At 40.5% G+C, this 144,179-nt stretch overlaps 4 protein-coding genes, 1 long non-coding RNA gene and 3 other non-coding genes across 12 annotated transcripts in view; 4 read left to right on the forward strand and 4 right to left on the reverse strand.

The window, feature by feature from the left end:
• Positions 1-20,057: 20,057 nt before the first annotated feature.
• Positions 20,058-41,791, reverse strand: med25 (mediator complex subunit 25). 5 transcript variants are annotated; one of them, XM_059348037.1, is made up of 20 exons: positions 41,656-41,791; positions 40,774-40,923; positions 40,622-40,667; positions 40,391-40,515; positions 40,179-40,277; positions 39,600-39,720; positions 39,315-39,471; positions 37,891-38,015; positions 37,667-37,742; positions 37,094-37,353; positions 33,616-33,708; positions 30,581-30,663; positions 30,409-30,466; positions 30,212-30,319; positions 29,435-29,611; positions 24,062-24,172; positions 23,794-23,865; positions 21,757-21,927; positions 21,541-21,661; positions 20,058-20,279 (listed from the first exon to the last, which is right to left on the reverse strand). In XM_059348037.1, exons 2-20 carry the CDS (start codon positions 40,896-40,898, stop codon positions 20,176-20,178), a joined length of 2,232 nt encoding a protein of 743 aa, XP_059204020.1. In that variant the 5' UTR covers positions 40,899-40,923; positions 41,656-41,791; the 3' UTR covers positions 20,058-20,175. The 5 variants fall into 5 exon arrangements, with proteins under 5 accessions (XP_059204020.1, XP_059204019.1, XP_059204018.1 ...); XM_059348036.1 differs by having other exon boundaries at positions 24,062-24,169; positions 30,581-30,666; XM_059348035.1 differs by having other exon boundaries at positions 30,581-30,666.
• Positions 41,792-48,772: 6,981 nt separating this feature from the next.
• On the reverse strand, positions 48,773-86,432 carry syt3 (synaptotagmin III). Its single transcript, XM_059348041.1, has 13 exons — positions 86,168-86,432; positions 80,921-81,269; positions 79,514-79,929; positions 71,797-72,183; positions 70,034-70,157; positions 68,720-68,896; positions 63,155-63,281; positions 57,968-58,186; positions 56,256-56,376; positions 54,635-54,806; positions 53,798-53,927; positions 52,443-52,533; positions 48,773-51,983 (listed from the first exon to the last, which is right to left on the reverse strand). Exons 3-12 carry the CDS (start codon positions 79,662-79,664, stop codon positions 52,447-52,449), a joined length of 1,695 nt encoding a protein of 564 aa, XP_059204024.1. The 5' UTR covers positions 79,665-79,929; positions 80,921-81,269; positions 86,168-86,432; the 3' UTR covers positions 48,773-51,983; positions 52,443-52,446.
• A 20,155-nt stretch (positions 86,433-106,587) lies between these two features.
• On the reverse strand, positions 106,588-122,792 carry si:ch211-51c14.1 (protein kinase C and casein kinase substrate in neurons protein 3). Its single transcript, XM_059348043.1, has 10 exons — positions 122,583-122,792; positions 119,563-119,630; positions 112,621-112,777; positions 112,214-112,449; positions 111,598-111,753; positions 110,987-111,162; positions 109,256-109,376; positions 109,088-109,158; positions 108,895-108,974; positions 106,588-108,491 (listed from the first exon to the last, which is right to left on the reverse strand). Exons 2-10 carry the CDS (start codon positions 119,620-119,622, stop codon positions 108,382-108,384), a joined length of 1,167 nt encoding a protein of 388 aa, XP_059204026.1. The 5' UTR covers positions 119,623-119,630; positions 122,583-122,792; the 3' UTR covers positions 106,588-108,381.
• A 3,797-nt stretch (positions 122,793-126,589) lies between these two features.
• On the forward strand, positions 126,590-128,778 carry LOC131983329 (uncharacterized). The gene is made up of 4 exons (XR_009395468.1): positions 126,590-127,026; positions 127,752-127,802; positions 128,370-128,411; positions 128,628-128,778. It is a non-coding gene; the product is annotated as an uncharacterized LOC131983329 (long non-coding RNA).
• On the forward strand, positions 127,597-127,688 carry LOC131984205 (small nucleolar RNA SNORD88). Its single transcript, XR_009395550.1, has one exon. It is a non-coding gene; the product is annotated as a small nucleolar RNA SNORD88 (small nucleolar RNA).
• Positions 128,216-128,307, forward strand: LOC131984204 (small nucleolar RNA SNORD88). The gene has a single exon (XR_009395549.1). It is a non-coding gene; the product is annotated as a small nucleolar RNA SNORD88 (small nucleolar RNA).
• On the forward strand, positions 128,451-128,540 carry LOC131984208 (small nucleolar RNA SNORD88). Its single transcript, XR_009395551.1, has one exon. It is a non-coding gene; the product is annotated as a small nucleolar RNA SNORD88 (small nucleolar RNA).
• Positions 128,779-129,865: 1,087 nt separating the features above from the next.
• The window catches only part of shank1 (SH3 and multiple ankyrin repeat domains 1), an 87,991-nt gene continuing 73,677 nt past the window's right edge, over positions 129,866-144,179 (reverse strand). The window contains exons 25-27 of the mRNA XM_059348044.1: positions 142,373-144,179; positions 140,379-141,269; positions 129,866-133,389 (exon numbers count right to left, since the gene is read on the reverse strand). The exon at positions 142,373-144,179 is cut by the window's right edge and continues 1,701 nt beyond it. Coding sequence (XP_059204027.1) covers positions 133,302-133,389; positions 140,379-141,269; positions 142,373-144,179 — 2,786 coding nt within the window. The 3' untranslated portion in view covers positions 129,866-133,301. The remainder of the gene's footprint in view (positions 133,390-140,378; positions 141,270-142,372) is intronic.

Genomic DNA, 144,179 nt, shown 5'->3' on the forward strand with positions numbered 1-144,179 from the left:
CGCTGTGTTTACCCTCCCACCCCATGGCACTGAAAGAAAGCTGGACGAGCACTGGCCTTGCTGGTGAATGAAGTCCTGATGTCACTTGCCCACGCGCACACACACACTCACACACAGATACACAGACACACACTGCAAGCAGTGTGACTAATAGCGTACTAACGTCCTTTGTGTTGCCTCAGTTATACCTGATTCATGTCTGGCTCCCAGGGGAAGGAGCCCCCCAGGTTATTGGAATATTTAGACGTTAGATGTTAGTACAGGTGAATCAATGATGCCAGTCGATAACTCCCCCCCTCGACAGGGATTTAAGGACAGGGGTGTGTAATGCCAGCACGCCATCATATTCAAGTGAAAACACAACTATTGTACTTAATATTGATTTTTTTCTTTTCTTATTGGATGCAGTGATTTCCCCACAAGCATAGGTTTATGATGAGAAATATTTCAGTCTGACTATCTCTTAACACTTTATCTGATAACAGATATCATGAAGTGTCTGCCACATTAATGGGACAAACTGGGGAATAGGAGCAGGATAGGATGTGATGGATTTGGTTTCATGTATGGGTCATTATTATTATTATAATGTTTTTGGTTCGGTTTGTCTGTTTGTCTGCATGATTACATTAAAACTATTGGTTTAATTTTTCTGAAATTCGGTAGAAAGGTGTAGCATGGGCCAAGGAAGAAGCCTATAAGTTATGGAGCGGATTCAAATCATGGGACACAAATTATTTTTTCATAAATGTACAATCCCAGAATAAATGGGGGCATTGTGCATTTCTGCAGACCACCAAGATAATGTTGAATCTCTGCAATTTTTAACCACAAATATGTCGAATATAAACATTTATGAACTGCTGCAACCGCCCTATTTCTGATACACTGTAAAAAAAAAAAAAAAAGTATGATAAAATACCGGCAGCGTGGGTTGCCAGAACTTCACCGTAAACAGCAGTGGGTCTTCTACTGTAAATTTAAATGGAAATATCAGCAAAAACTGTAATTTAGACTGAGTAGTCCCTTTATTTTTAGTGTAATTGTGTCCTTCTGACATTATGGTATTTCTCCTCTAATTTTACATGAAAAAAGCTGTGGGTTTTCTAAAGTTTAAAAGTTTTGTACTATTCCTTGATTTACAGTAATTAAAGGCGTCTACTACGGTGATATCACATTTTAAATTTTACACCCTATTTCTGATGCAATTTGACAGTTTTACTGTAATTTCTACAAACATTTTTAAAGTGTGCGTAAGGGCCGCTGCTCTAAACACGCTGCAGACACGTGACGACCACAGCATGTTATACAACTGTGACAATTGCTGTTTTAAACACCTTGAAACACTTCAAGTTTTGGCACCAAAATCACATTTTTAAAGTTAGGTAAAAACAACAGTGTTAGGCTCAAAAAACACTAATTATAGACAAAACTTCCAACATCAGGTCACAAACACCAGTCTTCCAGTTCAAAGTCCTGAGTTTCTTGGTCCTGCCCACCCACCAGCAGACCTATGCTGCTTTCAACAACATACTGACAATAAAAACGCTGCAGTTGAATGTGTCTGTTGCTTGCAGAAACGAACAATGCCAACTTTTTTTTCTGGTGACTGGGCTGACAGGGCAGGGCCTCGGCGGAAGTCTTCGAGTTCCCTTCTTGATGAAATACGCCTACAGTTTAAAGACCTGGAGCACAGTGAAGGAGAGATGTAAGGACATAATGTTACACTGACAAACATGACACCACACTTATCTGCATCCTCAGATACGTTTCACTGTGAGCTGCAGAGTTCTGTACACAGATGTGTAATCTTATGAATCACTCTGAAGTATACTGAACACTTTAATGTAACAAGCAAATCCCTTTTCAACTTGTTAGATAATGTTATTGTATTCTAATTTAACCCCTTCACACGCAACAGTCTGTTACTGTATTTGGGATACTTGTCTAAACGGACAGTTGCTCATTTTCTGACACAGATGTATATAAATTAAAACGGTACTTTATTTCAGGCTGTGGACAAAAAGCATGAGATAAATAAATGAATCCAGAATCTGTAAACTGTAGATCTTTCCCTTTTTATTTTCGCAGGTCTGTTTATTTGTCTGTTTGTTCAGAGGATGAATTTGAAACTATTCAAATTAGATTCTGTTGAAAGAGCAAATAGCCAAGAACAAGTAATCACTTGGCCATTTGCTCTTTGGGTTTTGATGCAGATCCAGGAAATCTTTAACATTTTGTAAGTGAACATTTCAGTTTAGTCCTTCTGAATAAATTGACTTGTTTTAATGAAAACGTGCCAAATGTCTATCACTGTGTTTATCGTGTGGATCTACATGCAGATTGAACATTTCTACAATACACATATATATATATATATATATATATATATATATATACACATATATATATATATATATATATACACATATATATATATATACACATATATATATATATACACACATATATATATACACACATATATATATATATATATATATATATATATATATATATATATATATATATATATATATATACATACATATATATATATATATATATATATATATATATGTACAAAAAATGTGTGCACTCTCAGCATTAAGGTTCATTAATGGTTGTATAGTGTCCTGCTAGAATTTCCTAGCAACATTGGCAGCTTTTCTTCTCATCTACTTTTGATCATATACCTTTATTGACATTTAGTTTTGAACGAAAATGTGTCATTATACAAGCAATATACTCTCAAAGTCACATTGACTTCTTCTAAATACCGCTATTTAATTGTTTTATAATATGATTAGATAGAGATAGGATTAAGATTAAGATTACTCAATATTTCCTTATCATTATGACACATTTCAGGAGACTGACATTGACTTCCAGTATAATTCCACATTGAACACAGCAACATTGGTTTCATTATGTCATGTTCCTGTTGTAATAAATATAAGATATCCATAATGTAAATGTGCTTTTGATGTCTTATAATGCCTTGTTACCAGTTGAACTAATTTCTCATTTTGTACTCCTCAACTGAACGTACAGAAGGTCAATTGAGCTTATGATTGTGTGATAAACTATTAATTAGACAGAAACTCCTCCTCGTTTCCTCCCTGTTTACTTATTAAGCTTCTTAATGTCATCTCATGACAGGACATGCAGCCTCAGACGCTGTTACACTCTCACGCATTTTGTGTGTGTTTTTGCTCCAACAAACCGCTCAGTTTGGTTATTGGAGCAATATTACAATAAGCGCTTATTTTTAGAAAACAGCACAACAGCCTGATGAGGTTTCTTAAACCAGAGCGTTCAGCGTTCCACATTTTAATCACCACTCATCCTTGTCAAATAGGATATACTGCAGCCCCCTCTGCACTGTATCCGTCTCCTACCTCGTCCTCCCACTCAAAATGTCCAAAGACGCGCCATTGCTCTCATTAGGATGCAGGATGCAGAGAGAAGCCCTGATCTATTCAGAATTGCTCCTACAGGAGCAAGGAGCAGGGACCACCTCCCCTTCAGAGGGGGCCAAGAGCTGCAGATTAAAAGTCACTGTGTTCATCACCCTGCTAAAGCACTCCCATTAACAGACATTACATTACCTACCCCACATGTTCAAATCCCTAACTGGGGGCTCTATACCACTTGCCATTACATGCTGGGATAAAAGTCTTTTTAATGTTAACATCTTCACATTCACTACACCAGCTCTCAACTTCAAATAAAATCCAGTTATTACTGTCCGTTCTTTGGCGGTGCGTGGCCGGGACGCCGATTTTGTGAACAATTAATCCGTATTTAAGGTTGTTAAGTGTGTTGATACACTCAATTCCTGTGCGCTGAGGGGGAAGCCAAAGCCAGCAGCTAATCAAAATGTCTCTCAGCCATTTACAGAGTAATGTAAACTGCACAATTTTTGGGTTGCTCTAAAACCTTTTCCCAGTGTTTCTGAGCTGAGCGTTTGTTGCTCCCAGCTGTTTTGGAGAGGAGGACTTGGTTCAGCATTTCTGTGTTTCATGCTGCCCTCGCTTGCCTTTTTTTTTTTTTTCAGGAAAAAGCTTGTGTGTGTGCGTGGTCAAACTGTGGCGTGTCAACTCTGACTCCATGTGATTGTGTGTGTGTTTGGTGAAATTTCTGTGATGGGGTCAGCCTTTGCTGCATGTAGTGTGTGTATCTCATGATAAAAACGTACATGTCTGAGAGTATTGGCTACAGGACTTTGTGTTTTAGTCTACGTGTAGAAAAATGTGTTTCACTTCCACCTCCCAGATTACATTCAGCTTCCGAGATAAAGAAAAAAATTATTCGGGGTTCGCTTGCAAACACAAATCCGTCATCAATTAAATTAACTTGCGGGATCCTCATTCTCATTTTAAGAGCCATTTTCTGAAATAATCCATTGATTTTTCCACATGTTTCCATTTGATTTTCTGGCAACACAACAGGATGCATTTGTTGAGACAGAAAAAAATATTTTCATTTGGATAAAACCGGAGAAGTGTTTTTCTTTCACTGACACTTCTTAGATTATTGATGCATTAAAGTGATTGTTCTACAATTGCTTATGATAATACTGAAGTATAACAGCAGCATAACAATAGTTGGCTGTCAGGTTCACATTCTGCTTTTAACTGAATATATATTTGGTTCTTCTCAGTTAGATTTTCTGACAGAATACTGTTGCTTGTGAGCTGTTTGGCAGCAAAATAACGGTTCTCACATTTTGGAGAGTCTCATCAACACGTGAAAGCATCATCAAGCTAGTGATATACACTCCAAAAGGAGTCTACACTTAAAACTGCATTAGCATAAAACAATAAGGTGGCATTCACAAACATAAAAATGATATATTCACTGGGATGAATTACTTTCTGTACATCAGGGAAATCTTTTTACATCATACTGAAATCAATGTAAAGTAATGCATGGAAAATGTTTTGAAGCCTGGCTTTGGGTAATTACAGCAATTACAAACACTCCTACACAATCCTCCAATATACAAATATTTGACTAAAACACATTGTTTGTAGTGTGCTTGATTTAATATTCAGCACCATTTTAGACTTTTTGAGGCTCTCTGGAGGAACGTTTAAAGATTCCGATTCTTTAAAAGAGTCACCTTCTGCCTTGATGTTCATCTGTTTGTCTGTAATGCACTGCTGAGGGGTTTATAGTTAGCACCATTTAGGTGGTGCAGAGGCCCACAGTGTGCCCTCTTATTATTAAGTATAAATTTAACAGTCGGAGGCTGCCGTGCCGCACATCCATATACCACGACACAGCTCACTGATCCTCTAATTGGAGTGGGGAACATGCTTAGTTTCTACAACGCTGTGCAGCAGCAACACTTTGGAGTTTTTAAAGTTAACACAAAATCAAGTCTCTCTCACTTCCTTTATGAACACACACTCCACCTCACTGCTCCACCTGAGCACTGCTACTGTATACACACACTTGTTTGGGACCAGAATGAGTAATGGCATTACCAGAATTAGTGTATTACTCAAGGTCAAGGTCAAGGTCATCTATATAGGGCTGCACTAAAGGAGCTGTGGCTTCCTCTCACACTGCTTATTTTAGATTAAGACATTAGAATAAACACCAACAATTGGTATTTAAAAAATAAACAGGTAGATGATGGGGCACATGAGCCATACTGTGAAATAAGCAAACAGGAAGAAACTATTATATATCAAATACAAATATGGCAACAATTCAGCTAACAAACACTTGCAAAAGTGTAGACAGCACCAGTGTATCACGATACACTGTATCTTTAGTGTAGAACAGAGGCAGTGCAAAGACTGCAGTTTGAGAAAATAATAAGAAATGTAGCAAAAAGTGCCCTGGTATTGTAAAGAATCAGTAACATAATGTTGTGACAGTGTCATGTTGCTGAATGTTATGGCATATTGCACTTAATGGACAAAACTACATTAAAGATATGCAGATGAAAAAGGAGTTGTGCAGCCTCAGCAGCACTCTGCAGCAGCAGATCTTACACTGGGGCAGAGCTCAGTGTTTAATTAGGATTTCAGAGGTGAATAAAAGAGGAATAAACATTGAGACAGTGTGGTGCAACATGTGGAGCATGAAGTGGACAAGCTTTAATTACGCGTCCATCTATCTGTGCATCTCCAGCTCTGTGACACCACGTGGCCCCTTACAATTTTGTGTAAAAATGGCTGAGGTTTTTTTCACAAACAAACAAAAACAAAACGGTGTTTGCATGCATGCGTGATAAGCAACACTCTGCTGGCCCCCATCCATTCAGGCCTCGCCCCAGCCTTCCCTATGAGTGACACACTGACTAATACACAGACAGATAAACACTCACACTGACAAACACGATAAGGCTTTGCCCACGAAACACTGACACGGACTGACTGATGGACGTCTCCATGGAGACCAGTCACCAAGACTGACACAATGTCTCTCACAGCCAAGCGCCGCGCCAACTAAATCAGAGAGGTGAGGGAGAAGAGAAAAGAAGTGGAGAGAAGAGGAGAGATGAAGACACTGTGCAGCAGCAGAGCGATGTGTGGCTGCGGTGCAGATCTGGTCTAACGGGCCACGTGATCGTCTTCCCTGCCCTTCAATCTGCTCCTCTCACACCTCAGTCTCACCCCATCACTCACAACTCTCCATCACTTTTTCTCCTTTTCACTCCTTTCCGATTACAAACCCCACCTTCTCTCGTTTCTCCTTCGCATCTGCTCCCCTCTTCGCCCCCTTTCCTTCCCTACACTTAAGGCTTGTTTATTTCCACACCTCACCTCCTCTGCTGATTTCTCCACCTTTCTCCTCTCTGCAGGTTCTTCTCTCCACCCTTCTCTCTCTCTCTCTCTCCCTCTCTCCCTCTCTCCCACGCTGTGCGAAATGGAAGCTCTCACAGAGACCTGAGGTTGCCATAGTAACCTGCCATAGTAACCACTCACCATCTTGCGTGTCTCCGTCACGTCGGCGGGGGCTCGGGGCGTCCGCGGCCCTGCTCTGCAGCTCCCAAAGCGGGGCGTCAGTTCAGTAAACCCTGCAGTGTGACGGGAAAGTTCCTGGGTCGGATCTGCTTTTAACTCACTAAACTTCCAAATGGCAACATTTCTGAGGGAAACAATGACTGATAACTGACAAAACAACTGTCATCTGCAGGTCAGTTTGATGTATTATTAGACGTAGGTCACCACAGGCGCACAGCTGACAGAACAACTGGCTCTGAATGCTCCAAATAAGCTTTCCAACTTTCTCCATTTTAATCAAACATCATATAAGGACTCACTTGGGCTTCAGGTAATGCAAATAGTACACCACATCATACAAACTAACAGCCATTGTTTGATTAGTCCACACAGGGAAATTTGAACCTGAACACCTCACCGCTGCACCACCCGATCTAAAGCTACCACAGGAGAAAAGTGCAAGAGGGGCAAAAAATATAAATAAACTAGTACAACTGAGTCAACACTCTACATACACCACAGAGAGTCCAGGGAAAACAAACAGTGAAGGCATGTACGGGTTCACGTGATGGCGCACAGAGTAATCGTCCTAACCATACCGCCCAATCTGTGATTTATCACCGCGATGGCGCCTAGCTTCACTAACTACCTCTTCTGTGGCTGTTAGCGGCCTCCGGGGACCACTGCTGGCATGTCTCATCGCCCTCTTCTGGAGCCACCATCTCACCGTGACATCAGCACCCACCCCCTCTTCCATCCCTGCCCCTAAAAATACAACAACCTCCAACCAGATCCAAAAAGGACGTTTGATTACGTGTCATCTTGTGCGACAGTGCGCCCACGCTTCTCTCTAGGCGTCTCATCGTGATCTCTCAGAGCGCTGTGGAAACCAAACCTGTCTGTGTCAGGATTGAATCACAAGGAAAAAAACAACAACACAGAGATAAAAAAAAAAACTGTTAGGCATCACACTTTGGTCATCAGGGTAATAATTTCATGTTTACTGCTCTCATGCACTATCTGTTTCTTGCCATCTACATCATCAATATTTATACTGTCATCATCATCAGCATCAGTATGCCACTACTGTTGTGCCTCCAGCCAGCGCAGCCAGTCAGTGAGGCAGACAGAGGAAAGGCCCCAGCCTGACTCTGCAATGCTGTATTGAGCTCTTATGCCATCACTGACCCGAAACAAATTCCCTCAAGACTCTATGCCTAGATGCAGCCAAGCCAGCAGTGGCTGCAAAGCATGGTGGTCACTGAGGCCTGACCGCCTTCATTACCCAATCACATTTACTAATACTTAATCTAACCAGGAGAAGATAATATCTCTTCTCTTTGCCAAACTCAATATTAGACACGCAGGGCTGACCGCTCTCTCTGGCCAGCTCATGTCAAACAGCATAAAGCGTCCCGAATGTTTCTCCAGTTACTGTGATGACTTGCCTGAGCCACTTTTGACCGTCTTCACAAACACACGATCAGATATTTGGCTCTCCCAGGGCGTTTTTCACGCACTCATGAGGAAGGAAGGGGAAAGGAGTCGCCTCAGTCCATTTTTCATGCGTCCCTCTCCACTTTAGGTCATGATGAGAATATATTCCTCAGGGGAAATCTCACCATTTCTAATTATGTCAATTCAATGGATTATAGCATTCATTTTGTGTCATTAACCATTGCCATTCTTCCAACTATTATTCAATAATTAATGTCCGGACAGTCATCATGATCCCCAAAGGGCCAACACCCAGGCCTGGATGGGAGACTCAATTAAACCAATCACGGCTAATTATATCCACCCCGCCATCATAGGCAGCTTAGCATTTCTGCTGTGGATGGGTCAGTGCTCATGCACTCCCAGCCCCCCAGTCACCGAGATCCAAATTGTGCCATATCATGCGCAAAAACAGAACCTCAGATCTCCGTCCCCGGGTTGAGGCATGGCGCGAGCACGTGGCGACCGGCAGGGACATGTGTGATGTGATCCCAGCGCCTCAGATGGGGGTTCGTCGTGCTGCATTATTAAGGGACAGCCGGAGGTTGCTCCCACAATTTTCAGCCTCTCGTGGTTGATCAGTGACTCTCTCTTCACCCTTCAACCTGTGCACATCAGCAAGTCGTGCAGCCATCAATCAATGACACCCTCGTCCTGTGAAGAGATCAGCGACCAGCTTGCCCTGATTAGAGCAGTTTTAGTGTCATCTATAATCTCTGTCTCTCTCTTGCTCTGCCATAAATGAGTGTATGTGCATGAACAAACAGGCATGCACAAACGCACACTCACACAGACACCAAATTTAGGGCAACAGTTACACACTTTGCATTCTAATGTAGCAGCAGAGACGTCCCTCAGAATTAATGCAGTCCTTTGTCCTTTTAGGTACAGTAAGGGGACAGGGAAAGGCAAACTACACTTTAACCAGATTGAAAGCATCCTGGCTTCATTTGATGCACGAATCATTGACATTGAGCCATATTCTAGGGGGTAATCGTTTATATGCTGGACTCCTCTCATGCCCTTTCCCACCTCGTGTGTTTGTTTTCGGAGGATTTGCAGTGACTTTTCCACATCTCCTCTGGAAATAATCCGAAATGGCTCCACAATTCCAACAGCGCGGGAGCAGCGGGGGGCTGAACATTATCTCAAAGTCACACCTTCCCTCTAGGCCAGGTGTGCAGGTGTAATTTACCATGTCCCTGTTAACCTGCTTGCTTGTTTTCATCAAGCTCATCGGCCATGCATAAGTGGTGTGCCTCGGAAATTAAAGAGCAGCCTGGCCTGATTCCTCAAATGACTGGAATCGCTCAGCCACTCCTTAATTTGCGACACACGAAGGAGTCAGTGCTAGGTTTTGTGGGACAGGTGTGACTATGCGTTTCAATTTAAAAGTTTGCAGTTAAAGTTGGTAAGATAGCCGCATGTTTTATTGGCCCTTTTTTAAAATTCTGCCATAACGTCCTTCCTTCCTTCGACCACAGAGAAAAGCTTGAAGCCACCAGTGGAACGGTCTGAAAGTGGAGCCTGTTACAGGTCCAGAATCCTTGAAGGGGCAATAAACTGAATAAAACATTCCAGCAGCATCCCACTAATCTGTGTTAACCTTTCCTTGTGAATCATGACATTGTTCAATTTTAATAACATGCATATTAGGTCAAGAGGTGTCATGACTTTGATCCTTCAGGACTTAAAAGGAGATTTGACCTAAGTTGTGCAATATTTTCCTTCTACTTTCAGGCCTTTAATAATTCAGTACATTCTGCTTGTCTCTGAATTTCTCGGCCACCAAATTCCCGAAGAACAAGGCTTGTAGGAATTCATATCCATAAAAAACCACATAGCAAATGCTGAATAGACCATTTTCTCGTTCTCCTTTGAGTGACTGCGTTCTCATAAATGGCTGCCTTTTAGCAACCTGGCCCACTTTGAATTAATTTTGGCTTAGGTAACACTTTGGTTGGAGAGTGGGAGGAGAGCGGCGACAAAGTTCATCACAAACAAATTCCACTGACATTTTGGCCTCGCTTTTGCAGCAGTGAGACGTCTTGATATTTTAAAGCGCTGCCCTGAGCTGGAGAACCTTGCCTTTAAATGTGATATCATGTGACAAGCATCTCGTGAAGCTGAGGCCTTGCAGTGACTGGTGCTGTTGGATACAGTTCCTCATCAGCTGTGAGAGCAGCCTCACTTCCTCACTATTGAACATAAAGCTGCACAATATGAGTGGATAAAATGCATACCTTTAGAGGCAGCATAAAAACTTACCGTCCTCTTAAAGTTTTACTTCTGTAGGCCTATTTTGGCTCTAATGGAAAGCTGTGAAGCGAGACTCATAAATGGTATGTGTCATGGTCATTCACTGAGGGTGTAGAAGTTTACAGGTACTGGAACAAGCGTTAAATGTAATACGGGTGCATGAATAAAAATCACAGGACATAAAATGCAAGCAGCAAAACAGTAGTGATTAATCAGCCTGTGGGGATAACAAAAAAATTAAACGACACCGGCCATCTGACAATGATGTGTTGAACAAAAATGCCTTACAGCACTCCTCCAGAAATTTCCTTTAAAATTCTCCTTCTTCCTCACATGCAAATCTGCAAAAACTTGCAGTGCTCGAGGGGTCTCTCGGTGCATTGCTCCCCCCCATCCCTCCTTGTTAGAGCCCCACACACAGCCCAACACTTCCCCCCCACCCCTCTCTTGTCTAATCCTGCCCCAGTGCCCCACTTCACCTTCCAACACCCCATTAATAACTTATTCTCTCTATCATAAACTCAGGAGATCATCCAGCTGGTCCACAGCACACACACTGCCAGCAATCTCCCCCCGCCAGTCCCAGCCCGTTCGGATTTCTCTGAAACACTGCACATTAGCATTCAAATCCTCTCATAACCGTATCATTGTGTTGCAGATAGAGGCAGTAGATCTTCATTCATCAGTCCTAATCTATCTGCTCCTTGTTCTCAGCCGGAGGGGCCCCAGGCTCTGACTCAGAGCTTAACCCACCGCGCATAAGCCGCAAGGTGCCTGCGCATTTTCCTCCCTATCTGGGGTCATCAGCGGGGGCCAGCGGGGGTAACTGAACCCCAACACACACATTAACACCGCGAACTGGTCCGATTAGGGCGCTTTAATTGAGTATATTTAAGTGAAAGCTGCGCGTTAACCGGATCAAACATTAAGCCCTGTCAACAGCTTGTGCTACAGTGGATGCTCTTATCGCCAAGGTTACATTATTGACAAACAAAGATTAAATCAACCAAAAAACACTTAACTAAAAGCTGAAAAAAAGTTTGAATCGTGCATATGGAACCAATCAGATAATCAATGTTTCCCCTCGCACGCGTCTGTCTCGTCATACATGTAATTCCTGGATATGAGCCATGCAGTCAGTGAGCAGGCCTGCAACGGGACACACACGAGGACACTTCACACACATCATATCGGGTCATGAATGCGGATTTCCATCCTAACGCATTAGTAGTTTGTTGCGCGTGGAGCCAAATGCACAAACTGTGTCCGGACGCGCGCGCGCGCGCGCACCAAACACACGCCAGACAAACAACAAGAATCAGAGCTCGTGAATCTGCATGTGTGTGTGTGGATGTCATCGACACAGAAGCAGTGAGTGACGAGAGACTTGCCTTTATTTTAGGATCCAAGTCCTGAAACACGCGCTGGTCGGGTACTCCGAGAGCTCTCACCTTCCCTCAAATAACAGCGTATTCCACTGCAGAGCCGCCGCCGACGCTGTCTTCTTCTCTTCTCCCTCCTCTCTCTCTCTCCCTCTCTCTCCTCTGTCTCCCTCACTGTTTCACCTCTCTCTCTTTCTCTCTCTCTCAGGTTGATTCACCCTTTCCAAGTGCTGCGCTGCCACCACTGGTAATGAGAATTGTCTCAGAAATCTTCAGGTGGATGGAACCACTGGCCGACAGCGAGGGGACGTTACACTGCTGTTGCTGCTGTTGCTGTTGCTGCTGGGACATTGAATATGGAACTTTATTTCAATATTCATTTCCTTATTTTTGCATGCAAAAATATTACAATGACTGTTGTTGCAATCTACAGACATATCACCGTGCACGTTGCACGCAAAACCCAGACAGCCCATTGCAACAGCTTAGATAACCCAAAATATGACAAAAGAAACAAATGCTTCCAATATAATCACAATAATCTTCATAATTATCATTTTTATTCCATGAATCTAAACTTCTTCTCTTTAGTGCACATTTTTGTCAGTTTTTTTTTTTTTTTTTGCATTTCATCACACTCCTACACGTGTGTCCATATGGTCATATAATCTCTATAATATGATGATGGTGGTGTTTACAGCTTGTTACAGGGAACATTTGCTGCTTGGCCGGTTCCCTTGGCAACGCTCAAGCACACACAGTGCTGAGCCCCACCTGTACAGCAGCACTGCCTCATTGGATTGGAGTCCTGCCTGCCATTGCAGCTCCCATCACATATACGGTGGTATATACAGTACGTATACAGGTGTATTGATTGACATGCTGAGCTGGAGGGACAGGGGAGACTGTGTTTCTTTTACAGAAGCCAAATTCTTCTTTATATTGAAAATTATGTGATTGAGAGCAGTTTAGCAGCATGGGATAAGATGATAATTAAAGGGGGAGTGAGGTGAGGTTTAAGGTCAGGTTAAGGTTAAAGGTATGATCATGGTTAAAATCTTAACATGAGGACGTATGTGTGAGGATGGATGGGTGGTTGGATGACCATCAGATAGCAGAGGGAGGGAGGGAGGTAGAGAGAGATGTGTGTGTGTGTGTGTGTTGGGGGGAGCCGGGGGAGGTGGGAGAGTGTGTGTGTGTGTGTGTGTGTGGCGTTCAGACGGGTGATTAGTGCTGGATTGATAACGTTCTATATCGAGACTCAGAGGATCGCTCTTTCTCACATCCTTGCACCTCAACGCCAGCTCTCCATCACAGGCACGTGTTCTCACACACACTCCTCACACACGTGTCTTCCACACAGCTCTGCTCCATCACACACACATACACTGGAGCATGATTTAGATGAGGGAACAAGGTAATGACTGACCCCTACATTTTGAGTCTGGATGCAGCAACAGGGTGGCCAACCTGTATCTCTCTTATTAAACATTGCATGCTGCACACTCCACATGGCCTTGGCCGCCCTTTTCCACTTTATGCACAATATGTTCCCACTCACTTGACCCCCCACCCCCCACCCCCCACCCCACAGACCCATGCTCTGCAGTGAGGGTCTAGCAGCATCCACAGCCTGTCCCAGTCCTCTGTAATTCCAACAACAACGGCTCTCGCTCAGTGCTTTTGCATTGCCTTGCTCCTTCCTCTCTCTCTCTCCTCTCCTCTCCTCTCCCCTCCCCTCCCCTGCTCCCTTCCTGCCTCCCTCCCTCTCTCTCTCTATTAAATTTCCAGTCACACAACAGTGCAGTGGATATCCCTCCCTCTCTCTAACTCTCACACACTCTCCACCACCACATCCCTCCCTCCTTCTCTCCCTCCCTTTCTCACACATACATACCTCTGTAGTCTGTGGAGGTGTTGTCGTCGTCCTGGATCTCTCCCTATCGTTCGCTCTTGATATTGACTGTTCTCTCCCTCCTTTACTTTGAACCTCTCAATCTCGCTCACTCTTGATACAAGCCTGCTCTCTTTTCACCTCCAGTTGTCTCATCTCCCCCCTGTCTCTCCCTTTCTCCTCCCCCCTCCCCTTGCCTCATTATTTAAAAGAGCCCCCTCACATTTCCTCCTCTTCCTCCCCAACCCACTCTGTTTGTATCTCTGTGCTGCAGTGTCTGCTCAGGCTATATGGTGTGGAGTATAACCTCCCCTCCTCCCTCCCAGCCTTCCTCACTGTGGTGGGTTTGCAGGGCTAGCTCCACCAGGCCAGCCTTTAACTGACTGATTGAGTGGACACCACAGGCCGATGAATGAATAAAGATGGGAGCCACTGTGAGGATTAATGCGCCTCATATGAAGACAGAAAGCTTGCCATCTAGTATTTCTGTGTCTGCCCTGTGGACGAGGCTGCTCTCTCCTCCTGTGCTCTGCCTTGTGTTGCTGTGTGTTATGCTGTGCTAGCATATTGGTTGAGAGACGTGCAGGCGCTCTCTTTGCCCTGGGTTATGTTCAGGTCCCGGGGCCTCGGCGGCAGTTGCTGCGCTGGGGTGAAACCTCTGCCATGGCCGTGCTGTGCTGGAACGACATGGTGAGAGGAAGTGGGGCAGATACGCCGGTGGTGTTGAGAGCATGCCTCCTGCCTTTCTCCTCCTGCCGTTTTTGCATCTCCCCCCGCCTTCCATACACGATATCTCAAGACTGAACTCTCCGCAGCCTTCGAGGCCCTAACTGAGCCCTGATCCGTATCTGATGGTGAAACAGCACGCCACCGGCTGCAGACATTCCAACCTGTGTGATACCAAATTGAACACTCGGGCTGTCGTGACTAGCAAGCAAGGGTTGAACGCTCTGACGCTTATGCCTGTGTACATCCTAAAACACTGTGTTTTCACCCACAGAGAAAGAAGCTCTTTTAAACACAGAGTTAACCAAGCTTATATATCTACCACTAAAGCCAATACTCCTCCCTTATCACAAACAGCCCTATCTGGCAACCGCATCCATTAGGACCATTGATCTTCCCACACCCAAGTCAAGTGGACCTCAACCACCGGCCCCTGAAGACAAATCCAATTTTAGGTGTGATATGCTCCATCCTCCTTTAATCTCTCTATGTGCAGGCTAAACACATGTACCACCATAACCATCACAACACATTCACTGTCTGTGTGGCGAGGCTTAATAATAACACTGTCTCCCCTGCTCCTCCATCGCTCGCTCCTGTCAACACCTCCTCCGGCAGGGCGTAAAACAAACTCTGCCCCCAGGCCTACAAACCCCATTATGCTGAGCAGCACTTCTGCCACCAGGCTGTATAATCTTCATCTCTTGCCCGTAGCCTGCCCGACTGGACCTCAGACTGGTCCGCTGCCTCTTTCCTTGTGGCAACAACAGGGAGGGACAACAACCAAAATGGCACACAGCTCACACGAGGCAGGGGCGTTTTAATGGGAGGCCACTGCTGCTCTGACCCACACCACTCTGCAGCAAAGAGCAGTCAAACAGCTCACACTTTGGTCATATGGAAGACGTGTGCAGGGATGTAATGGGTGAGGTTAAGTGCAGTTAAAGTGTTTAATCACGTTTTTAATGCAAATGTCATAAATCTATATGAGTCACATTACAGGAAATTTCCATACCCAGAAGCTCTATATTAAGATGTTTAATGCATGACAGGAGTTATTTTGTCATACCTGCTTATTCTACAAAATTTTCAGTTAGTGATTTCCATTTCTGTCCTAATTCCATATTTTATACCTATACTTTAAAGTATGCATTATGTTCGAACAATTTCAGCAAAAAAAAAAAGATGGTTTTATTTCCCTCAGAGCTGATGGTTGTCAACCAAACTGCAACTGGGAAACACTTTCAGTTTTAAATTTACATGAAATGTCTTCAGAGTGATTTATAGATTTTTTTCCCCCTAAACTATTACCATTTACATTTTTCACTATTTATTCCAATTGACCCTTTGCTAAGTCCCTACCACCTCTGTAACTATTACAACTGATATAATAGCAAAATTCCAGAATAAAAGATTGGAAAAATTAGAAACAAGTAGACATTTGAGAGCTACAATCACAATGCAATTCACTTAAAAGACAAACATGTACAGAAACAACAATGTTTGTGGTAAATGGGTAAGTCAACATATTGCAGAATTTTCAAATCTCTATACTTTCGGCAACACAGCTGAGAAATTAAGCTAACAAACCCCTTTGAAAATTGTTTATGTACATTTAAAACTGCTTTGAAGTTGTAGTTTCAATGACAACAATCAGCTCAGTGAGAAGAAAAGACCATACATTTTCTTGTATACTTTAAAGTATAGGTATAAAATAAGTATGACAAAATAGAGGAAGGAAGGATGCTACAGGTGGTTAGAGCAAAGTGATACATTTTCCAATTCCAAAGCTGATTTGGGAGAAAGTTATATATATATATATATATATCACATCACTGAATATAAAAAAAAACCTGCAGAGCTGCAGGTGGTGCTTTTTCTGTGAGGAGAAAAAAATATATATATATTTTTTAATTATTATTATTTTTTATTTTTTTTACTGCAATCATGCAAGTTCTCCTCACAGAAAAAGCACCACCTGCAGCTCTGCAGATTTTTTTTTTTTTATATTCAGTGATGCTCATCTTCTAGATCAGATTTTAAACAATACTCCTACAATAAAAGACTGATATTTGTGAGGGAATATTTTATCTTGGTGAAGAACATGCTATGGCTCTCTCTCCGGGTAGAAAACCCAGATGGCTTTGATAGCTTATATCAACAGCCTTGCATCCCCATATTCCCACACACACACACACACACACACACACGACACCTCAGGGGACACAATCTCCAAGTTCACAAAGCACATGGAGGCAGCTGCCTCCACAATGACGCTTTAAACATTACATTGCCCACTCAGTTTCAATTTCTCCACCATCCCCAAGAATGAGGGAAAACTCCTTCTGATGACGAGCGTTGGGGCCGTTTTAAACTGGACTCTCCCAGTTCACTTTAACTACACATTTGGGTCCATCAGATCTGATCAAAGTCAGGACGGATCTGGTCTGGGAACTCCTCTGGATCACCCAGAAGCTGGAGGACATGGCTGGAAAGACGGACGCTGCCACCAGCCACTGTGACCCAAATCCTGATGACTGAAATAGATTGAAACTGCCATAATATCAAGGATATTATCTCATACTTTTTGTTCCATAATTCAAACATTATTGCTAAGCCATTATTATAAGATTTAAAGTCGCAGTTATGAGGCAATAGCCGCAAGGCATCTTTTTTTGGGAAATCAATCATATTTCTGAGCTACTGGTGAGGGAGTCGTAACTATCTCGTCCAGCTGTGTCTAATGCTGAGCAGAAGTGGCAGCAGGGTCAGAGGTCGCCACTTAAGCCACACATTAAGTCCTCTGTTGTTTAGATCTTAATGTTATCCATCTCTATATGTGTAGAATAACTTAAGTTTAGTTTGTTTTTTCTACTTTAATATGACATGTTTAGCAACTTTTTCTGACTGACTTTTTATTTTTACATTAAATATAAAGTTTCACTGTGAGAAGAACAGAAAGTTGCCTTAATATTACATTTACAGCAAAATTATCTGTATTTTTTACATTTGTACATATAATTCACTGTAATTTAACATTCAAGGCCCTTAAGCTATTTAATAATGCTGTTAAATTCTAAAATGTTGCATTACATAAATTTACAGATTTCAACATCCATTTCCTGGTTAATATTTGTGATAAAAGTAATCCACTTTTTCATAAGGGATTTGCACTTAAAGTTGAAAAAAAAACAAGAAAAACCCTGCAAAAATAATACAGTAAATTTCGGGAAAATAACTTTTTTTCGTAGATGCAATGTAGATGGCAGAAACTCAACTATGTAAATTTCTAAAGTAAAGTTATTTTAGCCACCAAAAGTAGATTTTTAAAAATCAATATCAGTTTGAATATACAATATAATAAAATATTTTCACCGCTTTACACAGGGGCCGTTATCTACACTCAAAGCCAACAGACTCCTTTGACAAAAACAGTCATTTCACCTTGCAGAACACAAAAAATGCTGATTTATCGCTGCTTCAATCGGCTAGTTTGTTGGTGTTATTGTGTGACTTTGGTGAATTGGAACTAGCCCTTTAAAACATCAAAGTCACAAATAAACACAAACTAACTAACCAATCGAGGCAGCGGTAGACCAGCAACTCCCATGTTCTGCCTGGTAAAATTACCATTAAAAAAAAAATTTAAAGAAGTGCTGGGTTTGAAGAGAGCGTTGATAACAGTTTCAGTTCACCGTCGGAAAGTGGTGAAAATAGTCACTTGGGCCTTTATTTAGGTTTGCAAGTTACTGTGGAAACCATACTCGCCTGTAGTATCACTATGATGACTTAAAACTTACTCATGACTTACATGAGTAGGAAATGTAGCAAACCCAACTGGAACCAGAACTCTCCTTAAAGAGTTATAGCCATATAAAAAGCATCAAATTGATTGAGTTCATAAGAGGCTCGAAAGGTTTAAAAAGGTAAAACATAAAAATAACACTGTACTATAATGTTATTCGTTAAGTATTGATTTTTGTTTTTAAATGATTATGGGGACTTTTTGCCAAACGACCATCATGATAGGAGGTCAGTTTAGTCTTCATTTTATTTACCGCTACAGTTCATCACATGGACCTGTGAACATTTTCTGCTGTTAATAAAAGAGATACTGAAAAACTTATGAGCTCAGACAGGCGCTAATAGCTCGATAGTGAGATAGAGGCAGATAGATGGAGATGGAGAGAGAGCGGATGAGGGAGAGAGAGGAAGATAAAGTGGAGCTAAGCCGGGCTCCGAGGGCCGGCCAGTGATTAAGGGATGGGAGGGATGAACACCAGCCACTGAGGGACTAGTGTCTATCTGTGTGAGTCCATGTGGAAGCGGCGCTGAGGAAAAAGCTCAGAAACAAGAACCCACTGTCATGGTATCTTAGCAACCGTCTCTGTCTCCCAGGTGACAGGGACTGACATCACTTCCTGTTGGTGAGTGTGTATATTCAGTGTTCCAAGTGTAAAAAAAAAAAGAAAAAGGAAAAACGGATACGTGAATGTGTCATGGATGTGGGTGCGAGGTTGAGCAAAGTTCACTTGTTTCTCCTCCCCTCTGCAGCTTAATGTCCCCATCAGGTTCACGACAGGATGCCATTTGTTGGTTTGCAGGATTTTAACTTGCATGCATCGTGTGTGCATGCAAGAGCACGTTTGGAGATCAGACTGTGGGCATATATGTGGAGTCTGTGCCATGTGCGCATGCGGTCAGCCTGATTGTACGTTATGCCAGGGGAATCATGGCCAACTGATGCCATCTGGTAGGACTACTTGGCACAAGGGGACTCTCTATGGTTCCACGACATATTGGAGTAGTTAAAATTAACACTGTGACACTATTTGGCAGAAAAAGACACTGAACTATCTATTACTGTGTCTATTTCAGGCTCTCTCTCACCTTAAGGGTCCAAGCTGCATTCACTCAATGGGGGGGGGATCAGGACTGTGGAGACTGGCTGGCCATCACAAGCATCAGCAGCAGAACCTCTTCACAATGATGACAATGATCTACAGTTCATAATTTTTTTTATTTTATCCTCATAAAACAACTTTATCAATAATAATAATAAAAATAATAATAAAGAAGGAATCTAACAAAAAAAGTAAAATCTCAATTTAAAAGGAAAAAATAACACTATTTTGGATTTTAATGATAAAATTCAAAAAGGCATATAGAAAAGTAGAGTTTCCAAAAGCATAATTCCACTGGTTTGGTAGCATGGAGGATTAGCGTGCTCTCGGTTTGACCATTTACATGAAAAACTAATGCTTCCATTGTCTGCCCCTAATTAACTTCAGCTGCTCAGTCCGTGAAGAAAAAAAAATCCCGAAACTACTCATGATTTGTTCCTTAATTATGTTGAACATTTGTAGCAATAAAGCAACAAAGCGGATGCATGTTTTCCAATCGACTGCTCGGATTCAACAAAATATCCTGTTTCCGACTCCACGGCATTCAATCAGATTAGGTCCATGAGGATTTCATCCTCCATGACACTGGAGACTTGGGGCATGCCGGGCTGGGGCACGGCGCCTCTCTGACCTCCAGACATCAGCATCTGACCTGCACACAGATTTGGATTGTTTGGGAGACAGAGGAAGAGAGAATTACTTCCTATAGAGAAGCACTTTTAGAGGTTATCCTTAAGTAAACATACAGTAAATCAATATTTTTTTTTTTCTAAGTTGCAGTTTGAGTTTGCTACATGTGGATACATAATATATATTAATACACATCGTTTACCATATCACACCATACTTTTTCAGGCATGTTTTTTTCTCACATGCAGCCATCTGTTTCCATTCATTTTGTCACAGGAAGGTCAACTTGGAGGCACTTGAGATTTGATTGACATAGATAAACATCTCGGTACTTTACTGTTGTGTGCAGTGATTTGAAATGTTTACGTTTTGCATAAATATACTGCTACGGGCCTTATAAGTCAACATGAGACTAGATGTATTCCTGTACTACATTATCAGAAAATCAAACCTCACCAACAATCGATGAGTAAACATAGGCAAGGATAATGTGTGCATGGCTGTTTTCCCCCCCCCCTTTCTCTCCCCCATTTACATGTACTGCCTATAAGAAACTAAAGTGAACATGCATGACAGTCGGATGATGTCACTGATAGTGTCAGAGGAGTGGTGAACTGTTCAGAGAGCAAGGTGGGAAAGATTCATAATACAGTATTATAATGATTTCTTTGAGGAAATGCAGTGTGAATCACCTGTCAAAGTACAAAGAGCAAACATAGACTGACAGAGGCCTGGGAGAAAAATCTGCACTCTCTCTGGCTGCAACTCATCTTCAGTGCACAGGACACAGTCCGGCCACCAGACAGAAATTAATCTTTTAGCAATGGAAATCTCCAAAGTTGGAGCTTCAAATCAATATATAAATATACCAGAAGTTCTGCAAACTTTTTTTCAATCAATGTGCACAAAACTGAAGTATGTTTGATAAAATATAAATTTGGGCAGCGTGCACACTGGGATGGAGTATCTAACTCAAGCAGGTCTCTACAAGTTGATTTTGTGAGATACAGATAGTTCCATATGAAATTGAAAATAAAACTTTATTGATTTTAAAAATGTAAAAAAAAGAAAAAAAATAACTTTAGAGGCCTGATTCTATGGTTGAACCAATAATAACTCATCTCCTATAACCTGATCAGTTTCTATCAATGTCATTTTTTTGTAGTTATTGACCTTATTACCCATCAAAAAGAACATCTTCAGAGCTATATTCTAAAATGGTGTGTCTACTTCAGTCACATGTGCCTGAACTCTTTCCACCTCTGTGGGGGGTGTTTGCTGACCTCCCAAGGGCTGCCTCCACTGGCCCTGCATTTGAGCCCCCCCTCCTGGTGCCGGATGGACCAACTGCTGCCCTAAACCCTGGTGAGACATCATGCCAGGCATGTGAGACACCCCACCCTGCTGCAAGAACACAGAATACAGAAACAGAACATGTTAACAAAATCTCAGACTTCCAGTAGAGTAGTTTCTGTGTGGGCCATTTGTTGCACTCTTACTGGCTGCTGCTGGCTGAGGAGAAGACTGCGGAGCTGTGGGTTGGCTCCGGGGTTTGAGAGGCGGAGGATGGAGCCCTGGGGCTGGGCTTGTCCGCCCTGTGTGACCTGGTTGGGTGGAGCACCACTGACCGGCGGCTGCTGGCTGGCTGGTCCGGTTGCTCTCATTGTCATCTGAAGAAAAGTTTAAGATGTCTTACACTACATTCATGTTATCTAAGAAAAGAAAATATGACCTACACATTTAAAAAAAAAAAAAAAAAAAAAGGAAATATATAGTCAAGTTCAAAAATTAGATTTTGGTTACACAATTCTAGCTGCTAGCTGCGTCCCTTTAGTGCATCTATAGAATTGATTATCACAAGACTTGCATATGTTGAAAATATGTTTTTGTTGGTTTTAAGCTGGAATACAGGGGTGTTTTAGCCTGGTTAACACCAGACTAATCACAAATGAGATCTAGTCTGGAAACCAGCCGTTCATTTCTCCCTAGAGGAGGTGTGGTTTACGATCCTCCGGAGGCGTTTATTGGGCGATTAGACTGTCTGTAAAAAGCGTCTGTACGTAGCTCTTAGCCAATCGTATCAGTTATACCAGATGACGTAGTAGAGCGACAGAAATTTATGTTTACATCTATGGTTTACATAGCCAGACTAGCCCATCTCTACTTTGGGACTAAAATGCTCAATTCTGCTTCTGCAACGTTTTTCTGCAGCATGTTCTGACTCTGGCTGCTCACCGTCTACCGGCAGTGTGTGTGTGTGTGTGTGTGTGTGTGTGTGTCTGTGAGAGAGTGTTGCTTGCTGCTTTGCTTCTCCAGTTCTCGCTTTCTGCAAGATTATTTATTTTTACGCCTTATTCTCCCCTCATGTCATTCAGCCACACACATCCACTGATTTTATGGTCAATAGACAAGCTGCTGCAGGTCTCTGGGCGGCTCCGCTGTCCCCCGGCTCGTAGCCAGATCACCGGCGTTACAGCAGCGAGCGGTAGTGGGGCTAGTAGCGGGGCTAGTAGCGGCGCTAGTTGGTAGATTAGACTTTTCCTAAATCCTGTCGGAAACAAGGCTAAAACATCCTTTTTCGTGGTGAAACAGGAGTTTAAAGTCAAACGTTGTTCTTCTTCCTTTAAAATCAACTTTCGCTCTAAACTATTTAAAGCACCATCTACAGCTAAAGAGAGTTTCGCGTCTGCAGCAGCCATGTTGGATCCTTAAGAAAACGACAAAACTACAAGCTTTGTCTGCCGAGTAATGCGCGTCATCGTCTTGCCGTCCCTCCCCGTTCTGTGATTGGATCCCTAAAACAGCTAAGAAACGGCCGTGGTTGCCAGACTGGCTGGAGGTTTGAAATGAAATTCGAGCGCGCAAGGCAGTATGGGTATACCTAGGCTAGGGGTGTTTACAACCACAAGGCTGTTGTTTGTTGTAGAGGACATTACTGGAGCCTCTGAGGATAAACAGGAATGCTAACTGGATGGATGTAAAGCATCATGTTTGGAACACGTCTATCAGTGCTGTTGGTTTTGTGCTTGTCACCTCATGCACAATGCAAAGAGTTCCTTTTCAATAAAATATACAAGCATGCATGCATGTTATCAATGAAATATGCTTTTTTTTCTCTCAGTGGCGTGCTGCAAGAGAAACATTCAAAGGGGACTGGGAAACTCAACACATGCTGATAGGAAATTAGCTGTCCATCTGCCTGATGCTGAGCAGCGGGATGGGAGGGATGGTGTGTCGGTGTGTGTTTTTCTGTAGGTGCTGAAATTCAGTTTGACTTGATTCAAAATAAAATTATTTCCAACTCTACATATAAACAAGGACAGATAAAGGACATTGTGTTGAAAATGTGTATTGTACTGATAAATGTATTGTGTGCTAATCTATATAGGTCAATAAATCTTGTCATGTGCACAGTGCAAAAAGATTACACCTATATTTGAGTAATGATGTAATACTTTATAGCCCTTTAAGTTCCAACAGGACACCCTGAGTGTGTTTGTTGTGTGTTGGGGTTAGGAGACTACTGCAGGGCTCACCATGTTGTTCTGCCTCTGCTGCTCCTCCATCATAGAGACCTGACTAACAGGGGGCATGCCCACCACCACAGACTGGACACAGGACAGGTCAGAGAGAAGGAGGCGGGGGGAGGAGAGTGGTGGAAGTTTGGAAGAAAGGAAAGGGTTACCAGTATGGCATGCAGAAACCAGCGGGCACCGGGGCAGTAAAGGTGTCAACAACGGCAGCGTGAAAGAGAAACTGGTGTGAAAACCCAGGCAGACATGCCGACGCAGGGGGATCACTTACCTGCTGCTGGACGTTGCCGTGGGACACAGGGATGGGGCCAGGTGGCCTGTTGAGGAAGTTGGGGTTGGGGGCGACCTGGCTAGGCTGCATTGGACCAGCGCCGCTCAACTGCTGTGCAGAAAAAGGAAGTTAACCTTTCCAACAGTGGCAAACACATTTTATCACCTTTATTTATTGACACAGGATGCACACGCTGCATTACCCCTTTACTCATTAACACATTAAAACTGCACAGTGCAAATGCTTGTTTTTCCTTCTTGTATTTTCTGTATTTAGGTTAAGGACTGAACGTGACTGTGGCTTTGGTCAAGAGCACTACAACAGTCAGAGGAGGGGAGCACGTCAAGGTCAATGTGAGCTCAGAGTGTTTCACACATCCATAAACAAACAAGTGATTTGTGTAAACTGTGCTCATACTGTGCAGGTTCGCTTGAAAAAGATGTTGAGCTCAATAAATAATTAAATACATAAATGGTCAAAATCCCATCGTACATGAAAAGCTTTACTGGTTGCTGTAATTATTCTTTCAACGTTATTGTCCTTAAAAAAACAGTTTCAATGTGAGTGATGGAGGACAAAGTCCTTGGTTCTCGTTTTGTGCCAAAATTTATATTGAAGTTGAGCTGAAACTAACTTGAGGCTTCAGCTGTCTGACTTAGACAAATCAAGTGGGTTTATTTCGAGGTTAAAGTCTTCTTTAGTTCCAAATACGCTCTGGATTTCTGCACGAGACAAGAAGTGTGCTGACCAACATTCAACCCTTGAGATTTATAACTGGAGACATTTATGGCACTCATCACTGTATTCTTTATCAAGTTGGCCTTCTCTTTCCATTAGAACAGACCAGCATTTGTTTTTATTTATTTATAAAGGGCTTCTCCAAAATTGCTCTTACATTTGACGTCACTTTTTGGCAGGAGAGTTGGTACTCACATTGGATCACAGGATGGGCCAGTGCTGCAGCTTTCCAGCATTAAACAAGACTAATTTTTAGCTCCATACGTTTTGGGTTTCTGCTAGGTACATGTTTGTATGCTTTAATTTTCAAAAGACACAATATTTTTCTCACAATGTCTGCCTAAATATATCTGCATACCCTCTGTCTGAAACACTCACACAAGCTCCAGTCTCTTTAAAACGCCTCCTGAAAAAGCACAGCCTGCTCTGAGGCGGATTGGTTCAAGACTGTAACGGCACTGTAGCTGCAGTTTCTATCTATCTATATCTATATCTATACATCGACAAAGTGGTGGCAACCAAGTCAAGTAGCACAACAAACTAAACATCTGAAACACTGACACCCTGGTCTTTATGGGGAATTTCAAGAAGTCATTTAAGTCCCTTTTCGACAACATAGAAGCATTAAACAGTTATCAAAACCCTTAACCTGGCCGACAGCACACGCTAGCTGTTTAACTATTAATAATTAGCTGATAGCAACATCTGGTAAGTTATCATGAAGCTAGCAGTTAATAATGAAACAACTAACTTCAATGTGGCAGCAAACATTATAAGTTGTGCTGTCTGTAATGTTAATGGACAGTGTTATTTAACAGTTCTTTTGTGGTTTGTATTTATTTACTTATTTTTAACTCCATCAGACAGCCTTAAATAATTGTTGCCGGTCGTTATTTGTTTTTGGGGGATTTTGTTTTTAATTTACCACTACCTCAGAGTCAAACAACCTAAAATATTGTTTTTGCACTACCTTTTTATATACAATTATTTACTTTTGTCATTACATACATAACATTATTATCTATTTTGCACTATGTTGCCATTGATGCTTTTTTCATTTTCATTGTTCTACTATATATATATATATATATATATATATATATATATATATATATATATATATATATGTGTATGTATATATATATAGTAGAACAATGAAAATGTAAATGATTACATTGGACAAAATCTGATATTTTGAGATTTTTGTATTGTCATAAACAATCGATAATCTGTGTTGTCATTCAACGTATTTTCCCAGTGTAATGGCTGTTTACTGCTAAAACCAAATATTCACTTTGTCCACGAGTGTGCAGATGGAAAGCAAAAACAAACATGGATCCGATGATACAACAGCAGAGACTTAACTTGAAGCACCACCTGCTGAGGTGTTTTCTGTTTTGGATTTCACGGTTAAAAACAAACTGCAGCTCGATGACTAAAGCCGTTAGCAAAGTCTGGAGTAGAAAAAGTCACATACAATATCCATCCGGAGTTAAACGCACAGTGAAAAAGAAAGGAAGCCACCTGTTGCTGTTGCTTAACCTGGCAACAGATTCTGCAAACACACCTGCGAGGTAGCTTCACAATATAGCCAAACTCTTTTTTCCAAACACTCCTGCAGCTAAAATTGCAATAAGAGACCAATAGCTGCTTAAAAAAGGCAACATCTTAACAAGGCAGCAGTGCTCCTGAGTCGGCTTTGCTGTGCAGGTGCAGCGGTGGTGTGCATGTTTCTACACCGTGGGGGAGACGAGGAGGGATGAGGGCCGTTGCATCCCTCCTCTAAGCACAAATTATTAACTTCAGACTCAGGGAGAAAATGGGATGGAAAAACACCTTCACCCATCCATCTTGCTGAATCTGAACAAATCACCCTGGGATTGCACTAACGCACGGCATGTTTTCTGACCAACAATAGCAGCTTTAGATCTTAAGGGAGAACTAACAAAAGAGCTACCTCTTCCTCTCTTCCCCTCGTTTATCTCGTGAATTTAACCCACTAACCTGTAAAATCCTGGATCAAGATTTAGAGCCTGCATCTTTTTTTTCTGGAAGAAATATTCAATTTTGTCCTGCTGTAAACAGAACAAACTGCAATCTGGTTCCCGAAAAATGCCACTCTTGGGCTTCTACAGAGAAACCTTAACTACTGGTCCAAATTGAAATTTTAATTACGTTAAAATTGCTGTAGCGCTTCCCTATTAGCAATGCAGCACTGAATATGTGATGATACACAAGAGCCCGAAAAAAAAATTCTTCATTATGATTTCATGTCGTCTGCCTTCTCTAAATGCCCTGATGCTCACACACACACACACACACACACACACACACAGCTTCAACTTACATATAGGGACTGACGCGCTTCCGCAAAGACATAAAATTAGCAGGGTGAGTAAACAAGTGATATCACCTCTGATGAGAGCAATCCAACTCATGTAAACCAGACAACAGGCTTCATTTTTAAACGCTGCTTTTCTGTGACTGGATGCTGCATTGTTTCAAAGCGATGCAGCATCCCTCCTCACTGGATGCAATAAGCTGGAGTGGAGCCCCGTGATGGAAAAGACAGCTAATCCAGAGGACACATTTTAAATCACCCTGTCTCCAGGGATGAAGATGAGCAGAGAGGGAAAGTGAAATCTTCATGTCATGTGGACAAGGCAGCTGCATTTGTAACCTGTAATGAACTCCGAGACAAGAAGCGCTCTACCTTTGGCGAGGAAGAGAGGCTGGAAGGAGGGGCCTCATCTCTACATTTCCTTATCCTGTCCCTGAAGATTGGCACACGCCACTGCCACTCCATCGCTTCATCTACTGAGAGTCTCATGTAAAGTTAACATCTGGAGGTAAAACATTTACAACTACATGATCTGTGCTTTGTTTAAAGCTGAATCTACAGCTTTACATTTACATTTCAGACTAGAGCAAAGCTGACAAAGTGCATATTCTGGTTTTAATGAAGCTCTCAACTCATGAGGTAATGTCAATGGATTTAACAGCTGGATGACATTATGCTGCACAGGTACATGTAAAAGAAGACAGGTGCAACAGGACAATTAATTTCATTATTGATTAATATGCAAATGATTTTTCCATTTCCCAGTCCTCAAGTTTTTAAAAAAAGGGTATTCTGTTTACGATCATATAGAATGAAAGAAGCCACCAACTGATGTTTACTGTTGGCACACAACTGACTTGGCACAGTCATGTGACAAAAATGCTGCGAAACTTGTGCTCAAAATGTAAATTATTCAATATGTATAAGATGCAGAGTCTCTATTTGTTTCCATTTTTTCCACAGTTTTTGTATAAATAAATTATCAAAGAAATTCAACTTGCTTTCTTTTAGGATCCACAGCATTATTACTGTTATACCGCAATATTTCCCTACTTTTAGCCATGATTCCTTCCACGGAGGTGAAGTACTTTATAGTGCAGCAAAAAATTCATAAAATATGACAGGAATAAAAACGCTCTGAAACTGCTTGTTGGGGCTCAGAGGGTAAAACGATTAATTGCTTACCAACATCTTTTCTCACCAATCTTTATGTTGATTATTGACTAATCAGATGAGTTTTAAATCTTGAGAAACCTACCAATACTTCCCAGTGGCAGAATATGGAAAATTAAATGTGTCATTTGTGTTTTACTGCATAATAACAATATTAATTTAAAAAATGTAAATTTAAGCTTTAATAATGTTATTATAACAGCGGACATTCAATAGTACAGGTGTCCCTAATAAAGTGGACACTGTATAAACACTACAGGTGCATCTCAATGAATTAGAATATCATAGAAAAGTTTATTTATGTCAGTAATTCAATTCAAAAAGTGGAAATAACACATTATATAGGTCCATTACGCACAGAATGAAACATTCCATGTCTTAGTTTATTTAATTTATTCTAATTATAATGATTATGACTTACAATTAATGAAGACCTAAAATTCAAAACAGATTCACAAATTCAGTGTCTCATAAAAATGTAAATATTACAAAATACCAATTTTAAATAGTATTTTTAATATGGAAATGTTGGCCTCTGAAAAGTATCTCCATCTATGTTGGGGCTATTTGACTTGAACTACTGAAAACTGACTTTTCCATGATATTCTAATGTGTTGAGATGCACTTGTATAGACTGTATAAAGAGGAGCTTTATATTTATGTACCATTAACAGTAACCTAACACAGCATACAGCACACAGTGTTAAGGAGACAATTTTGTTGAGGATGCATCCGATTGAACGTAAACAGTGCGTATGTATTGCAGCCATATTTCCCTCTCTGAAGCCGAGATAATGAGGTGGGAGTGCAACAGTCAGCTAATGTTGCAGTAGGAATTTAGCTAATGCTAGCCCCATTAGCCTCTGCTAGAGTGAGAGACGTTAGTGGCTTCTGTGAAGATACTGGGCGCACTAAATGAAATGTCAATAACAATGCACCTTAATGCCGTAAACAATGCACCTCAATTCCCTGGTGTTCCTCTATAATGCCTCCTCATTATCACCTCCTTTTGGTCTCCCCCACTGCACACTGAAACCTTCCTCTCCCCACCTCCTCCTCCTCCTCCTCCTCCTCCTCCTCCTCCTCCTCCTCCTCCTCCTCCTCCTCCTTTCACCACTCACCGCTCTGTGCTGCTGGACCTGCTTGTGGTTGGTGATGACTTGCCGGATGCCGTTGACGAAGCCGCTCTGGTCGTTGGGGATGAGGCCCATGAATATTCTCTTCTTGGATGAGTAGAGCAGCATCAGCACGCGCACTTCACAGGGCGAGGTGGCGTGGGGGAAGTGGACGCAGCCGGCCTGCGGGGAGGGTCACAGGGCAGATTAAGACCTTGACACGGGATGCTGTCGTAATTATGGGATGGGCTCCGGCTTGGGGACACAACCTGCTCCTGAGCTCCTTTGCCCAGTCAAACATATCATTTTATAAATTGAATGCAAATGATATTAACTTAATTCATACTGTGCTTTCACTGGGCTGCAAATCAAATTCAGGAAAAGAGGCAGAGCTCAGCTGAAGTGAATACTATTAATGCCTCTGCTATTTCTCAATGGCATTACCTCATTAACAATGCACCACACTGACTAAACCCCTATCACTCTGCTCGCCTCCTGGAACTGAATCAAAACTAAACAATTAAAGCTTTATGACCGAACACATGTTTAAAATCATACTATGTGGCTTGAAAGTGATAAATGCATGGCCTTGAACCCCCTCTAGAGTCTTTAACACAGCACTGCAGCACGGCTCCATGTTCAGACCAACTACTGGAGAGAGGCGGGACCTGCACTTTGCTGCCACTCATGGAATATTGAGGTATACTGAATGATGGATAAGATTGGGGACACGGAAGGAACACACATTTTAATCTCTGGAAAATAGAGTGCTTGGAAACTTACAAAGCCGCTGGCCATAATGCGGTACAGGCCTTTCAGCGACTCCACGTCTTTGTTGGTGAAGAGAAACTGAACCATCCGAGAGTTTCTGAAGAGGTGGCCTAAGGTTGTCTGCAGAAGAGAGGACTTAGTGATGCATCATTCATAAACAAGCACAACACTTTCACACACTGAAACAAAAGCTACAAAAATGTTCTCACCAGTAGTTGCTGTGGAATTAGCTGCATGATGAGCTTCTGTGGCCACTGCTCTGTGTTTCTGTTTGGAGACACAATGACAGTGGTAAACTGTGTGCACAACAACAACAACAACAACAACAACAACAACAACAACAACAACAACCCCTCCTTCACTGTCTGATTGGCTACTCACAGATTTTCCCCTTGGTTAACATGCACTTGGCACGGTAGAGAACGCGTCAGTTTGGTGGTTGAATCCATAGATGAGGCTTTAGGCTTCTGCAGGAAAGGCGTCGGGCAGAAGAGACAAAAAGGCGAGAGCGGTTAGATAATGGGCATGAAGAAAACCCAGAGGAGCACCTGACAGGCACCTAAAAATCCCATGTGATAAGTCATCTTTAAAAACCAGATTGTGTGTCATAAAAAGGCTGTAATGGCAGGATTACGGAGCTTTTTTTTTTACATTAATGCCATTGTTTTCAGATCATTCTGCTGATCTACAGGTGGCCATACAGGGTTCATACAGTGAAATACAGAAGTGTTTGAATGTTCCTTTCTCTTATGTAATATGAAAATAGTGAAAATAAAATAGCAAAATGTTTCCTCAACAAGAAGATTTTGTGGGTCTTTTTTACACTACTGTCTGTTTGAAATAACAAAAAAAATGTATGTTTGAACATTTGGATTCTTTTTTAGCTGTTGTAAAACATGACTTCTAAACCAGGGTATGAACTTTTGTGTAATTGTTAAAAAAACAAAAAAACACTTACCGACAAATAACAGTAAAAACCCATTAGTTATTTTAACTTGTATTTTAATTTCTTTAAAACTACAGAGAATAAACAGTTAATATATGTATTTAAAAATATATTTTTAACAGTAAGTGTTTGGAAACTTTTACTGCCAGACTTTTTACCTTTTTTTTCAATTAACAGAAAGCTGCCTTAATTTTACATCCAGCAATATGATGTGTATTTTTGGTACTTTTACACAGAATTCACTGTAATTTACCATCAAGACCATTAAGCAATTTCATAATACTGTTAAAAAATGTATAATGTCCCATTATATCAATTTACAGATTTCAACATTCATTTTATGGCTAATATTTGTAATAAAAGCACACTTGTTTATGGCATTTGCACAAGAAACCCCTAAAAATAATAAAATTGATTTCTGGAAAATAACTTTTTTTTGCCTGGGACAGCAGGACCTGATGGCGGATTACATCTTCCAGCAGCAGGAGGATATTGCTGAGTAGAGGAACAGAAGACGTGTGCTGCCCTGCTCACCCTTTTGCCACTGTGACCCCAATCAGGACAAGCAATTAAAAAAGTCGACAGATGGATGGACTTTTAAAGGCCTGCAGATAACCTGTTCTTTAGTAAAATGCTGAGAACAAAAGGAAAAAAAGAAGAACTTTCTAAAAGCATCAATGCTGCAATCCCACTTGGGAAAACCGCCAGCACGCTTCATCTTCAGAGCATCAATGTAGGATCAATGATCAATCCATCACATATTAGTCAGGCTGACTGTCGCCTCTGTGCTGTCCAGTACAAATGTATTGCGCTGGGTTTTCTCTGCAGACAAATGGGCTATCCATTTTCATGGCTTGCTGAAGCAGGGATGAAAAGGAGACGTGAACAGATACAAAACCATATCATTTAAAAACACATCTACCTTAAATAACTAATGGATTAAAAGTAGAATGTTAGCAAAGCCATTCGGTAAAATAAGCCCACATTTTAGACAACAAAAGCTTTCAGGAATTACCAGATTGAAACTCGGCCAAAACAGAAGCGTATTGATAACACTGTACTCGAGCTCCAGCCAAGTGTGCTGGCATCCCCTGTGAGAGTTTTTATCAACAACCGTTTCTTCAAACGAGTTTTAGTGTCCGTGGTGTAATTCTCCTCAACATTACAGATTACTCCCGTGGAGAATCACTTACAGAGCTGAAAGCCTAATGAGTGAACCGGAGGAGGAAATAACAGATTAAGAGCAATGTTTCATCTCCTAGTCTGTCCACTCAGGTTGTTTGCGGCTGTACCTGCTCTCAGGTGAGATTTAGAGCTTCCTGAGCTCCCCCGCTCTTATTCCTGTCCATTTAACTGGCTTAGATAATTCTGACAAACAGAAGAGGGAGGATAAGACTATAGTCGATAGAGGCGATTGATCCGAGTCTGTCCACAAACACAAACACTTGAAGGCCTCATGAGTGTCTCATAAAAGCCATTAACATCCATTTTCCTGGCTCAGCACAGCAACTGCAAGCTAAATCGATTTGACCTTGAGCTGAAGCAATGGTAGTAGGATGGTAAAATAATGTGCAATTAATCATACTGTAAATAATCAATGACAGGTGGTTATTAAGACTTACAGCAGTGATAGCTTTTAGACAGTGGTGATGATTACAGATTTGTTGGCTCACAACTTCAGTTCTCATAGTTTACAGCTGAGATTTCATCCCAGCAGCGTTAACTAAAACAACAGATCAACATTTTGGGAAATTTTTGATTCTCTTTCTTGCTCAGGTTGATATAAAGCTGCAGCAAGCAGCCGCTTAGCGTAGCTTAGCATACAGACTGTTGAAAGGGGGAAAGGTAGATGCTAGATCATACCTACCGAATGTAGTCAACACCAGGGGGTATGACCTGCCCTTCTCTGCCTCCGATTGGCTTACCCCGATAATCATACCCTGACCTTAACCAATGTCACTCCCAGGCCTCAACCAAACCAAACACCATTTGGTGTTTGCCTCCACAGGTGATCTGATCATTTGTTGAATATTTAAAACATTACAAAACACTGGCACAGATCAAATAATCCTGAAAACAATAACAGACGTCTTCCACCGTGTACACATACATCTTTTTGCCCCATTTTTTCCAGCATTGATATAGCATGTGTAAAAATGTTCCTGAATGTGTGAATAGTGAAAATATTTAGCAGTGCCTGAAAGGTTATTCTGGGGACCACATGTGAAAGAGGCTTAGCTCTCAACAAGAAAGCAAATAAGTGCATTTCCCAAAATGTTGAACAATTTTTTTTAACTGCCTTCTGTCCCTTTAAACTGAGGGAAGTTTAATCCTTTTAACCTGTATATCAGTGATTCTAAGTAAACTGCTGGTAATCATCTGCACAACACTTTCTCTTAAAGCTTTCTAACGTTGCTTATACTTTACTTTTCATGCATCAGCTCGCGTCACACTTTTTACTGAGTATTACCTCTTGCCACTCCAGAACTCCGGTCCATGCTACAATCTTATTGGCCACACTTTGCTGCTGTCCAATTGGATTTGGATTCACTTGAGCTCCAGCCTGTAAGGAAAAAAATCAAAGAGGAAGGTTACATGTAGCATACTAGAACAATTTACCAGTCAGAAATATGAGTGTACTATAAGTGTACCCAGATAGTATAAAATTAATAATTTATAGCCGATAAGTCTGTACAGCTGATTAAACTGGAGCATCATTAAATATTTGATGATTTAATCTATATCAACACAAGATTCACCACTATGTTTTACTACTAGGGTGAAGAACTAATGAATGAATTGAAAACAGGGTAAAAACAACGCCGACTGCAGCCACAATCATCTTCTAGGGAATAGGGAACATCATATGGTTTTGATCTGATAGTAGTACTATTCTAACATTTAAAATTCATTTTGATATTAGACTTCAGACAGTGTGTTCGTCTGCACACTCAGCTGTAGGCTGCTGGCAGTACGGCATCACACACACTCCAGTCTTGGATCTCTGATATCTTAAGTAAAGCAGAGACACTTAGATTTGAAAATATTAATATGATTTAAACATTGATATTGTTTACAAGGGGAGGGAATACTGAATCAGGTCTTCAGCTGAGCACAGAACATTGGCTGTGATGAACTTACGGCAAACTTAATGACACACATTAAATACAGGGTAAACAGGAAATATTTTACAATCCAGTCAACAATCTGTGACAAGCTATCTAAAACAGCCTTTTACTCAGGGGGCTCTTTAGGAGTAAAACTCAAGCACTTTGAAGGTACATAAACCGAAAAATTCCTTACTCTCGAAGACTTAATCATCACACTATTTAAAAAAAAAAAAAAAAAATTCCAGAAATTTCCAAATATTTACCATAAAATAAAAGTTGAAATTTGTAAATTACTATTATATACATATATATACACCTATATATACATACACACACATTATATACACACACACACACACATATATATATATATGTATATATATATATATATATATATATATATATATAGACACACACACACACACACAGTATTATTCAAATGATTAATGGTCTTGAATGTATATGTAAAAAAAAACCCACATATTTCTGAATGTAAAATTAAGGCAAATTTCTGTGGTCTTACAGTGAAACTTTAATGTAAAAAATCCTACAGATATATATACATTTTCTAAAATACGGATATTTACTGTATATCTAAATAAATTATTGGTAAAAAAAAATTCTGTTATTTTACGGCAAATGTTTGGCGACTTTTGCTGAATTCTGCAAGGCTTTTTACATTTTTGTGATTATTTTGTATATTTTACAGTGATCACATTTTTAGTGTTACTATAAATGCAATTGTAAAACAATGTGTGTACTGAATTCAATGGCACTTATAATAATAATATTAATAATGTTTAATTATTATTTAACCAGTTGCTAATATTAACTTTGTTTGTTTTGTCACAGTTGTTTAATGCTTGCTGATTTCCAGATTTAGGGATCAATAGAGGACTGATTTAGCTATGAATGACAAGTAATGAGTGAATCTTCGTTTGTTCTTTGACACCATTAGTCTTAAATCATTCAAGAAACAGTTTACATACGAGTTATTGTGTAGATAAAACACAGGATTATGCTGAAAAGCAAGCATTTTTCAACGATTATATTCAAATTCAAGCATATTCCCACCCTCAAAAACACTTTGCAAACTTTCAAGAATTTGTTTGACCCTGTTTACTGCTTTTATATCACAACCATATCCAACCCAAGTTTTCCACCAAGAGGCTGAAATGTGAGGTCAGCCTCCCAGAAATGTAGGCGTCATGTTTGAGTCCGTGTTCAAATTTGACCCAAAAAAAATCAATTCTGTCTGTTCGCTTTAGGTCGACAGCAAAAATAAAACCTTTTCTTTCCTTCAGAGCTGTGGAGACTGTCTTACATGCTTTTATTACCTCACATCTAGACTGCCGCAGCTCTCTGTATGTGGGAGTCTTCTCTAGCTCGCCCCAAAACACATTCCCAGTCAAAATTCAAAAGGTGATCAAGTTCGCCATCGCTGCTCCCAGACTGTGGAGCAGCGTTCCCCTGGCTGACACTGTCTGTGGACTGTGGGAGGAAGCTGGAGAACCCGGAGAGAACCCACACTGACACGGGGAGTCGGAACTGAGCCGGATTTGGGCCCATGACCCTCTTATTGTGCGGCACCTGTGCTATTCACTGCACCACCATGTAGCCCGGATCAGTATCATATATTCTGAATCAGAACATTATCTGTATACTGAAACTAAGCTACTGAACTAAACATATGGCCTGGATTATTAAAAGGAACAGTTGGAACAGTGTTAGATGAGAAGATTGGCGCCACTCTGATGCGTTTCTAAAAAATAAGAAGCTACAGTCAGGAGGTGGTTAGCTCAGCTTGGGACGAAGAAAAAGAAAGAAACAGCGAGCCTGCTTCTGTCCAATGGTAACATAATCTGTTTATGGACGAGGCAAAAACAACCTGATAATACAGCATAGTGAAACGATATTTTGGTGTGTTAATAATATATCAATACACGGATGCCAAGCATCAATGTTTATTATAAAGGTCATTAATAAAGCAAATAGAAACTTCACTTTTTGATAACAAATGGCTTTTTCAGTCCACTAGATGGTGCCGAGTTGAGATATTTTAATTTATTTTAATTTTACATTAATTGTGTTTCATGACTTTTTGGTTCATTTTTCAAAACATGTGTACAATAGTCCACGCATGTAAGCAGTGAGTTCAGTTGGACTGAGTAGACTGTAATACAGACAGTTTAGTTTGTCAGGTGCACGCGTCATTACTGCAGGTATGTATTAGTGTTGGTCAGTGTGTCTGCTAGATCATCACATTTTGGATTTTGCAATAAAAATGACTGAAGAGAGACGACCAGACTTAAAACTTGATCTTAAATCAAACAAAATGAAATTGTCAAAGTTTGTAATATATATTATCACAATACATACAGCACAGCGCAAAATATTTAAAATCACAAAAATATTATCGTATTGTGACTCAAGCGTTGTTAATATACGATAGATGATTGTATATATTTATACAATTGTTTATTTTATTATTTTTCTCAATTCTGATTTTTGACACACTTATTATTTTCATTTATTTATTTATGGACTGACTGTATTTTTATTTGCTTAATCATAAGATTTTTTTCAAGTTTTGTCTTTCTGATATATATTTAATCTTGATTTAGGTTTTGATATTTTATGTTTATTACTTCTGTAAATAATGCTTCACAAAAAAAAGATATTTGAAACATAATGTTGTCTGTTGATTCCAACTCCTACTACCAGCACCTCTAAAGCTCACTAATTATAACATGAACATATACATTACGTAACCAGTCATTAAGCTCCTGTTGTGGGAAACATGAAGATGAAAACTGATGCTTTGGGTTTATAACTCACCATGTTGGACTGAGCTGAAGCTGTGGGCTGATTGACCGTGGGTTGCTGCTGAGGTTGTGTTTGTGGCTGCTGACTGGGAACAGGCTGTCCCGTAGGCGGCACTGGCTGCTGCTGGTTGGGAGCAACTTGTTGCTGTGTCATCATGGGCTGTGTTGCTGTAGTGACTGTTGCGATGCTGGGCGGATTGTGCTTCACCCCGGCGACTGATGGGAGGGTTGGCTGACTGGTAAATGGAGTACCTTGATTGACCATCCCCGGGACTGAAGAGGGAACAGATACCACGTTTAAAAACATGTAAAGATTTCTAACCACTGATTGAAAAAATCCTTTACGATTGTCGATTGTTTTATGTTTCTTTTCATCTTAACTTATCTAAAAGACTTGTTATTATATGGCGCTCCTGGTAAGCGCAAGACCATCTTTAGAAAATGGTTTCCCAGAAAAAGTGACAATTATCTGTACTGTAAACTGCAGACACAGTCCCACATACAGTATGCAGACAGACAGTACAAGTAAAAGCTTGGCGAACATAAATTGTTCACAAAAGGCCCACAGAGTCCACGGGTAACTCACAGCGACTCTTCTGGTTGTTGGCTGCCTCCACGGCCATCTGTGCTGCCACCTGAGCAGGAGTCATGGGGGCCGGATTCTGTCAGCGAGCAGATTAAAGGAAGACAATGCTGTGTAAAACGTTTTAGGGAAGGAACATAAACACCACTGTCTGAAACAGAGCCAAAAGCAGGCGGCAGGAATAAGTCTCCAGGCAGCCGTGTGCTGTGTGGCTGCTCGCCCATTACCTGATAAGGGTGGGTTGTGTTAATGGGCTGAGGAGGTTGTGAAGCTCCACCAAGAGGCTGACTGACAGACAGCTGCTGAGGAGGGAGGACGGGTTTGAGCGGCCCGGGACCTCCACCTGAGGAAACTGGAGACAGACATGGGAATAGAGTTATTACACAGTTCTGTAAACCTAAGAATGCTCTCAATACAGAGTAAAATAACGCTTCAATGAAATAAAGGATAAGACTTCAGGAATGCACGCCTACTCACAGAAAGGTGTAGGAGTAGCTCAAGTCTTTATTTACAACTGCAGAAGCTTCCTCCAAATAAAGAACTGCTCCACGTGATCAACTACACCATCTTACAGTGGAGTTGTGTGAAGTTTTGAATATCTCCGTTAACAGATGTGAAATTAGCAAATATTAGTCAAGATGTAAATACAGGAAACTGGCCTAAATGAAAAATAATCAAAACCAGACTGGAGCTGGGAGGAAAGTCTGCTGCTTGTCGAGGAGGTACCTCAGAGAAAACCAGCAATCAAAGGGAAATTTAACACTGAAAAGTACAGAAAAAAAGATGCATGGGAGGAGATAACAAACATTAGTGCCACCTTTACTCTGGTCTGCAGAAGTGGTGTATCATCGTATCAAAAGTGTGTCTGGAGAGAAGACGCTTCAAGAATGCAGCTGTTACAACTGAAATTAAACTGCACTTTTCTGCATGTTGCTGCAGATAACATATTATGAATTATGAACCATGCTAAACTGTACAAATATTCCTAAACTCCTCCTGTTTTACAAAGGTGTGTACTTGTCTCTTTCTCCACAATGTAAGGATGCTGACATTTATTTATATAGTTCTTTTCAAAACAAAAGTTTCACAATCGTCCGAAGTCCAAATGTTTCACAATACATCTTTAATTTGCATTTTCAGCTGCCAGGTCTCTTGAGTATGCCGAACAATCTCAACTCAAATTAACAGAACAAAAGGAATTCAGTCAAAGGAATCAGGTCAGTGGCTTTTATGATTAAAGCTGCACTGACTGCTTTGTTATGGCTAACCTGTTGAAAAATATCTCTTTGGCTGCACCATTCTGCAGTCACAGCTAGTCATTTACTTCGTCTGATGTTTGAAGCATTTTCTCAGTTGCAATTGGATAGAAGTGACCGTTATTTTATTGCATATGTTTTCAGTTGTTAAACAGCTGTCTATTACCACCTGTAGGGTTCAGTGATAATAAATTATCCACAATGGTGTTAATGAAGGCATTAGCTGCTTTACCTATCAACCACTAAAATTAAATTAAAACCAATTAAAACCAATGGGACAATAAAACACTAAATCTATATCCTCACAGTCCAATGCAATTCTAGCTCTTTCAAAAGACATTTAAATTGATTTGGTCAGTGGCCCCACACAGACGGTGTTAAATGATGTTTCTCACCAGGAAGCGAGATGCCTCTGACTAGCACCATGTGGAAGGGGTCCTGACTGTAGTCTGGATGGGGTTCAACCACACCTCCAACTGGAGACGCTCGCTCAAACAAAGACCGCAAAGCCGGCAGTTTCCGAGGAGCCACCACAGAGAAGTGGATTCCTCTCTAAGAGATGTGAAATTAAATACATTCATTTTTCTTTTTACCTATTAAATAAAGCAATCTAGCAATAACACATCCATAATTACATAGTTATGTGTGTCATACCCAACTAAATCTCAATGATCACTCACATCTCTGATGATTTTGACCAGGTTGTCTGCTGTGCAGCCCGTGTAGCTGACACTCTCCACAGCAGGGAGCAGGTATGGAGGAGAGTTACACAGCAGCACACACACCTTGTGGGTTTGACCTCTGGCAAAGGTAGAAAAAGAGACAGAAAAAAGGTAAGGTTTGAACTAGTTTGAGTAATTCTCCTGCTGAGTTGTTAAGTCATTTTGTGGGTGCGTTTCTACAGACTTTAAAACAGTCAGAGTTTATTGGACCGGACTGATGAAGCATCAGAGGATCTGCAAGTAAAACACTAGGAGGCTTCATCACTCAGTTCTGGTGGTTAGAGATGCTCAATACACGTGTGTATTTTTTCATGGTTTTCTCAGAATTATGTCTATCAACAAAGTTCTGTTACCTTAATTGCTCACACTGATATCATTACTTCATAATGACCAGACAGGATTACACAAAGGTGTAATAGACTAATTACAAATGCTTTTTAAGGGAGCAATTGCTTAATAATATTCCTTCCATTGGTGGGCAGTGATTGCACTTTACAAATGTCGAGGCTGTTCCTAGAATTAGTAAAACTGCCTTACATTTGTTCCCTCATCTTCTTAAAGTCGTCAAAGAGCTGCAGGGCCACAGAGAGTCCCTCTGCAATTAGACTACAGCTTTCTGCTCCACCTCCCATGAACCTGTATGAAGAAACAAGGCAATATTTAGTATTACTAAAATCATACTCTCTCGCACTAAACCGCAAGAATGTCAACTTTGTATTAATAAACATGTAGATAATTGTTCAAGTTACTGGATGCTGTCGATCCATGAGACAAATTCATAGGCAGAGCTTGTTGGTGCGTGACACTGTACATAGGACTCAGGAGCACAGTCCACTGTGTTGAACACCACAAGACCATACTGTGTGCCTCCATACTACAAGGACAGAAAATACAGGAACATTTACATTAGTAATATAGCAAAGGTTTTTCTACGCAATTAGAAAACAAAAAATGAAATGAAATAAGAGGGAAACACTCACATCTCCACCGAAATCTGTTTCTGCCGGAGGCCCTCCATTAAAATATCTATGATAAAGTAGAATAAGAAATAAAAAAAGATGCATTTTGACAAGAAAGCATGAATGATAAAGGAATAACTGAGCAGAGCTGCTGTGTCTTTGCTGGGTCTTACTCTATAGCAGGCAATATATAATTTTTCCTTAGAGATTCAAAGTAGGGTCCAAGGTTTGCCGTCCCTTCAATGACAAACACCACATCAGCCACCTGATTGGTCCCAGGCTTTGTGGACGGCTCCATGAGTGCCGAACCTGCCACCGTGGATCTGGACAAGAGGAGGGGACAGATTTTACATTCTTATACAGGTCATAATAAGAGACCTCCACAGCGTGTAGATCTATTATTAGGGCCTTTCCACTGCAGAAACTTTAGACGTGTTTCAACTGGAAGAACTAGGGACAACACTGATCCAACTTTTCTCATAATTATTTCTCCTGATTCTGCAGGTAAGATAGTAGGAATTTTCTCCGTATACTCCTTTCTCCGTAATACAGAGAAACCCACAGCTGCTGTTGTTCTTTTAGAACGTTTTATTTTCTTATATTTGTTAACGTTATACACACAAAAACCATGTAGATAATGTTCATTATTAACAATTCGATCACCTATTTTTACTGCATTATTCATTCAACACTTAACTGGTGGGCAACATCGAGAATTAAGCACTTATAAAACTTGTTTTGAATAAGATCTGTTTGATGCTTCAAGTTCTGCTGAGCCAAAGATCCAGGAAAATATGCTGTGCACTGGCTAACAAGGTAATCTTATTCTACCTAACTCACTGCTTAATCTAACCATCTCTGATTAAACGCTATGATCATCTTTTAGTTACCCGGTGAGATAGGAAACAAAAGCAAAAGCACTCTACAGGAATGAACAACCAAAAAAGCTCTGCATCCAGTGTCTGCTAGTTAAACGTCAGTTAGCGGTTTGAGGTAAAATGGTTAAATTCGCGTTAACTAGTCCGCAATCTGGCTACAGGATGATGTGGACTCACCTGGTGGTTTACGGCTGCCAGTCGAATCGTGCGATCTCTGAGCTAAACACGAATATAACGGTGAATCAGTTTGAATTAGCACTCAATGCGCAGCATGCTAACATCATTTTATTTGTTGTATTTTTGACGGAAGTGACGTAAAAAGAGCCGCCCATAATATGTGACGTCACGAAGGTCTTCTTCGTCCTCCGTTTTAAAATGAAAAGAAAAAACTCTCTGTGGAGGAGTGCTGCTTCCTACTGTTCAAAACCTGGAATCAAATTAGGTGTTCTCAAACAGCGTCGCCCATAAAGTTGAAATAAATTGTGAAAATGTGATTTATTCTTGACAGATAAACTACACATCTTCTCAAAGCTTTATTAAGCAATCTTTTTCAATTAACAGAAGGTTGTGTCTGAAAACAAAATTATTTCAACTTTATGGGCAACCGTATACAGTCATGGAAAAAATTATTAGATCACCTTTTTTCTTCAATTTCGTGTTCATTTTAATTCCTGGTCCAACTAAAGATACATCTGTTTGGACAAATACTATGATCAAAAATAGCTGATAAGAGTTTGATTTAAGAACATTATCAAGAAAATCATGGGAAATGTCTAGATCTGAATAATCAATAAATTGAAGAAAACAAGGGTGGTCTAATATATGACTGTATGTACACACATGTATATGTATGTGTGTGTGTGTGTGTGTTTACATGTTAATGAATAAAACATAATATGACATAATATAATATAAAATAAGGTAATATAAAATAGACATTAATTGCAATGAATAAAATGAAGGCAAACAGGAGCAAAATGATAAATGTATATGCCTAATAATGAGTTTTATAGTGTATATATAGACGGTAATGAGATCTGGAACAGGCTTCAGGTTTTCCAGGAGGCTTATTCAGATACGTGGTGCATGTTCTCATGTCTGAATGGTTCATAGCATTGCAGCTAGAAATATATTTTGGGCGTAAATCATTAAATGCTTCATAAACCAAGATGTGTTCCATTTTCTTTAATAGGTTTGTACTCTGATTGATTTTTAGAGAGACCTGTAGAGACAATATTAGCAATCAAGTCTACTAAAGATAATAGTATTAGTAACTCCTCTGTTTCACAATATTTTTTAAAATTTCTGAGACATTAGACAAACCAATTAAATAGATGACAAATTCTATCGACTTTAATGAAAGCCGCCTAATATTCGTTTTCTAAACTGTTAGTTTTCTATTTATTGTTGTGCATCCAGTTAGTTTTGAGCATGGCTTCAAGTTCAATTTATTCCATTTCTGTGGCTGCACTTCTATCGGCTCGCTGCTTACCATAAAACAAGGGCACTTAATAGATGCCCACATCGAAGGCTGGAGGCATGAGGTCATCACTGAATGTTATCTTGGCTTAAACCTCTTAACCTCGCTCTGTGAAAGTGCTCCGCCGGTGGCATTAGTCATGAGAAAGGTCATCTGTTATCGAATCTGCCTCGAATCCATCTAATGGCCATCCTGAGGTAGACGGAGCAGGGTTCTTTTTTTAACTGAGAATAAGACTTTTAAAATCCTGACTGGCAAAGAAATAGCAGCGCACAATTAACTGCTGACTTTTACAGATTGCAGTGACATAGATATGATCACCAGTTTTGCAAATGACCAGCTCAAGATCATGTTTGTTTGAGATAAATCATGCCTGATTTAAGTGTGGAGACTTACGCTCATTCTACAGGTTCTACACAAGAACATGTTTCTGGCATTATGTGGATAACTAAACCTGCCACAGCCTTCGCTGATTATTGACCTTCAGCATGTTTCTTATAGAAACAGAGGTGATTTCTACAAGATGCACCATTCGAGTATCATTCTATTCTAGATTAATTCCCTGGAGCATGTCGACACGCCCCGACCGACCAGAGGGAGGCACTATAGCGACCAGGATCATTGCATGTTTTGTTGTGCTAGGCCACTGTAAGGTGTGCAAACTCCACACAGAAAGGCCCTTCCGCCGACACCGACCAACCCCACGGGCACTGGAGACAGGAGGTGAGGGCACGCCTCCAACGCCCACAGCGTCCTTAAGCTTGAGAATGTACCTTGGAATTTTTCAAAGTTTTAATTGTTAAAATTGTTACTTTATAAAACTACAGAAGAAATAGACATTTAAAAAATCTTTTAGCATATTTTTGGTGCTGATTCCCTCACATGTATGGCTCAGTTGCCAGCCTCCCATTAAACAGGAATGACAACTAGTTAAACTAGAAAATTTCCTCTGGGGAAATTCTGAAAGGGCCACGGGGGCTACTGCCGGTGTGTGTACGCTATGATGAGATTCTTCAGAGATTTCAAACAATTAATACTAGTAATTAGTGCTTAGCAGCGAGGCACTCACCTTCACAGCTGTTTCATAGCTGTGAAGGTGAGAACTTAACTGCCACTGAGAATGTTCGGCCACAGTGACAGCAGCCAGAGGTGGACAGGCTGGAATTTCTGGCCTCGAACAGAAAGCATTTTTGGCAAAACCATAATATCTATCATTGATCTGACTTCACTTTGAGTTCTTCCTGAACGTCTACATATGTTTGTTTTTTTTAAAGAAATATGAAGAAATAGCTTTGTTAGAGCGATCTAAAGAAACTGTTACATCTCCGTTTTTCAGAAATCTTCATGCGTTTTTAATATGGGAGCCAATGAGGCGGTTGGTACGTGTTGATGGTGCATCTGCGCGTCCTACGCCCAAACTATAACTCTGACAGCTCTACCAGAGGATTGTGAGAAGACAAATTTTCCTACGTTTCGATGTAAAAATTATTTCTGTAGAGTGGAATTTGCGGCCTGGAGCGCAGTTTTCAAATTTATTTTTTGACAATTTTTTTCTCTCCCTCTACACACGATGACATCACACACTCTGACACGAACATTCCATGCAATACACACCCATTATAATCTCAGAATTTCTCCAAAAATGATCATGGTCATTGAACAGGGATTGATAAAAAACTATATGACCTATCGAAACGTGGACTAATACACCGATACACAAGACTTGTGTCTACTGTTTGAAGTTTAAATGGAGTCTCTAGGTGAAATTATGCCGGAGAAGTAGACGTTTGAAAATCTCCAATTATTGTTCTTCTTCTTCTTTTTTTTCCGGCCGTCCCATTCACTTCAATATTCCGTAGAGAAAAGTAATAGCACACCGATCCCAATCAAACATCAAGGTTTGATATATAATTTGTCCTGCAACTCTTCAAGTTGTAGGACTTGTAGCGGGATGAAATTGCGTCCAGAAGAGGGAGAAGAAAAAATGCACAGTATAACAATAGTGCACTGGTCCTTACAGCTATGGCTGCATGGGACCAGTGCTCGGTGCGATTGCCCCGTGGCCCTAGACAAATCTCTGCATGCACAGTGCATTCTCTCATCACTATTTCAGCCTGCACTGTCTGATCTAAGGGATGACATATGTCCATTGTAGTGTTCATTTGAGCTCTTTTTTTTTTTTTTTAATGTTCCCTTTAATGCACAATGAAAATACATGATTTGCAAAAATAAAAAAGAACAGACATCTTATTAAAACAACCAACAGCAGTGTCATTGATATTCTTAGGACTGAACCAAAAAATAAAATAAAATAAAATAAATGTCTGTTATTGCAAATAAACTCTTTACTTTCACGTAGAATATTCCCCAAATTGTGCATGAAGCTACATAAAATGTGACCTTCATTTCTTCAGTATTTCTAATGTGACCAATCATGTAAGTTCTTAAATAAATCTGCAATATTCTCTCCTATTGGTGACAGATCAGCTCCAGACTTTATAGTTGCACCAAGTGTGTTTCAGATTAAACTGTCATACAATTGAAATACAGTTCGTATTCTATGTTGTTCTATGAGAAAGGGCTCTCTGCAGCGACACTGGGGACATCTTTAAGTGCTGTTGAACCAGATCTCCAGAAGATGTCAGCAAACAGCTACAGTAAGTACAGTAGATGCCTGGTCTTAATCAGAGAGACAGGGTTACAGATTGTAACTTAAAGGGCCCTGAGATGGTGTATTTATAGCAAGCCCTATGTATATATATAGACTGAGTGAAGAAGCTACTGTACATAAAGGAAAAGCTGCAGTCACACTGGCCATGATGTAATGCAGCTTCCTCCTTTACATTCTGACCATTATCTTAATGGCTTCTAAATGAACATAAAATGTTGGTGATTGTATACATGGAACGCTGAACCTGGCTGTTGGGTTCAGCTGGTTTGTATGTCTTCCCGATCAGAGTTTTTCCATCAAATCTTTTCTCCTGAACACTTCCATATTCCCTCTATAACACCAGAGCTGAAAACAGAACCAGGGCATAATTACTACAGCAGCAATCAGCATGCTAACCTGCTGTACAATCTGAACAATGCACCAGCAGCTAACCTGTAGTTGTAACACATTGGCTCGATGTTTCTGTGGGCCCAACAATAGCATCTAGTCCCCTGTGGCACTGCAAGCCAGTCAGCTCAGCACAGCGTTCAGCAAAGAGCTTCAGAGCTCATCAAACTCAAAACCTCCCACAGAAACAATGCTCCGTATCAATTTAACCCAAATTCTAGGGAGGGCAACAAGCTGTGGGCTCAAGAGGCTTTTCCACTTGGGTGTCAGTGAGCAGGGCTGCTTCCGGCGACCTGAGGAAAGTTCATCTGAGGCAAGGTTTATGCCCAAGGCTCCCCCCTGGATGCAGAAATTAAAACCCCACACAGAGCTTTTTATTGTGACTGAGCTACGTGGCCAAATTAAACTGACAGAATGGCTCATGAACGTGTGTGTGTGTTTGTGTGTGTGTGTGAATGTGCATGCGTAGGCACCCTTTTACTTTGCAACTCTGATGCTTTATGCTGCTCTGAGGGATATACTGTGTGTCTCGCTGCTTTGAACTTCAACACACACAGTGCCAGCAGTTGCCAAGCAATTACAGAAAGCCTGCTCTCCGGGAGTGCCTTTTGGAAAACCAGACAATGTTGTCTTTTTTTTTTTTTTTTTTTTCAATTTTTGTTATTTGTTTGGTCAGGGAATGACATAATAAAATATGAATGAGAAATATGGTATGTGCCTCGGCGCTCCATGTCTGCGAGGTCCAGGTGGTGTGGTAAAGACAATCCGTCTCCTGACCATGGTTCCCAGCTGGGATGCTGAGGGCCAGATGGTCCACTCACAACAGGTAATCACAGCCAGCATGCTGATACACTGACATCCACACAAATGGGTTACCAGAACTACCCAGAGCATTTGGGATGCTGTGATAGCACCCTCCCCTGCCAGTCTCTGGGGCCTTTTTCTATTGAGTCTGGCACAGGTGCTGTGCAGTAAAAGCTGTGAGTGATGAAAAGGGGCTCAAATATGGATTTCTTTTCTGTTCCCTTAAATGGATAATTCTTTTTTTCATTTTGTAAAGAAATACAAATTCATACATTCCTCTTTATCATAAGGATGTTTCACAGAAGTTTCTGTTTGTTAGGTGAACATCATTAAGTTCTTCGATGAAAGCAATTTATAGAGAAGGTCAGGTCCTGGGGCCTGGCTCCCGTATTAAAACACAGTTCTCCTGCAGAGGCAAGCTACTTTAATACTCCTACTGGTTGAGCTTTCCACTTGCATGCATTCATTGAATTCATTATTTTGAAAGGTTTGGGGTATTATTTATAGTGTTAGAATAAAATGTTAAAAACTGTATACGTGGCATAATAAGTGGCCTTGCAAAAAGGTCGGAGTCCCTTTGCGCAGTGCTTTCAAGACGGGAAAACAAAAGTTTGGAGTTCCCAGTCACGAAAGCTTTTCAGCGTGTAGGTGGTGCACGTAATGTCATGCTGTAAAGTTTCAACATACATACAACTTACATAAAGCTGTACATGCACATGGCAGATGTCAAGAAAATTGTCAAACCAAAGTCACCCAAAGCTACTGCATTCATCTTTAATGATGCAACGGAATTCATTATTATTATAGATAATAATCAGATACAGTATATTAGCAATACGAGCTTATGCCCCGCTGTCAGCTTATTTTAAATAAATCCCTCCAGCGTGATACAAACAGCTCTATATTGCTCACACACCTCCCCCAGTCTCTAACTTGCTCCCCTCCCTCTCTGCCTCTTTCAGCTCACTGAACTGAGTGAAATGTCTTTCCGACTAAATGATTTTTTTTTTTTGCACGGTGGGAACGTTGCCATGGAGACAGCAGTACCCCCCCCCCCCCCCCCCCCCCTTTTTCCCCAGCCCCTCCTTCTACTTTTCTCTCTCTCAACAGTCTACAGCATTAAAGCCGTGCTAACTGGTGCGTTGTCACGTGTGTATGTGCACGTGTGTATGTGTGTGTGCATTTCACTCTTCTTGAACTGTTAACACTGTCAGTATGCTGCAGGTGCCCCATGATGAGTGTGTCTATATACAGACCTATCCTCCTCCACCTCCTGTCTCCACTTCTACACACATCCTGCATGCAGCTATCCCCTCTGTTCTCCAGGTTCTCCCATTTGTGCCCTCCTCCTCCTCCTCCTCCACTCTGGCTTTCTCCTGCTCTTCATCCTCCTTCATTTGTTTAATCCTCTCCCACTCCTCCTTCTCTGTCATTCCTCTGCACATCTGAGCTCGGTCTTCCTCCTCTCCCTCTCTCTCTCTCTGCTGAAGCGCTGGAGTTGCAGATTGCTGCTGGTGTGCATCTTCGCTTTAACAGGAGATAATAACCACATGACAAATAATATGAGCGTTTTAAAAATAAAAAAGGAGACAAAATAGAAGCAGGGAGGCCAGATGGAGCAAAGCACACAGGGCAGGCAGCCGTGCTCCATTTTGCATTTAGGCAAAATGCAGCCACAATAAAGAATTCATGACAAAGTGGCTGAATAATTACACATGACTTAATGCACAGCAGAAAGTCAGAGAGCTTGGTGATGAAAAAAAAGTTGGGTTTAGGCTCCTTCTGTCCAGGTAGAGTGTCTTACCTCCTATTGCATGAGTCAAATATAGACTGTGTACATATGAAATGCCCAAGGCCGTGCATATTATATATAGCACACTGCTTGGGATGTGTGACAGTAGCTTCTCCTGTCTCCCCACCCGGTGGATTAAAAGAAGTCAGAAACACGAAGCTGGATGATACATATCCTTTATTTCCATTATCATTGCTTCAGCCACACTGTTACTTACACATTCACCGATAGCCTTTGACCTGGTACAGCTGTCCCGACTGAAACAATCGCCCTGACTGAACCCCTCACTCAAATTCTCAGCTTTAACCAATAAAAAAGTAAACCTCTTGAATAAATCATATATAAAAAAAACAATTGAAAATCAAAAAAGAATACCAATTTCGAGATAAATACAGCATAAACAATGTTATTTCATCATCGTTGTTTTTGACCACAGAGATAAACAATTGCTAGGTCTCCATTTAGTCGTCATTAGTAGTATTAGTATCAAGTTCATTGTCAGATTTTGCTTAAAGCATCACTTATATAATTTTTCATTGCATCAAGTTGACATCATTCATGTTAATATAAGCATGCAAACATGATTCCCCATGACCATTCAGAACTGCACTAACACGAGAAGACAGCGAGAGAGAATAGAGAGGACGGAAGGGGGGTGTCATACACGGAAAGAAAGAGGGCAAAATGGAGGGATGTGAGATAGCACAAGGAGCTGGAAGGTGGTGGGGGGGAGAGAAAAATAGAGCGAGAAATGGATAGGTGAGGGGGAGGTGAAAGAGTGGAGCGGGAGGAAAGGTAAGGATTGCTGGAGGAGAGAATGAGTAATCAGACAGTAATCAGACAGACAGAAACAGAAAGAGAGGGGGGTGGCGTACAGAGGGAGGAAGAGAAGAAGGGAATGTGCTGTTTCCACTATGAATTCTGTAATCTATCACCAGGCAGTAACACATGGGGCTAAATAGGGTAGACACAGGCAGAGAGAAGGAGGCTGGGAAAGAGAGAATTATGGGGCCTGGAGACCGATGATCAATACCATATCTACTTATGCAAGCTGGTCAATAATTCCCCCAGCTGACATACCACACAGAATACTTGCAGGTATGAAACGGTTCCTCCCGTATAACCAGCAAGCACTCTGGTGAGTTTCACTGCACGAGCACGAACCAAAGGTAAAGAGAAAGAAACGAGATCCCTACCCTGAAACACGCACACACTCCTCCCTTAAAAGGTGTGTGTGTGAGAGGATGAGAGAGAAATGGCAACGATAGCAATACAAGTAGCTGTAGTGAGGTGTTGTACTGTTGTTTTGCTGAGGTTACAGTAGTAGTCGTAGTAGCTGTGACGGCTTTATAAGTCTGTATCGGTTTACACAGGAAGTGCAGAAATTCCAGGCGCTTGTTTTCTCACAACACCTCCTCCCTGGTGTCTCGCTTTAAGGGGATCTAAATTTGTCGTGATCTGTAGGCCGTAACAAATGAGCCTCAGATGTTTGTTTCCTTCTTTTTTTGTGTTCTTCTCTTAAATTTAATCAAAACACACCCAACAATTCAATTCAATCACTGTGCCATCTGGTTTTTCCCTCGGACATACAGTACACAAATTACTGAAAGAAGTACATGATCAACACAGTTACTTACATCAGGCAAAGGGTCAGAGAGGAGAGAAGGGCTGAATGATTGGCAGCTGATTTCAGAGACGACATAGACAATACAAACTAATGTCTATGAAAGACAGTGTTTCCCCACCTAGTGCAATGAGGCACGTATAGTACACACATTCTCACACACACACTCACAAACACACACACTCAAAATGGCTCCTTGTAAAGACACGGGACAGAAGACACGTTTGGCTCCGAGACAAGTGTTTCAGTCTGTGGATGCCGGGATTTGGGAAGTGAGGGAGGCGAACACGGAAAAAGGAGGAGGGAGGGAGTGAGCACAGAAACGTGTCACACACAAGGTCACAGTGACACACAGGCATACACACACACAGACGCGCACAAATACAAAACAAACACGCCCACAAACACGGAAACACACACTAATAAAAGCAACACGGACGTGTGTGTCCTTCTAAAGTCTTGTCAGGGACATGATGTGGACTTGAAGATAATAATTTTCCCAGTTGAAGCTGGATGATGACGTCTTGAGAAAAGAAAAGAATAAAGTCCAGGAATGATATAAAAATAAAATGGAGTGGTGATATCCTTCCCTGCTGGATACATCCTCTAGCGAGTGCACTCCAAACAGATGCTGGTCCCATCCTAAACGCAGGTTTCAATCAACCCGTGTAGTCCTACATTAGGAAAAGTCTTCCAGTTTGGCCAGAAAGCAGAGGACGATCAGATAGTCCATGTCTCTCAGAAGCTCGCACCATCGCATCCTCAGTGGACTGTAAAAAATGGCATGAATAAACTCCTTTCCTGATGGTTATACATGTACTGTATCACACAAACAACAGAGTAAAATAATTTAAAAAATACTGATGAGCACCATGAGGACGGTGACAAAAAGCATGAGGAAGAGGGACACATTTCAAAGTTGCGTAACATGCTTAAACCAATGAGTCTGTCCTCATTTTTCACTCCTCTGACATCAATAAAGACCACTGGATGCTTTGTCGTCTTTCCTCTGGGGAAAATAAGCAAGTAAAGTCTGAAACAAGAGGATGTGGAGCCTGGAGAAGGCGTCCAAAATGGCCAAGAGAATCCACCTCAAATGTTTTGTCCTGCTAAGTACTACTTGGGATGTTTTCTCATACAGTACGGCACATACTGTACACCAATATTGCAAAGAAAAATATCGACATAGTGATTTTCTTCTTTTATAGTCTGTACAGGGGCATGAACCTTTGGTCCTGGTTGAAATGGCCATTCTATGATGGCTTTCTTTTTTCTTTTTTTTTTGTTTTCAACAGAGAAAAGTCTGTCACATCACACTCCTCCTAGATGAAATACTACACTAATCTGAAGCACACATGAACTACGCACATACTACAAACTCTGTGTGTGTTCGTGTGTGTGTTTGTGTGTGTGAGTTATGTGTTCGTTCCCTTGCTAGATCCCAAATTTACACCCCAAATCGGTCATACTGTACCATTAAGTGTCTGCAAGTGTTTGTAAATGTGTAGTCTGATGCTCAAAGTGTAGCTTGTGATGGATGTTGTCCCCCACCACCCCCCACCCCCTCCCCTCCCCCCCGGCTTGGTAAAGACGGCACAGGACTTGGAGGATTCATTAGCAGGAGCAAAACAGCACTAGCACTTGGACACTTGCAGTGTCTCCGCGTCTCTCTTTCTTTTGATGGAGAGAATTATTCACAGATGAGAGGAAAGAAAGGAAAGTCTGGAGCTGAAGAGATGATAATGACCTGAGGAAAGAGGGGATAAAGGAGAAGAGGCAGATTAAGCAACAGAGACAGTGGGGGGTGACCGAATATATAAACAGTATGCAGTACTGTAAGTTTGGAGGGAGGAGGGGGAGGTGCATTACATAACCCATAGCATCTAGATTATACAGATGCTTCTGCCTTAGAGCTCCTACATCTGACAGCACCACAGCCTCCACTTTATCACACACTCTCAGATAGGTCATGCCTTTAAAGACTCGACCACTTTTCCTGTGTAAATCTGACTTGAAAGCATCTGCTGCACAGTACGTGGATGTACTTCAAGATTCCAGTACAGGGAGTCCTGTTTACAAGCAGAAATCAAGGAGCTACTGGATTCTCTCCGTCTGTCTCTGTACATTGCTGTCGATAAAATAATCCTACAGTATGTGTGAAAGCATGCTGATAAGATATGTCAGATGTAAAGCAGGAGAGGCTCACAGTTTTAATCGGAGTGAGGGCTGTCCACAACGATGTGCGGCTTAGGGGAGGATGCTGCAGGCTTCGACACGAAAGTACCAATTGCTTTTTCCTGCAGAGAAGTAGAGATTTTGCTGAAGTAAAACACTTTTTCTACATTCAGTTGAAAAAAAATGAAGTTGATGTGTTCAAATACCACCCTTACATACATACACGCTACTGTTTTTTTTTAAATATTCTAAAATTGCTGCACTTATGTACAATTTTAAATCGCTTGTACCTTACTTGAGTATTTCCATTTAATGCTGCTTTATACTTCTTCTTCAACCCTTCTCAGAGGGAAATGTGGTACTTCTTATTTCACTTCATTTAAATGGCATCATAAGTGATTTTGCAGATTTAGATTATTATTAGGCTACAAAATATAAACCAACTACTAAATTATGATGTATTATTATAGATTAAGCTACCCAGCAGTATCTGAAGCAGCTCCACCTTTACCAGCTGCAACATTAAAGCAATGAACACATTAAGGGATCACTAATTATAATCCAGTGATATTATATCTTTTTTTATCTGAAATGGGTCATCCTGCATAATGAGCAGTTTTACTTTTGGTACTTTGCGAATAATTTAATGCCAATACTTACAGGGCCTGCATTAACTCCTGTACCTAAAGTAATAGTTCGGCATTTTGGGGAAATGTGCTTATTGACTTTCTTGCCTTAATGCTGGGTTAGCTAAGCTCAGCACCTGCTGGGTTAGCTTCATATTACCTACAGATATGCAGCAAATTAGCACTCTTTAGCAAACTATTGTTTTACATTTACTTTTCAGTATTTCCATAGTATGCTCCAATATATAAGAGACAAATGTTGCATTTATAACTCTAGTTTGTAATTACATTTCTTTTGGTTATGGTTTGCAACACATTAAACATTTAAAACAGTTAATTAGCTAAAGAGATGATTAACTGTTTTATATGAATTACCCAACAATATATAAATTAATTAAAAAATAGCTTCACATAATGGCTCCATTATGCTTATAGAGTATATTTCATTTCATTTAATTTTCTGCAAATAAATATATGTTAATGTTTAGTTGTAATGGAATATTTAAAAATAATGAAGTAAAGTAAAACACCTGAATAATAATTATATTATATTACTATATTATACTATAATGTTACATTAGGTCTGGTGCTACCACTACTTCTAATAATAAGGATAGTATCATTTGCTTTTTAGGCCCAGAACCAACAGAAGAACTGAACGTAACATATGTGGTATGAGATCATGACACATGAATGCACACACACACCGACAGTCACGCTCACACACACACATGAACAGACATGATCATATGCTCATTACCTCCACAAGCTGATGCCAATGCTCTATTGGTTTGCGTGGATTGGCCAGCATGGCCGTCCAGTGCTCCCTCCCTGGACCTTCAGCTTCGCTGCCCACACGACACATCCCTATAACCTCATTATGACCAATACTGACATGCAGCAAGGGATAGAGGCAAGGACAAGAGAGACGGAGAGAGACAGAGACAGACAGAGGGAGAGAGGGAGGGGAGTGGAGAGAGAGTGAGGATATAATAAAGCAGGAAGAGAGAGAGAAGGATACAGGGCTTGTAAGAACCAGGCACAGAGAGTCTCATTTATCAACCTTGAGTACTGGGAAAAGAGTACAGCGGCTCAGGAAGGATATTGAATAGCAGCTCACAAATACATACAGACCTGCATAAAAGCTTGATGTCAGCGGGGGAGCAGGCACGAGCACAAACATACAAAAGCACACACCTATGGAGATGCCAAATGGAGGGCAGACTACATAATAGGGAGGCGGCGCATCTATACACAAACACATCAAGCAGCCAAGTGTTGCTGCAAGCGTCAGACTGACAAACACTGGCAGGGTTACACTTCTTCCGTCACCATTAGCATAAATCATGCTTATTCATGAGGTGCCTGTCTATGTAAAACAGGGAACGTCCACCAGGAGGCTGACTCATGAGGGGGGCCTCGTCGTGTTCAACACTGCCGCAACACTATTGAAATGTGACGACCCAAAAGCAACAGCAAACATCACGCTGCATGTGCAAACACACATTCAATAAGCAGCACACTTCACAGTAATGATCAGTTTCATCTATAAGCCCCCAGAGCACGCTGCAATGTAATAAAAGGCCAGATTGCTCACCAGTCATAGTCCATCACGGCAATGATGATGGATACACTTTCTATGTTTTCATTGGGAATGTCAAACACCAGCGCCTCATTGTACGTGGGGTTCAGTGTGTTCTTCTTAATAGAAGTCTTCCTCTTTTTTAGCCTTCGCCCGTCACAGATCAAAGAGGCCTTCACGTACGGGTCTGAAGGAGAGACGACAGAGGGGAAGACAAGGCACGGGGAAAAGAGACAGGTAGAGGGAGCGGGGGAGAATAAAGAAAAATGAGGATGAGAAGCAGCAAAGAAGAAAGAGAGGAAGAAAGAAAGAAAGAAAGAGGGGAAGGAAGCAGAGAGAATAAGATAGGGGGGACTCCTGCAAACGCTGTAAGGTATTATGCTCACAGGTAACAGCGTCTGTAACACATAAAAGGCATGAAAATCAAGTCACCTTGGCAAAGCTGGATTAAGAACACAAAGGGAGAAAAACAGCACAGGTTGAATCACTTCAGTTATCTATTCAACATGTGCAGCTCGGTGACAGCAGCCAGGGAAAACACACACACCCACGACTCCTTCTCTGTGCTGCATTTTTAAGCATCTTTAAGGCGCTGCAATCAGCTCAGGATCACTGTGGCAATAATTACACCATGTGGTCATTATCATCTGAGATCTCATTTAACCTGAGAGGGCTTTGCGGTTGCAATGAAGTGTTTAAGTGAAGGATACCTAAAGAATAAAACCTCGTAATAATGCTTTTGTTTATTCAATATTAGCATTAGCAATCACACTTCTTGACATCAGTCTCTCGGGATAAAACTATTGTTGTTTTTGTCTATTTCTGCAGACTTAATTGGTGCTTACACCTGCAGCTAATTTTGCTTGCAACAAAACACAATACAACTAATTTTTGTTCTGGTTGTTTTGTTTGTAAGCAATAAACTTTATTGCTTCAGGTAATATATTCATAATATATAAACTCTACCTCTACTTCTTGAAGGAGAAATCTAACTTCTCGAACACAATCAATCTGGTGAGGCTCGTTGCACTTCAGGAATTATTTAGCAAAGATTTCCCTTAACATGCTTCATCTACTTTAGTTAGTAATGTATTCAGTTTTGAAAAATGTCTTTCTGCTAAACTTGTTTTGCACAAACTTGGTTGGTTGGTTTTACCTGCAGGAAGATGGAACCATAATCATAATAAAAGTAAATGCAAGAAAGATTCACAGCAAAAGAAGGTTGTACTCAGTCGAAATACAGCAAACTATCTTGCAGCTGCTTTGAATTCTGGTCTACTGAGGCCGCTGTTGATGGAGAAAATCTGCCTTTTCATTTGGTGTTAAAAGGCTTAAAAGCTATTTTAGTGCATGAAACAGGCACCGTGTTTACTTGTGATGTTTACACATAAAATATATCTCTTGATGGCAGTTATTATCCTGCATGGTTGGCGGATTATCAATCTGAATAACATATAAACCTAGAAGAACTCACATACACCACTGGCTGTTTTTCAGACAGTGTTTGTCATATTTTTTCCTTTTAATGAGTTTCCAGTCAGACTGCTTGCTGGAGGTCTCTCAGCAGCATGATGAGTGTGTGTGTGTGTGTGTGTGTGTGTGTGTGTGTGTGTGTGTGTGTGTTTTAATCCTCTACCTGAGAAGCCAGTCAGGTCCATGGCTTTGAGGTTGGTGGCCTTGATGATTGTAGCAGTAAGCCTGCCTGCAGTGGGCAGGTAACACAGCGAGAAATTAAGCTCCCCGAGATCAGCCTTCTCCTGTAGGTCACCACACACACACAGAGAGAGAGAGAGAGAGAGGGAGCAGAAATGAAGCAGGGACTCTGTGATCACACACATGACATCAGAAACAGAGTCAGATAGGAAAAACACTAAAATACAGATATCCTTTGTCTGTGCCCGGACAAAAAGATACATCTGTGAGTGACAGCGGGTGACAGCAGGCGTCCTAATGCAGACAGGCAGAGTGTTTAGGCAGAGGGGAAGTGCCGTCACTGTAAATGAATCATATGCCAATCTGTCGATGTCCCCGAGTGGAGGAAAGTGTTAAGTAGAGGTGACGATTCTTCAGGCTTTTTATATCTCCCCCCCACCCACCCCCACCCCCATCTACTGATCTTCTTGCTGCCTGTGGTCTCAGTGGCACCACAGTAATGACACCGGTGGTATTCAGGTCACACTGTAGCATGATGACTCCTCAGTGGCTTTGAGACTCACTAATCAATACTTCCCTGGGTGAAACACTGGAATACGCTGAGAGGCTGACGCTTTAAACTTATTTAATAAATGAAACATCCATGCCAAAAATGTAAAGACTTTGCTCTGTCTAATTTGCTAATAGCCTTCTATGAATATTTCATATAAATCTACTTGGACGCTGTGCGATAAAAAGTTTGGATGTGGCCAGCGGTGCCTTTCCAGTAATCTATCTGGACTCTCCTGAGCTGTGTTTTCACATTACCAGACTCTGAATGAATCTGTACTGCAGACAGTATCCAGTATGTCTGTACGTATATGATCTTTCAACATGTCCTCATAGCGAAACGACGGAACAAGTTTTTTGCCAATGACTTCCAAATCGACTTATAAGAGAAACTGTGGCATTTTTAAAAACATGGTTAAAATTGTGAATCAGAAGTACTTGGTTTGGTTCAGGAAAAGATCTTAATGTGGGTACGTTTGTTACATAAATTTGGTTCAAATAACTCAGCTGTGACTTTTGGTTTCAACACCGAACACAAGTGTTCAAAATTGAGTATTTCAATGCTATTAATTCATATGTGAACATACAGTAGCATTCAGATTTAAAAGTTATTCATTCAGTTGAGAGTCAACTTTTTTTGCTTCCATTGAGTCACAGATGCTGTACGGTTTAGTATCTAAACCTGCACATTATTTTCATGTTGAATTTATCTGTAAATTGAAATTAATTTAAAATATGAGTCTGAGACATGTATGTATGTTTAGTGTCGAACACAGGGCACATTATCCACGTTATATATTTGTTTTTCATTCCATCTTTTTATATATACCAGTTGGCTTCATACTGCAATATGATTTTTGGACATTTACATCTTTATTTTTAATTTATTTTCACTTTTTTCTAAGCTGTAATTCAGATACACCATGAATGCGTGCATTTCTGCTTGAAATCTAGAATTGAAACTGTCACTTGTGTCATGTTTGATATGCTCCGTCCCTGCTTCTGTCCTATTTTCTCAGTGCTCAGGCTCATAATTTGCAGCTGCAACGGCCCGATATCACCACAAGGCTCATTCAAATTTCCTCTAATCTAATCTAACATGGGCATCTCCTCCAGATGAATGTGATCGTTGAGCGTCATCCTTACCGCGGTGCCTTCCACGATGTCCCTCCAGACGGGTTTGTCCCCGCTGCCCTCACTGAAGTCCAGCAGGTTGTCCACTACCACCTGGCCAATCAGGTCGTGTCTGGAGAAGCGGTCGAAGTCGTACACAGAGAAATGCAGCTTCCTGGAATGTAGCTCATTCAGCGGCACGCCGAACTGAAACGTCTCATTGAACACTGGGTTTAAGGTCTTTCTGTGGACCTGAGAGAGAGAGAGACGAACAGAGTGAGAATTTATAGTGACACTTTACATTACAGCCCACAAATTACAATCATTATTTTGTACATACAGGGTGCCAATGGGTAGGCACAAGGGAACTACAACAAGGAATGAGAGGGAAAAAAGAAAATTATTTACCCCATAACACCACTGTAATTACAGTGAAAAGGGGTTAACGTGGGTCTACTTTTTTATAGCCCATATACCTCAGACTTACTGTAATAAGGGCTGCTCTTGGCCACATTTTCAGCTCTCTCTTGAATCTAAAGTACTAAAAGCAGTGGGCATCAGCTCAGCTGGAACTACTTGTGCATACTTTTCAAATGCAGTTGGTAAAACATGAATATAACGTTTCATTTGTTCGATACATTAATAACTTCCTTATGCTGTGCATGGTCCAATAAACTAAAAGGTTTGTGAGTGAAAGCATAAGTATCCAGCTTCTTAATTGTTCATGATTTGAAGATATGAAAGGACATTAGAGTTGTTTTAAAGCTGAGGTAGGCAGGGTTTTTTTTTGGCATCAATGGGAAAAAACTCCATAATAACCTTCCAGCATATTGCAAGTGGTATTATTAATATTTGCTATTAGATGTAATATATTAAAATAAATACATCTATAACTAATTTCTCCCATTTTACTGACTTGTTACACAGTAAAGCCTCTCTTACTTTCATATTTGTCTCTGGAGAGTACCCAGTAAGTTTTTTTATTGATTCCATGCATATTCAGAATAATTGCAAATAATTCATTTGCTGTAATCTAAAGTGTTAGTGAAGTTATATTCTGGCCCAGCCGCAGGTTGTGCCTTTCGTGTAACCAGCATTTTTTATTTTATACTTTTGGATTGAAGGCTGAATTCGAGTCAAGGTTTCTTCAAAGATAAAAATGAGAAACCCAACAGGTTGTTTGACGCTTAATGCTGTTTTGAACATGCATACACAATCCTCAAAGGCTTTTGTATTTTCCTGGTATGAAAAATATTCCATCTGCTGCCCAGTAAAATACATTTTCAAACTGCTTTACAGCTCAATTTCTGCAACAAAACAAACTGTGTGTTTTTCTACAGTAAGTGCTGTCAAACGAGCTGCCAAACTTTGTCTTGAGGCTTTTATTTGTAACTAAAATGTAACCATCAATGCAAACGTCTCACATTAAAAAGCTCTTATCCAAGTGGCACATATTGAGGATGTATTTGATCAAAATCCTCGTCTCTGAAAGGAGTAGCTGACAAGATCCTCATTTACTTTTTCTTTTGGTAACATCTTCGGCTCTGGTGTTGCTTGTACTGAATCTTCTTCAGATATAAGTATAAGTTTCGTCAAGTGGTGATTTTTTTTCCCTGTTTTCTGCTCCTGCAAACCAGCCAGTTCTTCCTCCAAAACAAATTGGAAACATAAAAGGTGTTTTCTTTTTTCCCCTTACAGAACAGCCAGCAGAGACTTGTTGTGAATATAAAAGCTTTGATTAACTGCATGTAGGATGAAACACATTGTGCTGAAAGCAGCAAAACAGACATATAAATGCATATAAATGTCATGAAACAACATATTTTAAATGTGCCTGCATTTGTACAAAAACAAGACGTTTCAGGATGCAGAATATTCCAGACAAGTTTGATTTGTCACACCTGTCAAAATGACCCTGAGCAACATAATTAACCTCTCTGACCTTGTTCCTCAGCCGCAGGGAGGGAAGTGTATTTCACATTTTTTTGTGGGATGAAGAATCAAATCAAATGTGTCGAAATTAAATAAAGATCTAAAACTCAGTTTAAGACTCAATATTTTCTTCCCCAACATGAATAACCTTCAGGATTTCTTTCTCTTAAACCTGTTGGTAACTGTATTTATTCTCATTTACTTGGACACTATCAAAGTAAAAACTAGATCATTTTCTTATTTACCTTGAATAAAGATAAGTTAATTTTAAGGAAAGTAATCATATTTATCCAGTGAATTGTTAAGATAGAGGTATATTTTGGATAATAAAAAAATGGCATTTTTTCAAAAAATATATTGAATTCCAGGAAACATTTTTGTGACAAAATGCATACAATGTATGTAACATCTGTTTTTGGTGTTTTATGCATAACAAAAATGTTCAATATTTGATTAATAATATTTCTATTTTGGGTAAGTTATATATACAGAAATGTAGATTTGTTTTTTGTTTTTTTATGGCAGTTTTTTAGTCTTTGAAAGATCTGAAAAAGAGGAGTGCTTTAACACACTCTAAATTACTTGTGTTATATATATTAATTTAACCCTCATAAAGTTAATATAACAGCTATTGTAGAAGTCAAGTCTATTTATATAGCACATTTCATAAGACAGTCAGACAAAAAAAGCATATATAATGATCGATTTGAAATAAGAACATACAAGATAAAAAAGGTATTACATATTTAAAAACATAGAAAGTACAATGAAAATAATAACAATAAAATTATATTGTTATTAGTATTACCATTTTAAAAACAGGAGTGAGCACAAGAATAATAATAATGACAACAATAATTAAAATTCTAAGATTAAATCTAAGAAGATGCTGTTGTTTTTTACTAGTTTTTGATAAAAAAAAATAAAAAAAAGTTAATTCCGTGTGTGCTGCTTTGATTTATCTTTAGGTGTGTTTAATAATATTAATGCCAGTTTGTTATTTGAAGATGTTCCGTGAAGGTTTACAGGTTTAATATTCTCGCTGCATGTTGTGATTCCTTCCTTTTCCATCCGTCGCTTCAATAACAAGTCAGATAAAAAGGATCAAGCAGTCTGATGAAGTCTATTTCCTGCTCATCATGTTTTAACACATTTTTTTTTTTTTTTTTACTATTTGTTGATTTACTGGTGGGATTTATTTGCTATGAAAGCATTCGATATAAATGCTGTCATGCAATAAAGCTGGTGATAATTAAAATGTGACACACACTCGATTTTCCAAATCCAACTTTTGTCGCTGCATGAGTGGGTCTGTCACTCCGGCTTATTAGCACTTGATGATTACTTGTTAGTTCTGGATTAAACATGCAGCTGATGGAGACGCTGTGCCTTTAGAAAGCAGAGGCACAAAGCTCCAACATCTACCCGTAGGTGACGTCTGTTTCTCTTTTGAAATGAGTTGGAGGGATGAAAGCCGAGCAAAATATGAGTGGTGTAAAAATTCCATGTTAATGAGGATGTGATTGAAATTAAACAATCATCGACACTAAACAAAAGAGGAGCTGTATCATGCAAATGACTGAAGCATTCACTCTATTCAATGGCTTTTGTGATATACAGGAGACAGTCACACAAAGGGAATCCAACATTCACACAAATCCAATGGGACAAATATCAAACTGCTACAGCTCCGTTGTCACTGAAAGCTCACTTTTCACACTTTCCTGGCTCTACACTCAATTCTGACCCTTTTCATCTTCAGAAAGTCTCCCTGTTTTATCCCAGAAGTACTGGTGGTATCAAAACTGGTGGATATAAAACTCTGGAACTATTACTCACATTTGTGAGGCCACTGAGTCTTCTCCACAGAGAGTAAATTAGAAGAGAGGTGGATATTTTGAGGGCTAGGGGTACATTTCCTGGTACAGAACGTCCCGAAATGTACTCAAATATTGACTCTACTGTCCTCAAATACCAGAATAACACAGAGGAGTTGAGTAGCGCTGCCCTGTAATAGTCTGAAGCACATTATCTTGAATAAATTATGCCCCAGATTAGATTAGATTACATTAGTGAAACTGTAATGATTCCCCATGAGGAGGCTGGGTCATCAGAGCAGCAGGAAACAGGCAGAGAGAAAACAGCAAGTCAGACCTGATCATGTTCAAATGTTTTGTTCGCTAAGCCGCTTTCACACATGCAGTCTGTCCCTGAAATGTTCAGGAGTATTTCCTACAAGTGAATGGGAGCAGGGATCAATATTAAGGGAAATCTGTCATGCTAATTTTCCACCTTTAAAAGCAAGAAACACTTCAGGGAAATTGTCACAGCAGCACTGCAGGGACCTATCGACTCCAGCCACACTGCACAAAAGGTGTGTCTAAAAACAAGATAAAAACACTAAATCTGAGGGAAATGATCTTGCTGCATGGACAGATAATTTCACTTGACAAGATTTTTTTAAATTAGGTTGTTGAATCTAGAAATAAGCATGTTTGAACGCTTAAAATAAGAAATTAACTCTTAAATCAAGATCAATTATCTAACACTTCTAAATCTAAAGGTTTTTTTTTATCTTGTTAAGAAACAAACAATTTGCAGTGCACTCTGCCTGTTCATTGCTGCTTGCAGCTTTGATTTGTCTTGTTTTAAGAATTAATTTCTTATTTTAAGCGTACAACATGCGTATTTTTAGAATTAATAATCTTAATTTAAGAAATCTTGTCAAGTGCAATTATGTGTCCATGCAGCAAGAAAATTCCCTCAGATTTAGTGTTTTTATCTTATTTTTAGACACCGCTTTTTTGCAGTGCAATCACGAGAATCCACTCATGATCTATTCAAGTTCACAACTTGTTTAGCAGTTACGTTGACGCTTCATGGATGATTTGATAAACAAGGGAAAAAAACGTAAGTCTCACAAAGTTGTTGAATATTTAATACGTTACAAGAACATTGGCACTGGACAAAAACAGCTCCTCGAAAATAATAAGACGGCTTCCACTGCGTCTTGCCCCATCTTCTTCTACTGTTGAGTTCTATGCGGCTGGCATTAGTAAGTGTTGCATTATCACCATCTGCTATTCTGTCCTTTGCCCCATCTATTCTGGCATTGCAATGGCAATGTGTGAAAAGGTGCAAGATGGAGATGTTCCTGGATGTCATGTCATGTCGTGGATGTGTGAATAATAAATTTAAAAAAATCACAAGCAGTGCCTGAAAGTAATCCCAGAAATTTACTGGGAAGAGGCTCCAGTTTCCACTGAGTGTGGTGGAAGTGAGAGTCACCTTGGTCTGGTATTTCTTCTTCCTGTCTGGCAGTAGGTAGATCTTCACGTATGGGTCAGAGAAGCCGTTGGCGTCCTTGGCTGGCAGGTCCAGAGCTTTCAGGATCTTCACCACCAACTGCTCGGTACTGACACACACACACACACACACACACACACACACACACACACACACACAGCAAACCCCATTAGACTTTCACATGCTCATAAAAAAGGCATTAAAAGGCAGGGGTCGCACAAATTTTCACAAATAATCTATGAGACCCAGACAGGATCAACCCACACACACACACACCTGTGCAGGCTTTATTCACACAAAATGGTGTGGGAGGTTCTGTGTCTCTGAGGCTTCGAATAACACAAATAGCATGTGTGTTTGTTTGCGTGTGTGTGCGTGTGTGTGCATGTGTGTGTGCGTGTGTGTGTGTGTGTGTGTGTGTGTGTGTGTGTCATCCCTGCAGCTGTATCACGTTGCACTATCAGCGTTGTTAGATGTAAGCACAGTAAGCACAGATGTACACCAGTGAGAGAGAGAGTCTGGCCAAAGCTGAGCTCATTAATAATCCTTAACACAGTAGCCTTTTTTCTGCACCCACTGTGGGACACGTATACAGAGTTCTTGATGTGTATATATATATATATATATATATATATTAATTAAGTAATTATCTTTTATTTATTTATTTTTATCTTTTGTTTAAGGGGAAGAAATGGTGATAGGGTGAAAATAAATGTAATTAAATTAAAATAAAACATTTATTATTTTATTATTATTATTATTATTATTATTATTATTATTAATAATAATAATAATAATAATAATAATAATAATATTAATAATAATAATAACAAAATTTTTACATATTGCTTTTCATACAAGACATGAAGCTCAAATTGCTTTATAATCAAAAATATAAAATAAAATGTAACACATTAGGACAAGGGCAAATAGACAATGAAAAACTAGATGGTATAAAGACATCAGATGATAAAATAAACTTTAAGAGTAATACAATTATTCTAAACTATTGCAATTGAAAGTTAAATAAGTAGGTTTTCATCTGTCTTCTCACAGTTCTCTTATAGCTTTCGGCACAATATTCTATAACTTTGGAACATTAAAAAAAGCTGCACTGCCTTTTTTTTCTTGTGCGTGAAATTATGTTTTTAAAAAGGGAGCAGTGGAAGATCTGAGATCTGAGATCTGAGATCTGATTTTTTAAAAGATTGGAAAATGACAGCAATGTAGGCTGCTGCAAAACCATTAAAAGCTTAAAAACAAGTTAGAGAACTGTAATTGATTTTGAAAGACACTGGGAACAATATGTGTGTTTTGATATATAAATATTTAAACATGCAAACAATGCATTATCTTATATGTGCTAGTATAGATACATTTACAGAACAGATATCTAAACATTGGATGAAACCAGGTTCAAAACTATTTTTTATTTTGTTAACATATTAAAGTCGGATTTTTATAGAGGGAGTTTTGGATATCCATTTTTATCGCTCTATAAATCAGAAAAAAAAGCCATAATAAAAAAAAATGTTTATAGGAATAAAATGTTCTATAAATGAATGATATATGAACAAACCCCTCTGTGAAACCCTTCAGAATATAGACATGTGTGAAAGTGCTGCTTGGGAGCATGAGAAAAAACTCATTTTGTGAAGATGGCCTTTAAAGATATGGATAGTAAAATTCCACACAAGACACTAAAGGTAAACGAGGTAAAAATTCAAACTAACATTTATCACTATGGAACTTGCCCACTCGGTTACTTACATTAAGACAGTTATTTTTTATATTACAGGTTTTCTGAAATGTTAAGTTTAAATATGTAAATGAGTCATTATTTAATGCTAACTTTGATGAATTTAGGAGAAATCTACAGACACAAAATATGGTAAAATAAACATTTAAATATGTATATTATATGGGTTTTTTTCCCCACTAATCATAAAGAAGACATGTTATGGAATCAAAATAGTCGAAAATCTCACAAATTAAATTAACTGCAGCCAGTAATGAGTGTGAAATCTGGGAACCACTACTCAAAAGAAAACACTTGATATATTAAATAATTTCATGAGTACTGTACAATCTATATATTTATTTGAACCTTTTCCTTATTTATCTGAATAATCTGTAATCCAGCTGTAAACAAAGGTTAAATCCCATCACAAAAACTTAAAATACACATTTAGATGTAGCGCTGCCAAAATACAGGGACAAATATTAGACAATAACTAAATCTAAGTAATTCATGTTTTCTTATGCTAAATGTTGCTGGATGGATGCAGTTTAATTTGTATTGTTCTCAAGAGTCCTGTAGAAATGACTAATATTCACAGTTATATTGGTAATGTTTAAGCAAAAAGTAAATTATGAAAAATGCAATTTCAACCATCTTGTGTTCAACTAATGATACAAACCCAAAAATAATCAGATAACTTCAGAATAAAGCAGCAAATATTCCCAAATGATTCCCATATTTTTTTCATTTGCACTTTTGCTTAATAGATAACTCAAATAATTAATTATCAGATTGCCAACTTAACTGCCCACTGGCCAGTTAATCATAATTGTTTATAATTATCAGTGTTTCTTATCGTTTCTGCTCTACAGTAATAAATCCGATAAGTCAAAGTAATTTGTCATGTATCTAAATATTCATTATATGTGGCCAAAAATTACTAATTTGGGCTTTAAGAATAGCATCAGTGCCGCAAGCTCAAAGTGTTATTTCACTGACAAGAACAAAATGCCACAATGTCAAGAATATTATTATTATATAATATAATAATTAAACACTTGTGCTGTCCTGTCTTGGATAATTTATATAAAGATGTGTAAAAAATAAATAAACAAATTCAGATATTAGTTGTAGCTTTTGTTTTCTAAAATAACATTATTGGTCTTGTATTGGCAAATAAATCAGATCAACTCACACACAAATGCACATGTCAGCACTGTAGCAGGAGTCTGTGTCACACACACTAATCTGCTGCATAAACACACACATGAGCACACGTCTTTACATCTCAATACTCCATCCAGAGTCATGGCTGCATCTCACGCACTGTTTATTATGTATTTAATTACCAGATGAAGACGGGGACAGCTCGGAGGCCTTTAATCAGACCTCGTTAGACTGTGTCTCCCCGTGTTAACCAGTGTGTCAGCACTTCATTAGCTCCTTTAGGAGAGCAGCGTGAACTTTGGGGCTGAGGAATGATCAGCAGGGCAAATGCCAACAGTGACCCCAGCGGTTATAACGTCTCCTGTCCATGTGTACCAATCAAAAATAAGACACGCTTGTTGACAATACAACCGTGGCCAATCCGGACACGTGTTTACCTCTGAATCACATCCAATTAAGGCAATCGGATAAACATGCCCACTCTGCAATCACATCAAATCAGGGAGATGATACACAGGGCAAATTGCTGGAGGAAATTACATTTCCAGCTCAGCCAGATAAATATTTTAACGAGAAAACCCTGACCAATTCAAATATGTATCTAACAATGTTTTATCCAGCATGTTTTCAGACGTGTTGGTGGTAGATGCTCTGCAGTCACGTGATTATCCAGCATGGTTCACGGCAATGTGAGGATGTGCAATAATTGGAAACGACAGGAAGCTTGTGTACAAAAAAAGGAAAGAAAAAAACCTCATGAATTTTCTTGCATTTGTTGTTTGTTACAAAGACAAGGTCCTACATTTTCCTGCACTTGCACGTCTTATTACTGAACAAGACATGAACCCAAACCCAGGTTTTTACACAATCGACGAGGCACGCTGCAGAGAATATACCCATTACTGCTCGAGCACAGAGGGAAACTCTGGGCCTTATTCCTGGCAGACAATGCCCGAAAGCTAGCTGTTATTCCCACAGTGGAAATGTGTCAGCTTTTAATGGGATTGTCAATAGAAATGCCTCTCCCAGAGGATCTGAGGAAGATTGACATTGTTGTTCGGACTGTTACACTCCAAACAGCGGGGTCTCACACATTAACATACCTACAGCTCCAGTGCTTACACACCTCGACGTGTGTCTACCCAGACATGCCCACACACTACATCTCTAACCTTTCTTTACTCCTCAGTCACTCCTCTGTGTCTACTCCTCTCAACAAAACAGCTTCCCTCCAGTGTAACGACAAGCGACTATAGCATGACATAAATTATCTTGCGACTTTATAAATGGGAAAAGGGACACATGAATGGTTTTCATCATTAACCCCCTGTCCGTCCAACTCCCTCGCTGATTCTCTGTATCTGTAACTCCAGCTATAACACAGTCTGGTGTTATTATGTGTTGACAGGGGCTGCTGTTTAAAGTGGCTTGCCATATATAATTCATGACTGAAACGGCCTCTCGCTCCCTTTCTTTTCTGACCATCAGCACTTTCGCCTGTTGTAATGTTTCTACATGTCGGGGCAGGCTGAAATGGGGGACTGCCAGATGAGCCGCAGACAGAGCGAGCAGGCAGGCTGCACGCTCCTCCCCACAACCCACAGCCACCCTGACTTACAGCTCACACACACACACACACACACACACACACACTCTCTCTCCCATCACCCAGTCCTCACAGCATGGCACCCAGCAATTACGTGGTTAGACCCAAATTCTCCAGCATAGAATATTCAATGGACAATCGTCAAAGGAGCAAAATGAAAGTAACTACAGAAATCTGTGCCACACAGTACATAAAAGACACAGCCGCTGCTTTGTCACGTACATAATGGTTCCGCTTTCTTATTTTTAAACATTAATATTTCAGTATGATTATCAAAAACAAAAGGGACCACAGTCAAGGCAACAACTAGCCTCTCACATCTCATGCTAGTGGTATGGTCAACCTTCACTGTCGCAAACTCAATTTTCTACTCAAGTTGGAGGTTTTCTTTTTGTGTCTACTGAAGAGGATAAACACGCTGAATGATATTTTCCCAAGAAGCACCCTCTCTCTGTTCTGTTCCATAAAGAAAATTCAGCAAAACCGTGTCTGTTTGCAGCCCTCTGACTTAGTGTTTAAAGAACTGCACACCCACCGCTACGATCAAAGTGCTGCAAAAACAGACACATCAACATCCGCCAGAGACAAACAGTGGTAGTTCCACTCAGTGTTGGATTCATCAAACGATGTTCAGGTCTCATGTTTAAGGATTAAATTCTGCAAACTGTGCACAGCTGTCAGCAGCAGCCCCAGAATGCATGAATGAGTGTCAGCCGGTCCATCATTCTGGCCCAGACTGAAATGTCCCAACAGCTATTACTGATGCCATGAAATTCAGTATTTTTATGTACTTGTGTTTATTATAAATTAGAAGAAGGACTGTAGAAAAGTTTTGTGTTTTGCACTATTTTGATCAAAGCAGGAGTATGCATTTTTCCAGACAGCAAGTCAATGGGGCTCCCTGCAGACGCTGGTGCAGCATCTTTAGGATAACCTGGTGATGATGTAATTCACTGTTTATAGCTACAGTTTGGACCTATAAGAGTACCCTGACATGCAAGTATGTTGTTTGGATGTAAGCTCGCAGACTTACTTGAAGGCGTATCGCAGGAGGAAGCTGATCTTGCCGCAGTTGTCACCCTTTTTGCCTTCGCCCTGATCGCCCTTGGGCCTGTAGAGCTCCGGTTTGATCTGCCCAATGCTGGTTACCTGCTCCTTCTCCTCGCCGTGGAAATCAGGGCTGGAGAGCTGGTGAGTCATGGGCTTGGGCCTAACAGACACATAAGAGCTCAGAGGGTGAATATTAAGTGAAGAACACAGCACGCACACACACACACACACACTCACCAATGATGCTATTCAACTGTGTGATTCAGCAGCTTAATCAGAGATGCAGTGGCGGGTCTAAACAGAGTTTACCCACCGTTTCTATTTGCATAAGAGTTTGCACACCTATTTTGCACATGCATGCATCACATAAAAGTGTTGTGAAATGATGTTGGTGCTGCTCGAGTACAAGCCACAAAAAAACACAAATTAACATCTGTTAAGAATTGTGAATGGTTCTGCATGAGGCTTTTCTGTAGAATTAACTAGTGCCGTGCTTGTTCAGAACATGCTGATAGTGGCTCATCCAACAACTTCACACTGCGCTTCCTGTGGTCCTGCTATGACATAACAACGTACCGTTGCAATGCTAAAATATACATGTTATTTGCTAGTTATTTCAGGTAAGTACTGCTGATTGCTGATTCTTAAAATGGTTCACCTTGCTGATCTCTCTTTTTCCACCTGTTCTTCAGTGTACTGTAGCAAGAGACAGAGAGTGAGCTGTACCCAGAATGCTGTGCAGGGGTCCCATCTCATCATCAATGCACTTCTCCTTGTGTTCATAATGCACCATTAATAAATACGTCCTGTTGATCTCTGAGAGCCTGCACTTGACACTGGCCTTCCTTGTGTCCTCAGCGACAAACCCGCCAAGTACGAAATTGATCGAATGTTGTTGAAAAAACTGAAGGATGAACTCAGAAACCTCAGTGAGATATCTGTAGTTGTGATTTGGCAAAACTTAGTTAATATCTGCACCAGATTCTTTTTTAAAAAAAAAATTTTTTTCAAGATGAAACTAATATGGAGAGGTTCAAAACAAAATCCAAGATAATTTACAGACCTCAAAAGCCGTCATCAGCGGCAAGCAAGATTAAAGCCAACTTTGTACAAGCACTGTGGTCTTTATCAGTGTGCTCAGAAAAACAGCTTTTCACCAGGTACTCATTTTTAATCATGTGTTTTTCAATGATTTTTTTCCTTTAATGATCACTCCCACAAGGTTAAGGAGTTTAAATACAAAACCACACCAACGAGCAACTACTACACTTGATAATGTACGTGGCGGTATACTCACACGCTGGGCACTGTCCGGGCGGTGACCTGCTGCTGGGAATGAGCATTGGGCAGGTCTTTATGGGGCTGGGCTCCCACCTCTGCGTTGGGGACATCGGGAGATGTCTGACTCAGCTTCAGAGTTCCTAACAGAGGGAGAAAATGAACAAAACAATCCTCGATGACTCACATCTCTGTTGTCGGTGTTATTGTGGCTTCGGTCATTACATCGGCTCAGAGCAATGTCTTTTTTGTGTTGCCGGGCTGGTGTTATTGATTGCATTGATTGTATAACATTGATTTAACAGAGAGTGATTTAACAGCAGCAGGAAGAGAAGGCATGAACTGACATGTTTACAATAGCAGAACATGAGCCAGCAGGAAAGGCATATAAGCCAAAGATATATGAAAGGATGCCTCAAACATTTGACTGTAAATAATGATAAACAACCTGCACCAGTGTTGACAGCCAAAACAAATACACCAGCAGAGTGAAAACTCATAGCTGTTAACTGAGCCATTTCATTGAATCAGCTCCTAAACATCTATCAGATTCTAAGTCTCTATTTCATTGTTAAAACTGCTTCTTGTTGCTAATTATTAAGGTTCCTCTTGAGCTTAACTTCACCATCACATGCTTTCTGGTACAGATCTCAATCTGATCAATATCTTCATGTGTATTTGTGTTAAGGCTGCAACTAATGATTATTCATGCACAAAATGAGACTTCCACTTATTTTTTGATAATAAAGCAGGTCTTGGTGCTAAATAAATACTGTAAAGGTACCAAAACGCCTAATCCACAGAGAAATGTGCACAGCCTGCGCTCACAAGCTGTGCCTTTAAACGAGCAAAGTGATGTCACAACTATACTAAATATAGTTAGAACGTGTGAGCATCATTAATGAGCATATGTCGTCCTTAGTGAATGCAAGTAAAACATTTAATTCATGGTCATAATAGTTGCCAATTAATTTTCAATTGTCAATCATCTCATTACTCATTAATCCAATTTGTTGGAGCTGTAATTTTTGTATTGATATTTTTTTTATATTTGAAGATTAAATCAAAGACTGTGTGTAATGTAAAAGGGTTTCTCGTAGTAACAAACCCACACAGAATTAAGCGCCAAGTCGGCAGCTCCAGCGAGCGTCGGAGCTCATTGTTTCTTTTTAAGGCACATTAACTGTTTGCTTCAGTTTCTCTGCTTACATGAACTTTGTGTACAGTGCTGTCAGACAGCTGTTTCTCTCAACAAGCTCTGATAAAACCAGCTGGTTAAGAAAGTTGAGCATTTAACAGCTAAAAGTGAGATTTTGTAATGGGTCTGAAGAGGCCAAAACAGGGCTTACATGTTAGCAATGAAATTAAATCTCAAAAGCCCAGTATATGTTTCTGCATAGTCTGCTGCTTCAAGAAATTAAAAAAAAAAATCAATCCATTGAAAATACAGTTGTAACTTAAATTTTATTTCAAAGTCTTCAAAACGTCCTCCTGTATAACTAAGTGTGTGTAATAAGAGACTAGGCCTGTAACATGAAAAAGTAATATTCCTTGAATGTTAAGCTACTGAAAGAAAAGCCATTTATATATACAATTATAGTCAGCATTCATCACATGGTTGCTGCACAGATAAATTATTTTTACTGTACGCAGGTAAATGTATTAAATTCAGTTCCCTGTGAGTGTATTAAAATGAGAAGTTATTGACCAAGGCATTACATTACTCTAACACTCAGACTGGGATTAAGAGTCTAATGTCTGAGAGTTTCCTTCCTCTCTCACCAGCATTGTTGGGGTAGGAGTCCATGTCCAGGTAGGAGGACTCCTGGGTGTCCTGCGGCCCCCCAACCACACCTCCGACCTCCCCCCTCTCCAGCCCGACCAGGTCAGAGAAATGGGGGTGGTGCTGGCCCAGGGAGGGGTAGAGTGAGGATGAGGAGTGGCCCTCCTTCCTCTGCAGCAGGGGGGGTATGAGTGACGAGCCCCCGGTGCCTCCGAGGCTTCCGACACCGGCGCTTCCGGGCAGCAACCCAGATGTCAGACTCAGGCCTCCGCCCTCCTTGTCCCTCCATGGCAGCCAGCAGAGTTTCCAGGAGACAAAGAGGGAGACAGAGAGGAGGACGATGCCACAGAATGTCACGATGACCGACAGCAGACTGACAGAGATTTCTACAGACGAGCAGAGGAAGAAGAAGACATCGAGGGGAGGGAGAAGAAGGTAAATAGATAAAAAGAGAAGATTAAACCAACAGAAGGGAGGCATAACTTTATCATTATACATGTATTTACACAGAAAGAAAGAAATCTCATGTATTTTTTAACAAGACACACATGTAGCACTGTAAGGCTGTAGGCAAAGCTAAATGCTAATATCAGCATTCTAACATACTCACACTGACAATACTAACATGATGAAATATAGTAGTTATATAGATTTATATACTATATGTTTACCATGTGCACCATCTTAGTCTATCATGTTAGCATTCTAACATCTGTCAGTTAGCAGTAAACACAAAGTGCAGCCAAAGGAGCAGTTCCACTTTGTGGATGTATAAAGACAAGAGCATCAGAGGCGGAGGCCTGTTCATTCCTATGAAAGCCACTAACTCTCTGTGTTCACTTGAATGGGGATAAAAACAATTAAATTGTGCAGCTATTCTTGACTTTCCAAATGTTCTTGGAGCAAATGGATCAAATTCTGATTGTGAAACAAGTCATTGTGCAGAGGTTACAAGCATCTCTTTCCCATTGTATGTGCTATTCCTGGAGGTTTGTCACACTTTGTCAATTTCTGTGTATGTGTTGCATGGTTTTTACCACTGCCCCACCCCTTTAGGAGACTAGCAGCAGGTCATAAGACGGCTCTGTTTCGTGTGATAACATGCTATCACCTTCTAATTAGCAGCACTCAAAGCAAAGAATACGTTTTCAAGAAATAGAAAGAGCAAAATGCTCCAAATGTTTTCCTGTGCCTTTATTGAAAGGTTTTTGTAAACTTCTGAATCATCTGCTGGTTTGGTAAATCTACTGAGACACAGGAAAGGACGGTTTGAAGAACTGCAACAATGGCCAGCAGACTGTTCAGGATTATGTTACAGTATGGACTGCATCTACAGAGACAGAATGATGGAGAAGGCAAACTGCATTGTGGGTGACCCCTTGCCTCCTCATTTGCATTGTTGACATCTCAAACACCTTATCCTCCCCAAGCACTTTGACTGCTCCTTCCTGGTCACAGAGGATGTCCAGCTGGTCTGACCAGTTTTTTTCTCCTTATATGTAATTAATTGCAAAGCACTTAGTATGTGTGTTTGTATGTGCATGAGTAGGTCTGGTGGTGACTTTTGTGAAGTTGTGATGAAATGCCTTGTAATTGTGCTGCAAACCAATTTCCCCATAGGGACAAATAAAGTATCCATCCTATCTGAGCACTAAACACAAACTACAGCACAGGCTGTGTGACGACCGCATCTGCTGAATTAATGTCGCTAACACTTCATTATTTAGTCACTTCTATTTGCAGTCATTTAAAATAACATTTGTTTTAGATAGAATTTCTTTATTAGCACTTTCTGACAACATATTTTGTAGAAGAAGCACACATTTATTGGCATTGTTGTATTTCTAGTTGGTTTAATTTCATATTTCTCCTTGTCTCTGAGTTTGGTTACATGGCTGCTGAGTTTCCAACTGGTGTAGCAAAAGATGAGGAAGAACCCTGGTTATACAGAGGCCCGAGCCACGGACCAGACCAAAAGCGCTGGCAAGGATAGGGGGGATCATGGTTGTTGTGTTAAGTTTTAGTTTGTAATTATGATGTCCTCCCCTATCTATATTTATTGGTTTGGTTAGCTAGTATATAAGTTGCCCTATCAGGTCTGTTGAGTTCACATCTTTTTTTTTTTTTTGTTAGGCCTTAGTTTTCAGTAGAGTTTTATTTTGTTTTGTTGACCTATTTTAAGAGCTCTACACTTTATTCAGTTGTTTTCAGTTATTTGGTTTTGTTGAAAATATAAGAACCTCAACTGTTTGTTTGGTCCACAGCAGGATGAATGATCTTAGTTAGTCAAACCCATTCAGCAGCTGTTTAGACATTTCCCTCAGAAGCACAAACATAAACCTCATGGTGGTCCTTTAGGAATAGGTCAGAGTTAGTAGGATTCATTTAATGGGGATAATGAATGTCTATAAAAACTTTCATTACAATCCATCCAGTAGTTATTGAGATTTTTCCCTCTGGACTAAAGAGGTGGACTGACCTACATTGTGTACACGTCCTGTCTTTATTTATTAACACATGCCTAACACATCAACAGCAACCCACTGCATGATCAAAAAGCCATACACCCCCTTCTCACACACACCATCCCCAGCATCACGACAACGTATAAAAAATCACAGATCACGGAGCAGGAGAAGGAATCAGCTGTAGGCGTGAATTGATGCAACCATCCCCTGAAGCTCGTATCCCACATTTGAATCCTGAGCTTAAAATGGGGGCAAACGTTGGCGGAGTGGATATTCTTAGGGGAGGAGAGGAGGAGAGGAGGCGAGGTGCGGGGAGGGGGGCAAACAATTAGAAAAAAAACACCAACACCCACAGTGATGTCTCTATGTCATCCTGCATTTCCTCATGGTTATGAGCTTCTTAATCTGTGACGGCTCAAGGATTTAGTTTGAGGGGTGGATGGGATTGTGGATGGGGGGGAGGTTGGGGGTGTTAATATGGGGCGGTAGAGGATGTGTGGTGTGTTGGGGAGGCTGGAGTATGACTCATCCAAATGAAAAAGTGTACAGAATAAAAGAAAAGAGCAGTTTCAGCACCAGACTGCCGGACAGTTCCAGCAACAGCTCCTGTCAAAGAGAGCAGGAATGAAAGAGAGCCACATGAGCTCCAGAGCTGGGGAACTTTTGTAGTTCTGTTATGGTTTTGAAGTGCACATCTGCACATGTCGGAGCCTATGATACGTAAATTTGTGAATTCATAAATTTGTAAAAACCCTATAAATATCCCATGAATATTTATAAATAAATAGACTAAATATACAATGAATATTTATAATTATCCTGAGCCATTTGAAGTCTCTTTATAAATAGCATGTTTTGGGTCTGATGATTGTTTTGACAAAAGGACCAATCAGAGCCCACAATGAACTGTAGGCCCAGAGCCCTGAACATGAATATTCATAGGTTGTAAGTAGACTGAGAAGACTCATTACGGTACATGTGCAGATTTTCGCTAACCAAGGACGCTTCCCCAGCTTGCAGCATCTAACTAGAATTCTTGCCTCTCGCCATCTTGGGCTCCATCCAGACAAGGGCCACCAATTAATAATCCTTCCTGTCTGCGGGCAGGCTAATCATCACCTTTGTGTTCAACAGCAACGTCTTAAAATGTTTCCTGAACCCCCACCAGATTTGTATCCTTTCTTTAACCCTCTTTTTCCTTCAATTTACTTCCATTCTGAGTGTTTTTATGGGCATGACAAAGAAATAAACACTGTTAAATCACACAAAAGAGAATGAAATTTTATCTCTAACAGGCCGACAACAAGACTGAAGCAAATGAGTGAAAGCAAAACAACAGCAGCCAATCCTTCAGCCCTGGGGTACATCTTCTGGAATTCGGTTCGCCTTCTGTCTCTATCCGTCCTCCCTCTCTTTCTCTTTCACTCTCTCCTCTATATAATCCCCTCAAACACCCCTCATTCCTCGCTGTCATTTCTTTTCCCATGCTGTCTGCCTCTGCACGCTTTGACTTTATTCCTCTCCTCAGCGACTGTCTCTTTGTTCGTCACCCCTACCTTCTCCCTGTCCCCCTCCCTTCTCTGCCTCTCCTTCCTCGCTCTCTCTTTGGTGAATTATTCATCAGTCTGTGTATGTCATTAATCAGCACTTGTTCAAAAGATATGATTGGGGGGCCGTGGGGGTGGGGGGATGGGCAAGGGGATATTGATCTGTCGCTGTGGTGAACAAGACACGGGGGGAAATGAGGAACAGGCGATGGAAAAGGGGGAGAAAAAGGAAAGACACAGCCAGGCAGGAGGGAGCGGGATGATGGGGATCAGGAGACAGTAGGAGTGTAAAGTGATGGAGTGAGAGGAGAGGAAAAGACGGCAAAGGAAGGTAGGATGAGGTAGAAAACATCAAGAAAGGACAGTAATGATGAAGGGGAATGTATGGAAGTAAAAAACGATTCAAGTGTCCGGCGGGGACAGGGAGAGGGCTGAAAACAGATTGGTGCACATGTTGAAACAGACATATAAGCTGACTGGGTTTATTCCCCTTTTTGTTTTCTCACAGGAGGAGGGGGAGGGAGGAGGGGTGATAAAGTCGATGCAACTACCACGCCATGTGTGAAAGAGTAGAAACCAAAAAGGCAATGGGAGAGAGAGAGAGAGAGAGAGAGAGAGAGAGAGAGAGAGAGAGAGAGAGGGCGATGGAAGAAAACAACCTGACAATGATTTAGAGTGAAACCAAAAGAGGGGAGGGGTTTACGGATGAGAAAGGTTAATATATTGATCTGAAGGGGGAAAAACAAAGCGAGGAGGCAGAGGAGTAGGTTGTGTGTGGTTGGCAGATCAGGTGCACTGATAAGACACGGCTGTGATCAAATGTGCGCGGGGACTGTCGGGGGCCAAACCACTCTCCTCCATTTGTCTCTCTTTAGGGCAGTTGCTGTACCTTCACGAGTACTGATCCTGTCAAAGATCCATCTCTAATCCACAAAGCATAAAAAGCGAGTCAGCGGGCTGGTAGGTGGGTGGGTAGGAGGCCTCTGAAGTGCACCGTGAAGAGAGACTGAGACTCCCTGTCAATCAGCGACTGATGCAAACCCACTGGGAGTCGTACATTGCTCCACATCAAACACATCTCCGCTGCTTACACAAGCCATTTGCTGACAGCTTTCGGCGGTCGTCGTCCTTGGAGGGTTTGGAGACTTCCGTCAGCAAACACCGAAAAATCACAGCTGGTAGCGAGGGGGCCAATGCCTAAAACCACGGTGTGACATTTCTTCACAGAGCCATCCAAATCTCCACAGGCAACATGCGGCCAATCCAGGCTAATCTACACTGAGCCACAGATATCCATGCTAATCTGCATAAACGCGCATTGCTCTTCCAAATGCTTCAATGAGAACCCCCACACAATACTCTGCATACAATGCACTCCATGGTGCACCTACTCGGTTTGGTAAAAAGAGAAAAAAAAAAGAATGAATAAATATATATATATATATATATATATATATATATATATATATTTGTAATCCAGCTCTGAGATAACAACCACAGAATTCTACTGAGACTCTTTTGGGGCTCGTAAAAGAAATGGGCTGGACTTGTACTGTAGCCATTTCAATCTAGCAGATGAATATTTCATGGTTTGTTGTTCTGAGTGCACACTACCTCTAACAATCTCTAAACACGAGCACTCATCTTAACATTTGCCTTCTCATACCTCAGAGCCTAACATCTGTCACGTTTGCATGTCCTCAACTACTGAAATATTTCTGCGGAAGATTTTTAAAAGGTAACATTTGGAATCAATATTTTATTTATTTTTTTACCACTTTTATGAGAAACATGCTATTTTTTAGAATCAGAAGTCTGTTTTTTGTTCCTGTCAGGTTGTAAAAGCCTGAGTCAGACCATAATGGGATCCTAAAATCTTCACTGCAGACCATATTAAGAGAATTCCGTTTGAGTGGCTGATCAGTTCCTCAAAGCAATTCCCAAAATCCTTTCAGTATCAAAGACTCGCCCCCTGTAGGCTTGAAAGGTGTCTGTTAAATTCAAAGTTTTCCTCTTCACAGAGTGCAGCAGCTGGAGTCTGCTTGGATACATTAAGTTGAAAATATAAGCCAAATGTGGTTGTTTTAAGTGCTGGAAGTTGCTGAGCATACGGGCAGATGGGGTGGTTTATTCTGCAGGAGATGTGTGTGAAGTTTATGTGAAGTTGGAATACATTTTAACTGACATGAAAAGGGCTGACCACGGCCTCTGTTCTTTGTGAAGGAGAAAACTTCCAACTTGCACAAGCCTTTCAAATGTTCAGGGGTGAACCTCGGATACTTCAGGGATACCTTCTGGGTGAAGTATTGCTTTCAGGCAGGGTGAAGCAAATTTCACTGGCATGGCCCTAGGGAGGGCAATGTTGTGTGTCTGTTCGATGGATTGCCATTAAATTTTGTACAGACAGTCATGCCTCCCTCAGGACGAACAGTAATCACCTGGTTGTCCCCTGGCTTTTCAGCTAGCACCATCATCAGGTCAGGTTTTTAATTTGTCCACTACTTTGGTATCAGCTGCACCAAAAATGCTCAAGAAGAAAATATGATGACAAGCTGCAACAGTCTGAAATGATGAACACTTCAGTGGGCGAGGTCACCTGTTCTCAACATCAAGCATAATATTTGTATATTTTCTTTTGCCAACACTGGATATTTACACAACTAGCAGTAATATTTAGCACTACGATAAATTAGTTAGCGAGGGTGTTTGCAAACATTAGTTCATTAGAATTGTGACAATATTAACACTATCTGCGTTAATGTTGTCAAATCCAGGTCTGGTAGCGAGGGGGCCAATGCAAAAAAAAATAACAAAGTTATTTTTCTCCTGGTTTGTCTGTCTAAACAATGCAATTTTAGTCCCAGAATAGTTGTGGGGTTTTTTTATTTGTTCTGGGTCAGAGGTCATAAGCCCCGCCCCCTTTATGTTAGCAGATGGGACATGGGCCACACTTAAAAATCCTTTTAAATAAATATTACTAAAAATATGGTTTCTGTCATTTGAGGTAGTTCTCATCACGCTGATTTATGTTAAAGTGTTTTTTTTTTCTAATAGATATGGTTTTAATTAGTTATTGGATGCTATAAAATGGGGGTGCGATAATCATGACACGGGCAGCGCCTGTATCTGAGAGATTTTGGTCGAATTTTGGTACAGCAGGAGAGAGTTTGGTAACGCTTTATATTAAGGTCCTTGTAATAACCATTAATTAACAAGTAATAAGGCCCTTGTAAGTCCTTACAAGATGCTTATTAACATTATTGTGTGTTTATAAGCTTATATAAGTGTTAATAATGGCATTACAAACACCCATGACCCACCCCTTATTTAGTTTGCTTATTGATATTAAAATATACTTTATTGCTCATCTATTATAAGTTAACTATAAGTTAATTATGCTTTTTGCAACTACCAGATCTAAAGCGAGAACAATGCCTTATTACTTGTTAATTAATGGTTATTAAGGACCTTATAATAAAGCGTTACCGAGAGTTTTTATATACAGTCTATGATGACATTAGTATCCAGCGTGAAGCAGCGCTGTGCCTCTCGGAGCTGCTAAAACGACTGAGACCTCTTTGAATCATCAAAGAGAAACAGGAGAAGAGCTTCCTTCATGCTCACGATATTTTCAAAGAGTCTGTCTTGACACATGCAGGCAGCAAAATAAATATATGAGAGGTTCCAGGTGTGTCAGTTACCTGTGTCCAGCTGTCTGTTGCGACCTCTCAGCAGGTAGCTGAACTCCTGGCAGCGTTCACTCTGGCTGTAACCTCTGGGCGAGTTGAAGCACAGCTCCTCCACCAACACCAGCGCCTTCTTACACAGGTCTTCATCCCAGTCCCCCGACATCCTCCAATCCGCATTGCACTCTCACCAGCAGTCAGCCAATGACAGCGCAGCCCTTGCCGCCCTCACCTACTGGACGGCGCTTAGGTAAGTATAGTGTTGGCCCGTCCACCTTTTTCAAGGTGTGAACTGAGAAAAAGGAGGCGGAGGGGGCAGCAGCAATAAAGGAAGAACACGAGGGGCTCTGCAGGGTGCCTTGGCCTGGATCACAGAGACCAGACTGACGTGCCCATGTATGACTGAGCGACACCCACCCCTCTCACTTTCCCTGCAAGAGATAAAAGGAAAGAAATTGGCAACGTGAGTGTAAGGACATAAAAGTGTACAAATCAAGTTTTTGGCAGATTGGTCACCTTACCCATTAAGAGAGAACACTGATGCCAAAACCATCAGTGTGTCCCTGATAGATCATTGGCTCGTGTGCTACATAATATCACTTTAGCATACACTATAAAGAGTGATACTAGACAACAGGAGTGAGAAAATTTCATCTTGTTGCAAGTGCAGCTAAATGCTTAAGAATTCTGTTGAGGTTGGCAAAATAAAGGTAAAGCCATATTATGAAAAAACATGGGTTTATTAATTGTTATGTTAAGTAGGAAAACATCGGGCTGGGCATCAGTGCCTAAATTGGACCAAAAATGGTGCAGCGAAAGAGGTAAATGAAAATTTTGTACAGCTAAAATGATGTCCCAAACAAAATGTTAAATCTCTCAAAGATATTATTTTCAAGATGTAGAAATGGGTACGATACATAGAAAAAGATTCATTTTAAATTTTTTCTTGCTTTCATCTCAATCCTCTTACTTTGAATAATGCCAGATGATTTAGTACTTGCTCGACATGGTGCAGACTTAATTATAAGGAGCCCTGCTGTCAATGATCTTCAGGGATACAGTGATGATTTTGGTGTCTAAAACTGACCAATGGGTCAACCATCCTTTAAACGTTCAAAGCAAAACACTATTTACTGTAATTACAGAGTAATTTTGATAATTATGAGCTGTCTTGTGTGGAGTCCCCTAAAACACAAATATGGAACTACAAACACGGTGAGAGTGAAAGAGGTCTGGTTTCTCTTTTATTTTAAAAGGTAAAATTATTCCACATATTCAGTCTTTTGCCTGAAAGAACCAAGGACTACTTCAGATTTATCTTCACATTTTGCTATATAAATCCGTCTTTCTGAAGAAACAATCCGAATTAAAGCATTTCATTAGCTTTAATAATGTCATAAAGCTGTGATTTGTGTGTTTTACCTTTATTGAACTTGACTCTCGACGTTCTGGGCCATGTTGAATTTGCAAGCCACAGCGGGGACACTCGACATGTACAATTTTCTTTGCAAATAGATTTGGCTGAGGAACGCAGAGTTATGCCTGCAGTGCATGCATAACCTTTAGCTTGTTATTTTCCTAATGTTTCCAAGACCAGTATTGGGAGCCTGCAGACAAGTGCCTCTTTTTTCTTAACTTCAAGTTGGGAACTGAGTGGAGCCTTTAGTCATCTAGCTCCAACTGAGGTTTCCGTGGTCTTGCCAACACATCAGCGTGGATTTGAACCCACTGTCGGATTTTTGGAGACTCTTTTAAAGCTCTCCAACATCACCTGAAAAGCAATTACAATCAATCAGTCAATATAGTTAACACCAATGCACTGCAAAACCACATCAAAGTTTGGACTAAAAAATCTCCTAAAACATCAGACAGAAGTATAATTAGATGAATTAGGTCTAACTGCCTTTTGTGTGTGCTCCTTGTCCTTTCATCCAGGAGAAACTAGACTTCTTTAGCATACTGTCTGTATTTTGAACTCATTCTGTCTAAATAAAAGCAGGTCAATGCCCAAACTCCAGTTTCTCACAGTCTGTGAGTCTCCAGGGACTCCGAACGAGGAGAATGTATGCAAAGTTGTGTCTAATAATACAGATCCATTGCAAAAAAAAAGCACCCTGATATTGAATATGTCTGGCCAAAAATCTTGCACAAGCTGTGGTGCGGTTTGAAAATAAATCACCGGCAAAACAATGTTCACAGTGAGAGGTCAGCTCACTTCTCCACGGAGCTGTTTCGTCCTTGTGAAGCAGAGGACCTATTTCTCAAGCAAGGTGCCTGCTCGGACAGGGGAAGGACTATTGATCATTTGATGTATGTTGTTCTGTGAAATGTCAGCGTCACTCTTTGTGCATTGAGTGGCACCTCCCTAGCAAAGCACTCCTTATGTGTCCATCTGTCTCCTACCCATCAATCCATCACTGCATTAGGCAAAGACATGTTTCACTCTGAACAAGTTCCGAAACACGAAATGCTTCCACTCCCTTTCTAGTTTTCCTCCCTCTCATCTTCAAGACAGAAACATACTTTTCCTCTCTTGTTCGCCCTCTGTCCCTGTCTCCTTTGAGAAGTTGATTGTCACATTAGGATAGTCTGTCAGTCTAAAAGAAACTCAGATAATGCAGAGTCTATTTATCTGTCCATCTCAGCTCAGCCTATTGCAGAAATGAATCAGAAATTAGCTAATCAAAACGCCATCCAGACCTTACATCCTACATCAGCCCTCCTCTCGCAACCCCCACCACTCTCTCCCATTAAGATAGTAAATCTGTCTGAGTGACTTTAAAACCCAGGATATCTCAATCTGAGGAATGGCTGTCTGGCACAAAACTGGCCGCCTCAAATGCCAGTGAGAGCATCAGGAGGGAGGGAGAAGCGAAGAAGAAATGGAGGAGACAGACAGACAGAAAGAACGATTGTGTAGCAAGACAGAGGAAGAGGGAGACGGAGAGAGAGGGATGGAAGAGATGCTGACATTAAATTGGAGGCGAGACAGATAAAGAGGGAGGAAAAAAACTGGAGCAGAGAAGGGCAGAGAAAAACATAGGAAGCTGGCGGCGAGGGGTGACACAGCAACAATGGTAATCAAGGGTTTGGGGATGCAATTTACAACAAGCAAAATATTTACAGAGGCTGGTTATTCAAGGATAAATATGCCTTCAGAAACATGTCGACGAATCCTTCCACACCGACAGCGCCATGCCCAGAGATGCACATTCCTACTATAGCGTACAGAGCAACACTATACCTCCCACAGACGCTCCATTGACTGCTGTTCTGCCTGGGATCAATACTCTCAGGGAACAAATACACCACAACACAGACCAGTCAACCAGTGAGGTCACTGTCCGATTGGGTGAAGGAGGCCGGACGGCGTGCAAGGTCAGAGTCTAATCACACTACGAAGAAAGGAGAAACTGTATCCAGAGGTGCTATCCAATGAAAGAAGAAGGAAACTGGAGGAGGTCATTGCCCAATCATGGGAGAAGCTGGTCAATCAGATCACAAGCTAAATCAGGGGAAAAGGCAGCAGAGAGATGGACCAGGCTCCCAGTAAGCATCAATAGACATAAACCCAAATTCAAGGGTGTATCAGTGGGAAAGAGGCTGCGACTCGAAGCCTACACAGGTGTCCTTGAGTGGGACACTGAGCCCCTGGCTGGCCCTTCCTGTTAATCACTAAGGATAAGAGCATCAGCTAAATGTCTCATTTTTAATGGCTCAGTCCAGCCGTTACATCCTCAATCTAGCTTACAGGCGCTGAAGCAGATGAGGCGTTTATATTTGTATCCCCTTATAATGAAGGGATCATTCTTGTATTTGCACGGGCAGGACAGATTTGGAGGCGCCCTTAGGTAGGAGAGAGCCGAGAAAGAAAAATCCAACAAACGCAATACAAATCCAAAATGTGAAGGAAAAAAAACAACTCGACACAGGAATGCTATTTCTTATTGCTGGGGCATACACAAATTAATATTTATCTAATATCAAATGCACCCCCTCATTCTTTTTGGAGTGGCTGTATTGGATTTCTTATGTTTTGGCTCAGCACTCCTCCAACAAAAATTCCAGTGGTTTTCTCCGTTGCTCAGAAATTCCATCGCAAAAAACAGCCAGAAACAAACAAAAATCCTTGAGCAGGACAAATGTGAATTTGATAAAACCCAGGGGGCAGGTTTTTCAGTAACAAGGATCATGTTAGAGAGTGCGACTGAAATCTGAAATCTGTATGTGCAATCTGTCTCTGAGGGATGAATCACACACCTCAGCTGGGTTTGGGAATTACAGTGATAAGGCGTTTGAAACGCTGCTGTCTGCTGAATAAGAAGTAGAAGACTTTCAGATGCTTACCACAAACCTGTGATCTATTGCAACCCCATATTATCATTTGGGATTTCATTTTCCAGTCAAATGATATTCTTGCCTTTGTATTGAATCAAATATGTGCGTTTTAGCTTTTCCAATTCAGAGGCAAATGGATCAATATTATTAGATGTAGCTGAGGAGACAGTAGTAGTACTATTACTTTGAGGTTTTTCTGAATTTAATTTCACCTCACAATCTGGCAGGTTTAAGATCATATCCTTATTAACTTAATAAAAGTCTCTTTCAGTCTCACTTCCGCTGTCTAATAGGAATTACTATTTATTGCTAAAATGTCCAAGTATTTTCGTGGGGAGAAACTGAACCCCTTCATAATCGGAAAATTTAACTGAGAACAGTCACACCTTTTTTGTGTGAGAACATAATGCTTTTGTAGACAAAAGGAGACTAATCCATTGGATATACTTAATAGGATGTTTCAGTCGGATCTCATTGAACCTGCTTTCAAGTCCTCCTATCTGCTGCCACACTCTTTCTTTTGTTTTCATCTGCACCTGGAAGTCATCTTTTATTGAAACTCCCATGCTTGCCCTGAACGCTTTTGTTTTTTTGTTTTGTTTTTTAAAGTCTGCAAATTTGCTTAATTGTTTGAGTGAATTTCACACTTTCTCCGTCCATGATTTTATGGCGTTTTTAGCACTATCAGCTTTTCCTTTAAAAATGTGTAATTTCCAGTCTGCTGTACTGTACAAACTGGTGACTTGGCCCTGTGACCTGCTCCACTCTATTGCAGACTTTGATGCTGTCTGCTCTGCTGTACCCTGCTGGGCCCTATCATGTTGTGTACCATCTCAAATCGATGTACTCATGTACCCTTAGATCATCCACCATTCGTCAGGACTATCCCTGATTCATAGAGGTCATGACCTCGCTCCACCGGCGCTGGCATATCCTCCTTTTTGTTTTGCATCGCTTCCTTTCGAGGCCACAGCGATGTCTGCCTCTGACAATGCTATCATCGCTCCTCTCTGCTCATTCGGCTGTGACAGATTGATGCACAGGGGTAAACAGATAGGGCTACTACAACACATCTTTTTGGTTACTCCAGCAGAGGAGCAGCACTGTGTTTCGCCTGGACAGAGACAGCGCTGTATGAGGCCAAGATTGAGCGTGGGGATATTAATGTCTATTGACTAGAGGTAATAGCTTTGCCGAGCCTGAGCCTCGAGGTTGTTCCTATAATAGCTCCTGGACACCCTTTCAGCTCCTGAACACCCTTTCAGAAAATAAATAACATGAGGAGGGAGAAAGGGGGCGTTAATATCTGCTGATGACCATATATCTCTATAAACATGCAATCAAACACCCGTTAACATCCAAGCCGACATGCTCTCCTTTTATCTCTACCTATTCCTATCCCACATTCACACATATCAAAGGTTGCTGTTTAGGCTCTCACACCTTTCCTCCACTCTGGGCCTCTTGGAGCGGCAAGAAGTGTCTAAATAGTCTATAACATGGGACAGGAAATAGAGAGCAAGTGGCCAGCCAGGAACCCTGGGATATTGGTGCTGCTCTTCCTGTCTCTTGCCCAGCCAGTGGAGCTGCAGAGCGGGACCTATTTACAGACAGGGAGTGTAATCACACACACACACACACACACACACTCAGACAGCGGGCCGCCTTCACTTCATTTTTCACCTACTGCTATGTCAGAGTCGGTGAGTCAGTGTGTCTCAGTGGTTGGGGCTTTTTGACCATTTGCATAAATATGGTTCTCCGTGGTGGGAAGCGAGAGCAACTGTGCCTTTGATGGTTGGGGAAAGTGAGGTGGGGGTGTGGGTGGGGTGGAGGGGGAATTACGCACGTCTTACGCACGTCAACCTGTCTTCTGTGTGTTTTCTGCGTGCTCGTGCGCGCGCCCCACTGTCTGTTCATCTTATATCTAATAGCGAAAAAAAGTTAAATCATCATCATCATCAGTGATGGTAGCTGCCATTGATACAGTTTTAATACAGACACGAGCCTGTTCTCTGTTGTATGAGCTATTGCAGCCTACATAGCCTGTATATAGGCTGCCTCCACACAATATGCATCCCACTATATGCTCGAAACATTCACCTACCGATGACAGAATGCAATATGGAAGAGCCTAGGTGATGCACAAATAATATACATTAAATATTAATGGAAAACAGACACATGCTGCTAAATTTAGGGCATATTCAGCAGAGCCCAGTGCGGGATGGAGGATCAAAGGAGATCTGATGCGAAGAACGCACACATCGCAGATATCACAGAGCCGAATGCATGCTGCTCACAGGAGTAACAAAGGGAATATCTTCCTACCTTGGCGTTGCAGAAACCAATGTCTCCCCCTGTCCAATTTACGATTTACGAGCTTCTCCGCTGTTTTAGTCAGATGCGACGCTTGTAAAGGGGCATTCCGCCCTCTTTCGCTCTGTCCACCCCCTCCTCTCTCTCTCTCTCTTTTCTCGAAGACGCACCGAGCAATAAGCCCCGCAACCGGGATGGCAGACTGAGAGAGAGAAATGAACAATATGATACCTCTTCCCTCCCCGCTTTTCCCTCCCGTTTCCTGTGTTCTTCTTTTATATTTTCCCCCCTCCTTGTGTTTTTCCTCCTCTCTATTTCACTATCCCCTCCCTCTCACTCTCTCACTCGGTTGCTTGCTCGCTCCCTCTCCTTTTTTCCTCCCTGTGCTCTGAATACTAATACTCTGTCTCTCCTCTCACTGCCTGTACAGCCCGGCCAGTGCTAAAGACATACTGATGTATGTGGGGCGTGTAGAGAGAAAGCCAGAGAGGGAGAAGTGGTGTGTGCGTGCTCGTGTGCTTGTGTGTGTTAGTGGGGACCTGAGGGGGTCCGGTGATGGTGTGGAGGGTAATGGCCACTCTCAGCCTAGAGGGTACATGTTGGGTTAGAAGGACCCCGGATCTTGTTTGGTCTTATTAGAGCTGTGATTAGATAATAATAATACTCCTGCAGATGCCCCTGGAGAGCTGGTGCTGGTGGTTGGTGGTTAGGGGGGCACATAAAATGTTACCTCTTTTTATGGTTGCATCCCTGGGATGAGAGGAGGACGAGGTGGAAGTGGAGGTGGGGATGGGGGAGTGTGAGGAGGAGGTGTTGCTCGGATGTCAGGCGGGAGAGAGCAGAGATGGAATGGAGGGCCAATGTTGTTCGGCTCTGAGCCAAAAAAAGGACATGGCTCTTAGCCTGTGTGTGTGTGTGTGTGTGTGTGTGTGTGTGTGTGGAAACCTCAACAAGAAGAGCAGCTGAGGTACAGTATACAGAGGCCGTGATCTAGTTAGAATGAGACACAGTCTTACTGGAGTCGTGATTGGATTATGATATTCCGGCAGGCCTCATATAGGCAGAGAGGGGGCGCATAAAAATGTTTCTGTGTTTTATGGTAACATCACCGGCAGGATAATGAGAACCCTCCGCAGTCGATCGGGAATAGGTTTAGACATTGCATCAAAGTGGTTGTTTTTAAAATGGTGTTCCTCAGGGCACCCTTCGGGGCTCCTGACTTATTCTCAGAGGGAAGTTGACTAACAAAATGAAGAAACATGTAATTGAATTATAATTGAATTTGTGCATAGTAATGAAGCTATGATATCCAGATGTCCAATTCTGTATCAAATCACATCCATCCACAAAAATCTCATCAAATCTGTCAGACAAAATAATTAGAAGGTCATCTGTGTCTAACCCTTCGAGTTAATGGACTCCGCTGTTGTTGGAGAATCACAGAAATACAGGGACAAAAATGTATTCAGTTAAATAGACCTTTAATACGTTGAGCAGCTGAATCACACATGGAAATTTAGTTATATATACAGCAGTGTTCAAACTAATAGCAGTCCAATGTGACTAACCAGATTAATCCAGGTTTTTAGTATATTTCGTATTGCTACATGGCAAACAAGGTACTAGTAGATGCAGTAGATTCTCAGAAAACCAACAAGACCCAGCATTTGTGATATGCACGCTCTTAAGGCTGTGCAATTGGGCAATTAGTTGAAAGGTGTTAAAGGTAGTTGAAAATGGGTCGTTCAAGACATTGTTCAGAAGAAGAGCGTACTTTGATTAAAAAGTTGATTGGAGAGGGGGAAATTTATAAAGAGGTGCAAACAATTATAGGCTGTTCAGCTAAAATGATCTCCAATGCTTCAAAATGGAAAGCAAATCCAGAGACATGTGGCAGAAAATGGAAGACAACCATCAAAATGGATGGAAGAATAACCAGAATGGCAAAGGCTCAGCCAATGATCAGCTCCAGGATGATCAAAGACAGTCTGGAGTTAGGTGTAAGTGCTGTGACAGTTAGAAAACGTCTGTGTGAAGCTAATCTATTTACAAGAATCCCCCGCAAAGTCCCTCTGTTAAAAAAAAGGCATGTGCAGAAGAAGTTACAATTTGCCAAAGAACACATAAACTGGCCTAAATAGAAATGGAGGAACATTTTGTGGACTGATGAGAGTAAAATTGTTCTTTTTGGGTCCAAGGGCCGCAGACAGTTTGTGAGACGACCCCCAGACTCTGACTGAAACTGAATTCAAGCCACAGTACACAGTGAAGACGGTGAAGCATCATGATATGGGCATGTTTCTCCTACTATGGTGTTGGGCCTATTTATCTCATACCAGGGATCATGGATCAGTTTGCATATGTCAAAATACTTGAAGAGGTCATGTTGCCTTATGCTGAAGAGGACATACCCTTGAAATGGGTGTTTCAACAAGACAATGACCCCAAACACACTAGTAAATGAGCAAAATCTTGGTTCCAAACCAACAACATTGATGTCATGGAGTGGCCAGCCCAATCCCCGGACCTTAATCCAATTGAGAACTTGTGGGGTGACATCAAAAATGCTTTTCTGAAGCAAAACCAAGAAATGTAACTTAATTGTGAAATGTTGTTAAAGAATCTTGGAGTGGAATAACAGCTGAAAGGTGCCACAAGTTGGTTGACTCCATGCCACACAGATGTGAAGCAGTTATAAAAAACTGTGGTCATACAACTAAATATTAGTTTAGTGATTCACAGGATTGCTAAATCCTAGAAACAAAAAAGTTTGTACAAAATAGTTTTGAGTTTGTAAAGTCAACGGCAGACACTGATATTTTTTTAACACACCCCTTTCAACTAATTGCCCAATTGCACAGCCTTAAGAGCGTGCATATCATGAATGCTGGGTCTTGTTGGTTTTCTGAGAATCTACTGCACCTACTGGTACCTTGTTTGCCATGTAGCAATAAAAAATATACTAAAAACCTGGATTAATCTGGTTAGTCACATTGGACTGCTATTATTTTGAACCCTTCTGCATATGCATTTTGTTGCCTTTGAATAACACACCACCGGACTCCCATTACCATCGTTTTTACCCAAGCATTTTCTGATCATGGCCTGGTCATTGGTCAGCACATATTAGCAGCATATATTCCCCACATGATCATGGAAATATTTTGATATCATGAACTTTAACCATAGCGGTGGAGACTCCAAAACTTGGAAAATATCTGCATCTTATTATTCTAGTGACGAGTTAATGTCTCTCTTCACTGCAAGGCACTAATGTTTGTGTGCTGAGCAAAGAGTCAGATGGTGCTTTCTTTTACAACAAGTGGTTATACATCCCAGTCAAGTCTGTGTGGTTCATTTCAGGTCGCTTAGTGAGTAACACAATAAACAATGGATGTATGCAGGATAATGAGGACCCTCCACAGTCAATCAGGAGTAGGTTTAAACATCGATTCAAAGTGGTCGTTTGGAAAGTGGTGTTCCTCAGGGCAGCCTTTGGGGCCCTTGATTTATGCTCAGAGGGACGACTAACTAATTGAAGAAACCTGTACTTTAATTATGGATTAGTGAGAGGATGAAATAGGAATGTAGTTGTGATATCCTGTCCAGCTCTGCATCAAATAACATCTATCAAAAAACATTTCATCAAATCTATAAGACAAAATAATTAGAAGGAGAACTTTTTCTAAGAAAGTGTTCTTTTTCTTGTTCTTATTATTGCAAAAGTTTTAATAGGTTATTTATCCAGTTTATTGACAATAACACTAGGTCATCTGAGGAAATTCTCCTCATAGCCCCAGTCTCCTGAACAAAGCTAGATAAATCTGTCTTTTCCTTTCATGCAAGTTTGATGTTGTCTTTTGGTATGTTTTTTTTATTGTGAAATAGTATCTTTCCCTGTTTGTATTTGTATAGGAAACTTTTTAGTTTGCTGCTTATCTTGACTAGGACATCTTGCAGAAGAGCTATTGTATCTCAATGGGACATTTCTGGTCATTCTGAGCAGGAATCATCTCTTACTGTTTATAAACACAACATTCAAACTCGCCCCCGCCTCCCCCCAGATTCACACCCTTTTTGCATTTGGTATTTCACCACACTATAGGTGCGTTTTTTCCAACACTGTGTATGCAATTTTTAGTAGCTTTGGGCCCAAAGGTTGATGCCCAGAAGCGTCCTGAACACAACAAAATGAAAAGAAAAGAGAAAATACAGGCAGAGGGCAGGGTCTCTGAAGATACAGACACCACCCTTCTAGTTGGTTATATATGATTGAGATGGATTATTTTTGTGTGATTTTATAAACTGTTTTTAGGTAAATACTGCATAGTATAGTGTAAATAATGAGTAGAAAACATGCGTAAACCCCTGCATTAGGGCTTCTACTCTGCTTGCTGTTGAGACAGTGCCAACTTTAGCAGTTATGTAAGGCAAGTCATCCCTCTGCCCCTCAAGATGTTCATTGCATATGGGCCTGCTGCCATATGAAATGAACATGGTGAACAGTGTGTTCTTTTGACACTTGTTCTCTGTTTGAGTTATAGCTGAGTTTGTCATTTTCGCCAATAATTGATGGTATATAGTCTTTTTCTTTTTTTTTAAACTGCTGCATGTCCTGTTGTTTAACTACACAGAGAAATTAGTCAGCTGTTATGTGGTTCAATGGGAAGCTTGTCCATTAATCATTTTTTATTTTTTTAAAAAAGGAAGTCCTCCTACTGTGAGTTCTGTTGTCAAAATAGAGGTAGGCACCTTCATATTTAAAGAAAGCACACTGATGAATTAATCATTCTCACAGACTGTGCCCAAACAACATCTAATGGGCCACACAGCACGGAGAACATCATGGTCTCATTCTTAACGTGACTATAGAAATTCTACATGCATTTGGCTCGAAAACTATCCTAATGCATGCTTTTTAAAAGATTGCTCTGATTAAACTGTTATTTATTCATAAAATGCTAATTATGACCATCAGAGGGGTTTGGCAAATGAGGATGGAGGGGCACTTGAATTACCTAGGCTTAAGTGAATCGAAATTTGATCTTGTGCTTTTTGTTATGATAATGGCGGGCAAAGATCAAGACAAAGATTGAGAAAAACATTTGGAATCCACATCTAAAAAGGGACACATTAAGAGAGCATTCAAGACTAATGTTCCTGCTGAGCATTTAGTGATCTCCATCAAAGATTTTATCACACTGACAAAATAATAAAATCGTGTCACTCCTGATATCTAACAATTCACAAAGTGGACAAAAAGATATATTGAGAGTCCCTTAATTTATTATTAAACTGTCCACATAATAATGTATTTCTAGAAGCATTACTAATAACTCTCATAAAAATAATTATATCTTGTCAATCATCAGATATTTCCCCAGAGAAATTATTGTACAAAAAATAATATTAAATGAAAAACATAATGAATTAACACCTCATAATTATTGCCATTGTGTTTGTCATTGTTTCTGGAAACAGTGATGGTAAAAGAAGGCTGGAGGATGAAAAAATAGCTGTGTTTGGAACCCCGCAGCTGCCGATGATTGACTGATAAATGAGAGTAAACAGTGACCTCTGTTAACTGTCACAGCAGAGCACAGAGAAAGGCTGAGACACACAACAGAAGAGGACAGGGACATATAGCGAGGGAATCAGGATCCAAACAGAGGCGGGGAAAGCAGAGGCGGGGAGAGGAGAGGAGAGGAGAGGAGAGGAGAGGAGAGGAGAGGAGAGGAGAGGAGAGGAGAGGAGAGGAGAGGAGAGGAATTTAAACAAATGGGATTAAGAGAAGAGAGAACTAAAAGCTCAGCCATCAGCAGTAGTCAGACTAGAGACTTTTTCCGGGCGCTGTCATGACAAAATCTCTTATATGGGGCAAATTAACCGCTCTTGCAAGTGCACACAAAACACACTCAGGCACTTGCTTTCACACATGCATGCTATAAAGCTCTTTGAGTGGCTGCATGCATCGAAACATCACAAATGTGCAGACATATTAAAGAAAGTAGTCCAAGAGATGCTGGAGGGGAAAGGGGCCCTAAGAGAGGGAGAGATTAACAGTGACTAAGACCATGGGTGTTAACTTGATAAGACAAAATGGGTCCAAATTTTAATGTAATGTTTTGAAGAATAATACCAAGAGCAATGCCACAATATTTGGAGGAAGCTTATTTGCCAAATATAAAAGAAAATAGTGCAAAGGGAAGTCAGAGTTTTCTCCAATGTTTTCTCCTAGATTTGTGCCTAAAAAATGTATCACATTTACCACATTTAAAACAGGTTTTTTCCACTTTTTCCTCAGAAGTGTTGTTGATAAATCAGGTTTGACAGTTTCTGGTTTTTAATTATAAAACTGTTTTTTTTCATAATATTATTACCAGCGAGAGGAGCCACAGTGTTGACTGATAAAAGACCTCAAGCAGGTCGTGGGTGGGCGTTATATGCCTGTAGTGTCCTGAACGTCTTTGGTTTGGGCTGAGAATGAGTTGGAATACCACAACAACTTCAAGACTCCTGATTAAAAGACAGAAAGTTGTTTGAACAGTTCAGCGATATGATGACTTTTAGTCATGTAGTGTGAACCAGGCATTATCTGTTAGCATGTTTACTGGCGACTGAACACAGCTGTACAGCTAGCACTCTGTTACCTTAATAGCTACACTGAATTTTGATATTGAGTTCCATTTTTCCATTTTCTTATTAATCAGTGTGGTATATTTAGGTTAAGTGTAATTATGACACTACATCAAAATTGAAATCTCCAATGGACCTGTCATTTTATTTAGCTGATTTATTCCATCCATACAGGCCACTGGTTCCCAACCTGGGGAACCCAAACTCCTGTGAGGGGTCGCCAAAGCTTCACAGTGGGTCAAGAGGGCTTCTTGATTTTAAGGGGTGTAAAGTTGCCCAAGGAATAAACGGGTAATGAGTCCATCTGGTACTTTTAAAGGTCCTAAAAGGTTATGAAAACATCATATCAGAGTTGAAATCTTTAACCCTACCAACCGTCCAGCAATCTTGTTCATCATGAATAAACAATCTCAGGTTTGGTTCTCTCTAAATGAATTGTTCAAATTTGTCAGAATTAAACAGAAGTGAAAGAATAATGAATGTGGCAGACTGATGAACAACCTTATGAGTTTTTCCATTTGCTGTAGAAAGATTTACTAATTTTCTGTTTCCATTGCCTGATGGATGCACTGCCTTAAGCATCACATACTACTGTGAACACCACAGAACCACAAAAGAAGCAGCATAAAGCTGTGGATCATGGAAAAATACAGAAGAGTGTAGCCTTGGTCAGTTACACTGGTCTCTGCTGTGAGTCATCTCAGGCGGGTCACCTCTGAATTTCAAGAGGCTTAATCCACTGTGACTTGTTTGTCTGTGAATTGTTCTTTAGTTGCACTAGGAGTTTTCTTTGAAGGTGAAGCTTCTTGGCAGCTCAAGACGACACCTGTTGTCATCTTAGAGGAGTTGGTGTTCTGATTTTCTGTTGCAGTACCAGTTGGGTGAATAAGCTTCTCCTCCAGGCCTGTGTGTACTGGATCCTGGCTCTTCCCAGTCTTATTTTCTAGTCTTATTGACATACAATAGAGACATTAGTCTGCACAGAAATAAATGATAACCCACTGCATCGTAAGAGATTACTGCAGCCAAGATGAACCCAGGCTTTGAAAAACCGAAAGATTTTTATTATCTGAGCTCTGGATGTTATGGGTTTACCTAATCAGTTCTCCAAAGTCCTCACATTTTAAGCAGTTACCAACTACATCAACCCAAGACAGGTCAGGATCGACCCTTTTATTACACTTGTGCTTCTTTAATCACCAGCAGTGGAGACAGAAAACCAGTCCACTCATCCTGTCTTTACCCTTTTGCAGGTTTGTCACCTGTTACCATCCTTTGGAGCTGCTTATATTTCAATTACATTTTCACCAGGGGATTAATAGCCTATTGAATCTAACTACAAGCCCTTCAGTCTTCTCAACCAGTTGCCTCTGTTGGTTGGGTAAATGTCCACATCTTTCTGCTCTATAGTTCTCACCTATAACTCAGCCATGTTCCCAAACTCAAGACTGTGTCACTCGCCAGAAGAAGACGGGTATAGTCCCTCTTGGCAAGGTAAGACAAAGGATATAGACACAGACATCACTTAAAAAGCAGTGTCTCGGTCTGTCTGCTCTGTCTTGTTTTGCCAAAGGGGACCGACATTCGAAGTTGCCCGTAGCTCACTACGCTTTACTTTCTCAGCAGTATCAACTCAACAGGACATAGGTAAAATTTAACTTCTGCCAGACACAGTCCTGTGGCGAAACAATAGGACAAGGTGCTGTCCAACAAAGAGTTAAGGGCAAGCAACAATTTATTACAACTGAATTTTACTTTTGTTACTCTGGCCATCGTTGCTATCAGCCTGTACTCACCAAAGTTGTTGCTGACATTTTAGAAGCAGCCATCAACACTAAAGAAAGGATCCAACAGGGCAAGAAACACAGTCAGATGATTACAGGCCTTCCTTTGACAAGTTTGTGTCGGGGGTTTGCCTTATAAAGGGACATTTAGGCCTAAAGGCAGGCTATAGAGCCAAATACTTGGTGCCCTAATTGAAGGTGCATTGCACACAAACATTAAAGTGTATTTCATTTAACAGCAAGATGATCAGAGAGGCTGGCTCAGGGATTGGCTTCGCCCCAGACTGACTTGGGATCACTGTAGAAAGGAAGAGAATTATGCAAGATTAAAAACATTTCTGTATTTTGAAGGCCATCCATTACAAGATGCTTTTAAAAGACTCAAGCTCAAAACTAAAGACGCCTCTGTGTTCAACTGAAAGACTCAAGGTCATTTGTTCCAGCAAAGGTCAGATATTTGAATGAATAGCATCTTTCAGCTTTTGATCTAATCTCAAATGGCTTTCCATGGTGTTTTCTACTTCTTGTACGTATTTGTATTTTTTGAGCATACTGAATTTAGTTTTGTTGAAAAATGTTTCCCATATTGGGGATTAATAAAGATTTCTAATCTAATTCATTAATTCATTGGAATTTTGGGGGATTTCATGCATCTTGGCCCCTTAGTCTATGAAATGAAATGAATATTGAGTGAAATTTACTGCCACTGTGTGAAGCTAAGTGGGACTGAACTGGCAAGCATGATGAGGTAGTTTTCCAAAGGAGGATTTTACTCACCCCAAATTTAAGCAAACAATTTACAAAATGTGCCACAAAGTTCTGGGCCAATAAAAGAGGTCAACCAAGCAGAACTAAACTATGACTATGCTCTAAACTGACTAAAACTGAACAGACCAAACTGACCTATAACTCTGATTCCAAAAAAGTTAGGACATGGTAAAACAAACAAACATGTTTCATTTATTTACATTTTTCAGCATTCCAGAACAGGGACAGAGCTGACTCAAAAAATGACTAAAATGAACACAATCGGGAACATATTATAATGGCTGATCAGACCATTATTAAATGAACAGACAAACCAGTGTCACCTATACTAAAAATAAAATAACCCAGGACATTCAGAATATCAGATATGAGATATTTATACAATCCAACCCAAACAAAAGACCCAATTTAACACCAAAATAATCTCAAGAAATAAACAAAAATCTCTAAACTAGAAAGCCCAATACCCCCATGATTTGACGAGCACTTGATACATTCTGATTAGCCACTTCCTGTAGTTAAGAGCTCTGCTGCTTTAGGGAGCACATGTTTTACGAAGACATGACAAGATGTTTCTCCAGCAGCTTCAACCAGCAGCAGCACCCTGGACACAGGTAACTCAAACAAAAAGAAATTACAACCCAATAAAGTTCCAATAAAGTTTAAAACATAAATTCAATAGGATGTGATAATTTGCTCATCCTTTGCGCCATATATTACATTTAAAACTGTACAAAAACGGTTTGTTTTATGTTGAAACCAGGCGGCAATCTCCGTGTCTGAGCATGGAGGCCAACCAGGAAGTGCCTTAAGCCTGCAATCTACCGAAAATTCCAGCAGGGGGTGCTAAGTTTGGCTGCAAAAAAAATCTGCCTATTCATTTCAGTGCAAAATTTGAAAACTTCTGACTTGATTTATTACCTCGGATAATTTTTCAGGACAACAATATGGTCTCAATCGCTAGTAAAAAATCATCTTCAAGACAATTTGATGTCAATAGTTCTAATAATGGCCCCATTTAGAAGAAAATAGAAGATAAAGAATCGTATGATTTGGGGCGTGGCTACCTTTGATTGACAGGTCACTGACAAGGCAAGCCGTCACCAGGAGAGAAGCAGAGCAATGCGTATCCACGGCAACGTGTCAATAAAGTTATATATAACGTTATATAGATAGAAAAGAGGACATTTACCGATTTGGTCTCATAACTTTGACCCTTTCACACTGTAATTTCACTTAATCAGTAAAAATGTCTTGTTCAGTGTTTGGTTGGACTAACAGACACTCCAAGGAGTCGCTGCTCAGTTTTCTGAGGTCAGTAACATACATTTTGTTTTTGTTTTTTTGCTAGCCAAAAAAGAGTTAATGCTCCAATTAATGCTAAAATGAATTAGCAGCGGCTTCTCTCAGTCAGGTTGAGGTGTAGAGAGGCGTGTAGTCAGTGTCATCAGATCCCTCGCGCTCCGCCACAGTCCAAATATGGACTGCTACGCTGAAACAAGATGGCGACGCAAGATGGCGAAGAGTATAATGCTGAACTCGAGGCTTCCAACGGGCAGTCCACAAACCAATGGATGACGTCACGGTGACTACGTCCATTATTTATATACAGGCTAAGGTTGAAACTGAACAGACGGGTTGTATAATTAGTCAAGGCAAATTGTGACATTGTGATAGAAGTTAACCTAATATGTGCTACAAACAGATACAGCACAGGGACATGAAGACTGGGGCGACAAAGGCAAGGCAAGTTTATTCATAAAGCACATTTCAGCAACAATGCGAATCACAGTGCTTTACACAAGAGATTAAAAGCATCATGACAAAGGACAATTGAATTACAATTAAAACAAAACCTTTAAAAAAGAAAAGAAAAAACCCCAGCTAAAACAGAAGCTTAAATCTAAGAGTAAAAGTTACAGTGCAGAGTTATATAGTTAAAAAATAAATGTAAATGTATTCAAATCATTTAGTAAAAGGCAGCTGTAAACAGTTGAGTCTTCAATATTGATTTAAAAGAAGTAGGCATTTCAGCAGTTTGCTCCAGATATACTGAGCATAGAAACTGAACACTGACAAAAAGGAAACAGTGGCGCATTGGTGCCTTTTTAATACCGTGGGTTTACATAAATTGAGTAATATCTATGACACATCCAGCAAATGAAAGATAACACACCTTGCAGCCCACTGCAAGGAAACATGATGGTCAACCCTGAAGCCATAGCACTGATGCTTACTGTTTTTCAGACTGAATGTGGCCCTGGCTTCAGATAGACATCCTGCTCACGCTTTGGACGCTGCATTCAACCTGTATTGCTTATAAGAGAAAATATGTTTGCTAATGAAATATCACCATTCGCAATATAGAGCAGTACAAAGAACCCACTAAATTAATGAAACCGTTGATTATTTAATTTAATTAAGCAATATTTCCCATGAGAGGTGATTTTCTGTGCTTCAGCTTAATCCAATGTAAATTAAATGATATGGTGGATCTAAAGTTTAAAATGAAACTTTTAAAAACTAAACTTTTGAATTAGTTTCCACACACGTTGCCGACTCTGACGTAATCTGGTCCTGCGATGGCGTTTTATGCCTAATGTAATTACGTTTCATCTGTGTGTATTTGCACTTTCTTTCCAAAAGTCTTCTCTGATCATTCTCAACCTCATCATGATCACTTGTTACCATGACAACTCTCTCATAGGACCAATCGCCCACCTCTCTCTCTTTCTCTCTTTCTCTAGCTGTCTTTCTCCTTCTTTCTTCTGTTGCTCTTCATTGTATTTGTCGTGACTCCCCCCACCCATCAGCCACTGCCATCACCCACTTTAATTTCTAGAATTCCATTTGCTCCTTTTCCCTAATTTACTATTTGTCTTTCTTTCTTCAGATACCATCAGTGGAGAAAGCCTGAGTAGCCTCTCCTCTCCTCTCCTCAGCATCTGGCAGAGAGCCCCTCCAGTGAACTCAGTGAGGTCAGTCCTGTCTCTCGGCCATGCTCTTTGGGGGGTTTCCCAACCTCCCTGCCCTTAGCCTGGAGCGGTTTAGACAGGCCGCGTATGCAGTATGTGTTAAGGTCAGGAACCTCAAAGTGCTCTGGTAAACCCCAATGGCAGTGAGATTTTTAGGAACAGTCTTACACAAGCTGCTACTCCTGAGGTCAAGGGGGCTGCAGAGTGGAGGAAAACATGACTGGGTCTGAGGCAGCATGCTCTTCGTGAGAGCTGTCAAAATCCATCACCCGTGTGTTTTTACAACTTGATTTCTGAGCACTGGATGTTCTGTGTGTTGGGTAGAGAGACAGAGAAAGAGATAGAGAGGCTTGAATTGTTGAATTTTGTATCCAAGTTGGACATTATCAAGAAGAACATTTGGTGAGGCAGAATTGAGTTCCTAAAAATGTTGGAACAGCCTCAAAGGGGAGCTGAAGGGAGCTGAAAATCATCACATAAACACACAATTTGCTTTTTATCCTGGAATTTTTTTTTTCATTCCATACCCCAATTTGTTCACAATTTCCATGTATTGTTGCATTTTACTTTTTTAAAGCAGCAGAGACATTTTTTTAATCAGACTATTTGTATGTGAAATGGGGTTGCTCATACACAGGCTTTGTCCCCCTGGCCATTAAACAATTTTTTCGAGCTTCATTTTGGCAAAGTGACCAAAAAACTCACCTCATGGAAGTTGAAACGTAACCTTAATTTGACCTTTTTGTTCTGGTATTTTAAGCATTTCTATAATTTACTTTATTTTACCTATTTAAGCTATAACTTATATTTCTGGGGTCATTTTCTGGCCAGATGAAATAAGTGAGCACAGCATTGCCTTCAAAGCTAGTTATTATAGTGTTTCATAGTTAAGTTATGACAAATGTGTTAGCAAGCAGTTATTTATTTACACATGCAGCAGTTATGGAGCAACATTATTATTGTTTATTATTACTCATTGTTTGAGACAAAGATACATTTTTGAGTTATTAAACGTAAGTAAAATATATCAACTATGTACTTATTCAGTGTAATTTGTTCACCTAATCTATCTTCAAATATTATAATACATTGTATGTCTGGAACAGGCAATTTTGTTATTGTTTGATAATGACATACTGTCACTTGAAGAGAGCACGCCTTGGTGCATTTTGTTTTGTAAAAAACTTTGGAACTGAGAAGGCAGTGGAGCCTCGACTTGCTGTGGAGTCACATTTTCACAGTTTTCTTACCATGTCCTGTCCTGTTTATAATATCCAGCAAGAGGATTCTGTGGATTTACCTGCTTGTGGCACATAAGGAATAAATGTTTTTAAACTCTACAACTGAGGTCGAGTGGATTTTTGTAAACTATGTTAGTGGGAAATGTGCAGCCAAATCACTAGCTAAGTCGCCTTCTGCAGTAACAAAATTCATTATCGCATCTCGTTTTTGAAGACTTGAAGAATGTAAGTGCAATATTCACTCTCTTTTCGCTCCATTTTTGGTCTCTACCAACACCTGTGGGGAATATCTGGTTCCTTCGTCTGCACGAACCACCCAGTCTAACATAGCCACACCTATCTCCAATGGTCTTGCTGCTCCAATTATCACTCTTTTCTAGGAAAAAAACAGTTCAGACTTGTTAGTATTTCTTTAAATTGTTTTCCTGCAAAATAGATAGCAGATATAGCAAAAGGGGAGAAAAATAGTAAGAGAGACATGATATAAAGCAACAGTCTTCATCCGGTGAGTCAGAGCTACCTAGTCACTAAATCTGTCTGTCTGCTGTTTGGTGCTGACCAGGTAGTGCAGGTATTTAAAGGTAAACTATGGATTTTCTTTAAATTGAACAATGTATAAACTGACACAAAAATAATGTGCAGTGGTGTCTGTATCTGCAGAGACCCGGCTATATGCATCTTAGCTTTTCTTTTAATTTTGGTGTGTTCGGTACATTTGTGGTCATCACCCTTTGAGCACGAAGCTACAGAACTATAGCGGCTGCTATAGTGAAACAAAGCGGATTCCAAAAAACAAGAGTGAATCTTGAGTTTGCTTTCACTTTTGTTGAGCCGGGGAGGAGGGGCCAAGTTTGAATGTTTACAAACAATTACCATTTCTACAAATAATGGCTTTTTCACTGGGCTGCCTGCTTTGGTCTTAAAATGACACTATGAGAGAGCAGAGAGCACACCAAAACAGTAAATTTGTGGGTCGGACAGCTAAATAATGAGCTGAAACGTACTACAGAGCAGATTCAGGTCTTAAGTCTCGGTTCAATACTACCAGCAGTCCCTTTCACCTTGTCAACTAGGTCCACACTGTTGTTTGACCAGCTGCTTTAAGCTCACCTTCTGTTTGATTGATTTCCATTTGTGAAACTTACATTTACTTGAACTGAACTTTTGAATTTGTCAAAAGACGCTCTGTCTTTAATTTAATCAATGATTGGTTCTGCGGACCTCTCGGAGCGAGGAGAGATCTCTGCATGCCTCTTGTTCCCTGACTGGATGATGTATATTTTTGTCTCAGTTATGAATATTTGGGGGCTGCAAATGTCAGTTTGTATTGTGGGAGAAAAGGGTCTGACTCACTATAGGCTGGTGGGGGTTGGTGAAGCTGATTGAAGTGATATTTTGAGATATACACTTCTCTCTGTCTTCTATTTTTTTTTTTTTTTTTACTGATCATATTTACTGTTCCATCCTTTCTTGCATTGAATCTCTAACGTTAGTAATGTCTCATCCCATCCTGTCTCTTGGCGCTACAGAAGCCATGGAGCCAGGAGACTAATCTAATCATTTAGGGCCTGCTCTTGAGTAGTAAATAATTTTCTTGGCATATCACAAGGTTTGCAAGTGGGTGTGTGTGGGTCGGTGTGTGTCTGTCTGTGTGCATTTATGACTATTGTGTAATTCTCCTCACTCTTTCCAGTGTTTCTCACCACAGTCCTCCACATCCCCTGAGGACAGCAGCAGCCCCGAACCAATTTTTGTTCTTTTTTATCTTGTTCTACAGTGACACACTATGGAGTATATTTCACGTCACTCTGACTAAACTGCTCCGCTGTGGAGATGTCCACTTTAAAGCTTGATGCACTCCTTGTGTATGGATTTGGCTGCCATGCCAGCAAAGCACTTTGCCTTGAGAAAGGAATTAAACCCCTGAGGTTTTTCTAAGATAGATTAAATAGGGAGGGGAGTTGAGGAGGCTGGGCTTATGGGAGGGGCACTACCCAAATATAGAGAACCTGCCAAATGCCAGCGGGTGTGGGCGAGGAGGCTGGCCTTTCTGATGTGTGTCTGCACATGTGGGTGGGTGTGTGTAAAACAATACATATGCCTATTCCAGTGTGTGTGTGTGTGTGTGTGTGTGTGTGTGTGTGTCTGTGTGTGTGTCTGTGTGTGTCTGTGTACGTATGAGCGTCTGTGCACATTGTATTCAGGCAAAGAAGATACTCTGGCAGCAGATTACACAGCAAACATTAAATAGATGACAACATAGTGTAAAATAAATAAATAAATAAACAGCACAAATGTTGAGTTTCAAAGCCTTTTCTATCATGCCATCTTTTCTGTCAGTTTCTGTCATTCAGATGTTTTCCAGTTCAGGGCAAGTGAAGCGACAAAGTGAAAGATGAAGCAACAAACAAAGGCAGGTAATGTGCACGGCGGGGGTGGGGGGTGGGGGTGGGGGGGTGCTTGGAATGGGAATTGCAAAAACAAAACACAGCACTGAGCTGAGCTGAGCTGAGCGAGAGCCGGAAGAAGATTTTGTTTGCTACGTCTCACATGTTTGGTTACTCAAGCTAATGAGCAGCAATTAGACAGGAGCCAATTAACTCTGGCCATCAGACTGAGACCGAGGGAAATGGAAAGAGGAGGAGCGAGGAAGTGAGAAAGGGGGATAAGAGTTGAGGAAGAGGGAGGGAGGGGAGATGGATGGGTAAACGACCTGGGAATCACAGCCGCTGTTATCTGCCAGAGATGTGCATGTGTGAGTTTGCATGCAAATGAGCTGTGTGTGTGTGTGTGTGTGTGTGTGTGTGTGTGTGTGTGTGTGTGTGTGTGTGTGTGTGTTCCAGCAGGGGGAGCTGTGTAGGCCCATGTCACTGTAAGTGCTCTACATGACCATCTGGCTCTCACTGTCAGACTGGATGCTGAACTTACGCTTAACTCTTTCACCGCCAGCATCCTTCACATCCACAAGATAAAAATGAAGAAAAAAACATTAACAGATGCCACATTTATCTTGCAACGGGCAGTTGGAGATAAGAACGCCTTTGGCCAGTATTATGATCTGAACTGCATAACTGAACAGTTCGGATGACAGAATCAGAGATGTAAATGATTGATGATGGGTTGATGGAGACTCAGTGTGAGTCCGATTCTTCTCTGGCAGCCAGTATGCTGACCAGATTGTGTATCTGCTTCAGGCTGTGGAGGGAAGAAAGCAAATGGTTAATTTCTCATTCTCTGACTGCTGATGCAGTGCTCCAGCTGAACCCCTTGGAGAGTCTCTTGCTCTCTCACTCATACACACACACACATACACCTACAAATACACACCGTACTGTAGTGCTTGCCATTCTTCTGACTATCCTGCTGCCCTCTCTTTAATTAGGCTAATTGAAATGCAAGAATAACCATTTTCTTGATTGCTCATTATTTTTGGGAAGTTTAGAATGAAAAGCATGCTTATACATTCTGAGGCCAAGAGAGGCGGACTTACCTCTCTCCTTGGTTGACCCTGCTGCTTCGTGCAGATGAATCTGGCCTCTGCAGGATTGGGCCCGAAGGCCGCGCCCCTGGCCTTGACCAGTCTGCGGCATCGTCTATAGTCTGCATGATTGCTGCTCTGCATGTTTGCTCCACTCCTTTGACTTTTGGCATTCTTACTGCTACCTAGCCTATGCATTTCCAGGGGGAGCATCCCCCAGTGAAGGCCTTAGTGTTGTTTAAGCAAGAGAGTCAAGTGGGATTTTCCAGACATCCTTGAGACAAATTGTGCGAGATGGTTTATGCTTAAGTGCTCTTGGCAGCTCTACAGGTGGTTGGGCAGCTTTTCCTGTGTTCTTAGCTACTCTGTTAACCCCCGAGCAGGCCCACTGCTGGCCCTTAGCTGGGACAGGAGCCTCCCAAGGGCAGCTTGAGCTTATGGAGAGCCAGGGAAAGACACAGCGAGGATTTGAGGGAGAGAGAGAGGTGCCAAAGTAAATCTGGAGCATGGAGCTGTAGAGTATACAGTATGTGTGTATGACAACCTGAGAAAATGCTCATATGTTTTGTGTCTCCCCGACAAGGTGGTGAGTCATTCCCTCAACACGCTCAAACACACATCCACACATACTAACGCGCACACACACACACACACACACACACACACACATCCAGATCTCGACTAGACGGCATGGGGGCAGATCACATGCTCATCATTAGCCCTGCAGAACCAGCTGCAGCAGTGTACAGTAATATCCACCTCATGATGTGACTTCAAACATTTATCATATGTACACATTATACACATGCAGAGTCATTTGCCTTCGAGGAGCTGTGTGATTTCCTCATTAACTTCTTGAAATGTAATGAGTCATTGAACCAAGTTCTGTGGCTCTGTTAATTATGGCCCCGTTTCAGCAGCTCTCTCCATGGCAACCTAAAGTTCTGCCTGTCACCACATGAGAGATGAGGGAATAAAGACATTTTCCCATTATGCTGCCACCCCAGCGTGCATATTTCTCCTCAAGACAGGCCTGCTGAGGGCCGTGCTGCTGATTGTTTAGCTCCCTCTGCTGGAGAACATTTAAACATCAAGCGAGTTGTGTTCTGTACCAGGATGCAAAAAACGTGACTTAAGTGAGTGATGACCACTGACATTAGCATTATAGACCGAACAATGTCAACATAAACAGCAATACCTTCATGTATAACTGGGAAGTCTCAATAAATAAGGTTAGGTTTAAATGGTCAGCACTCCTGCACTGAGAGTGGGAGTCCACATGTTGACCTCACTGAGATCATAGCTAACGCTGTGGAGCATTTGGTATTTGAAAGCTCTGTGGCATCAAATTTAATATCATGAGGCTATTAGCATGCAAATGAGCCGTTTCCACTCATTATTGTCCTGACAAACAAGCGTCTGTTAATGGGTGTGTGTTTACATTGCACCTACAGTGTAAATGAGCTTGGGCTCATGAATTTAAATGAGCAGAGTTCAAAGTAGAGTTTGGTGGGAAGCGACCAGTTCTCTCTGAAAAGTGTGATTGGAGGATGGAACATCAAAATGGATGTTAACAGAGCATGTCAGAACAAAAAGAAATTGCAAAAGTCCTTCTTTCAGAATTGCTCTTACCCTTTCATTGTTTCCTTGTAAAGCAACTGGAGCATAAAAACAACTTGCTACCCTTCAGCTCTTCCTCTAATGTGACAGAAAAAGACACTGTGCCCTGGATGCAGATCAAATTTCTACACTACCAATTACAAGCTCCTGCGTTGTGTCTGAAGTGGCCCACAGGTGAAGCTGCCAAATAAAATGTCTGGAGAGAGCTCATAACTTTCACATCATTTGTTTCGTTTTATCTGTTGTTTACATCATTTTTTTATATGATCGAAGTATGAATGAAGGTCAATTTCATCATGAAAGGCTCAGCTCCCACCAGCAAAGAAACACATCTTTGGAGATGAGTGTGATCACTCAGGATTGGCAGTGTATTGACTTGTAATAACCTTTTCCTTTAAAGGGTTTGGTGGCCCAAAGCCAAGACAAAATACAGTCTACACCGTAACAAAGCTGGCAGAACACTCCACTGCGGGAAACAAGCTCTCAGGTCATGGACTCAGTTTGTCATTCCTCATAAATGAACTCTTCAGCTTGTTGAAAACAAGATGAAGGATGACTCATGACAAAGTGACTTTTTCCCCCTCTTGCCAGTCGACCACTGCCTGTGGCCTTTGTGCCACTTCTCTTACTGCAGTGCATTTTTAGGTGTCATGAGGGGTTTAGTCATTGGTTAGCTTTTTTATTATTGTTCTGGGTGAAGCTGCCTGGTCGCTCCTTACAGTGCCAGTGTCACTCAATGTAGTCAAGGCATGCTAAGATCAAACTGGAGCACCAGGGATGATCTGTAGAGAACACAGTGTGCTTTTCTTTTCACTTTCACTCAGCAGCCAATAGCATTTGAAGAGTGCAGACCTCCACCAAGGCCATGCTCATTTTCATGATGTCAACAAAGGTGTAATACAATTTCTGCATCTGGCCTGTGATTTCAAATCACTCCAATTTAAGATTGAATGCATTCTTCCTTGGCCTATGCCACACCCATCTTCCAAGTTTCATAAAAAATCATGCCAGTAGTTATTCCCTTATCTTGCACACAAACAAACCGCAAACCGATCTCCATGGAGACGGTAATTATCATGACATTTGTTTTGACATTTTACATTGACATCATAATTGACATTTGTCACAGCCCTACTTAGTTATGAAGTATTTTTATATTGTCGAGCTGGGTTTTTTTTTACTAGATATACCAGATAAAACCTGTTTTCAGTATACTCTGTATTCTCCGTCTTTTGAAGGTTTTTCAGTCCTTTGTCAGAAATGTTCTAGGCAGCAGAGGGACGGGTGTCTTTGTGATTAAAGATCAGTCTATGTCTGCTACAAGCAAGAAATCTGTCATCAGGTGAGGAAATTCCTTCCAGGGTGACATCATTATTTCCATTCCTCCTGTGGAAACAGACATTCCTGTCATACAAACTCCTGTCTGCTTTTATTTACTGCAAAACTCTGAGTGTGTGTAGAGTGTAACAATATACCAGGATTTATCATTGCACTTCTCGCTATCGGCTGACTCCAACATAAACACTGGTGTGGGATGGTTTGCTTGGCTGATGGCCATGTGTTGATGTCAGGCTGCATCTGACTCTGCTGTGGCGTCATCAAGATAAAGAGCAGCGTTTGACCTGGGCACAGTTCTCCTGACACGGACACAAGGCTTAAAAGTGACTGCTGTGTGTGTGTGTGTGTGTGTGTGTGTGTGTGTGTGTGTGTGTGTGTGTGTGTGTGTGTGTGTGTTTGTGTGTGTGTGACAGCCCTGTACTTGTAATAACATCCACAGGCAGGACTTTAGGACTCCAGAGGATGATGGCATCGTGATTCACAAACTCAAACACAGACATAGTCAACAACAATCTCTCTGTCTCTCTCTCTCACACACACTCACATACACACACATTCAATATTCCGTCCTAAATTCAATAATAATGCTTACTTTGTTTGTGTAACAATTTTACATTTTATTTCCAAAAGACAGGCAGTTTGCAAAAAAAGGATTGTTGGAGGCAAATGCATGTTTTTTTATATAACAAATAAAGACCGACAGAACATACACAGATAGTGAAGAAGGCTAAAGAAAAAGCAGCAGTGCCTGGAAGCTGTTTCCTTACTTTGGTAAAGATGCCCTCCATGATAAGCGTCATACATACACATATATCAACAGATGATTACAGATAGGCAGGAAAACTATTTGTTCCCCAGTATTAACTTAAAGGAACACTCTGACATGCTAAGAAATATGAATGTTTGTAGTCAAACTGAGAATCTTATGAAGAAGAAAAATATCAATTTAATCTCTGAACATTCCGTGCAGAGACAGCCTCACGTCTCAGACATGTTTAGGCCTGGCACTGTTTTCTGAAAGCATCTAAATGGTTGGATGACCCAAAATTAAGATAAATTTGTTTGGTAATGTAGGTTCTGGCTTGGTATAAAGACAGAAAACAGGAAGAAACATCGACCCTCGCACCATCAAAACTGATAACCGGATAACGACTGCACCTACATAGCATTTTTCTACGTTAGTGGGCAGAATGCTTCACAATTTTTTCTCATTCACACAGTTTGATGGTAGTGGAGCTGCCATGCAAGGCGCTGGTCGGACTATCAGGAGCAATTTTAAAAGTTCGGTGTGTGATTGAACCACCAACCGTGCAAGTAATGGACAACTCGCTCTTCCACCTGAGCCTCAGCCCCCCGAAGTACACAGCAGTCCAAAACTGTCTTATTTACACATACTGTAATTTAAAATGCACAACACAAGTTGTTCGGTGACATTCACCTCCTGCCAGCCAATAAGTATCTGCTGTGGCATTGATATATATCTTAGTAGCTAGAAAATGAGTCCTCAATACAACAGTCACCTGAATTTTGTTTGCAGATCTGAGATGCTGCTTCAAGTCTCTGGGTCAGTTTGACACATCCACAGAAACATTTCACCTAAGTGTGATATTATAACCTGTTAATATATTAATTATAGTCACTTTAAGTGAGCAAGATGCAGAATAAAATGGCTTTGGAGTTTCTGGAATGTGTAGCAGTTCCCCCCTGTAACTGACACCTAGAGATGAAACTAATATCAATATTCCCATCTCATTGTGTATATGAGAGCAAACAATCATACCCCCAAAAATGTTGGACTGTTCCTTTTTAAGCCACAAAACAGAAGAGAAAAACAGGTCATATAGCTATCTACTTCTATCGAGCTGACTCCATTTGTACGGCTGCTTTGGATTATTTATAATCACATTAGCGTCACTTTCTTCATATGTTGAGAGGCTTTGTGAGCATTTTAATAACAATGTTTGTTGAGGTGCAAAGTAATAAAAACAGCTGAAGGAAAATAGCAGTCCTGTAATGCAATTTCAGCACAAAATGGCTTGTTATATAGTGTACATTAAGAGCACTTTTTTTACATTAAAGCAACGTTTATCATATGGCTTCAATACAAGTGGTCTATGCATACTGTATATATTAAAACATTTCTCAAAATCCTTCAAGAGATTACACAACCTGGATAGTTATTTAAAACCTCTGTATGCTAAAAATATCCTCCTAAGTGAGATCATCCTCTCATCACAGACCAGAGCTTTGGCTAACAGCTACTTGGTGTTCTTTACAGCATTGGTTTTATGTTCCTGACATTTAGACTTTAAACCAGGCTGTGACTTCCACTTCAACGAAGCATATGACGTAACAAGATCTTTAATTTTCAGTCTCGATGCCCTAACTACACCACCTCCACATAGTTGGCTGGGTAGAGCCCCTCGCTCCCCCCGTCCTTCATCCCCCGACACCAGCCCTGATCATCCTCATCCTCGATCTTCAAAAACTCCTCACCTGCAGGGACAAAAAGAGCAAAACTTAGGGATGCAAGTAATCAGGTTATTTTTCAAATGATTAAACTGTTCTTGAATTATAATTTGATCTATAAAATATACCAATATTGCACAAAAAGGACCATTATAGTTTTCCAGTGCTCAAGAGTAGGATTCACAAAAAGAGTACTTAAACTATTAAATGATTATACAAATACATATATTTTTTTGCTGAACAACCACTCAATAATTCAACAAATCACTTCTGCTCTAAAAGAAAACAAGTTAAATTAAATCAAATTAAATAACAATAAATAGACAAAAACGCTTAAATCTAGATATAAATAGATGGTACACCAAATAAGCATTTCACATAATATCGTACACATCTGCATACTGTTACTAAGTGATGCTGTGATGTTTACCTGCTTTAAATGACAGCTCATCTGTCTCCTGGCCAACATAATCATACAGAGCTCTTACTCTCACTCCTCCGATCATCGCACTAGAGAAAGAGACAGAAAGACGAAAAGACGAAAGAGACAGAAGAGATAAAAGTCTGTTCAGCATCAGATCACAGTAAAACCACATCAACTTCTTTAGGATAAATACACTCACCTCCTCTCTATTGTTCCTTTCTTTTCTACTTCTTTCTTCCCTTTTTTGTTTTTCTTCTCAGGCGTCCATTCCTAAAAAAAAAAGAAATCATTTGGACAAAATAAATTCACTTCAGACTAAAAATCAGAATGAAGACTTGAACGTCACATCGATTTAAATAATAAATACCTGGAAGTGGGGCCAGTCGGTGGGCATGCCGGGCCCGTAGGTGTTCTTCCACCAGCGAAGGTCCTCGTGCTCATCAATGGCCATCAGTGTGTTGTGGAGCTCATTGTACACGGCCCTCACACTAAACAAGTGATGGAGAGTAAATAAGAGTCCTCAAATTGAGATTAATACATATTCTAGCGGAGGTGAACCAACATGAAACGCTTTATACTGATCCAAACAACACAGACCTGTCATCCATTAGCCATTACTGCTTTCAACAAACTTCAACTGACATTTCAAAAGCTTATATATATCAACTAACACTAATAGTGCATACACTTTAACTGTCTCTCTAACTATAATATACTCATACTCTTTAAATGACAATGAAACCACTTTTACTTCATCTGACATTTGCAATGATTTTATAGCTCTTAGACATTTCTGCTGCTTTTCGTCTGTTTTCAGCTCTTACTATTCAAGTCTGACCGAATACTTTCAGCCATCGGTGTAGATTTTGGTCCCCTAAATATTTACAACACATGCATTTGCCCGCCCCCAGATAAAACATGAAAGTACAATTTATTTTTGATTAACTGAAATCAGCCTCAAATGTGAATGTTTTTAAATCCAGGTTAAAAACGTTTATCTTTTCATGCAATTATGAGTGAGCTCCTTTTCTAAAACACTTTCAAATTTTAATATTTTATTTGTCTCTTCCTTCAACAATTCTTAAGCAAATCATTATTTTATGCTTCATTTTAATCTTCCTTTTTTTTCTTTCTGTTATTACATTTTCCTGTTTCCTGTCCTTTTGGGTTTTTTTTAAATTAGATTTTCTTTTTAATTGTATGTTTTAAATTAGGTTTTATGTAAAGCACATTGAGTTGTGTATGAAATGTGCTATATAAATATAGCTACTTAAAGACGCAAAACGTAGGTGCAAAAAGCAAAAGTAATGACTGCTATCTGCCATGAAACAGAAGAAAGATGAAGCATCTATGCACAGTTGTAGCTGGAAGTACATGATATTTACCACCATAAACTTAAAGCTACATACTTAACATATTAAGAGCATAAACTAGTTTTAATTAGAATGGTCAGACTCCTGTGAATACCAAGTGAGAGCAATTATTCCCCTTTATGTTGAGTATTGTGATACAGGTGTTATCTGAGCCCTGGAGAAGCTGCAAGACAATTTACAAATGCTTCATATTTCTGCTGTCATTTTAAATGTCAGCATTGTTGTTTTCTATTTTAAAATATCAGCCATAGACAGAAATGGTGCAGGGAAGGCTTTATTATATCATCCACAGATTAAGATGCACTGAAAACACAACATGAAGCAAGATGGAAGGATTGATAGTTTGCTACGTGCTTTTACTATACCTTAATTTTATTTAAACTTCTAATTGGTACATAATCTACTTGCACTACCACCCAGAGCATTTTAAGTGAAGTGTTGCCCAAAAACTAAGCAGATTAATAGAGTATATAATGTCTCTCATATCCCCCTGTGTTCCTTGCAGACTGCATAAAGTAATTAAGTTGCCGTCTTTGCTTTTATTTCCTTTATTAGACTAGAAATGAGTCGCCGAGAAACACTTATGTATGTAGTGGAACAGCTGTTAATTATGGCTAAATTGAGTCAAATGATTGATTTCTACATACTTGGCTTCCTCTTTGACCACACACATTGATCATCTAATCAGCACAGACAGAAACTTGCAACAACACACACACGTTTACCTCTCGTTGTTGGTGATGTCCAGGTGTTTGTGGATGGAGAGAAAGGCCTGTTTGAGGAAGGCGATCCTCTTGCGCTCCTCGTCCTGCGATTGGTCAAAGATGGACTCCATCTCCTCCATGTAGCGGGGAGCGTATCGGTTCACCTCCTCAAGGACTTTCTCATAGCGGGCACGAACCTGGAAACAATCACACACTGCTCAGTGAGGGTCATGGAGTTACTTCTTAAACTCACACAAAGTTATATTACCCTATCCTTACCCGTACCCACACTCTAATCTAAAAAGATCTAAAACTAAAAAAAACAAAAATCTTCTTCCTTGGAAATTCGCATGAAATCTGAATTCATCCAGTTATGTTAGCCAGCAGCATTTATCTTCCCTGCTTTTGGCTTTGCTAGATTTCTTGGCTCCTCTGACTGTCGATCTGTGAAAAAGCCTGAAACAGGTGGCAGCAAGGTGTGTTGAATCGTCACAATTATGTATACGCGTGTGCACAAGATCCAACAACTACAAGTGGTCAAAAACTCCACAGAGTGCCTTTAATCATTACAGAAAAAAGTCAGCAGTCTAGCTGACGGAACAGAAGAGAATAAGACGAAATGTGTTGTTTACCTTCTCGGCCTCCTGCTGAACCAGCTCTCTCTCCTCCTGGATCTTCTTCTGTTTGTCGATGGCGACGTCTGGGTTTCCCTGAGCGTGGATCTCTCGCTCCCTGGCTGCCTGCTCCTTACGGCTCACTTTGTGGTATGCCCTTCTGGCTTTATCCAGCTGTGGATGAACCAAGATACACATTATCTACAGTCAGGACAAAGTGCTCACAAAGAAAAGCGTATACATATACTTTTTATGACACCAACAACAATCCCATCTATTCAAAAGCAATTTAACCTGTGAAGATAATTGTGAAAGCTGAGCTGCACCTGGTTTTGAAAAGCATCTTACTGATACCCAGAATAAAGAAGTGGTGCATTAGGTCTTGGTGGTCTAAATATAGACTTTGAATTGAGGCCATTTACTTAATGACTATCCATTTGTGATGTTGCAGTTACTTTTACTATGTATGAAGTATTGATTCCTTAAAGTGCTTTTGATGGATCTCCTATTCTCCTGAGCTGCTCTCACATCACAGAAAAGTACAGATTGTGTAACTGTGGTTGGTATTATTGTTATTTCAGTGCTCAGTAACACTGAACCTTGCTTTTGAATCTGAATGATTAATGAATTAGACCTTTTTAAGTCGTTTGGCCCACGGCTTCTGAGCACGTGCAAATCCCGTCTCGATGTCGTGGGACTCCTTAAACCCTCCGAATAACTTCTTGTGGAAGGAGTCTTTCTGCCAGGTCCTGACCCGGTCTCCGTCCTCCGACACCAAGGAGCGACAGATGGAGGCGTGTAAGGAGGCCAGCCGGTCGGCAGAGGACAGAAAACACTGCCAAGCCTTCAGAAGAGACCCATAAAGAGGACCTGCAGGAGGAGGATGGACAGATTACTCCAATTTTCTTTGTGCTTTAGAACTAATTCTGATAACCAGCCACTGTTTACATAAAACATCAAATCAAATCTACACATTGCCACCTCTTAAAGAAGATTTTATGGTTACAGTTTGTGTAACTGTGGTGCAGTTGCAGTACTTACTTGAGTCCACCACTGGCTTCCACTTGTTGCTCCACTCACTGAGCTGCTGGGCGTACTGCCTCTCTACGCGAGCTCTCTCTTGGAAACACGCCACTATGTCATTACAGGCCTGGAAGGCATCTTCTGTTCGCTTCACAGTGGGCTGATAGTTCCCAGGCTGCCAGGACACAACGAGAGAGGAAGATCTAGTGTTCACACTGAATAAACAGTGGGGAGGTTAATGCACTTTAAACCCAGATATTAATACCCAATAACATAATCATCTTTTGGATTGAAAATTGCAAAAGTGGGCGATATTTTTGCCAGTTTTAAATGGAGTGTCGAGTGTTGAATGCCATTGAATAGAAAAGTGTACATCTGCTCACAGTTTATTCCTGGCAGAGTGGAAGCAGCAAGAAGACAATTTGATTTAGACAAACTAATTTAGAAACTTAAACTGAACAGAAATGCTTCGTGCCAGCATCACTCTTTTACTCTCACCACTATTATTTCTATTAATACTACTGCTACTCCTTCTTATACTACTGCTACTTATACTATTACTGCTACGGCTACTACTACTGTTACTTATACTACTACTTTTACTTATACTTCACGCAGAAATGTTTTATTCTTCTTCCTTCTCGTGTATTTGGTTTGAGAGCTTCACTGTGCAGAATACTGATGTGAAGAGTTTGAAAAGGCTGTTTTTGTTTTCATCTGCTGAAGGCGGAAAGTTTCTCTGTGCTCACAGAAAATCAGATTTTAAGCAGTGGGCTTATACAAGCATGATGTTTGACAGCACAACTAGTTTGCAAGTCAATCCCGGTGCAATTTGCAACTTGATAAAAGTCTGATGTAGTAACCTGAACATGCCAGTGTGCATACACTGAGAATCTGCATCTTGTGTCTAGCTGGAAAACTTTAGAAAGGAATAAAAATCTGCATATAGTCATAGATTCTGACATTTTTATTGAGGTAGTAGGAAGAGATACCCTATCATTTGAATGTGGAAATTATACTTTTTTGCAGTAAAAAACATCAAATGCATTATTGTTCCAAGCAAACCATTTGTATATGTGTCTCAATATGTGTCTGCAGGTGGTGTTTACCGTTATTGTTGCTAGTTCTGTTACTACTGCTGTTATACACTTACACTTATATACACTTATACAAATATTAGTATTAAATTAAGTGTTAAAGTAGATTACTATATGTACTGCTACTACAGCTGCACCGGTTTGCTGCTTTTAGTAAGTTAAATTGAATAATTTAAGAAAATATTTTGGGGTGGAAAAAACACTTAATTGAGAATATTGATATCCTCTCCATATGACTGTATGGTAAATAGCTGATTAGCTTAGCTTAGCATAAAGACTTCAAACACAAGGAAATAGGCTCTGTCTAAAGGCAGAATAATCCACCAACCAGTGTCTTAAAAATTCCAAATTTAACATGTTGCATTTATGTAATTCGTGCAAAAACATCAATAAGATATTTGTTCTCCCACAACGGGGAAATTTCCAAGCTGTTTTACATTAAGTTATGTATTAAGAATACTATTTCTGAGCTGTGGCCAGAACGTTTCTGTCGTCTCTTCTGTCTCAACTGTTTAGTCTTATGCTAAGATAAGCTGACAGGCTGCTGGCTCCAGCTGCACATTTACAGCTCGGACATGAGAGTGATATTGATCTTCTCATCAAACACTCAGCAAGGAACTGAATAAGTGTATTTCTTGAAAATGTCAAGCTTTTCCTTTGATTGCTGCATATCATTTAGGTGTCCCTGTCAGTCACAACTTGTCATTAAATCAGCCTAACTAGCATGCAGAATCCTTGAACTGGAGCCAACACAGCTAAATGGTACATTGGGAGATTATTAACGTTATTAGTTACGCGTCAAAATGTCTCCAATCTGAAATGTTTATTAGAAGTAATACTACAAAGTTGTACTGCCACTATTCCTTCCACTAAAAGAACTTCTACCTGTTCAGCATTAAACAGTCACTGTTGGTCTGTATCACCCTCTAGTTAGTCAGGCATAATAAGCTCCAGCTTGCACCGTCAACTCTTTTCACAGCTGTGACACTGCTGCAGCCGTCTGTAAGGTCGACCTCCACGCGCCACAAGTGACACTTTACTGCCTTTAGGTTTCCTGTGGTCGGCTGTGATGCCGGCAGCAGCGTGGGGTGTGGTCAGTGGACACGAGGACGAGGCCTGCTCGTTAAAAAAAAAGCCAGACGGATAGACAAGACAAGAGGGCAGCAGAGGCAAGGCCCTGAGTGTAATAACATATCTGCAGCAAATGTGTTGTTTGTGGATGTGGTATTTGGAAATCTCTCTGCAATTTTCCTGGCAGCCGCCATCAGCTCCTGCTCAGCACTCACTCTTTTTCACTTTCTGTCAGACTCTATCTGTTCGTCACTGACACATTCAGACAGCTGCACACCATATATGTTGTCATGTTGTGTTAAATCATCTGAGGCAATGCACTTATTGTAACTACATTAAACTTAACATATAAAGGTCAGAAGGAAGTGAGCAGAACTCTGTCAAAGCTAATTTTCACTTGTCAAACAGGTGTATGTCTCTTATAAGTGGCTCTAACTTCATGCTTTTCATACACACAATGCACACCTTTTTCAGTTCCTTGATGCTTTTATTTTTTATTTCCTCTTGCCAAGCAGCTGCAGACCTTTGCTTCCCACAGTGATCTGCATTTGTCAGAGTATTCGCGCAAAGACCTAAATCTTTGTTTTTTCACAACTAATTTTCAAGGTCTTCAATCCTAATGGAGTTCTTAATTAGTTGCTAATTGAGTGGTACTTCTAAAAGGTCAAGCAGTTAAGTCTTTATATGTCAAAATGTGTCGATAGTGCTTGCAGCAATTCTAAGACAATTATGGAGCATGTTTTCTGCTTCAGGCAGCTACGGTTAAATTAATCAGTGTGGGACATCTCCATGAGAATCGTTTTTTAATTAAATTACACATTCTTTCCCTACACTTTCAAATTAGACTTGTGTTTTTGCTTTACTATAAATTTGTTTTTGTTTAAGGTATGGCATGTATTGCAAATTGCCTGCACTGTAAGAAAAAAAAATGTCACCATCAAATAACAGTAAACAACCATACGTTATTTTACAGAAAATTTCTTTAAAAATATGGATTATATACAGTTAATATCTGCATGTCAAAAATATATCTGTAGTATAACTAGATGTTTTTTTTGTACTTTAAGATGATGGTAAGTGTTTGGCATTTTTTGCTGCCGGACTTTTTACCATTCTTTTACAATTTCTTTTTATATATTTTTTTGTTTTACTGTAAAAAAAAAAAAAAACTCAGAAAGTTGCCCTTATTTTAGAGTCAGCAATATAATGTGTATTTTATTGTATTATTTAATATAGAATTCACTGTAATTGAACATTCAAGACCAATAAGTAATAGAATAATACTGTAGAAAAAATCGATAATATTTTTAATAAAAGTAAACTACCCTTGTATGGCATTTGCACTTAAAGTTGAATAAACAAGAAACCCCTGTAAAATAAAACAGTAAATTTTGGGAGGTCCTTACATTGTGGGAACACATCACTCAACGTGGTTAGAGATTAGAATACAACATGTACGAAACATGCACCCAGACAGTAAAAGTGATTTCTTTCCAGCTCAGCACTCAATGTGTTTTTAATGAAACACTAGTTTCCTTTTGCTCTAATCAGAATCAATTGAAGTGCTTCTCATCAGCGGCCTCCTGTTTCTCTCTCGCCTTATTCCTTATACTTTCTTTCTTTCTGCCTCTGTTGTGGTTTGCACTGACTCTCCTCACTCGTCTGAGAATTAAACAGAAACAGCTGAGGAATCCAGTTTGGGGCCAACGGCAACGCTGCAGAGACCCAGTTGGCCAATCTCTGAGGCAGATGCAAATCCGCTACTTGAGAATCTGTCCAAGCAACAAAACGCAGCATCAAGGAAAATGGCCGCGGTCCTCCATTGAAAAATCACATTTCACGTATATATAACCGATCCAGACTATAAATCGTGTCAGTGCACGGAGAGAAAAGCTGCAGAAGTATTAAAGCAGTTATCACACTGCTAATGGTTGCAGTAAAAAATACCAAAATAGTTATAGCAGTTGTAGAAACAATGGCACCACTGATAGTTATAGCAGAAGTAACAGTAGTACTGCTGCTACAACTCATACTTTATCTTTACTAAGTAGAAATAGAAGGAAACTATATTTATGCCACATTTTATATGTATGTGCTTTTAAACCAACTATAGATCAATTCACGAAACAGAACATCCATTTGATGAGACGCTTCACGACATTAAACTACGGATTAAAAGAACGCCTGACAGAAATGTTTCTCTGAAATCATCGTCTTTTCATTTATACTGTAAACAGTAAGGAGGAAGTGTTTAGAGAGCCGAGCCATGTCAGTGATCACATGGTTTAATGACCAGTGAGTAAAGAGGACAGTTACTGTGTAATATGGGAATCAGGAGCAAGCACAAAACGTCACAGCAGCATGCATGTAGCCTGTCCATTATTATGAATAGGACATTTGTTTAGCCTACAGAATGCATCCTAATTGCAAATCTCTTAAAGTGGTGGTGACTTTGCAGAAACAAAAGAGCTTAAGTTTGCAGTATAATGACAGACAGCCCCTGAGCATGGCGGCGGGATGACACAGACGAGAAGTGGCCTGGAAACACATCCAACACAACAGGAGGCTGCCAAAATTACAGGAGGGGAGAGATGAAAGTGGGGCAGCCCATCCAGGCCAACGGGAGACAAAGCCAACATTAAAGCGGCAGAGCACTCAAAATGAGATAGTCGGGCACCTTGGATGTTGGAAGTGTGTGTGAGATTTAAAACATGGTGGCGACACAGAGCTATTAGTGCAGAACAGTTCTCAACAAGGAGAAGTTAAATAGTTTGATAAGTCTACTGCTGCTGAGTTGGAGAGGAGAAGATTTTGCAAAACAAAATCAGACATTTCTCAAATTAATGCGATAAAACACGGTATATTCTGTGATGTTTTTCTCAGTGAAATGGTCCAGTATGCTGGAGATGGATGGCTTCACTGGGTGTAACACTGTGGAATTGATTTGTTTATTGATTAAAAGATAGATGTGTGCCCAATTTAAATGCTATGTCACTTATGTGTTTGATATCCATTTATTCCGCCTAGATTAGAGCTGTAATTCAAAGCAATCATCTGTTGTGTCAAAGGGGACATTTTATGCTCATTTTCAGCTTCAGACTTGGGGTTCAGCATATGTGCATGATTTAAGGTTAAAAAAACACATTCTTTTTTTCATACGGTCTATCTGAATGTACTGAATATTGTGGAAAAACTCAATTGCAGAACAAAGCACTGGAAGAAAAGTAACATTCACCACGTGTGTTACTTTAAGATGCAGTACTTTATGCAGCATTATGATTGAGATCTTGTTTAACAGAATATTTTTAACATGCCACTCTTATTTCTGTGCAATTAATATATGAAGCTGCAGCTGGCTAGCTTTGCTTAGCACGGACTAAACAAGCAGCACTGCTCGCCTCGCTCTATCTGAAAGACCAGCATCTCTAAAGGCACTTTGGTTAGTCCGAATCAGAGTGAAATTGATAGATGTTTTGTATTTAGTCTGATTTGTTTCACAGTAAATGTAAGCGAACTAAAGATTTGCAGAGGGGTGGGTACAAAGTGAAGGGCTAGAAATATACTCAGTTTTATTTCTTATTGGTTGGAAAGTTGGCGGTCGAAAATGTAAACACGGAAATAAACAAAGCAACATGGAGCCGAACGCTCCATAAAAATATTACCTCAACTCTGCACTGATCTATCATGTGCATGCATCCTTTCTCCTCCGGTTGATATCAAAATATTTTATAAACTTCATTGTTTCTGTGGACTTTATTCAGCATCTCTGGTTTCTGTTCTTTGGCCAAGATTTCAATCAAAAGTCAGTCCTCTCCCAGTCCTGTTGCATCTGACGCTCTGTGTACATATGTGCAGGTCACCCACAATCAACTGCGTTTAGGTTCATATCCTGTAATTGGGTCAGATTGTGTTCACAGTGCAATCGAACCATTCGTTTGGAAATGGACTGAGACCCCCTCTGGTCCACACCAGAGTACGATTTTAGTGTTCACAAGCAACCAAAGGAACCGTAACAAGGATGGGGCGGCTGTGGCTCCGTTGGTAGATCGGATGCATACCGATCGGAAGGCCGGTGGATCGATCTCTGACCAAGGCAGCCTATATGTCGAAGTATCCTTGGACAAGATAATAAATGTAGGGTAGCCTCGGCCACCATTATGAATGTGTGTGTGAACAGGTGAATGAGCGCAGTTATATAGCGCAGCTATATAAGTGCAGTCCATTTACCTTTTAACTGCACCAGAGTTTGAATGAAACACACTAACCTTTGGGTGTTGAAAGCGCCCTAAAGCTCACTAATCAATTCTTTCAGGAAGTCACTATCAAACAAGTCACTTTGGACAAAAGGTAAAAGATCCCTGAATAGGAGATTTTCCTTATCTAGCAGAAGTCACAACAAACATACAGTAGCAGAACAATCATGTTGCAGAGAGCAATGAAAATGGAAAAAGCGTGTCCTGGATCCCCAGAGACACACGTGACCCCTGCACTATACCGTCTACTCTGACGAGCAAACACAGACAATCTAATACCTAACGAGCTGAGCGATATCACCGAAACCTTCAGTTAACCCAAGCAAGGCAGTTCAGACTGTACAATGGTTACTATTCACGTTTAAAAATGAAAGCACAGCCTTGTTCAGACTGATATGTAGCCTGAACAACAAAACTGTTTGGTCTGTTTTGACAGGAAGGTCACTGAGACTTGAGAGAGTGGGGGGAAAGCTATCTCTATCTCTTTCCCTCTCTCAGCAGACAAACACACACAGACAGAAACACACACACAGTCTTACCATCCAGAAGCTGCGCTGGCTGGCATCCTCAGAGCTGCTTTCTGACGGTGGCGTTGACATCCTGTTCTCTGAGAGAGTAAAAAAAGGCGGTTAGTTTAATCTGCACACTCAGCTTTCTGTAATCGGCCTGTACGTGCAGGTCGTGAAGCTTTGTAGCTTCAGCATGAACAATGAAATGTTATCTGAGTCAGAAACATTTTATCTTTATAATTTATATTCTACTAAGAGCTTTACTTGAGGGATAATCTTTGACCATTTCACTTCAGCAGAAGGGATCCCAGCCTGTGCATGACTCATATTAACTATAACATGATTATCTCCGCACCTTTTATCATTCAGTTCAAAACCACAAAAAAAACTTTCCATAGAAGAGTCTGTGACAAACCACATATCCATTAGTAAACCCTCTCGTCTGTTTTCTGTGAGAAATGCCCCGCACCGCTATCAGATGAACTCACAAACTCATACATTGATAATGTCTTCATTTGAATTGCCTTTAAACTGGATATTTGTGATGCATTTACTTGCTCTTCAGATGGTTTCTTTTCTAGAGGTGGGAGTTATTCCAGCAACAAAAACATCTTTGTAGCATCCATGTTGTTCCTACATTATAACTTAAAGCTCAAGAACACATTAAACCTCCCTAAAATCAATAAATATTGCTTTACCTGACTTGTTATGGAGTTTAATGCTGATAAATAACTTCTAACTAATCCAGGTCACTTTTAATGGACAGCAACTAAAATGTATAATCTAATCTCAAATTAAAAAGGACATGGAAGCAAAACATTTCTATGCAATGTGAATTACTGACGTTTCTTACAGTCAACTCAACATTAATTTTTGTCCGCCATGTTTTTGCATAATAAGGCATCAACTTGTGAAGTCATATACATTCCAAAGTTGTTCCAACTTTAAGGGTTGTTCATGTGAATTTGGAAGTTGTTTTTCTGATAATTTCGACAACACATGAATGCGGGGCTCATTATGATTGGCAGAAAGTGCATACAATATGGCTATGAGCTATGAATGTTCGGCTCAGATTGTACAGATAATGTACAGTATATCTATATGAGGGTGGATGATATGAGAGCATTAAAGGTGCAGTATTCAACTCTGGAGAAAGAAAGTTTCATTACACCAACCCAAAGTGTTGGTATTTGAACACGTCTCCTTTAATATCTGGTCAGATAAATGTCAGCAGGTGTAGCGTGTCACAGACTGAATGAAGCTCTGTAACCCCGTTAAAGAGTTGTAGTTGCTGTTGGAAGTTGATGTGTACAGTAAATTTGACCCAGGGGGTGTACAGTAAATCGAGGCAGCGTCTCACATGCCGTGACAACATCCATGAGCAATTCCCAGCTTTGAAACATGAGCTGTCCTAAAATAAACAGGGTCTAAGGTCAGCACATACTATCATTCCCTCTCTCTCTCTGCTCATGCTGGTGTCCTGATCTGCTCTTTTGTTTCTTGTTATCCATAAAAAGTTCTGTCTGACTCATAATGAAGCGAAGAGTTTCAGATCTTTGAGTGTCACTTTATGCTCATCTGGTTCCACTTCAAAAATAGAAACTTTTTCCAGTTAAATATTTAAGCACACAGCAGTTCTGCCTTCTGGTGTTTCAAACACTCGGTGCACCCGTTGCTGAACTCCACCCAGACGCAGCCTTCGTGTTCCCTCCCTGCAGCCATCTCTCCCCACGGCTCTGTGAGGCGCACAATTAGATCCAATGATTTTCCTCCACATCCTGCTGTTCACGGGGCATCACATGCTCCACTCAGAGCAGAATGTCATGCCTCTCCCCGCCTGAATCCTCCAATGCTTGCTTCTGTCGTGTCTCCGCCGCCAAGGTCTCGTAGATTACACAACCCCGAGATGTGCAGGAGATCAGAAAAATAATGAATCGCCTCCCTTTTAACCTCTGACCTGGACTTCCTGTCTCCTCAGTGGCTCTCCTCTGGCTATGACAGTGTCATGTGGGACGTGGGGGTGGGGGAGCTCTGCTGCCTCATATCAAATAATGTGTTGCATTCCTGCAAGTTTCCAACCTCATGACACAAGCAAACCCCAACTGTATATAACATTTACCCCGTGAGTACACAAGGAGCGTATACTCCAACCTCTTATCTTCTAGCTTAGCTGTGATCTACTTGCATGCCACTTAAAAAAGCATGCTGTGCAACTCCACATCTTCTGGAATCAATTTGATGGCACATGGGCCTTTTAAATATCATTTCATAGACTCTATAATCAATTTAAACACTCTCTAAAGGAGCTGGGAAGGGCACAGATTTAGCTGTAACCTTAATATGTAAATCATTTCAGTCTGAATCTTTAAAAAATTACAGAGAAAATGAAGCAAATTGAAGTCACAAAAGCCTAACTGGAAGTTTAAATTGTCTCTCAGATATTTAAGAGGCATATTTTCATATTCCTAACTTGTTGGCTTTCACTGAACTTTAAAGCAAGTCTTACCATATCTATTATGAACTTATATTATTCATACTTCACAGAGTATACTGTATAACTTACCACCTACCAGCACAGATCTAATTCCACCATGGGTCCTCCAGACTTTTTATAGTCTCTTGGCAGGTCGGACAGGAAATTTGTTCCCCCACTTTTTAAAAGTCCTGCAGTGATCCAGTGACTTGCATTAACCCAGTCCTCCCAGGATCTAAAACTAACTTCACAAGTCAGAAATTAACTAGAACTGAAGGTCATTTGAGTTATAAGATCCCATCTGGAGCTCACAACCAACCAACCAACCAACCAACCAACCAACTCTTTCACCCCTGTATCCTGCACCCTCTCTGGCACACACACTCACTCCTCCCCCTGTCCCCGTTTCATCTGTCACACATAACTCACCACACACACACACACACACACACACACACACACATTGCACAGAGAAAATATATAGTAACAAATGAACCCATGGAGCAGAAATAGGAGCTCAATCACTCTATCAGATCTCTCAGAAATGCAGCCATACAGCCGTGGAAGCCGCTCTTACCTCTCTGAAAGTGTGGGGCCCTCTCTGCTTCAACCCCCTTTTTCTTCTTTTGTTTCACAGCCTCAAACTTTTTCGTTCCAGTTCACTCTTTGTGCAGACTCTCAGGCTCCTTTTCTGTCCCCGTCCTGTCTTCTTTACACTTCTCCTCGCCTTCTATAACTTTGATTTTCCACCCGTTCTGGACAGTGCTGCTCCTGCTCTTCCCCTTTCTTTGGCCCACTGTTTGTGTCAGATGAGTTGGCTTCTTTTTTTTTTTTCCCTCCTTCTCCTCCCTTACACCCTCCCTCCCTCTGAGTCTCTCCCTCTTTGCCCCTCTCTCATTCTCTCTCTCTCTCTCTCTCTCTCTCTCTCTCTCTCTCTCTCTTTCCTCCCCTCTCTCCAAAACAGCTGCAGGAAACTTATTCTCTTGTTCTTTGTTCTTCACCACTTGTTGGATTTCGTCTTTCTCTTCTCTCTTCTTTCATTCACTCGCTTCACCTCCCTCAGAGTAGTCCTAATGAAGTATGCTATATTGTGGGTTTTTGGTGTTTGTTTATGTGTGTGTGCATGTCTAGGTGAGTCACACAAAAGCTGAGTCACCCAGCCAGACTCTGTGTAAGTGTGTGTGTGAGCGTCAATTGGCCTATTAACTTATGTTTTACTATTCTGCAAAGAAGCGCAAAGCAGCATGACCAGATAAGGAAAACTCCATCCCCTTGTGCTTGTCTTTATACCCCCTCTTTCCTCCCCTCAACACTCCCTCGGGATACTTTGGTAGGCCTGCCTCCACAGCTGGAGGACACATCCGGTGTGTGTATTTGTGTGTGTGTGTTTGTGTGTGCAGAAATTCTTTGAAGTCACAGACCCCTGCAGAAGAATTGTTAACACACACATATTTTGCTCTTTGCTTCATGCTATGCTGAACTTTGCCATGCCAGAACACGCCATGCACATGATGAAACAGCTGTTGTACGTTGAAAAGTTTACGCCCAGCTACGATCTGCTCTTAGGGAACGTGAGTAATCCTATAATCAAATGTGGAAGGATAGTAGACAGATATCATGACAAAACTGTGGGATCCTGTGATTAAAATGATAACAGCCATAAGAGGCAGAACATGTCAGCAAGTGGAGTAAGGTCCCTGTATAGTAATCTTTATAGATTCATCATGGAGTAGAGTTCATTACTCTGCAGTGTGAATCCCTGAAGGAAAGTCAAAGGAATAGCATAGTGATTCTAACTCCAGAGCAGCTTTTTCTTCTTTTTCTGGTCGGTTTCTCAAATTAAGATTCAGAAATAAATCTAAAACTGTTTTAGTAAAATAGACACGTTTACTTTGTTAAATAGCTCTTTACATGACACAAAAGTCACAATTTAAATGTTGACATCAAAAAGTATTGATTACAAGTTTATCAGCAAGTGCACTCAAGAACATTTACCTTGTCTACTTTGATATGAATTAAACTACATTAATGTAGCTGCATTTAAACATGTGGGTTCAAACCTAAAAGTTTAACAATCAAGTACTTCAGTTTAATTAAATATACTTAGCCACATTTACAACTTATATATAGTTTGTATATAGATTCTACATAGATTTATTTGGTTTATTTGCAAGATTTTCTAATTCAAATGGGAATCAGTTGGACAAACCTTTGCAGGCTGATTTAATGCAGTGTAAGTGTATCTCAGGGTTGTAAGTCTGGATAATTGATCTCAGGTGAGGTCACATTATATCAACTGATCACTTTAAAACAGATTTCAAAGCCCTGCCTTCAAATATTGTAACAGATAATGGGCCATATACTTAAAGCCAGCAGCATACTTTATTGATATTTCACTGTGTTTATTGTGGCATTAGTACATCATGCCTCGACACGTTGGATTTGAAAGGTCGATACTTAGTGAAGTGGTGTGTTTTAGGTCGATTGCTGGTCATGTTGTAATATTGTTTATCTATAGCCAGCCTGCTACATTCAGTTTTCTTGTTTAATTCACACCAGCGTTGGCACAAATCCACATTTCTTCTCTGTCGCATTGTATTTATCTTTTGTTTCTGCTTACACACTATGGGACTGTGAAAAAATGTTATTTCAAACTATGTGTGTCTTGTACATATGGAAAAGTGACTATACAGTTGACTTTGACTTTCGTTTTTCTTTTATTTCTGTTTAATTTTTACACTCAACCTGAATTTATGTGTATGTATATACTGTGACAACAAGGCAGAAATGTTAGTGATTCTAAATCAGGCTGTTTGGCTCACACACTGGGAACTTGTACTATAAAGGTTTACTGTAAGATGGTAATTAGTGGATCAGTACACAGCACAAATATATTTTAGTTACTCTAATACATTTAAAAAAATGTTGTAAGGTTTGTAAAAAGATGTTGTGATTCTCTTTTATTTTATTTCTAGCTTCTGTGTGTTTAGTTTCAACAATGGCAATAATAATTTATTTAAAATTCACAAGTATTTGTGGCCTCTTACGGCTGTCTGTTGTAAATGTTTTATTTTGAGAGTGTAATTCAAAAGTACTATTATATTGTGTTGTTGTTTGACTTTACTAGTGCAATTGTTATTCCTTATTGTGACCACTAGAGGGCAGAATACCCGTGATTCTGAATACACACATGTTGTTTGTCTCACAGACTGGCTACTTGTTTATACTGTAAAAGCTTGTATTGCTAGAAAGTAATTACTAACACACCACGACTGTTTTAAAGTTACTTTCTAATAAAGACAGAGAATTGCTGTAAGGTTTGTTAAACTTGGTTCTTTCCCCCCTCAATTTAGTTCTAACAATGTCAATATTAATTTGTTTAAATTATTTCTGCCCTCTAGTGGATACTGTGTGTAACTACATCTGTCTGTTGTAATTGTTATATTTTGAAAGTGTCATTCGGAAGTACTACTGTGTTGTGCTGCGTTTGAATTTACTAGTGGACTGCAGTTGTCATTCCTGGTTGCAACCACTAGAAGGCAGATATACTCGTGATTCTGAATACACACAGCTTGTTTGGCTCACAGACTGGCTAGTTCACAACACAGTCTGACTGTTTTAAAGTTACTTTCTTTTACTTACAGACAAGTGCTGTAAGATTTGTAAATCTGTTTCTCTTTTCCTTTACCTCAATTTAGTTCTGAAAAATTAAGTAAAATTCAATTACAATAGATAGACGTGTGTAATGCGTAGTGTGACCACCAGAGGGCCGCAATACTTATATTTCTAAATACACGCAGGTTTTCTGACTGAGGTATATTCCAGTAAAATACTTTTAAAATAAATTGCAATAGACATAGGTAGTTACGCACTGTGTCTACCAGAGGGCAGAATATTAATAAATAATAAATAATACACACAGGTTTGACTCCTTGTATGATAAAGCTTGTAATGCTAGAGGGTAATAATGACACTACAGAATTGTTTTTTGAGCAAGCTACTTATACCAGAAATATTGTGATTGATACAACATTTAAAATACCAAAGCTGAACCATAGACTGTATAAATAGGTTTAACGCAATAGCATAGTAGTATGTCCGGTTGGCACTTTCAAAATATAATACTTAACTCGGACATGTAGTTACCATAGACTGTATAAATAAGTACACAATAGTTATGCAGTGTGGCTACCAGAAGGCAGCTATAGCAATACTTGTAGCAATACTAATCCAGCAAAGATCCAATGAAATCGTTTACACTTCCTGTCTCCTAAGTAAGCGGTGTCGCCACTCCCGCCACTCGTTTGGAAGTATTGTGAACAACAAGAATAGCTTATTTATATTTTCTTTTGCTTCAATTAGATATTCACACGACTTAAAGTCAGATTAAGCATGACTTAAATATTAGTTAGTCAGGACATTCGGAAATGGTTTTGGCACAATTATTTCGTGAGACTTTGGGTAACGCTAACGTAAACCACAATGTCAAATCTCGCGAGAGTCAGTTGCCGAGACACACAGACAAATCTCGAACACAGTAAATTTTCTCCTGATTTGTCCGTCAGAAAAATGCCATTTTTGTGTCATAATATTCAGAAGACATGTGGCCTGTGACAAAATGTAACCAATGCTTACTTTGGTGGGCTGGGACAAAAAAGCCCAGTCATTATCTGGGCTCACTTCCATATCTCCCATTGAAATAATTGGACCTGCCTCTTGTCTTCTAAAGGGGCAGAAACTAGCAACCAGTTGATTTATTTGTTGTTAAAAACGAGCTGACACAAACATCTTTATTTATATCTTGTTTCGTTTTTATAACAAGTAAAGTGAATATTAACAATAGTTATGTTAAAAGGTTTACACAAAAGATTTGTACTGTTTTTTCATTGTTTATACTCCAGTCCAGCAGGCGGCGCTAATGTTCCGGCTGCTCACCGACAACATTCAAATGAAGCGGAAGTAGAACCAGCAGCCTCATTTGGCCGCTAACCGCCTTCAGTAAAACATCGTGGGAGAAAGTGGTAAGGTTTTGTCCTTATTTTTCAGTATTTAGAAGTTTTTATTTTAGAATAATTATATTGATTATGAGATTATTGTGGTGTACAACGATTGTTACTGCAACATACCGTCTCTCTGTTCTGTAAACGGATCACGTTAACATTTACTGCTGCCAACTGATTTACGCCTATTTATATACAGGTGTATACTTATGCTACAAACTACGACAGCCGTTTGGAAAATGATGTGGTTTATGTTAATATAAAACTGCGTCAGTGGCTAAAGTCTTGCTCATTTAGCAGCGATACAGCTACGAAGCATGTGGCAACTTAACGTCCTGGAAATGTGTTTGGTGTTAAACATGGCAACCTAAAATTGATACAAATGTGATTTGGTTTTCTTTGTCGACCGTAGGTGCGGTTTGCCTAATAGCATACTTCAGAAGCTAAAAAAGCGGGGCAGTCTGCAACTCTGTGGGCCTAACTCCACGTGGTTAGCCCACCGGGTTACAGTAGCATGTTAGCTAGCGGCGTGATTAGCTACAAACATGACATAGCATTATATAGAGCTATATGGATTGAATCTTTGCTCCCCTTCTCCCCTGATGACTTGCACTGGGCTCTGAGTCAGTATGAAGACAAAAGTGCATCTTTGGCCCTGACAAGCCAGAGTTTCTGAGGAGAAAAACTAATGCTGATCTTAGTTCATGCTCATGACAATACGATAACTCGTGCTTTTATCCTTTCAGGTCACTTTCAACAGGTGGGGCCACTCCTAGACTCTGCTTCGGTGCAAACAGGTACATACTATATAATGTAGCGTTACGTATGCTCATTATTATAAACACTCATGGTATTGTTAATGCATAACTTTGCCCAAGTGTTTTGGTAATCACTGAAAATGGTGACTATTCTACACAGTTTCAGGGTGTTCTCTAACATTATATGGCTTAGGATCTATACTCATCCTGTTTTGAGCACCACTTAGGCTAGATAAACGTTAAAACAGTGGAGTTTCAGTAATAATTAAATTACTTTTAGCTCTAATGTTTGCAATTGGTCACCAGTAGACTTCTTTAGCAAGTTTTGTTGACATTTGGGGTGTTTCCTTATCTGCACTATTGTTTTCCCTTTTTTTGTACAAAGATGTAATAAAAATGGTTCCAATAAAGTTTTCTACTTTAAATTAAAACTCAGTTTGGATTAAGCAGGCTTTCTCCCCTGATGACTTGCACTGGGCTCTGAGTCTGTATGAAGACAAAAGTGCGTCTTTGGCCCTGACAAGCCAGAGTTTCTGAGGAGAAAATAAAGTGATGGTCAAAAGTGAGAATTATAAAAACCACACACTAACTGTCTTTGTTTTTCAGGTGTTGAAGGAAATGAAGCCCTTCAGACTCAACTTAAATCAGGTTTGTGTTCATAATGCTTCATCTCTTTTTGTGCATGCTGATCTCTTGTGATGTATAGCACTGGGCTCAGAAAACTAGTGATGACAGAAGTGCGGCTCTGCCCCTGACAAGGCAGGGTCTGAGGAGACGATTGCTAAAAGCATTTTGTAAACCTTGAAGATGACTATGCCATTTTCAATTGTCTGATTCCTGTTTACTTTTTCCTGCACACATCAGGTCTTACGGAGTCGGAGCTGTTCTGCCTGCTGAAGGGTATTCTAACAATAAGCAGGTGGTTGTAGAGTTTCTTGGAATTTTTTTTTTTTTTTAAAGCTCTATTATCCTGTATTTTCTGATTTAACCAAATAAAGCTGCTTCTAAAACTTAATTTGTTGCTTATTTTTTCCACAAATATTTTTCCATTCACTGTTGAGCAACATCGGCAATCCTCCAGATAATGGTGTATTGTATAATAAGCAGAGTGTTATTTAGTGTATACCATTAATGGGTCCCTATAACAAAACAAATGTCCATGTCTTGGGTTAGGAGACAAGGGGTTGGTTAAGGGGTTTAAAATGGTTTGAGAGTGACTTTAAAACAAGGAAGTGGCATTTTAAAATTCCTAAATACCTGTTGAAGCACTAACTGACAAAAAACAGGAACTTTCTGTCACAATTTGTGCTTTCCTCACGTTCAGATTTTTTTGCACATTGCTATGAAGACCATTGTGGTGGCTTATTCCCCATTTCAGATGTGAGCGCGGTCCTAAAGTTTGGTTTTGGATATGTGATTTATTCCTTAGACACTCAAAGTGCTGTATGCAGTTTGGCTCATTTTTGATTGACTAAGCTTCACTGACATACCTGTAGTTTAATATTTTTCAGAAATGATGGCTGTTTTTCTATGTCCCTCCTAAACACAAAATTGATAGCTATTCATATGCACCTAATGAATATATCAATACAATAGATTAACTGTTCTAATCCTCAGCATCACTTGCAGTACCTTCATGTGCAGTGGTGTTTATACTTTTTTTTTTTTTTTTAATTAGTCCTCTCTATAATGCATTTGATCCACTGTGATTTAAAACATTACAACAGTATACCCTTCACAAATTCAAATGTAGAAATATCAGACTAAAAGTACTCCATTATAAATTTCTCAATTAGAAGTATAGTACGTCTGATGCGCACAAAACCCTAAATGTCACAATTTGCAAATTGTGACAGATTTCAATTGAAAACTATTCTTCCACCTCTCCAATAAATCTGGTGGTATAAAAAGTATTTCTTCTGAAATGTAGCTGAGTAAAAACTTTATAGTAACATCAAATGGAAATATTCATGATACATTACTACTACATAATCTACTTGGTTACATTCCACCATTTGGTCCTATACAGTCAGTCCAGAAACCATTGAGTCGAGATGAAAATGAAACATGATGCACTCAAGGAATCCATAAAAACAAATTAGAACTTTGTTTCTGTATCTTTATTATAATTCTAACAATTTATTATCTCTTAAAACATTTGAAATTCATATGTTTATATGAATGTGTGTATATGCATATAACATATACATATATATTCTGTAAGTTAACTTTCATCAGTTCATATTCTCATTTTTTAAAAGATCTCTTAAAAGGAAAAGAAATGCTTTCTATAGAGTTGGACCAATTCCCTCTGATTTTGCCTTTTCTCCTGACAGCAACAGTGAGCCACCAGATCTTCAGTTTAACTACTAAACGCAAAGAAAGGATTTAAAACAATTTTCCCAAAAACTTTTTCTCACCAGTCACTTAACAAGAACATTGTATCAGTAAGAGATGTCTTATCCAAAGTTTATAATCGGCCCTATTTACACTAGCAAACGTTTAGAGACCTGATAGAAACAAGTCAAATCTGGCTGTGAAATGAGTTTGGACATGAAGCCACATTCTGCTCGTTCACCCTTTCAGAAACATGCCCTTTTCTGGCTGAAAATTACTTCAAAACCTTTAAAGGATCTGTAAAAAGCCACAGTTGCTAATGGAAATAGGGTCATTGCATAATATGCTGGTAATAAACAATGAGCTGTGCGCATACTGGCACGTCAGCGACTGCAGAAGGTGCTTTGTACAAATGAGGAGATGCAGATGATGAGAGAGAACAGACTGGAGCTTTTAATACTGTCAGGTCATTAACAGTGGAAGGGGGCAGATGTAGAGAACGGGTCCAACTGTATAGAAAGCAGAACAGTTAAATACATACATTGTACCTTTTCATGTTAAACATTTGGAAGACAGAGATTCTTTAGAACTTTTGAGACTTTTTTTTTTACATCTTAAACCATAATTAGATGACCATTGTTTTCATCGTCCTTATTGCTATTTCTCTTGCATTCAAATATAATCTCTCTTTGACCACCAGCACAAAGCAATTACAGAGACAAATCCAACTTTATGACCTTTGCTCATTCACATGCCTGTGTGCACTTTGAGCGACATGATCTATGAAAAATCTTTTTGCAAAAACAGACTGAGGATAGCAGGGCCGTGAGGAGAGTAAACTCTCGTCTACGCCCCGATGTAAAAACGTACGTTTGATATGTGTTCGAGGACTCAAAAGCAGCAGGAGAGGTGAAGTGTTGTTCAAGGTAGAGAGGTCATGAGAGAGCCCTTATATTTGATCTCAGCAACAGTGAGAAAAGCAGGACTGAGGTTATGATGAGATGTAAATGTGCAGTGGAAGCTGATGGAGAAATAAACTGACATCAGTGCAATATGGCATCAATACATGGAGAGAAAACAAATTTAATTTGTGATTTAATCAATCAAACGGTGTGGCTGTTATCCAGAATTTAAACAATACATTTAAAATTAAATAAAGTGATACATAATTTTCACTTATGTATATTGTGGGCATCCCCAGAGTAACAGTTGCTACACTTTCGGTATCTGCATATTAATAAGTGGCAACTTACTTTTAAAAAGAGTGAGGAAATCATATTTTGTAAAGGTCAACATGTCATTTTGATTAAAGCTTCACAGTCTGACAAAAGGAAAACAGCAAGTAGAAAGGAAGTGTTTCTGAAATGTGCTTCACATTAAGTTGCAATGCTTCTTGTCACATAGAAGCAATGTTAAGGGTACCGTGCACGAAATAGTATGCATCTTTCAATTCAAAAATACCTATATATACACATATATTTATTTATATATATAACCAACACGATTATCTTCATCACACAGTCAGAAAATACACTGACTGCACAAGAGCGCCAAAGCAGGAACTCTCTGAAGCTATAATAACAGTAAGGACGATGAAAGTAATGATAAATAGTAACAATAAATCTCTTCATATCAATATCAGTATTCCAGTATTCCCATTTAAAGTTTAAAAATTGTAAGAACAATCATAGTATTAAAACTCGATATAAGCGTTTCTCTCAGATCCCCTCGGCCGGGTGGCTGCTTGTTTCCTCCTGGATTTTGTCGAGAGAGAGGGGGCCACTCCTGGAAGGAGCAGGGGGGATTGGGTGGGAAAGAGCAAGAAAATGGCAGTTTTTCCTCTTCCCCTCCCCTCTCCTTTCCAGTCTCCCTCGGACGGAAGGTCTGAATGGTTGTACAACAGTTGCCTCAACGCTGAGGAAGTCTTTCTCTGTAAATCAAATCCTCGGGGGGGATTTCTCTTCACATTGTCACGTATCCCCTCTAACAGTTGAAAGCACAGTCTGTCTCCTTTTGTATAAGTATATCTTGGATCCAAACATATAGTGTGTCTATATATAAGGTGTCCCATAAACTCTAACACAATCACTTGCAAATGCTTGTGTGTGTATGTGTGTGTCTACATGTTGGTGTATGCATGCAGGCATGTATAGTAATAACTCAGGTGCCTGTGTGTGTATCGGTGTGATTCATTTTTTTTTGTATTATTTTGTTGGTCTGGGCACTTATTTTTGCTACAAATTTGTGATACAGTGACCAGTCTGTATATAAGTCATTATAAGACTTAAGATGATAAAGAGCTGTGGAGAAACACATAAGATCCCAATCACAGGATCTGCAGTGAGGACAGAGCCCTACCAGCGGTGAGGTATAAACAAGACGGAACCAATCAGAGCCGAACACAGTCAGCCTCCTTAGTTTGAGCAGAGGACGCAAGTTATCCGCCTGCGCCTTCGTCACCTCTAAAAGCTGTCATGATATACTGCCCTGCTCATCCTGCGTTCACCATGCAGACAGACAAAGCCTCACTCCTGCAGACATTCACCCCCATTCACCCTCAATGATATTCAGACACATTTTAAATCTAGCATCCACTCACACAGGGAGGGGTTGTCATTGATTGCACTCAAAATACTCTTGGTGGGTTCCTCACTTAAACCTGAACAGATTTAACCAGCCGACGGAGGGAAAAGAGGACTATTCAACAAGATGGATGCACGATGAACGACACCTTTATCTTCTCCTCTTGTGCGCCAACAACACAGCCTGCTCAATTTTGTTTGTTTTTTTAATCGAACTGGCTTTTGATTGTTCCTCTCAAGTATTTGGTTTGGTACATGTAAGATCTGCTGCAGCCATAGTGTCTTCATATGCGTGTTAGATGAAAGTGTGTGTTTGTGTTATTTGTTTGTTGATTGGTGTGACCGTGCATACATGTGGGGAGTGTACTTGTGTAAATCAGCCTGCCACAACTGGGGAGCGCCAGCCGGTGTCTTTATGGATCATCAGCCCTTTTTCCATCCCTGTGTTTCCATCTCCCTTTGGGACTCGACTCCCCCTTTCTGTCGCTCTCTGTTTGAAATCTGTTCCCCCCTCATTTGTTGTGTGAATCCACCATGGATAGCAGCAGTTGTGTCTTCCTCCCTCATTGACTCCAACCCCTCCTTCTTTCTTTCTCTTTCTGCCTCCATGTTTGCAACCTCAGCTCCGACTCCCGTCGTCCCTCCTCCTTTCAGTCTGTCCTTCCCGAGGTGAGAGAACAGAAATGGGAAATGGGCTGCTGGACAGCCTGAGGAATGAAGAACAGACACAGGATACAAGTGATGTTTTTGTGCTTTTTGTAAAATGATGATGAATGTGTTTGTTGTTTTGTAGCATAGTGGTGAGTTGTTCTCTTGTGTGACTCATGCCTTTTAAATTGAAGAGAATTATTTGTTGAAGAGAGTATGGTGGCTCATGCGCTGTGGATTGCTACATGACTGATTAGATTGGGAAAACATTCGTCATGACACACTAGACTGCTGACAACAGCTGGGTCCATTTCTTCAGCTGTGTTACAGTCTTATTCAAGCCCCTGTGATACTGATTTTGATGTTTGTAACTGATTTTGCTCTTTCTATGCAGGCGTGCTTTGTCCCTATGGGGGAGCCTCTGACATTGTTGCCCATCTCTGCTCTGACTGGTCCAGTTTGAGAGTAGACTGGCCCTCAGGAATGCAGACCATAACCACCTGGATGTGTCTGTGATTATACTATGTATATTGCTTGTTCTGCTTTGTGATGGTGATTTGCCTGACAAAGATCAATGTGAGATTGAAATGTTTCACAAAAGCTGTTAAAAGCTAAGCTATAAGTGCAGTGTACAGTTCTTTTGTATGATTTTTTTGAAGAGATATTTTGTTTTATATGTGCCGTCTTCCTGTGTGGTCTATATGCCGAAAGTCCTGGTGTAGAATGCTAGTGGTTCCTGACCTTTTATCCCTGTGACCTTAAAACAATGAATATGTATATCTCATCTCATGTCATAGTATACTATACTGCCATACAACTATGTGAAAAAATATTATAATATAGTATTTAATAATAATAATAAAATATTTTTTAAAAATGGTACATATCATAAAAATGTCATGAAAAGGTATATGGGCTTCTGGAGAGACCTCCAACATGGCAGCAGCATAACTAGTGAGCTCCCGACTTTAAATTTGGGACGCCCTGATAAGTATCATTAGGCAAATATAGTATGTGACAAATATCAAACGGAATCGGCAGAGAGAATGCCGAGAGGAAAAAAGTTTTAAAAAGTATCAAAAACCTGAGTTAAACACAGACAGAGACGACGAACAATTTTCGTTAGCATCAGAGCTAACAGGAGAGTACCACGAGCTAGCAGCAGCTACGTGAACGAGGGAGCCGAGCCTGGCAGTGGAAAAGAAGCGGCACAGTCAACTCAAGAAATGGCAAATATGGAGACAATACTTTGAGAACTACGTGAGTTCCGTCGTGAGAACACGGACACTCTTAAGGAAATTAAGGAAGAGCTCAGGGAAACAAATAACAAGATAGACAATGCTGAGACGTGGATAATGGAAGCCGAAGAGCGCCTGCAGCACATTGAGGATACTACACTTGAACTCCTGGAGCTACAGAAACAGTTCGAAAACAGGTTGGTGGATCAGGAGGGACGGTCGAGGAGGGAAAACATCAGGATTCATGGGGTGAAGGAGGGAGCGGAAGACAGCACCAGGTCTATGATTGATTTTACTGAAACGCTTCTACAGGAAGGATTGAGAGAGCTCACCGCGCTCTAGCGTCACGTCAACTTAAAGTTGATTTGGTTTACTTAGCTTGGGTAATTCTGACAGAATATATTTTTTAAAGAAAAGGGAAAAAGTCGGGGCTACATTTGTGTTTATTTATATTCTCGTTCCCTTTATTTGGAACTTGTTGGATGCATATATGGACAAAGCTGACTGCAGCACAGAGCCCGCTTCTCTTTGATGTAAGAGGTCATCCCTCAGAGCGGACTTTCCATCAGGACTCAGGATTCAGGGTCAAAATGCAGACCCCACACATGGAAGTGGTTTTTGACATCACCAGGTTTTTCGGTGAATGTTTGTGTTGTTGGGCATGTTTTGTCCAGGGCAGTTTGCCATGGTTGTAGCATAAGGGCATGTTTGGAGTGAAAAAAGGTAAATTGTGAATATGGCAACCCAGAAGAAATGACTGAAAATAGCTTCATATAATGTGAATGGGATACTAAACCCAATTAAGAGGTCCAAGATACTAGGTAAAATGAGAAGGGAAGGGGTTGAAGTTGCTCAATTGCAAGAGACACACTTATCAGAGAGAGAGAACATGGCAAACTAAAAAGAAATGGGTTTAACCAAGTATTTTTTTTTCTTCTTATAACACAGGTCATAGAAGAGGAGTGGCCATTATGATATCAGGGGAAATTACCTTTGAAAAACTTTCAGAAATATCAGATAAACAAGGAAGATACGTACTGGTTAAGGGGAGACTAGAGGGAGAATTGGTCATGATATATTGATATATTGATATATATGCCCCCCCAGGCTCAGACTGGGTATTTTACAGGCAACTGTTTTGATAAAGTGGTATCAGAGGGGAAGGTATTATGATTTGGGGTGGAGACCTAAATATCAGACTAAACCCAAAGCTTGATTGTTCAGCCAGAAACCAGGGATTAGTAAGAAGTTTGTAAGTTTAATGACAGAATTGGGAGTAATTGACGTTTGGAGAGAATTAAATCCTAAGGAAAAAGACTATACATTTTTCTCAGCACCACATGAAATATACTCCAGGATAGATTATTTTTTCATGTTCAGTAAGGACAGTTATAGGATTGAAAAGAGTGAAATTGGAGTGAGAGACATATCAGACCATAGTCCTGTTTATATTACTCTGGCTATGTCAAAAGAAAAAAAAAATCAGCACTTTGGAGGCTAAATATAAATGTTTTAAAAAGACAAATGAAGGAGGAGTTTATTAAAGACATCCAGATGTATGTAAGGGAGAATGATAATGGTGAGGTGTCTCCCTCAGTGCTGTGGGACGCGTGTATAGCTGTGATTAGAGGAAAACTAATTGCTAAATCAACATACTTAGGCAAAAACAGAAAAAGATAAATATATTATCTTTTTCTATTTTTTTCTGACGATATGAGATTAATGACATCTCAGCACAAGAGATTCAAAAAAAGCTGATGTACATGAAACAGAGATACTACGAAGCAGGAAATACAAATTTGCCAAAATATAAGACAGAAGAGATACATAAATGTTTTGAAACATATTACAAGAATCTATATTCCCAACCAAAAATAAATACTCAACATCAGATAGCCGCATGGCTGGATTCCTTAAATTTACATAGGGTAACAGAGGACCAGAATTCAGCTCTGAAAAAGGAAATCACAGCAGAAGAAATAAACTCAGTGATTTCAAAGCAAACAAGGCTCCCGGCACAGATGGATACACCTCAGAGTTCTATAAAGTGCTCAGAGAACCAGTGATCGCCTTGCTAAAGAATACATTTAACTGGGTGCTAAAAGAGGGAGAAATCCCGATTTCTTGGAGGGAAGCCTACATTTTGGTTATCCTGAAGGAAAGAGTGTTCTAATTGTAGTGTCCTTAACCAGGACTATGGATTATTCACTAATATCTTAGCTAGACACTTAGAAACAATTCTACCAGACATAATTCATCAGGACCAGAGGGGTTTTATAAAGCAGAGACAGACACAGGACAATATCCGACATACATTACATATTGTGCAAAACATTATAAAAAACTAATAGAAATGATAATATTAGGTTTGGACGCAGAAAAAGCATTTGATTCAGTCAGGTGGGAGTGCTGCAGCGATTTGGTTTTTATGAAACGTTTGTCAAGACTGTACAATCTCTATATAATAAACCTACAGCCAGGATTAGAATTAATGGGAATCTTTCAAACTCCTTTATATTAGAGCGTGGGTGTTGCCAAGGCTGTTCAATTAGCCCGCTACTATTTGCTCTCTATTTGGAACCCCTGAGTCAATGGATAAAACAAAATGAAAATATAAAAGGTATCAACTTTAAGGGAAATGAACAGAAAATAGCATTATTTGCAGACGATGTATTAATATACTTAACAGATCCCACTAGGTCTCTTCCAGCACTCATGTCAACACTTGAGGATTTTGGCTTATTTTCAGAAAAAAAAAAAGGAAAAGAAAAATCAATTTGGACTAAACAATCAAGATTTATTCAGATATTTACAGATGCGGCATTATATGGAGCAAACTATAAAAACTTTTAATTTAGATGAGCTAGAATCAGAAATAATTAAATTATTCATCTCAGCATATGATTCAGACAAGGGAAAGAAATTAATCGCAAAACTATATAAAGAAGTCGAAAGATTAAAGGGCAACAATACATCATATATAAAAGAAAAGTGGGGAAAAGAGGCTGGGAGGGTGTTATCAGAGGAGTGGGAGAAGGTAAATGAAGGACAGTAGAAAACAACATGCTCCCTCTCATGGAGAGAATACGGTTGGAAGAACATTGTAAGATACTTTATTACACAGACACAACAGAAATCTCGAGACACACGATGTTGTAGACTGTGTGGGGAAGATAAGGCCAATCATTTTCATATATTTTGGGGATGCCCTGGTATTATACCTTATTGGCAGGAGTTAAAGAAGAGTATGGAAAAAATTCTGAAAGTGCAACTCCCACTTACATTTTAAGTTTTATATTTGCGAGATGCACCAAAAATAGAGGATTGGGTAGAGGTAATGCTTGATACATATAGAATGGAGAAGCTGACTTTCTAAACTAAAAACAGATACTTTTATAATCTACTGGAAAAACTGGCTTGATTTTGTGTCTCCATTGAGAGCAGACTTTGTGCAGTAAGGGCGCTGTGTATTGTAGATTATTGACCACCTTGGTTCAGGCTACAAACTTGTTCATTGTTCATATGTTTATTTTATGTTTACCCTCCAACGGGAGAAAAAGGGACAATGCAAGAGAGGTATGAAAATAAGGACAGGAGTGGAAAAACTTTTATTCTACTGTAACTTTACTTGAGCATTTGGGTCTAACTATGTCTCTGCTCCGTGGTGGAGAAGTGGGAATATTCTATACTGTTGGAAAATTGTACAGTAAATGTAAAATGTCGTTGGAATATTGATATGTGGAATCAATTAAAAAGATAATTAAAAAAAGAAAAGGTATATGAAGTACAGGCATTCAAAATCATATAAAAAAGTAATATGGCATTTTAGCAAAAAAAAAAAAAAAAGGCCATATTATGCTCTCAAATGTACCAACACACTATAATGGACACATTTGAAGCATTTTAAGGCATTTAACATTTTTTTTACCATTTTTGACAAAAATCAATATAGTATATAATAATAATAATATAGGATGACTTTTTTTTGAGGGGGTAATTTTTGGACATCCCATAATATGGTGTTTTTCTGTAATTTCTGGTCATATTATACTCTAATATGTATCAACAGACTGTGTCATCCAAATTCCATAAAGTAATTGTTTCATATATTGTCCGCATTTTTTATTTTCAAAGTCATAGTATTGTATGTTGTCCAAATTTTGCAAAAAAAGTAACAGTATATTATGTCTTCGAAATGTCATTAAAAAAGTCAGTATAGGATGTCATTCAAAATAACTTTAAAAAAGTAAAAAAGTAATATGTTGTACGTATGACCTGCAAAATTATACTTTAAAAAATATGTAGTTCTCATTTCAAAATGGAAAAAAAAGTTATAATATAGTATGCAAAAATTTGGTGAAAAAATGTCTTGCAGGTGATGGGCCCAAGATGATGTCAGCTCAGTTACAGTGAACAGGAGCCTCTCCCTCATTCAGCCACAATAGCACCTGCACATGGATGGACTGTACCTGTCATAGAGATGTGTTTGGTCTGCTGGAGGTAGTAGGGGAGGTCTACCTATTTTTTTTTTTTTAATCTTGTTTTAATTTCTAGGATTACCACTACTACTTACTATTTAAGCGTTAATCATTGTTTTGGTTTTTTTATATAATTTTTATTATCATCCTGGGTTTATTTTATTTAATTGATGTTTGTATAATGGATTTTCACGTTATTGTTTTTGTATTGCAATTATTAGTCTTGTCAAATCTTGTTTATTATTGTTGTTCTATTTTTCATTTTATTTTCATCTGTGTTGGTTTAAATTGTGTAATTTGCTAGCCTGGGTATACCCAGACTGCCTTGCGCGCTCAAATTTAATTTCGAACTGCGGCGGAGTCTGGAAACTAGGGCCGTTTCTTAGCCCTGTTTTAGGGATCCAATCACAGAGCGGGGAGGGACGGCAAGACGATGACGCGTACTACTCGGCACTTGGAAGCTTGTAGTTTTCCAGATCCAACATGTCTGCAGCAGACGCGAAACTCTCTTTAGCTGTAGATGGTGTATACAAATAGTTTAGAGCAAAAGTTGAAAGGCGAAAGGTCTCTCGGCGGCTCCGCTGAGATCACCGGCATTTTGGTAGCGGGGCTATTAGTGTCGCTAGCGGCTATTAGCGCCGTTAGCGGCTAATAGCTAATAGCCGCTAACGGCTAATAGCCCCGCTACCGCGGACAGCGGAGCCGCCGAGAGGCCCGCAGCAGCTTGATTATTGCCCATAAAATCAGTGGATGTGTGTGGCTGAATGACATGAGGGGGAATAAAGCGTGAAAATAAATAATCTTGCAGAAAGCGAGAACTGGAGAAGCAAAGCAGCAAGCAACACTCTCTCACAGACACACACACAACAAACATCCATTTCTGTTGCTCTACTACGTCATCTGGTATAACTGATCTGATTGGCTAAGAGCTACCTACAGACGCTTTGATAGACATTCTAAGCGTCCAATAAACGGCTCTGGAGGATCGTAGACCACACCTCCTCTACGGAAAAATACATTGCTCGTTGCCAGACTAGCCCTCATTTGAGAATAGTCTGGTGTTAGCCAGGCTAGTAATTTGCAGCACTTAAGCTCAATGTTGTATGCTGCTGTATATAAAATAAAGTTGAGTTAAATTTTATCCTGCTTACGTGGGTTTGTGAGGTTCGTGTATTTTGCTTTCTTTTTTGAGGCTAGATTTGATTCTTTTAAAATAAGATATGTTTTGTTATATCGTCAAAACACCACAAAATTGAAAAAAAATTGCATACTATACAGAATGTTGGAGAAAAAAAAGGTCAACATTAAATCTGATAAAAAATTCAGCCGTACCTGTCCATTACGGTCCTCAGGGCCCTTTCAATGTTCATGCGGTGGCCTACACGTGTCACACCCAGATCCAAGTAGTCGTCCTTGGTTAGGGAGGGCAGGTGAGTGCCGTCAATCTCGTTGTCCAGGAAGCGCTCTCTGTGCTCACCCAGGTTGAGGTATCCTAGCCAGTCTGCAACATCATACTTGGTCCAGTAGGGCAGCGGCTTGGAGGCAAAAGGCTTTGTAGGGGAAGGGGGCGGTAGATGGGGGTAACTCAGGCATGTAGGTGGAGGGAGAGGGTGCAGGGGCGGAGAAGAGGTCCCGGAAAGGAAGTGAGTTGGAGACAGGGATCGAGAGACAACTAAAGTGGAGTTTGGAGGAGGAGGGGCACCAGATGGGGCAAACAGTGGAGGAGAGGGCGAGAAGTAAGGATCTCCAAGAGGGTTCCCAGGTGATGGCGGTGTGATTGAACCTTGGAGGTCGTACATGGCACTGTATAGAGGTGTGGTGGGGAGGAGCGGAAGGGACGATGGCCGTGGTGGACCCAGCTTGGGCCTTTCTGACGGGGAGATGAGGGGGCTGGGTGCTCGCCTACGCTGCAACATGTGTGATTCTGCTTTACGGGACTCTCGACTGGGGATGAACTGGAATTCTAGGGCTTTGGTCCGGTATACAGGTCTGTGTTTGGGGGAAGTGGGGTAAGGGGAATAAGTTGTCGGTGACAGCGGGGAATGGGAACGTGGAGGCTGGGAGGCAGCGGGAGGTTGAGGAGAGGGGGATCGTCCCCAGTTAGGGTACTGAGAGGCAGGGGTAGGGGACGGGGATAACGATGGTTGTGATAATGAAATCGGAGATGGTGACTGGGATCGAGCTGAGGGGGGGCTGAGAGCTGAGGCTGAGTCTTCTGAAAATCTGTGGATGGAAAGAAAGATAAAAGCATTATAGAAAACAGAAAACAATAACATAAAAAACATGCCCAAACATTAGTGGAAATGTTGCTAAAACATTGTCCAGCTATTTTTACAACTTGTCGAGTAAAATAATTTTATACTGTCAACATCCTTATTGTGTGTCAGCTAAAATCAACTTTGACATTATATGTGTTGGGCATAACGCGTTATGTGTTGCAAATAGCATTTTGGAAATATTATTAGTTACTTTGCCAAGTAACATACATCCTACTTGCTCTTAGGCTGTCAATCTGAGCGGTGACAAGATAATCCATTCAAATTTTGAGAAAAAAAAACATCCTCTGGTTGGTGCTCATGGTGAAAAAGCAATCTCAAACAATTAGATAATAAAAGGCAAAGGGACTATTTTAGTCTATGATTCAATAACGGTGACATTTATTTTGTCAACATATTTTTGTCATCGAAACACCAGAGAAAACACTATGTGGACCCACACCCTCTGGATTTTGTAACGAACTGCAATAAACTTGATTTTATGCGCTTTGATTACTCTTCATGAAACATAACCCCATTGCACTTGTCATACACCTTGTCATATTTCTGCAGTTATTTTTCATGAAAGTAACACAAATGCAACACATTACCCGACACAGACAGTAATATTTTAAAGTAACAAATTACTTTAAAATGACACATTTCCATTTTGAAATTAACTTGCCCAACACACTTGCTCACAACAGACTGTATATAGAAGCAAGTGTCAAAGTTTTATGTTCTTCCTGACAGAAAAAAAGGGAGTGGAAGTGGCTCTATTACCTGTTTCTGCTTCTGAGAGAAACACATGGAAAAAGCCAGAAAAATAAAAGGATAGGTTTACACAGTATAGACAACACTTACACAAGACATAAACAGACAGTACACAGTCTTTCACGGAAGGCTTGAACATTCAATGTGGGAGGTAAAGAACACAGAGGTTGCACACTGATAGGCTCACACAGGTGACAGATGAATAGTTGGACAATGCCGTGCATCATCATCAACAGAAACTGCAGTTCATGCTGTGACACTGACAATCATAAAGCCAAAGTTTTCACTGATGTGTACCTGTGTCTGCTCATTGGTCTCTGGCTGCTCCAGCTGTCCTTTGTTCTTTGCTGCAGTTTACTGCTCAGCTCATTTATGATGCTGGGCTTCATACTGGATGCAGGAGGGTAAATCTTCTTCCCCTCTAAAAGTGACCCGGACTGATCACCGGCCATCTGCCCCTCGCCCCAGAGAGGCTTCATCTCAGGAGTGCGAGGGCGCTCAAAGTACGGTGAAATGGGACGTTCCAAATTCTGCATGTCCCTCACCCCATACCCATCCCGGCCACTTTCATCTACTCCCTCTTCGTCCTCTTCATGCTCCTCCCGTCGTCTGTGGGAGTGAAAGGATGCAGGCGCGGTGCTGGTCTGTCTGTGTAGGTCATTTGTGCGACCACCCTCTCTGAACCTGTTGGTTTTTGGGTAGGTGGAGGCTGCTGCTGTTGCATTCTGCATCTCAAAAGTTTGTCCGTCCAGGTAGCTCATGTAAGACTCCAGAAAATCTGCTCCCCTTTCTGAATCCCCTGCCCCGCCTCCCCCTCCCATCCGCCCTCCTCGCTCCACTCGCTCCAGCCGGTCCGCCCTGACACTGGCCAGGATGCTGTCCAGGTGGTGGTCACTGCTGCTGCGGCTGTCCAGCTCTTCAATCCCAGAGTCCACCACCGTTTCCTGGGACTCTCCTTTCTTGGTAGCGGGGGGAGGGCGGTGGTGCTCTCCTGTCCTGCGACTGCCCGTGATGGCGGTGGAGGATGTCGTATGTGTGGCGTGTGTGCGCTCGTGGTAGAGCTGAGTGGAGGTGCTTGTTGTGGTGGCAGCAGCGGTGGTTGTAGCGGCACAGCTAGCGGTCGTGGCATGTGAGGCAGGGCCCCGAAGTGGAGCAGAGGTGGCAGCAGTGGAAGAGGGCACTGGGGGTCCACGATAGGCTGGGGGCGGTGCGACTGTGTGCGGGGGAGGCGTGGGGGAAGATCGCCCAGATGTATGAGAGCTGTTGTAAAGGTGGTGGGGGTGGGACATAGAGAAGGGTCTGTGATAGGATCCAGGGGGAGGCGGTGGTGAAACTGAAGGGGGAGGCGGAGGTCCCGCTGTTGAGGTGGGCTGCAGGGTGGACGGCGAGTGAGGGGGCGGGGGGTTGGGTGACGTTTGAGAGGGAGAGGGAGCAGATTGAGTCAGGTTCGCCACCTCACTGTCATAAGATGTGAGGCTGGAGGCGGTGGAGTCCCCTGCCTGAGGTGAGGGCAGGGGTGTATGAGCAGGAAACCCACTTCCAAATGTTTCTTTTTGGGGAGGTGGAGGAGGTGGTGGTGGAGGAGGCGGTGGAGGTGGAGGGGGTGGGACCTGCTGTTGGCGGGAGGTCAGGCTGTTGGGGCGCATCCCGTGTTGTGAGTACCCTGATAGTCCCCCATTTCCCCTGTCGAAGCTGTTAGCAAACTGTAATGGAGGTGGGAGAGGATCCGCATAGACAAACTCATCGTCAGCATCAACTGAGGGGGCAGGGGGAGGAAGAACCATCAGGCCACTCCCAGTGCTCCCAGTAGTACTTGCTGTCTGCTGGGTACCGGTAGGTGGAGGAGAGGGAGGGGTGAGGGACAAGATATACGCATCAGCTTGACTTTCCATCCTGAGAAAAGAGGGCCTCCTAGGTGGCTGAGACTGGGATGCCTGTTGAGCAGAGCTTTCAGCAGCTGCTGCATTGGCAGCTGCCTGCTCTGCCCTTCTCATGTAATTCTCTCTCTCTTTGTCCCTCTCTCTTTCTCTCGACAGCTCCCTTTCCCGTTCCCTCGACCTCTCCCGCTCCCTCTCCTTGAATGTTGGCTGATACGGCTGAGACT

This window comes from Centropristis striata, chromosome 13 (genome assembly GCF_030273125.1).
Source record: "Centropristis striata isolate RG_2023a ecotype Rhode Island chromosome 13, C.striata_1.0, whole genome shotgun sequence".
NCBI classification, from domain to species: Eukaryota; Metazoa; Chordata; class Actinopteri; order Perciformes; family Serranidae; genus Centropristis; species Centropristis striata.

Excerpts from the sequence above, each read along its gene's own strand:
- syt3 (XM_059348041.1), bottom strand. The coding sequence starts at position 79,664 with ATGTCGGGGGACTGGGATGAAGACCTGTGTAAGAAGGCGCTGGTGTTG. Across the intron at positions 68,897-70,033 it reads GCCCGGACAGTGCCCAGCGT|GCCCAAGCCCATGACTCACC; the intron begins GTGAGTATACCG and ends TGTGTCTGTTAG. Across the intron at positions 53,928-54,634 it reads GCCGTGATGGACTATGACTG|TATTGGTCATAATGAGGTTA; the intron begins GTGAGCAATCTG and ends GCTGCATGTCAG.
- si:ch211-51c14.1 (XM_059348043.1), bottom strand. The coding sequence starts at position 119,622 with ATGTCAACGCCACCGTCAGAAAGCAGCTCTGAGGATGCCAGCCAGCGC. Across the intron at positions 111,163-111,597 it reads TTCAGCAGGAGGCCGAGAAG|GTTCGTGCCCGCTATGAGAA; the intron begins GTAAACAACACA and ends GATTGTTTCCAG. Across the intron at positions 109,377-110,986 it reads GACATCACCAACAACGAGAG|TGTGAGGGCCGTGTACAATG; the intron begins GTAAACGTGTGT and ends TCACTTGTTTAG.
- med25 (XM_059348035.1), bottom strand. The coding sequence starts at position 40,898 with ATGGAGCCGTCCACAAAGCCTGGGACCAATCAGGTGGCTGATGTGGTG. Across the intron at positions 40,278-40,390 it reads TCATGGATCGACAGCATCCA|GTTCATGGGAGGTGGAGCAG; the intron begins GTAACTTGAACA and ends TTCTTCATACAG. Across the intron at positions 38,016-39,314 it reads CAGAGGCATCTCGCTTCCTG|TTTCCTCAGGTGGAGGTCCC; the intron begins GTGAGAAACATC and ends GTCTGTCTCCAG.